The sequence below is a fragment of the Amblyraja radiata genome, chromosome 18 (assembly GCF_010909765.2).
Source record: "Amblyraja radiata isolate CabotCenter1 chromosome 18, sAmbRad1.1.pri, whole genome shotgun sequence".
NCBI lineage: Eukaryota > Metazoa > Chordata > Chondrichthyes > Rajiformes > Rajidae > Amblyraja > Amblyraja radiata.
The window spans coordinates 41,293,330-41,414,437 of NC_045973.1; the positions used below are offsets into that span (position 1 = coordinate 41,293,330).

Consider the following 121,108-nt stretch of genomic DNA (forward strand, 5'->3'; position numbering starts at 1 on the left):
GATGTGTACAAAAGATAACATGCAACATGAGGATATATTGATGTGTATATTGAATTATGTTGGGTGGGCACTCGCAAATAGTGTAAATGCTGTAATGGGTCTGTCGGCCTCAATGTCTATTTCTGTGAGTAAAGCACCACCTTGTGTAATAATATTATTCTTCAATAAAATTAGTCTGGTTACATTTTTTTTCATTGGATAATTAGTTTGATTCAGAATTTTTTATTATCATTAAATGCATAAAAAAGACAAAGATATTTATTGTCACCATATTTATTCTGAACATCCATGTTATATAAAAGCTTCCATTCTGCATGGTATGCTATTACAAAATGTGTAGTTTGTAGGCTATGAACATGATCCCTGTGAGGGGCAGCTTAAGCCCAAGTGCCACAAAAATGTGAAATGAAGTAAAGCCGATTGCATTAACATTTGCTTTTCTAAATGGAATTAATTGATTTGTCTGTGTCATTCCTTCTTAATGATTTCTATTGAGTGAATGTCCAGCAATCCTGATCACAGTGATTTGCTTGTACTAGTCAAGTAAAATAAAGGCATCAACACAGACTTGTATTAAGTGAAAATGAACTTTCCTCTTTAAATGCTGTCTCACCCGCTGAGTTTCTCCGGCATTTTTATCCACCTTTTATCTGCAGTTCCTTCTTAAACACTTCGGCCCGTATTTTACTAATTTTTTTAAACCCAACAGCAGGCTTAACTCTGCAATTTAGACTCGATGACGGGTTTAAATCCCTGATATTTAGACTAAAGTCCAAGTTGTCGTTCTACTAATCACCAAAGCTTAGACTGACCTTAGACTGGAGTCTAACTTACGGCAAAATTTAGACTCAGCAGGGGGCAGGTTTAAGGAAGGTTTAAGCTCGCTACGGAGAGAAAAAATGGCCGTTCATGTTGTATTTTTTTTTCTTTTTTACTTTTATAGTGATATATGATAATCAATATTTTCTCAGAAAAAATTACTTTTAATGTCAGTTAAACAGAAGAAGGGATAGAACATTTTTAAAAGAGAAATTCTTTCATTGTCTATGTAGGAATTTTCCAACTAATGCATGGTGATGATGCAGGTTTATCACAGCCATCTAGTCCAGGAGGTGTCATCCCACATAGCACAATGGAGAGGAGCCTATATCTACTTCCCATCAACTCCCCAGCAAGTTCATGACACACAAAATGCTTTCTACCAGTATTGCCGCTTTCCTGGCGTGATAGGGGCAATTGATTGCACACATGTCCCGATCAGAAGTCCAGGTGAGGACCTCGCTCAGATGTTTGTCAATCGGAAGGGCAGATATTCTGTGAATGTACAGGTAAATGTAAATGTTAAAATCATTTTATATCTGAGAAATATTGAATGAAATCCTTTCAAAGATTTCTGAATTCATGGTTTTACATGAGAAAATGTAGTTGTCCAAAACAAAATAAATGTGTCATAGCACCTTTTTTTCCTCGATAATTGTAATTTTATCGGCTAGTAACATCAGGAGAAACTCTTTCTCGCTGGCGTCCCAGTTTCCGTTCCGCTGTTTCTTTTTGTCAGCCATGTTGAAGTTGGCGTCTGCTCGTGCTTCTGCTATTGCATTGCACATGTGCAGTACAAGCAGACAGTTAGCCTTGCCTTAGACTTTAGTCTAAGTAAACCTCGCTACCAGATACCAAATGTTTCTTAAACCGAGCGTCGGGTTTAGTTAGACCGAGCAGCAGGTAAGTGTATAAATTGTCCCTAGTGGGTATAGGATAGTGTTAATGTGCTGGGATCGCTGGTCGGCGCGGACCCGGTCGGCGCGAAGGGCCTGTTTCCACACTGTATCTCTAAACTAAACTCCAAAGACGTACAGGTTTGAAGGTTAATTGACTTGATGTAAATGTAAATTGTCCCTAGTGTGTTTAGGATAGTGTTAGTGTGCAGGGATCGCTGGTCAGTGCAGTCTCAGTGGGCTGAAGAGCCTGTTTCCACGCTGTTTATCTATACTAAACTACAAAGAGTTTACCATCAGGCAGACGCCGCCACCTCACCCATCCCCAATGCTGCCGCCCAATCCAAATGAAGAATTTAATAAACTTTGGGCTGGAGCGCCGTGTCTGGAGAGCTGGGACTTAATCATGTCTCTACAAAACATTTTTATCTTTGGAACAACCGTCCTTTAAGAGCCTAACTGGCTGAGCAGGTCCCATGACCCTGTATGTTGCTTCATGCCAAACCTGGCCTCTGCCCATCACAAGTTTTTCCCTTTGTCCTATTCATCCCTGCCCCAATTACATTCAACTTAAAACGAATGTATTTTTGCTTACTTAATTCCAATGAAAGGTTTTTAACTTAAAATGCTAATTCCAGTTCTCTTTCCACAGATGCTGCCTGAACTGCTAGCTATTTCCATTTTTTTATTTTCCAAATTTCCAGAATCTGGAGTTGTTTTACTTTTGTAGTTCAGCTATAGACACATAAATTTATGTTCGGTCAAGATGACCTAATATGAATTAAGCTCAAATTTGTTCAAGTACTGTTTGCCCAGTGCAAATATTGGCTGGCACTTATGCTTATCAGCTTTTGATCAGACTGATTTATTCCCAATCTAATTTAATAGAGATCTTCTCTAAGATATGGAGGAGAGGTTTTTAAGTAGACTGTTGCAACAGAACAAATAAATTACATTATTTACCTTGTTCCACATTAATGATCTACTAAATCTAAGAGCCAAGGTCTTCTTTCCTGGTTCTGATATTATACAAGATGCAAAGTCACAAAGCAAATTTCATGTTGAGAAAATAGAAACACTGTCAAAGACAAGTTCAATACAAGAAAATGCTACAAAACATTCTAATCCATCTTCCCCTGATTAAAGGATAGTGACATGTTATAAGCAGGTTTTCACAGCAGTAAAGTGGATTGGTCTTTTACTCACTCACTATTCATGGGGTTTTCAGTGGAATCAAGCATTAAACCCTGAACACCCCCACTACTGGGCAGTATTTTACTTGTCTCGTGATCCTCCTCACTATAAGAAAACAGCTGTATAAACAGAAGTAAACAGTTCCTGAGTAAAAATGTCTTCCAATTGTATAATAAATTAGTAAACAGAAGTTGTGACATGTGGTAGTCTTTAGGCAGCTTGTTCCATCTCAAAGATAAAAAAAAGTGTTTTCTACCTTAAACTGCAATGTAAATTGGACGAGATAAAATACCTGATGCCCCGTCTTCACTGACAAGCCACAGAAAACTAATAATGCTAAGAAATACTGATGCAAGTGAAACTTAAAGGTGTCGGGAAAATTTTCAGCGAGTTTTGGACTTTAGGGAACAAAATGTCTGGAAACCTTTGATAAAGATCAAATTAATTCCAATGCTTTAATAATTTATTACAATTGAATACAAAATGGAGAATAAGTTAAGTCAAGTCAAGAGTGTTTTATTGGCATACTGTACATCCCAAAGAGATCAATGAAATTCTTACTTGCAGCAGCACAACAGAATTTGAAACCTAGTAGTCTGTAAAGAATATAATAAATGAGAAAAAAGTTCAGTGTGTACAGACACACACACACATACATACACACAAACATAAAAACAAACAATAATAGTGCAAAAAGACAAGACAACTACTCCCAAGTCTATGTAGTTCAGGGCTTATTTGGAGATTGTAGTGTTTGATAGCCTGATGGCTGTATGGAACAAGCTGTTCCTGAAGCTGATGCAAGCTAAACAAAAAGAAACACCAGATTCAGAAATAAAATGTTAAAACACTAGAAAAATTATGAAAATGTAAAAATTAAACATGAACTCTGTTTTCTGTCCACAGATGCAGCCTGACCTGCTTAGTATTTCCAGCAGCTTTTGTTTTGATTTTCCAATTCCAGGTATCTGCCAGACAAGACAGTCCTTTCTCATTTGTGTACAGTGTATGGAAATTCCTGATAAGCCTAGCATTAAATCACTCATTGCCCATCCCTTATTACACTTGCAAAGGTGAAAGTGAACAACCTTCCACAAGAGCAATCCAGTAAGTCCTTTCCACCGTACACAAAAATGCTGGAGAAACTCAGCGGGTGCAGCAGCATCTATGGAGCGAAGGAAATAGGTAGCGTTTCGGGCCGAAACCCTTCTTCAGACTGATAGGGGGTGGCGGGGAGAAGGAAGGAAAAAGGAGGAGCCCGAGGGCTGGGGGATGGGAGGAGACAGCCCTAGGGCTGAGGAAGGGGAGGAGACAGCAAGGGCTAACAACATTGGGAGAATTCAATGTTCATGCCCGCAGGATGCAGACTCCCCAAGCGGAATATGAGGTGCTGTTCCTCCAATTTCCAGTGTTGCTCACTCTGGCAATGGAGGAGACCCAGGACAGAGAGGTCGGATTGGGAATGGGAGGGGGAGTTGAAGTGCTGAGCTACCGGGAGGTCAGGTAGGTTCTTGCAGACCGAGCGGAGGTGTTCGGCAAAACGATCGCCCAACCTCCGCTTAGTCGCACCGATGTAGATCAGCTGACATCTAGAGCAGTGGATGCAGTAGATTTCCACCATCTTGTACTTCTTGGTTTCTTGGTCCTCCAAAATATTCCAAATTAAATTTAAACTGGAGGGGGAGGGAGGGAAGGAGGGAGAGAGAGGGAGGGAGAGAGAGAGAGGGAGGGAGAGAGAGAGGGAGGGAGAGAGGGGGGGGGGAGGGGGAGGGGGGGAGGGTGAAAGGGCACCTCCCTGTTGCCTGTTATCCTAACATTTCTACTGCAACCCCATTCCAATTGCCACAAATGGTATTTTGAATCCATTGTCATTTTGAACATGATGAACAAGTCCACTACTAACACCAATTTAAGAAAACATAAGTGTTATCTAAAGTGAAAGCCTTAAATTGTACGCCCACGATTGATTTATAACAAATACACCGGACTCAGATTTCCTTGGATAATCTGAAGAAGAGTCTCGACCCGAAGTGTGACCTATTCCTTCTCTCCAGAGATGCTGCCTGTCCCGCTGAGTTACTCCAGAATTTTGTATCTATCTTCGTTGGACAGAACTTTGGTGATCCAAGCAAACAGGAGGCATAGAGAATGGTGCTCCAGTAACCACATGTGCCTTTAAGTCATGTTTACATTCTCCTGTGGCGAGGATGAGCAAAATCTCACTTACTTCAGTCCTCTGGAAACCAAAAAGAGAAGTAGTGGTAGCAGGATGCTTTCATTCACATCTTCTACTGCTCCTTCCTCCTTTGTGCTGATCATACATGGTGCCACAAAAATAAATTGAGGACCAGCAGAGATCGAAAGTCTGAATTTTGCAACTTTTTAAAATTATTATTCTGCTGTTCAAAAGCAGTTCCAAGGGTAAGAATAATCTAGATTCGGATTGCCACAACCTGCCAATAGTGCAGCAGGATAGAATTTAAATCTAAGCATCCGCACAATTGTTTAATGTTAGGCAGTTAGGTCAGGGGTTCCACCAGCAATAGACCCGACACTCCTTTGTGAGGTTTGGAAATCCATGGGGGAGCAGAGGAACATGGATACCTCATTCCGAGTTATCATGTTCATGAAGATGTTCATCACGATAGCTAAAATAAAACAATTCCTCCACTTTGATGACCTCGAAAAGATCATCCACACATTTATCTCCTCCCGCCTAGATTACTGCAACTCTCTCTACACTGTCATCAGCCAATCTTCCCTGTCCCGCCTGTAGCTGGTCCAAAACGCCGCAGCGAGACACCTGACGGGCACCCGAGAAAGGGACCACATCACCCCGATCCTGGCCTCTCTCCACTGGCTCCCTGTGCGGTTCTGTATACATTTCAAGACCCTCCTCTATGTCTACAAAGCCCTTAATGGGCTTGCCCCCTCCTACATTAAAAGTCTTCTCACCCACCACTCCACCTCCAGGTCCCTCAGATCGGCCGACTTGGGGTTGCTGAATATACCAGGCATAAGCTTAGGGGTGACCGCGTCTTTGCGGTTGCAGCTCCTAGTCTGTGGAACAGCATCCCTCTTCCCATCAAAACTGCCCCCTCCATCAACTCCTTTAAGTCAAGACTAAAAACTTATCTATACTCCCAAGCCTTTCCTGACGTCCACTGAGCGAGAGCTATATGTATATATGTATGTAGTTTGTTTGTTTATACTATTCTTATGACAAATGTAAAGCACTTTGGCCAACGAGAGTTGTTTTTTAAATGTGCTATATAAATGAATGTGACTTTACTTGACTTGACTTGACATGTTAATCATCCTGTACATCGAATATCTAATCTTGCATAATGTGCAATATGGTTCGAGTATTCACTGAATGTTCACTGAAATGCTACACTTTAGCATTACGAAAGTATAGTTTAATCACAGGATGCAGAAAAAATCGTAAACAAAATCAGATATATATTTTTTAAATTGAACTTTGAACTCGTTTTAAGTAAACAAACCAAATTCCATCATAATGGGTCTATTTTAAAATTCACAAAACATGTCTCATTAAAGAGTGTTTCATTTTCTATTGTTCATATGACGAAAAAGCACAAGCATGATTCTGTTGGCACAAAAAGCTGGAGTAACACAGCTTTTAATTAGTTATTGGCTGGAGAAGGATCTCGACCCGAAACGTCACTGGAATTATTTTCCCCAGAATGACTGTGGAGGCAAAGTCAGTGGATATTTTTAAGGCAGAGATAGATAGATTCTTGATTACCACGGGTGTCAGAGGTTATGGTGCGAAGGCAGGAGAATGGGGTTAGGAGGGAGAGATACATCAGCCATGATTGAATGGCAGAGTAGACTTGATGGGCCAAATAGCCTGATTCTACTATTCTTTATAGACAATAGACAATAGGTGCAGGAGTAGGCCATTTGGCCCTTCGAGCCAGCACCACCATTCAATGTGATCATGGCTGATCATCCCTAATCAGTACCCTGTTCCTGCCTTCTCCCCATATCCTCTGACTCCACTATTTTCAAGAGCCCTATCTAGCTCTCTTGAAAGCATCCAGAGAACCTGCCTCCACTGCCCTCTGAAGCAGAGAATTTCACAGACTAACCACTCTCTGTGAGAAAAAGTGTTTCCTCGTCTCCGTTCTAAATGGCTTACTCCTTATTCTTAAACCGTGGCCCCTGGTTCTGGACTCCCTCAACATCGGGAACATGTTTCCTGCCTCTAGTGTGTCCAAACTCCATAGATGCTGCTGCACCCGTTGAGTTTCTCCAGCATTTTTGTGTACCATTAACAATCTTATATGTTTCAATGAGATACCCTCTCATCCGTCTAAACTCCAGTATACAAGCCCAGCTGCTCCATTCTCTAGCATATGACAGTCCCGCCATCCCGGGAATTAACCTTGTAAACCTACGCTGCACTCCCTCAATAGCAAGAATGTCCTTCCTCAAATTAGGGGACCAAAACTACACACAATACTCCAGGTGTGGTCTCACTAGGGTCCCCTAATTTGTGGAAGGACATTCTTACTATTATGATCTATTCCTTTTCTCCAGAGATGCTGGCTGCCTGACCCGTTGAGTTCCTCCAGCCTTTTGAGTCTATCTTCGGTTTAAATCAGCATCTGCAGCTCCTTCCTCCACGATTCATTCGGCAGTTGTGTGTGTCTCCAGGGGCGCGGAGCGGACGCCGGGTCTTGAAGGCAGTGCGGGGGCAGCCGGCGGAAAGTGCCCTATCGCTTGCATGTTAACGCGTGCAGGCGCAGCGGCGGGCGTCCCGGTCCTGGTCCTCGCTGCCTCCCTTCCGGGTTGTCAGCTCCGGGGTTTCTGGGCACGTCAGGCGCGCGGCTCCGCTTTAAGATCTTTGGTTGTGGGCGCTCGCGCTGCGGCCGTTAGTCCACTTCCTCACGCGCCGCAGCCCGCCCGCCCGCGCAGTGTAGCTCCAGCTCCAGCTCCCCACGGGCCGCAGCCCGCCCGCCCGTGCAGTGTAGCTCCCCACGGGCCGCAGCCCGCCCGCCCACCAGTGTAGCTCCAGCTCCCCACGGGCCGCAGCCCGCCCGTGCAGTGTAGCTCCAGCTCCAGTGCAGCACCAGCTCCCCACGGGCCGCGCCGGACCTTGGACTCAGGCCGCTTTGCAGCCCTCCAGTCGCTGGAGCTCCTCACGGACATCGCCAGGGACTCGGACCGCGGCCCGCAGTTAGTCGAGCTCCTCACGGACCAGGCCGGGGTCACTCGCGGGCCTTAGCTTCGGGTCGCATCGAGCTCCTGCTGGGCCAGGGCCTTGGACTCGGGCCGCTCACATCACTGCCCGCCTCAGCCGACATGTCGGGGCCGGTGGATCCGGACGAATCGTTCGACTTTCTCTTCAAGGTGGTTCTGATCGGAGACGCCGGCGTCGGCAAGACGTGCGTGGTGCAGCGCTTCAAGTCGGGCATCTTCGTGGAAAGACAGGGCAACACGATCGGGGTGGACTTCACCATGAAGACGCTGGAGATCCAAGGCAAGCGGGTGAAGGTGAGCGGCAGTCAGAGTGTCTATAACACCAGGGCAACACAGTGCAGGCTGGAGCTGCGGATGCTGGTTTACACCGAAGATAGACTCAGCGGGACAGGCAGCATCTCTGGAGAGAAGGAATGGGCGACGTTTCGGGTCGAGATCCTTAAGTAGCAGAGCAGCAGCTATTCGGCTGGTCGGGCATCAACGTCTGTGCAAAGGGATTTGATACCTCAGTTGTGTCCAATGGTCTCCCACCTGAAACATTGGCTGGTTCGCAGTGAACGGGTGATGCCTGACCTGCTGAGTGCAGGCTTTGTTCCATTTCAAGCGTGAACTCTACACGACCGGGTTTCAGCCGATCAGCACAGTGTTGGAGGAACTCAGCTGGAGAGACACAAACGTCGTCTGTCATTCTTTCCACAGATGCTGCCTGACCCAGCAGTTCCTCGAGTTCCTCAGCAGTTTGTGTTTGGATTACGATTCCAGCATATTCCAGCATATACAGTTTCTTGTGCCTTAATTGCAGACGATAACAGAAGCGTTAACAAGAAGCAACTTCTCAACCAATTCTTTGTACCACTTTCTTCTGGGACCAGTCTTTCATATGGTCCATACCAATGGGCCCAATGGCCGGTCCCTATTGTAACCATGCTTTGATCTTGTAGAGAGGGGAATTATATTTTTTAAAGATGTACTATTAAGTTGACAAGATGAAAGATCTTGTGGTTATATGCAGAGAAGAGGAAGTTGGCAGAAATTGGTTTGCATAAGGTTTAATTCGTGCCTGCAGTAACTTGGTGACACTGAACTGGGCAGAAACTACAGAAGTGAAATTCAATCAGTGTCACGCTTAATATACAGAGTTTGTTGAGTAAATAAACAATATAAAATTGTGTTTAGAAATGTGTTTTTCATACATTTTAATAATGCTTTGCATTTGGCTTTTAAAGTATTTGTATACCCTTTTATGAGTTTTTGATGTACTCAGCAACACTACCTTGGGAAATGTGATCTGTTTTCAGAATTCTTCTTCTTTAATATACAGTTATTTCAATTGTTCAAATATTACGTAATTTTTAATCTATCCAGTTCTGCTTTCTTAAGGGCCTGTCCCACTTGGGCGTCATTTGCACGTCACGCAGGTGGCATGCGAAGATTTTGTGAATCCCAAAATCCTGGGGTGCTACGTGCGTCACTGCCTATGCCACCACACCTCACCTCGTGCATCGTGACACGTAAATGATGTCGTGTAAATGACACGCAAATGACGCCCAAGTGGGACAGACCCTTTAGTTTGAATCATAATGCTCATCACTTGTTTTATTTTGAAGAATTTAATACCTTTATGCTTAAATCATTTTAATTTATATGACATTTAATTTATATTGACAACCAGGCCTCATTTTTAATATTTAAGACAGTCCTTGGTTGGCTGTATCATTTCAGTTATTGACTTCTTTAAATTCCCATCTATGACTGGCATTTGTGTTGTGCAATATAATGCCCCTGAAGATAGCTGCATTAGTCCAGTTTTTTTTTAAATTTTAAGTTAAAATAGTTCCATAAACTGTAAATCTTAAACAGAAATTGCCAGAGATACTGAGCAGATCTGACAACATCTGTAGAGACAGAATTACAGTTAATATTTGGCTTGGTGATCATTTCTGAAATATTTCCAATACAAAAAAAATCACCCTCTCAATTTAGAGGATTATTTATTTTTTTGTTTTACCTGCACTTTCCAATCGTGAAGTCCCTTTACTTCTAACAATGCAATTATATATCTATAATTTTGTATATATGTCATAATATTTTCTTGTATTATCTCAGCTTCAGATGATAGGGGCCCTAGTTATTTGGAATCAGTCTTGAAAGTGAAATAACATTAACAAAAGCAGCTGCAACCCAATCAGTTCAGACTCTCAGATTCAAAATATTGTATCTGTGTTTCATTATCCTTTGTCAAGATGTGAAGAATCTTAAGGGGACAATTTATTCTTAAGAGGACCCTCTGTTTAGCAGTGGTGTTTCTTGTTTTTCATTTATTGTTCACATGTTTTTCTCTATCTTCCAGTTGCAGATATGGGATACAGCTGGACAAGAACGATTTAGAACGATTACACAGAGTTATTATCGAAGTGCTAATGGTGCAATTATCGCTTACGACATTAGCAAAAGAGGAACGTTTGAATCTGTGCCACGGTGGATAGAAGATGTGAAGAAGTATGCAGGTTCAAACATTGTACAGTTATTAATTGGTAGGTTTTTTTCTGCAGGTTGGAATAATGCACAATGATTAATCGGTAACTTTCTCACATAATTTAAGGAGAATGTGGACATCCTTGGCCAAGAAAGTAAGCATGAGGATTAGTAGCTACAGCTTTCACTTGCATGTTGTATTTCTCCACAACTGTTTCGCTACTCTTCATCTTAAATTAAGTGTCAGTGCATTGGTAGTGTGGATTATTATTGATCTTAGTTTGTAATTTGTTTAAACCCTGATGTTACCCCTTTTGAAACTACATGTAAGGCACTTCTATCTCCGAGTGGACAGTGAGAGGAGCACATGAGAAGGATACTGATTAGATATAATGGATGACGATAGACCGGTTCCTCTTCGTGCTGGGTCATGGGTTTTGCTGACTTTCCCGACTGGGTGCGGTTGCTGTTTTGTCCACCCAAATGTGTTGGCTTAGACAACGTATTTTCAGTGTTGGAATGAAAATAATAAGGAGATAATTGATGAGAATGGCCAATGTTTGCCTTGACCTTCATTACGCTGGCAAGCTTACTTCCCATAATTCTATTTTTCTTATACAAGTCCCCATAAGTCAACCGTGGCAACTCCAATGGACCTGCACTTTCCTGAAGCATTTGAAGTCATGGATGCACCTTGTTACAAGTGGAAAAGGCTGCCATTATGTACATTAAATTGTGACATTCTGGTGCAAACAGCAATCAATAGTTTTGTCTGTCCTTTGGTATTCCAAAAGATACAAACTCCTTGCCTTCTCAGCATGCTGAGTAATGTAAAAAATAATACTAATCCCCAAGGATTTAGTGAAGTGAATAAGCAGTTGACTGAATACTGTTAAATGCCCCATTGAGTCACCAAAATAAGTTCACAGTGATGTATTTTAACAGGATGTGATAAGCAGAATGTTAATAGGTCTCAACAAACTACCTGATTCCAGAGAATGTCTGTTAAACTGCATGAGGTTCTATAACTTGGGGCTTCCATTTATAATCACTCGCATGATTGATTTCAACTCTGCACGTGGCGACTCTTTGCATACCTCGTATATGGTTTGCAAAACAAAAAAATTGTCACATGTGATAATAAAGTATCAATCAATCAAACCATACACTCATGATGCTCAAAGACTCTCAGGTCCTCAAGGACCCATCTGTTTGCAGGATCTTGTGAGGCAGATACTTCATTAAATAACCTGTAGTTTTCGACATCAGAATTTGTTGACTTGGTTAAATGACGGTCATGTATTCATTCTTGACTATCCTTTCATTTCCATTCCATGATCGGATTTGAGAAATCTCCTCTTATGTAGAGTGTATGACTAAAGTGTAAAAGCCTCCCTAGTACAACTGGAGAATTTTGTGGCTGTGCGACTAACACTGAAATGCGTACATGTCGTGGAGAGTTATGAGTGACATAAGCTCTCTGACAAAGACAGGAACATGGACAGGAATCCCCCATCTTTGTTGGACAGGACTTTGGTGATCCAAGCAAACAGGAGGCATAGAGAATGGTGCTCCAGTAACCACATGTGCCTTTAAGTCATGTTGATATTCTCCTGTGGCAAAAATGAGCAAAATCTCACTACGTCCTCTGGAAACTAAAAAAAAGAGGTAGTGGTAGCAGGATGCTTTCATTCACCACATCTTCCTCAGTTAGATTTGTGCTTTATTTTTGGTTAGGGTTGGATTTTATAAACAAACAGCCAAGAATATCACAGCATAAGACCTCTCCATGCATGTACGGACAAGCAATAGCCCCGCGGGGGGGGGGGGGCAGAATGATTACATGACCATCTCGGAGAATGGGATTTATTTCAATATTTATTTAAAGTCGGGTATTTATATCAAAGAGCAGTGGATAGAAAATAACAGAGCTATGACTACAAACCATTGCACCCGCTCCCAGTGAGAGTCTGAATTTCTTTGACAATATGTCATTTGGCTGGACTATCATGGTCGCCGGGCTCTGTAATGCTGAAAGCTTGATCCAATCATTGGTCTGCATGGAGGATGGAGTTTCTACAACTATTGAGGATATTTCTTCCATTATACTTTTAATGTGCCTCAGCAGAATTTGTATCAGTCGAGTCATTTTGAAGGTGATTTAGTGTAGTTTATTGTCGGGTGTACTGAGGTACAGTGAAAAGCTTCTATTACATGCTAACCTGTCAGCAGAAAGTTAATACGATTGCAATCAAACCATCCACAGTTTACAGATGCACGATAAAGGGAATAATGTTTAGTGCAAGTTAAAGTTAGAACAGAAACTGAAAAATATTCCTGCTGATGTGGGGTGCAATAAAAAAAGTTTGGGAAGTTTGGCTGATGTAGTTCCTTGAATTTCGGATTTGTGTGGCAGGGATCAAGGTTCTATGGCAGAATAAATTGAAGTGGTTTTAAGGGCCAAATGCCTTCATTTTAATTCTTTAAAGGTTGAATGGTGCTCTTTGCTGCTGCCTTGACTTACCCAAGCACACTTAGTACATTTTGGGTATTAAATCCTGATGCAATCCCTGGTGCAGGTGACTATCTAACAGGATTTTATATCCTTAACACTTCTTTTCCAAGAGGTAGTCTACCAAACAAAATATTGAGATATTAATGTCTGTTTTTCATCCAGACATGCTTCTCACATTTTGAAATGCTGTCCATGAAATATATTTTGTTCTTTGGTTACTGAATCATTATTACAAATAATTAAGTTGTAATGCAGCACTTGAAGTTAATGAATTGCTTTGTAAAATTGTGTTAACATCAAAACGTAAGTTATATGAATCTTATCTCTACCCAATACTGCCACCCTTCTCCACTGAAATGAACACAGTTGCATCATCAACAACTATAACCTGGTGACAGGAAGTCGATGCTCCTTATCTGCAGGAAGTTAACTCTTTGCCATCAGAATGACAGTGGCAACAAGAACCAACAGGAAGTTAGTTCAGGTCTTTCATGTTTGTCTGAGGGACCTTCCAGAGTGATTGTCAGTTTTAACCATACCTCTAGGGTTTATAGCACTGATAAAAAAAAGTCTGAGATGGATGTGCTTTTTGTTTTCATTGAATGGGATCCAATAATAACACAAATAAATCCAGAGCTGCCAATTCTGAAATTTTAGCTCGATATATTCCTATTTTTCTGAGTTCCATATGTGTGTGATGTTGTTTTTCTGCAAATGCAATATAGAACATAAGCACGGCTGAAAGGTTTGAATTATTAGAAAATAGTCTTGCTTGCCAATACTTTGCTGTACTTTCAGTTGAATGTGGTGTCCATACGATGCATTCTGTCCTTTTATTCATGTGACGGACTATTTCTATTGGGCTGTTATTACAAAGGGTTAAGTTGCTCTTCCATGAGAGTGTTACCGCAGAGAATGAGGCTGTTCAGCACATTGTCTGAGCCAGCTCTCCTCCAGACCAACTCTCCCGTTCAACCCTCCAGCCTTTTGTCTGCAGCTTTGAAAACTTTTCTCCACAAAACATTTAATTACTGCATGGGGCCATAGTGAAACCTGCCTCCACTGCATTTGCAGGCAATGTATTTCAGGTTCCAACCACAGACTGCTTTTTTTACTTAAACAAAAGGTTTTAACCCACGTCACTTCTAATTATCTTCCCCATTACTTTATACCCGTGACCTTTACCCCTTAACCTCTTCAGCACTTGGTTTCTTCAACAAAGGAAACAGCTACCACCATCCATTCTGTCCATGCCTCTTATCCTTTTATATATTCATCAAATCTCCTTTCAGCTTGCTCTTTAAATACCAGTCCTAGTCTCTCTCGCCTTGATACTCTTTTCCTCATCTGAGGATTCATATATTTATAATATTTTTTGTAATTGTTGTCAAATCCCCTTGCAATCATCTTGTAACGTGGCAGCAAACGCGAACGGATGATGCCAGATCATTGTTCAGCATGAAGTTCTCTGATTCTGTTGATAAAGACCGGAATTGCTCCATTAACTGCTTTTTCAACTTGTTCTGCCCTTTCAATTATTTGTGCACACATCCTTCCCCCTTCTGCATCTTTTTTTTTAGGTTCATGTACTTAGAATTTGATTTTTTTTCTGAAGTTTAATTGCAACAGGTCAGCTTTTAAACATGGTGGTTGTATCAGTAACACAGCTTTGATCCAGTTACTTTGGTCCCTCAGTATGTTATATTTGAATCAGTTGCTTGTTAATGTGTAATGCAAAATCATGGCACAACTTCTGAAAGAAAGGAACTTCAAGGTGAAGAAATGCTGAAGAATTGTTCTTGAAGTCTCTTACCCAGGATCCGGGCGGATGTACCAAAGAAGGCATTTCAGGTAAATTAAATGCTGGAGTAACTCAGGCAGCATCTCTGGTGAAAATGGGTAGATGATATTTCAGGTCAGTCAGAAGAGGTGTCCCGACTTGAAACGTCACCAATCTATTTTCTTCAGAGATGCTGCCTGACCTGCTGAGGTACTCCAGCAGTTTGTCTATCTCTGGTATAAACCAGCATCTGCAGCTCCATTTAATTACAATGAGGACTTTCAGATATCGTGTCTGCTGAAGCTATATGATTAGTTCCTATCGTTGGTTCTGTTTCCTGACAACTTCTTCCATTAAGCATTTAGTCTTCAGTATCCTCATGAAAGTTAGCACTCAATTAATTTTATTATCCTTTCAGGCAGTGCATTTTGCATCAAAAGAACTTGCCTTTTTTTTTTAAATCCCCTATTCTCACTCTAATAATTTTGCTACTTGTAAATCCACGTTACTGCCAATGTAAATATTTTCATTTTGTTTTTTCTTATCGATGCCTTTTGTCATTTTGAACACCCATCATATTTTCCTTTTAACTTCCTTTGCCTAAATGAAAACAACCTTAGTTTCTGCAAAATGTCTTAATAACTTTAGGTTTTTAAATTCTTGATATCATCCTAGCCAGCCTCCTTCCTTGCCATCCTTCTCAAACTGGGAGCTAACCAATGTTATTCATCATAACTGGCTTGCTTTTGTACTCTGCCTCAGTTTATGAAGCCAAAGATCTTCCTGGCATTTTAAGTTATTCACAGCTCATCTCTCTAGTACACTCCTTCTCCCATCAATAGACCAACCATGCAGACAAGGATTTTGTTTCTTTCATAAAATGGAAGCCTGTTTTTAAAACAACCCTGTTTATTAGAAACAGTTTTCTATGTATTATAAAAAGACAGTACTTAATTTATATATCTTAGCTCAATTCCAACAATCACGCAGTCTACATTAAACTAAATGAAAAAGACATTTAGAATATGGGGTTAATGTTTCAATAGTACAATTTGGAATCATAAAGAAATTATTGTTCACTGTCACACTTATGTATGCTTTATATTAGTAGAATGTAAATTGGCATCTTTTTTTACGTCATTTCTTTTAATACAGCTTACTATATCTTAAGATGCTGTTATAGTTCTTTGATCATTTTCCCATTGAGATGTAACAGAGTAACAATTTTGAGGATAATTTTAAAGGGGAATGTGGACCCTTATGGTAATATCTTATGAGCTAAATGCAAAACACTAATGTACTGTATTGTAATGTTGTTAATGGTGACAAAAGAAAACTTAGAACTACCTTTCTCTGGTTTTGGTATCAAAGATGGGTAAACAAAAATGCGTATCACTTGCATTATGTCATGGTAATAAGTTTTAAATAAGTTTAAGTACGTTTTGTCACTTTGTTGGAAAAAACTTGGGAAATGTGAAAAAAATGTTTTCACAGAGGGAAGTGGGTATATGGAACAAAATGACGGAGTAAGCTGTAAAAGTGGGTACAAATACAATGTTTAAAAGACATTTGGACAGGCACGGAGATAGAAAAGGTTTGGAGGAATATAAGCCAGTTGCTCAATGGGACCAGCTTGATTGGTGTGGACAAGTTGAAGGTCTTGTTTAGTTACTGTATGACTCATGTGACCTAACTGATTCTGATTGGAGAAGTTCTCTTCCCACACTGAGCTACTAGTCACCTCGACAGCAATCCATGTGTGACCAAATCTATAGCTTTGAGAACATGCCAGTGGCGACCTTGTCTTCAGATGTGCGGTTGCATTTCAGGTTTAATTGCATTTATCTGAAGCCCTCTGCTGCCTGTGTGGTTTCAGATTTTATGTCCAAATTTTATGTGCTGCAGTTTGTTGCAGCAAAACATTGGGAAGATCAAAGTCTGGATCTTTGGCTCCTGCTCTGGCTGGTTTTGGGGTGAGCTAGCTGTATTCAAGTTGTTTCCTGTTAAACAATGATGTACGCTTTAATTTCCCATCCACTGCATCACCCAATCCATCTCCATTGTATTACCAGTCTCTTCCTGTCCAGATCTGCTCCAGATCCTTATTTTTGCTCACTCTACTTTCTGGTCTAGTTACTTCCCAGCTGGCTTTCCATTCTCCATATTTTGTAAACTTCAGCTACTGTAAAACTCTTCCCTTCATCCTAAATCGTAATATGCCCTGCTTATCTATCACTTTCATTCCATCTATCCACAATGATGCAAGGTTTCTGGCAAAAATTCCTATGTGGCATTAGCTAAGCCTAACTGTAGTTTGGTGAATACTCTCTTAGAGTCAGAGAGTCTTACAGCATGGAAACGGGCCCTTTGGCCCAACTTGCCCATACTGGCCAACATGTCCCATCTACACTAGTCCTACCTGACTGCATTTGGCCCATATCCCTCCAAACCTGTCCTATCCATTTACCTGTCTAAATATTTCTTGAACTCTGCAATAGTACCTGCCTCAGCTACCTGCTTCAACAACTTGTCCCGTACACATACCACCCTTTCTGTGAAAAACCTATACCCCTCATGTTCCTGTTAAATCTTTTCCCCCTCTCCTTAAACCTATGTCTTCTGGTTCTCGATTCCCTTACTCTGGGCAAGGGACTCGGTGCGTCTATCCGATCTATTCCTCTCATGATTTTGTACACCTCTATAAGATCACCCCTATCCTCCTGCACTCCAAGGAATAGGGTCCTAACTGCTCAACCTCTCCCTATAGCTCAGGCCCTTGAGTCCTGGCAACATCCTCATAAATCGTAAATCTCAGCACTATTTCCAGCTTGACAACATATTTCCTATAACATGGTGCCCAAAACTGAACACAATACTCTAAATGCAGCCTTGCCAACATATTTTGCAACTGCAACATGACCTCCCAACATCTATACTCATTCCTCTGAGTGATGAAGTCCAATGTGCCAAAAGCCTTTTCAAAGGTATCAAAGGTATTTTATTGGTCACATTCACATACACCTAGGTGTAGTGAAGTGAAATGCTTCTTGCCATTTTGCAGCACATAAAGAAGGAATACGGACATAACATTAATAAGAGTTTTAAACATAAAGAACATCCCCCCACAATGGTTCCCATTATGAGGAAAGGCACAAAGTCCAGTCCCCAACCCCAGTTCACCCATAGTCGGGCCCATTGAGGCCTCCACAGTTGCCTCTACGGAGGCCCGATGTTCCAGGCCGTTCTCGCCGGGTGATGTTGCTCCGGCGTCGGGAGAGTCCTCTCAGCGGCTTGGGAACCCTGGAATGGCTGCTTCCGTACTGGAGGCCACGGCTTCCAAAGCCAACAAGGCCGCGCCGGTTGGAGCTCCACAACTGGCGATCTCATCTAGAGATCCCAGGCTCCCGGTGTAAAGTCAGCGCCGCAGCTGGTCGCTCCACGGTCCCGCAGTTCCGTGATGTTTTCCTCAGCGATCTTCAGCTCACCGGAGCTCCAGTGCGGCGACCCGGGCAAGGCATCGCCCGCTCCGCGATAGCGCTCCAGCGCTGTGCCGCTGCCGAAGCCGAGGTTCTGGGCGGTCCCTGACAGGAAACGCCGCTCCAGGCCCGCTGGTAGGCCACGAGGACGGGTCTAAGCTGCAGCCCGGAGAAAAGCTGCCTCTCCGACCAGGTAGGGACCCTGAAAGGTAGTTTCCCCCTTTCCCCCAACCCCCACATAAAAAAGTCTAGACCTCCAAACAAAACACTTAACTAACTAAAATAAAAAGATGAAAAGACAGACAGCTGCTGGCTGGGCAGCCGTGCACAGGACAGCGCCCCTTTTTGACCTACCTGTAATTCTGCTCAACAGAATTCTGCTCAAACGTGCTCCACAGAGCACTACCATTTACTGTGTAGGTTTTGCCCATGTTAGTGGTCTTAAAATGTCACACGTCACATTTCTCTTCCAAGGATTTACCTGATCACTGTTCTAACTTCCAACATTCAAGGGTAACTTATCTCTTTAAAATGTCCATGGAAGCACATGTTTTCTGCTGTAATTCTGTGGAGCTGATACTGTGGTCAGGGTGATTGTGGGGATCCATGAGGAGGACTTTTTCATTAAAACCATATTGATTATGTAAGGATTGTCAGAATACAAAAAATAGGAGCGATCTAACACCAGTTGTTGAATCTGGATTTTGCTGCTTGTGCAGAACATTATGGGATCTTTTTAAGATTCTTGAAGAGGGGCATCTAGTGAAGTAAAGTGGGAATGCTGCACAGTTAAAGACACCACCTTTCCAATGGGATATCCATCCAGGGCTCTTCTCCCTGTCAGATAATCATTTTGAAGTTGAGAGGAATGATCCTTATTGTTCAAGGCCTATGTTTATCCCTCCTGTGATTCTGGGAGCTTGATGAACAGTCTGGCTGCTGCTGTGTTTCTGGCTCTGCAGAAGTTACTGCACCTCAAATTGGCTATGAAATAAATTGAACGATCCAGAGATTGTGAGAGTTGTACAAATGGAATTAATGTCTTTCTTTGGGACAAAAACTCATAATGTAAGAAAATTGGAACAGAGGTAGAGAAATTTCTTAAGAGTTTTGGGGTGGCTCAGTGGCGCAGCGCTAGAGTTGGCTTACGGCACCAGAGACCTGAGTTCCATCCGGACCTTTGATGCTGTCTGATTGGTGTTTGTACGTTTTCTCTGCGAAACTTATCTTGATCTTCCCTTGATTAATACGGGTGTCAGAGGTTATGTGGAGAAGGGAGGAAAATGGGGCTAGGAGGAAGATATAGATCAGCCGTGATTGAATGGCAGAGTATACTTGATGGACTGAGTGGCCTAATTCTGCTCCTATCACTTATGACCATATGTGACTGCGTGGGTTTTCTCCGGGTGCAGGTTAATTGGCTTGTGTAGGATAGAACTAGTGGTCGGCGCAGACTCGATGGGGCCCATTTCCACACTGTATCTCTAAACTAAACTATGCAACAGTGTTGTTAGGTTTAATCAGTGGTTGAAGAAAAAGGGATATGGAACTTTGCAAGTAATTGCGATTGTGATGTTTTGCTCATTGTTGGCTGATCGGCCCGTTTGAGTGATTTTAGTTTTTGAGAAACTGTTAGCTGATTGTGCTACAATGGGGGTAAAATAAAGTTAACATTTTTCTAAAGGTTTCTATTTATCATTGCAGGTAACAAGTTTGATCAGAGTGATATCCGAGAGGTTGAATACCAAGATGCCCAAACTCTTGCAGATCACTATGACATAGTGTCTGTATTAGAAACATCTGCCAAAGATTCTAGCAACGTGGAAGAGGCTTTTATCAAAATGGCCACGGAGCTAATGTTGAGGCACGGTGGGCCGATGTTCACTGAAAAAGCAACAGAGAACATCAAATTGAATAGCAAGGACGTGAATGAAGGATGGGGGTGTAGCTGCTGATGTCGCCCTTTTACTTTAGGTTCTGCATCTCATTTTCAGTCAGAAGGATAAACCACAAATGTGGTGTCGATCAATTGGAGCCTGTAACATTTTAGTCATGTGTTCTTGAAGACTTATGAACGTGCCCATTCCTCCCATTTGAAGCTGACAATCCAGTTATCACTGATCATGAGGTTTCGACATTCCATGTTCTTTGAAATTCCAATGAGAATCGTGGTCCAACTGCCTTAACTACTGATACTGAACAATCATTTCCTCTACCAGCCCTCTTTTGTAATTAATTTTATAGTTCTGAACAGAATATTTTGCGGTAAATACCTGAACATTTCAAATGTGAACATATAATCAAAATTTAATTAGGACTAATGTGGGACTGCTTTAGATTAAATAAAACTGCTTGGAAGCAGTGGAGGGGGGTAGCTATTTTTCTTTTGCATATCTATTGTTGCCTTACGATTAAAAATGCATTCCAGCTATTTCATGTGCCAGTTCTGTATTGGGAAATCCTAGTAGAACTATGAATATTGTTCTTTTAAAATCAGCTCATGCTTTATCGTGTGGTATTGTGTACTTGTCTGACCTACTTTTATAGGTGGTGATTTAATCCAAAACTTGAATCAAATGTATCGCTATAGTAATTACGTTTTTGAAAACTATTGCGCACCCTTTATTCAGTGTTTTGTGGCCCATAACAGACTTGGCTGTTTTGTTGCTCCCAAGACAATGTGGTTCTCACTTTTGATTGGACATTATTGGAAGTGAAGGCATGAGCTAACCTAGCATCTGAAATTACAACTCTGGGTATTGTGCTTTGTGATGTGTGGTTTTACATGGAATGTGGATCGATGCCAACCTTATTATTGATTCCGAGTACACGGTTTGTATTGATAAGAACAAAGCATTCGACAGCAGACAGTATTGATGAGGTATTTGACTTCCATTTGCAAAATGCCAGCAGGGAAAATCTCTCCCAGAAAAAGCATTGTGCACTTTATATATTTTGTTTTAAAAAAAACAAGTTCCATGTTAACAACAAAAATTGGTTCTGAATCTGTTGTTAAACATTTATTTTTGTGGGGGTAATACAGTGATGGTGGGGGAACTGAATTTTTTGAATTGACTGCATTGCCCAACAATGTCCTAAAACTAATCTTGATTTTATTGAAAATGACAGCACTATTTTCTGATGACACGTATTTTAGACCAACAGTAATATTTCATTATTCAAACCAAAGAATGCAATTAGTCAGAGGACCCATTGGATGCAGTTAGATATGTTATTTTCCAGAAGGCAATTAAATACAACTTTTTTATGCTTGCAATGAAATAATGGAATTCTGATATTTTAATAACTGGGTGAAGTGTAGTGCCTGCAATATTTAACTATATATGGAATTTTTTTGCACAGATTGTTGTACTAACATCTAGTTTATTAATAATATTTTTAATGTAGATATACCGATTCAAAACTTTACTAGTATTACTTCTCTTTAATTTAAATATAAATATCCTATGGCAATATAATTGTTCTGTAGTGCAATCCTTTAATCAACCCTAACCAGTAATAGTTTATTGAGGATAAAATAGGTTTTTGGTGATCTGTGCTAAATGCACTTAGAACTGTCCACCAGTTTTACCTTCCATTCACATCAACCATATTGAACACATCTCTTCCCCTCCCCCCACATTTTTGTTAATGCTATATTGTTTTTCTTTGCCCCATCAATTCTGGTATCTATTTCTGCTAGCTGCCAGCCAACTTCTGTACAAAGTAATGCTTGGGATTTTCAGTTAATCTCCTTGTGAGGGATAAGCTTGCAGTAAACTGGTTGTCATGGGAAATGGAGACATTAATTCAAGAAGGATTGCTTTTTTAAGTTTGGGAGTAGTTCTACTGGGGTGGAATTTTTGTGTGTCTAGCATGACGTGTCACAAATGCCAATAAAGATCTGATTTTAGCTCCCAGTGAGAGAAGACAATCTTCCTACCACGTTTTGTGTAAATGCTGCCTGTTTCAGAATGAGAGGCAGCTGGCAACATGCAAGTCAGTGCAAGATGGCTGGTGGTATAACGGTCTGGTTCATAAAGAAGAGGCTGTACAACAAAAGGACCAAGCATTCCTTACAGAAATCAGAGGTGTAACGATTTACTCCTAGAGTCACCACGGAAATTTAGATATGATTTATCTTCCTTGGTTACCCCAGTAGCTTCCAGACTGAGAGCTCATGTTAGATGCCTTGGTCAGAAAGTTAAATTCTTAGGCTCCCATATTTGCTGGGAAGTCGGTGGGAGCTAGACTCACTATCAAAATAGTAGTGTTAAACTGGGGCATTGGTAGGTATTGAGTTGCTCCGTTTTACTATACTAACATAAAACGTGCCCAAGTTGCCTGATTGAGCTGAATGTCAATCTAGACAGTACAATAAGGTAGCAAATCAAACTAGTGTACTAGATGTTTAGTTATCTACAGCCATTCATTTCTGTCATCCATACTATTGTCCTTGGTTATAACGGTGACAGATGATCAATGAGGTTTTCTCCGAGTATTATCATTAGCACAAAATGGAGGCTGTTGGATTGATTTTGTGACCAGTTTATTGTAAAAATGTGCCAATCTTCAATGCATAAAACCTATCTAATTTATCCATAAATTGAAAGAAATCTCTCACGTTTGAATTCTTTTCAGCTGAGTGTTTACAGTTCATTCTTTTAAAAAAATCGGGTTTCTGCATTCTTGAGAATGCATATTCATAGTTCTTAATTATGTGTCACAGAGCAGGTAAAGATAACCTTTAATAATATTTACAATATTTTCTAGAATCCTATTATAATATTTCCTTTGTGTTAATGTTTTTTAAAGCAAGTTTTTTTTAATTCATAAATTCTAGTGGAACTTGCACATTGTGATATTAAGCAAATATCTTAACAGTTTTCTAGAGCGGAAAGTAATAAACACAAAATCTAGTTACATTTTAGCCCTTGCTACATTCAAAATTGTCAGACCAAATATTCCAGAACTAATACAGCACTTTATTACCAATGTTAACAAAAAGATGTAGATAAGGGCTCCATAATAGGCATCTGGTGGTCATTAGTCTTTTGTATTCATTTTTACCTTTTATAAAGGTTCCTGTTTAGTTGTGTAGGATAAATGTGTCAAAATATCACAAGAAGAGGGGAGGAGGGTGAGAACATGAAGAGAAACGTGAGAAGATTTTTAAAGACTTGTTCTATGTACACATGGTACCACAAGGGAGCTAATGGTCTTTATTTTGAACTTCAAAACTTATAACGTTTTCTCATAAATTAAAAGCAAAACGCACAATTAATAAAGGCCAGTTCTAAACTGGATCTTAAGTTTTTTGGAGTAAACTGCTATCCTGGGATAATTTGAAATGTTTGGTGCTGTGAGTAGATCAATGGTAAGCCCAGTTTTTTTGTTGAAATAAATCTCATCACTTGTCCCTCTATCGTTTCACACGGTGGCTAACTTGCATCGAGTACGCTCATGATTCTTGAAAAGCAAAATGTCAGCAATTGACTGGTTCTGTACTGGCAGTAATTTAATAAAGGGCTTAAAGAAACAATGTGCAACCAGATATTTTAACAATGAGCTCATCGTATGCAGTCTGCACTGCCTCATAGTTAACCATAGGGATATGCTCTCATGGTTGAACCCATTTTGATAGAATATGTTATGTCAGGGGGGATCAAGCAATGCAATTATGTTACCTGCTGCCCCAACTTGATCACTTGAAATATTTTACACATTTGTTTCTCCCTCTTCTTGGGATCTAGTACCTGTATATCTTTTACATTTTATGTATTGTCTATACTTGTAAAACATGTAGGCTGAATAATACAAATTAATTTGGTCAACAGATTTCCTAAGAAAAATGAGTGAAGTTGCCTATTGAGGTTTATTATTGTAAATTTTTCTTGGATCAAAATAAATTTTGGGCATTTAGTATTCTATGTGTTATTCTTGATTGTGTAGTAAGCTCTGCAAATATTTGAGCTTCTCCATCAAAAATACTTCTTCATAAACAGGAAGAATATTTCTGGATTTTCTGCTTGTCTGGTCTCGGTGAAATTGTATTTCATCCACTGGTGCTTTACACGTTGGATCCTCAAAGCTGACTGAGCATACCCCTTTAATGTTTTCCAAGTATCCTGTCACTACCTTTTACAATAAATTCTAGCATTTCCTCCATTATTGGTGTTAGAATCATTTGGTCTGTAATTCTGCATTTTTCTCATTTTTTAAGTGACTTCAGATTTGCCTCTAATCAGCAGCAGGTAGGGCAAGATGCTATTTTTGGAGATTGCCATTAAAATATACACTGCTTTGAGGACACCTACTATGATATGTAGGTTATCAGGCCTTTTAGCCCCTCATTTTGTCCAGCACTATACATTAATACTAATTTTGTTCAGTTCCTCTATCTGTAGACCCTTGGTTCCCAGGCATATTTGGTAGATTATGTCCTTGTGAGGTAAGACTTCGAGTATGTGTTTAACTGTTCTATCATTTTTTTTGTTCTGAATTATGCTGTATAATTCTGTTCCTGATGTTGGGGCAATCTCCATTGGTCTAGGTTAACCGTTTTCTGTATGCATTGATCACTTCTACAGTAAGTGTTACATGTTCCCTGCAAGTTTACTCTCACCATAATAGTTTTGTCCTTTTAATATTTTAGTCTTTTGAATTCTGAACCGTGTCCAATTCTAAGGTCCATTGCTTTTTCTGACAATGGTTTCTGTCGTTTCTTTGGAAAAAATATTGTCCATCTAATTTCCTTCGTAACCACAGTTGAGCCTTTTCTCTTGACTTATTTTTATGCCAGAAACGAATGAATAATTGTAATTGATGCATATGGTTTTTGTAATACTATTCATTACTTACCCAATGCCAACCTGTTTAATAAAAATTAACTGATCTAAATATTGTCCATCTAATTTCCTTCGTAACCACAGTTGAGCCTTTTCTCTTGACTTATTTTTATGCCAGAAACGAATGAATAATTGTAATTGATGCATATGGTTTTTGTAATACTATTCATTACTTACCCAATGCCAACCTGTTTAATAAAAATTAACTGATCTAACATGGCCAATTCACACCTCATTATGCCAGAGTTTCCTTTACACAGATTCAGCACCCTTGTTTCTGATTCTTCTACTAGTTCATTAGAAGTGCTGTCTTCAATTATTCTTTCAAATGTGGCTGCAGTTCAGTACGTTGCTAGAAAATATGGTTGTAACTGTGTTCCCAGAGATGGAAACTTGAAGATTCACATAGAAAATAAAAGAAAGGTGTGTGCATTGACAGTGGTGACTTGAGAGACTGCCGATGCTGGAATCTTGAGCACAAGAAATGCTGGGAGAACTCGGTGGTTCCGGTGGCATCTGTAGAGAGAATTGGATAAAATACATTTTGTGTTGTCCTATTTTCATTGGGGGGGGGAGGGGGGGGAGAGAAAGTTGCTAAAGAGAGATAGGATTGGGGGGGAAAGCCCAGCAATAGGTAGATGCAGGTGAGATGGGGTGAATGGGAGATGTGTATAAATTAACAAAGGCTAGAGATTAAATTAGGACAAATGTGTGTCACATAGGAAGAGGAGTGAAATGTAAAACCAGAGGGAGAGAGAGAGAGATATAGGTGGAAGGTGACGGGGCTAATAGGGGAGATAAAAGGGAAATTGACTCGACTGAGGAGGAAAGGATGGGATATGAGAAAAAGGAGGGCAAAGGAACAGAGGATGCGCACCCATTTCCTCAATAATCCTGCCCCCTTCCCCACCTGAAACCTACAGCCCATCCTCTGGCCTCATAATTCATGCCTCTTCTCATCTTATCTCACTCCTTTCCACCTCTGGCATGTGTTCACACATGTGCCTAAAATCTCACCCCCTCACCTTTATCGCCCTATCACTAACCTGGCTGACCCCCCCCCCCACTTCTCTTCCTGCTTTCCCCTACTACTGCAATCAGTCTGAAGAAAGACTCTGACCCAAAATGTCACCTAGTCATGTCCTCCAGAAACGCTGCCTGACCCATTGAGTAACTCCAGCACTTTTTTTGCAGTATATTTTTTGCAGTTTTCTTCACAATGGTTTCGGTGCTTTTTTATTTTTTTGATGCAAGTACATTTAGAATATATTAAATCAGTAATAATTATTACAACAGCATTTTACAACTTTGCATGTCCAAAGCAAGTAATTCCCAGGGAATGAAGTATGTCCTGTTTCAGGCACCTGGTCCCTTAACAATTGTTGTAACTTCAGGTAGCACCTTCACTGTAACAGTGAATTTTCCATTTGCTATTTCTAGAGGACCTTACTGTTATTGAATTAATTGTCTGTGGGATGTGAGCAAAAGGAGGAGGGCAAAGGAACAGTGACGGATGGTGGGGGAATATTATGCACAACGGGAGGGAAAGGGAAGGGTTGGGGGCATTCATGTGAAATTGGAGTATTCAAAGTTGATGCCGTTAATGTAGGCTACCCATATGAGGTGCTGTTCTTCCAGTTTGCATGTTGTCTCAATCTGGGAGAGAAGGAGGCAGAGGACACAGAAGTCAGGAGAGGAAGGAGGTTCTCCAACATGCTCCTTTCCACCTCTGGCATATGTCCACACATGTGCCTAAACTCACACCCTCACCTGTATCGCCCTATCACTAACCTGGCTTTGTCTGACCCCCACCTCTCTTCCTGCTTTCCTCTACTACTACAATCAGTCTGAAGAAAGACCCTGACCCAAAACGGTTCAGAGAGTTGGGATGTAGACTGAAATGCCAGACTTCTCGGGTGGTTATGTCTGGATTGCTTCCGGTACCTCATGCTAGTGAGGACAGGAACAGGGAGATGGGGGATCTGAATGTGTGGCTGAGGGGCTGGTGCAGGGAGCAAGGATTTAGATTTATAGACCACTGGGATCTCTTCTGGGGTAGGGGTGACCTGTACAAAAGGGACGGGTTACACCTAAACTGGAGGGGGACTGACATTCTGGCAGGCAGGTTTGCTAGGGCTACACGTGCGGGTTTAAACTAAATAGTGGGGGGGAGGGATTGACAAATTGGGAGTATAAAGATGGAGTTGAAGAGGAAGTGACTACATGACAAATTACAAACGATTCTCTAATTAATGGGAAGGAAAGCTCGAGAATGGACAACAGAGTAAGGTCAGAGCCAATTGCGAGCGGTGCAAGAGGGAAAGTGAATACGGAGGTCAAAGTGCTGTATATGAATGCGCAAAGTATAAGGAATAAAGTGGACGAGCTTGAGGCTCAGTTAGAAACTGGCAAGTATGATGTTGTGGGAATTACTGAGACATGGCTGCAAGAGGGCCAGGGCTGGGAACTGAATATTCAAGGGTATACCTCATATCGAAAAGACAGACAGGTGAGCAGAGGGGGTGGGGTTGCCCTGTTGGTGAGGAATGAAATTCAGTCCCTTGCAAGGGGTGACTTTGAAACAGAAGATGTGGAGTCAGTATGGATAGAACTAAGGAATTGTAAGGGTAAAACGACCCTAATGGGACTAATCTACAGGCCCCCAAACAGTAGCCTGGACATAGGGCGCAAGTTGAATCGGGAGTTAAAATTGGCATGTAGTAAAGGTAATGCTGTGGTTGTTATGGGAGATTTCAACATGCAGGTAGACTGGGAAAATCAGGTTGGTACTGGACCCCAAGAAAGGGACTTTGTAGTGTGCCTTCATGATGGATTCTTAGAACAGCTTGTATTGGAGCCTACCAGGGAGAAGGCAATTCTGGATTTAGTGTTATGTAATGAACCGGATTTGATAAAGGACCTCGAGGTTAATGAGCCATTAGGAGGCAGTGACCATAGCATGGTCAGGTTTAATCTACAATTGGAGAGGGAGAAGGGTAGATCGGGGGTCTCAGTGTTGCAGTTGAATAAAGGGGACTATGGTGCCATGAGGGAGGAGCTGGCCAAAGTTGACTGGAAAGATACACTAGCAGTGATGACAGTGGAACTAAATGGCAGGTGTTTCTAGGAATAATACAGAAGGTGCAGGATCAGTTCATTCCTAGGATGAAGAAAGATTCCAAGGGGAGAAAGGGACGACTGTGGCTGACAAGGGACATCAGGGACAGTATAAAAATTAAAGCGAAGAAGTACAACGTAGCAAAGATGAGCGGGAAGCAAGAGGATTGGGTAATGTTTAAAGAACAACAGAAGATAACTGTAAAGGAGTGATAGCTGACACACTGTAACCTTTACTAGGAGTTTATTATAGCACATGGCACACACGTCCCAGCACTGACTGCATCCAGCCTTCAGGCGTACCGGGACCTAGTGGGAGGAACAAAGGGAGGATACCACAGTTATACTAATATGATGGTGTGTGGTTAGTGGTGATGAGGTAGCTACATTATAGGTTGCATGCATAAACCATCTACATCCTTCCCCTTACAAATTAAACAAGTTACGGCAATGGCAGGTTTGTTATACAGTACCTGCAAAGCTAAGCAAACTCTCCGTATCGAGCCGGAGGTTTGACAATCCGACCCGAGCGAGTGCGCACAGCACCCTCACCCTCCCCACCCGAAAGAATAGGAGGAGGGACAGGAACAGAAACAGGAGGGAGAGAGAAGGTGGGTGGAGACCCAAGCTTGGAAGGGGAACCGAGAGGCACAGGTGAGCCAGGTGAAACAGAAGGGGTAGAATGAGCAGAAGTCGGAAAGAGAGAAGACCTGACGGGACGGCAGGGCCGGAGGAGCGAACCCTGGAAGAGCAGGGGGAGGAGACCGAGGCAAACGGTCCGACCGGGGCATGCAGGGAGCAGAGAGTAAGTTAGTGGAGGAAGGCTCGACACGCGATGGAGGGGTATACGGAATCGCAGGAGGTGGTTTGGGCTCGTTGACCGCCAACAGGTGCTGGCGGCTGCGCCGGTATATAGTCCCCTCAAAATCCACCAGGTAGGACCGTGGCGCGCTGTCGAACCCGACCACGGTGGCGAGTCGGGAAAAACCGGTAGACGTCTGCAAACGGACGACCTGGCCAGGCAGCAGTGGGGACAGGGGGCGGCAGGATTTGTCGTGCGAGCGGCGCTGGATTTCGTGCTTCTGAGCAATTCGTTGCTGGACATCAGCAGGCTGCAGGACTTTGGGCATCAGGGACTGCTGGGCGATCGGCATCGGAGGGCGAATAACTCGGGACATGAGGCGTTGGGCAGGGGATCGCATTGTACTGTCTCTGGAAATATTCCGAAGGTTCAGGAGACCCTGATAGAAATCACCGTTGGAGAGACGGGATTGTTCAAGCAAGTGCTTTGCGCTGCGGACCGCCCGTTCAGCCAGTCCATTGCTCTGCGGGTACTCCGGGCTGCTGGTGAAATGATTGAAGTTCCACTTCGCAGCGAAAGCTTGAAATTCGGCACTAGTGAACTGGCGGCCGTTGTCTGTCTGCAACCGAACAGGGGAACCAAACGTGGCAAAGTGACGGCGTAGCTTACTGATCACCATCTCGGAGGTGATGGCAGGGAGAAGGTCCACCTCGAACCAATTTGAGTAAGAGTCTACCAACACAAGGTACTGCTTCCCACGCCAGTCGAAAATATCGGCAGCCAGTGAAGACCAGGGCATGTCAGGGGAAGGCTAGAAGCGGCTGTCGCTGCTGATGCGGGGCAAGAGAGTTGCAGTCCGGACAGGAGACCACCCTGGCCTTGATGTACTTTGCCATGCCCGGCCAGTAATATTGTTCCTGGGCATGCGAGATGGTGGCATCTGCCCCGGGATGCCCCATGTGGGCAGCGTTAAAGTACAAACCATGCAGCGAGGCAGGGACGACCACTTTGTGTCCCTTGATAATAATACCGTCCCGGAGGACCAACTCATCGCGAACCAGAAAATAGGGGTGGACGCCAGCAGGCAATAAAGTCCGTTTGGTAGGCCACCCGCGCTTAATGACAGCAGCAAGCTGTTGCAGGTCGGGGTCGTTAGCGGTATGCTCAACCAGGCACTGGAGTTGCTTGGAAGGGACGAAGTTTACGTTCAGTACCTGTAGGTCTGACTGCTCGAAGGGGTGCTGGTCGCAGGAGGTCCGGGGGGCCCGGGACAGCGCGTCAGCCACATGCATCTCGGTGCCCCTCTTATATACGATTTTAAAGTCAAACCGCTGTAGCTGCAGCATCATCCGCTGTAGCCTGGCTGGAGCGCAGTGTATAGGCTTGTTAAGTATCGTCACCAGGGGTTGGTGATCCGTCTCAACGGTGAACCTGGTGCCAAAGAGGAAGTCCTTAAACTTTGAACACGCGAACACCACCGCCAGCAGCTCCTTCTCTATCTGCGCATAGCGCTGCTCTGTGTCCGTCATGGTCCTGGAGGCATAAGAGATAGGCTGCAGCGAACCACCATCATGGGGCTGCAGGCAAGCAGCACCCAGTCCAAAACGAGAAGCGTCGCACGTAACCACGACCGGACGCAATAGATCAAAGAACTTCAGAGTAGGTGTGCTGATCAGCTTCGTCTTTAGCAGGTCGAACGCCTGCTGGTGGTGTGGAAACCATGACCAAGCAATGTCCTTTTTAGTAAGTTGTCTCAGGGGTGCGCTCAACTCGCTGAGGTCAGGGATAAACTTGCCCAGATAGTTGACCATACCCAGGAAGCGCTGTAGACTGGTAACATCTGTCGGGGCAGGCAGCTCTGAGATGGCGCTGGTCTTTTGCGGGTCGGGCTTTAACCCGTGGGCCGTGAAAATGTGGCCAACATATGGGACCTCAGGCACCCGGAACCTGCATTTTGACTGGTTCAGCTTTAGATTGATCTGCCGTGCGCGGTCCAGAATCTGTCGGAGGTGGCGGTCATGTTCAGCCACATCCCTTCCATAGACCAGAATGTCGTCCACAATAATCGCGCAGGGCAGACCTGCAAACAATTGTTCCATAGAACGCTGGAATACCTCGCTGGCGGAGTTGATGCCGAACGGCATCCGCAAGAACTTAAACCTGCCAAAGGGCGTGCCGAATGTGGTCAGGTCCGAGGAACGTTTGTCCAGGGGTATTTGCCAAAATAAACTCCTGGCATCGAGGACGGAAAACACCGTGGCTTGTCCGACCTGGGCGGCAACATCTTCAACAGTCCTCATAGGGTAGTGGGGCCGTTTAATCGCCAGATTCAAGTCCTTAGGGTTGATGCATACCCGTGTTTCATTCTTCCCTTTCTTCATTGTGGCGACCATGGTGGAGACCCATTCGGTGGGATCGCTGACAGCCTCCAGCACTCCCATGTTAACCATATCCTTCAGCATGGCCTCCACCTTGCCCTTCATGGCGAACGACACTCTATGAGGTGGGCGGATCACAGGCACCACGGATGGGTCTGTTGCGATTTTATACACCAGCGGCAGCTTCCCCAACTTGTCGTCAAACAGGTCCGGGTACTCGGATAGTAGATCCATCACTGCTTGCACCTCGTGGACCGTACGGTCGAAGGACACCAGACCAAGATCCTGGCAGGCCTGGTTGCTCAGTAGAGTTACACAGTCGCAATCCAGAATAAAGAACGACAGGTCACGGGAAGATTTCTGTAGCACGCAATGGAAGGTCACCCTCCCCACAGGTGTTAGCTCCTCTCCCCCATAGGCACGCAAAACAGAGCGATCTGCAGTCAACAGCTCATTATTTCTTATCTTGTGAAACAGTGATGTTGACATTACGTTCACTTTTGCCCCCGTATCCAGCTTCGCAGAGAAGGACTTATTGTTCACAGTAATGAGCACAGATGGATCGGGGAGGCGAGATCGGCTGTGGAGGAGAGTGTAAACACTTGCATCTCCCATGGAATAGCTGAGCTCAGAGCTGGGGGCAGTGTCGACAGAGGACTGAGAATCCATCTCACTATCAACTTGCTGAAGGTTGTTTAGGAATTGTCTAGGAGCTGAGGGCACATTCCCACGGGACCGGCAGGCAGCTGCAAAATGGTTCATTTTCCTGCAGAAATTGCAAGATTTTCCAAGCACTGTGACTCCGTGGGATGCACATAATTACAGTTTGGACACTTCTGAGAGCGCGGGACCCGGAATGTACGAACGGGCCGCGGTGGAGGGCGAAAGTTGCCCTGCATACGTCATTGTCCAGCAACACCAGTCAGATTTATGGCTCGGCTGTCAGATCCCCTCTGCCCATGCGGAGGGGTAACGACTTTGGCGATGCGGCACGCATGCATTGCTTGAATCAGGGTTAGGTCAGGCCGTTGCAGCAAGTCGGCACGTAGTTTCTGGTCGAGCATGCCAGTGACGAGCATGTCCCTGGTGAGGTGGTCGCGCATGGTCTCAAAACGGCACCGCTGAGCAAGGTAGCGCAGGTCAGCGATGAAACACTCGACAGGTTCGTCCGGCTGCTGCTTCCGTGAGAAAAACCTGGCCCGCTCCAATATGCGGTTGGAGGGCAGGTCGCAAATCTCCGCAAACTTGCGCAAAAGACATACCGGGTCATCGGCAGATTCAGCTGGCTCGACAGGCTGGCCATTGTCATCCAGGACTGCTGGATCGTAGACGAAAGCCTGAGCTCTCTTCATTGCGTCGGGACCGGCCAGGTTGAGCAGGAGTGAGGCTTTGACCGCGGCTGGGTCATTCCGGTGCGCAATATTGACGAAGTGAGTGTAGTCCATCACAAAAGTCGACCATCGCTCCGCAATGTCAGCGTCAAAGACAAGGGGAGATGGCTTTCGGCATGAGGATGCCATATCAAAGGAAGCCCAACACTGGGCACTCAGGGGACAAATAAAAGAAAACGGGTAAACGGGAGGCGCGAGTTTAACTTTCTGACACCATGTAATAGCTGACACACTGTAACCTTTACTAGGAGTTTATTATAGCACATGGCACACACGTCCCAGCACTGACTGCATCCAGCCTTCAGGCGTACCGGGACCTAGTGGGAGGAACAAAGGGAGGATACCACAGTTATACTAATATGATGGGGGGTGGTTAGTGGTGATGACGTAGCTACATTATAGGTTGCATGCATAAACCATCTACAATAACCAAAAAGACAATATGGGGAGAAAAGATGAGGTACGAAGGTAAGCTAGCCAAGAATATAAAGCAGGATAGTAAAAGCTTCTTTAGGTATGTGAAGAGGAAAAAATGAGTTAAGACCAAAGTTGGACCCTTGAAGACCGAAAAATGTGAATTTATTATGGGGAACAAGGAAATGGCAGATGCGTTGAACAGGTACTTTGGATCTGTCTTCACTAAGGAGGACACAAACAATCTTCCTGATATAGTAGTGGCCAGAGGATCTGGGGTGACAGAGGAACTGAAGGAAATCCACATTAGGAAGGAAATGGTGTTGGATAGACTGATGGGACTGAAGGTTGATAAATCCCCAGGGCCTGATGGTCTGTATTCCAGGGTACTTAAGGAAGTAGCTCTGGAAATCGTGGATGCATTGGTGATAATTTTCCAATGTTCTATTGACTCAGGATCAGTTCCTGTGGAACTGGAGGGTAGCTAATGTTAACCCACTTTTTAAGAAAGGCGGGAGAGAAAACGGGGAATTATAGACCAGTTAGCCTGACATCGGTGGTGGGGAAGATGCTAGAGTCAATTATAAAAGATGAGATAGCCGCACATTTGGTTAGCAGTAACAGGATCGGTCCGAGTCAGCATGGATTTACGAAGGGGAAATCATGCTTGACTAATCTTCTGGAATTTTTTGAAGATGTAACTAGGAAAATGGACAAAAGCCAATGGACGTATTGTACCTGGACTTTCAGAAAGCATTTGATAAGGTCCCACATAGATTAGTGGGCAAAATTAGGGCACATGGTATTGGGGCTAGAGTGCTGACATGGATAGAGAAGTGGTTGGCAAACAGAAAACAAAGTGGGGATTAAAGGGTCCCTTTCAGAAAGGCAGGCAGTGACTAGTGGGGTACCGCAAGGCTTGGTGCTGGGACCGCAGCTATTTACAATATACATCAATGATTTGGATGAAGGGATTCAAAGTAACATTAGCAAATTTGCAGATGACACAATGCTGTGTGGCAGTGTGAACTGTGAGGAGGATGCTATGAGAGTGCAGGGTGACTTGGACAGGTTGGGGGAGTGGGCAGATGCATGGCAGATGAAGTTTAATGTGGATAAATGTGAGGTTATCCACTTTGATAGCAAAAACAGGAAGGCAGATTACTATCTAAATCAAGTTGGGAAAAGGGGAAGGACAATGGGATCTGGGGGTCCTTGTACATCAGTCTATGAAAGTAAGCATGCAGGTACAGCAGGCAGTGAAGAAAGCGAATGGCATGTTGGCCTTTATAACAAGAGGAATCGAATATAGGAGCAAAGAGGTCCTTCTGCAATTGTACAGAGCCCTAGTGAGACCACACCTGGAGTATTGTGTACAGTTTTGGTCCCCTAATTTGAGGAAGGACATTCTTGCTATTGAGGGAGTGCAGCGTAGGTTTACAAGGTTAATTCCCGGGATGGCCGGACTGTCATATGGCTGCTGGCCCTGACGGCATCCCCGGGCGCGTCCTCAGGGCCTGTGCTGCGCAGCTGACAGACTTCTGGACTGACATCTTCAACCTGTCACTTTCCCAAGCAGTTGTCCCCACGTGTCTTAAAACCACCTCCATCGTGCCAAAACACTCCACTGCGGCGAGCCTCAACGACTTCCGCCCATTGCACATACTCCCATCATCACCAAGTGCTTCGAGAGGCTGGTCGTGGCACACCTCAAAGGCTGCCTACCTCCCATACTGGACCCCTATCAGTTCACCTATCGCAAGAACAGGAGTACGGAGGATGCCATCTCAACGGCACTTCACTCCGCCCTCTCCCACCTCGACAACAGACACCTACGTAAGAATGCTGTTCATCGATTACAGCTCAGCATTCACCACCATTACACCCTCAAAACTGATCACCAAACTCAGCGACCTGGGCATCGACCCCTCCCTCTGCAACTGGATACTGGACTTTCTAACTAACAGACCCCAGTCTGTTAGGTCAGACAACCACACCTCTTCAACCCTCACCCTGAACACCGGCGTTCCACAGGGCTGTGTGCTGAGCCCCCTCCTCTACTCCCTCTTCACCTACGACTGCACACCTGTACATGGTACTAACACCATCATCAAGTATGCAGATGATACAACGGTGATTGGCCTCATCAGCAACAACGATGAGTCGGCCTAAAGGGAGGAGGTCCAGCTCCTAGCAGCATGGTGCGCTGACAACAACCTGGCCCTTAACTCCAAGAAGACCAAGGAGCTCATTGTAGACTTCAGAAGGTCTAGGGGCGGCACACACACACCCATCCATATTAATGGGACAGAGGTGGAACGTGTCTCCAGCTTCAGATTTCTGGGGGTCAACATCTCCGATGACCTCTCTTGGACCCACAATACCTCAACTCTGGTCAAGAAGGCTCACCAGCATCTCTTCTTCCTGAGGAAACTAAAGAAGGTCCATCTGTCTCCTCAGATTCTGGTGAACTTCTACCGCTGCACCATCGAGAGCATCCTTACCAACTTATCACAGTATGGTATGGCAACTGCTCTGTCTCCGACCGGAAAGCACTGCAGAGGGTGGTGAAAATTGCCCAACGCATCACCGGTTCCTCACTCCCCTCCATTGAGTCTGTCCAAAGCAAGCGATGTCTGCGAAGGGCGCTCAGCATCACCAAGGACTGCTCTCACCCCAACCATGGACTGTTTACCCTCCTACCATCCGGGAGGCGCTACAGGTCTCTCCGTTGCCGAACCAGCAGGTCCAGGAACAGCTTCTTCCCTGTGGCTGTTACATTACTTAACTCTGCACCTCAGTGATGGCCCGTCCCCCCCCCCCTCCCCCCCCCCACTTCTTCCCCCAGATAAATTGCACTACTACTACAACTGTATGTACGTATATATATTTATTGCTCATATTCTATGTTCGCTCTTCTGGGTGAGATGCGAACTGCATTTCGTTGTCTGTACTGTACATTGCACAATGACAATAAAGTTTGAATCTGAATCTGAATCTGATATGCTGAGAGAATGGAGCAGCTGGGCATGCACACTCTGGAGTTTAGAAGGATGAGAAGGGATCTCATTGAAACATATAAGATTGTTAAGGGTTTGGACACGCTAGAAGCAGGAAACATGTTCCCGATGTTGGGGGAGTCCAGAACCAGGGGCCACAGTTCAAGAATAAGGAGTAAACCATTTAGAGCGGAGACGAGGAAACACTTTTTCTCACAGATAGTGGCGAGTCTGTGGAATTCTCTGCCTCAGAGGGCGGTGGAGGCAGGTTCTCTGGATGCTGTCAAGAGAGAGCTAGATAGGGCTCCTAAAAATAGCGGAGTCAGGGGATATGGGGAGAAGGCAGGAACGGGGTACTGATTGGGGATGATCAGCTCGAAGGGCGGAATGACCTACTCCTGCACCTATTGTCTATTGAATGAGAGTTAAAATGATTTGCAACCAGGGGCTCCAGCAGGCCTTGGCAGTCGGAGTGCAAATGTTTGGCGAAACTGTCGCCTGGTCTAGGCTTGGTTTTGCCGATGTAGAGGATACTACAGCAGGAGCACCAAATGATGAAAGAATGGGTCCACTGGGCTTGTATTCACTGGAATTTAGGATGAGGGGATCTTATAGAAACATGCAAAATTCTTAAAGGATTGGACAGGCTAGATGTAGGAAAAATGATCCCGATGTTGGGGGAGTCCAGAACCAGGGGTCACAGTTTAAGAATAAGGGGTACCATTTAGGACTGAGATGAGGGGGGAAAAAATCACCCAGAGTTGTGAATCTGTGGAATTCTCTGCCACAGAAGGCAGTGGAGGCCAATTCACTGGATGTTTTCAAGAGAGAGTTAGATTTAGCTCTTGGGCGAAAGGAATCAAGGGATGTGGGGGGAAAAGCTGGAATGGCGTACAGATTTTAGATGATCAGCCATGATCATATTGAATGTTGGTGCTGGCTCGAAGGGCCGAATGGCCTACTGAACCTGTTTTTCTATGTTTCTATACCATGGACAAGGTTGGAAGGGATGCATGTGAAACTCTACTCACCTGAAAGGGCTGTTGGGGTCGCTGAATGGAAGTGAGAGAGAAGGTCTTGGGACAGGTGTATCCCCTGGAGATGCAGGGGAAAGAGCCTTGAGGGAGGGAGAGTTGAGCGAACCAAGGAGTTGCGCAGAGTGTAGCCTTTGTGGAAAGGGGTGGGGATAGTAACATGTGATTGGTGTTGGAATTGCATTAAAGGAGGTGTAAAAGTTGGCGAATGATGTGTTGGATGTGGTGGCTGGTAGGGTGAAAGGAGAGGATCAGGGGAACTCTAACCTTGTTCCAGCTGAGGGGGAGGTGAAGTGAGAGCAGAACTGCAGGAAACAGTAGAGGCAGGTGAATCTCCATCCACAACAGCAGGTGGGAAACCACAATTACTGAGGAAATCTCCATTGTTCCATCCACAGGGAAGTATTTATAAACAAATATTTTTGACATTAAGATATTCCGGATGTTTTACAGTACATTGTCATTACACTAAAAGTACTTAAAGGCAGGAAATAATAGGAATCCCAAACTTTTGAAATTCCAGTGCTTGTGTAGGTCTCCCACTAGTGGGAGACCTTGCTTATATTTCAATGTGAGGTCAACGAAAATGGCAGAAGAAACATGTAATAGTCAAACTTTAGTTTAGAGATACAGGTTGGAAATGGGTCCTTAGTCCCACCAAGTCCTTGCTAACCATCTATCAACCTTTTTATTGGCCCTTGTGGCTAAAGGGATCAAGGGGTATGGAGAGAAGGCAGGTACAGGACACTGTTGGATGATCAGCCATGATCATATTGAATGGCGGTCCAGGCTTGAAGGTCCGAATAGTCTACTCCTGCACCTATTTTCTATGTTTTAACCTTTCATGCTTGTTCTACATTATTCCCACTTTCAAATCTACTCCATGCACACTGGGGGCAATATTACAGAGGCCAATTAATTTACAAACCTGGCCGTCTTTAGTTGTTTGAGGAAACCCGCGCGGTCACAGCGAGAACATGCAATCTTCACATTGACAGCACCTAAGGTCAGGCTTGAACCTGGGTCTCTGGTGCTGTGAGACGGCAGTTCTAGTAGCTGTGCCATTGTGGTGCCCTATTTGCTTAATGTCTTAATAACTTCACAACTTAATAACTTTAAATGTTTGTCAAATCTGATACTATTCCATCGTCAATGTTTTAAATACTATGATTTGTAATGTCTTCAACACAGATCTTTGGTTACAGTATGCAAGTATGAATTATTGCTCATTTTAGCATTTCCTACCTGGCAGCACAATCCAGGCACTCGCCACCCTCTGTGTAAAAAAATACTTGCCCCGCACATCACTTTTAAACTTTGTCCCCTCACTTTAATGCTATGCCTTAAGCTATGTCTTTGATATTTCCACCTCAGAAGAAAGGTTCTGACAATCTATGCCTCATAATGTAATATACTTATCAGGTCTCCCCTCAACCTCAGCCGTTCCAGAAAAAACAATCCAAATCTTTGTATGGACAGCCCCTGTCGCTTAACAATAATTCAATGCTAAAAATTCAAATTTTATTATAAAATTTGAGATATCTTTATATATTTTACATGAATCATAAACAATAACAATACCACACAGATTTTCTCACATAATTTATAGTGAAATTATGTTACAACGTGAGAGACAGTAGATCAAGAATTAAAAAAATTATGTAAGGTTGGAATGTAGTATATTAGGATATTTTAAACACATATCCAAGCATTTCTGGTTCATCTTATACAGACTTAAAAACATTTTGTCTTTTAGGGAAAAATTTAAATGTCATTCACAATGCGTAATCAGGCCTTCAAAAACATAACAGAAAAAAGATTTGTTCAATAAATTTTGCGAAGTACTTAAAACATTTCTATTGCGATTCAGTTCTTGTGGCTTGGAGTTAGTACTAAGAGCAAATACATTCTCAATGTTCAAATATTAGAGTAGAATTAGTATTGTTATTTAAAATAATGGAGTTATGATGAACAACAAATGTCACTTCATTGCAAACAATGAGACAAAAGTGTTTCAACATGAACACTGCATTAAAAAGGAGAAAACAGAAAACAGAAAACAGAAAACAGGATTTTTACAACTCAAAATAATTTAAACTGCCCCTTTGCTGTTCAAATGATGGAGAGACATTAATTAGTGGCTTTAATTCTTAACTGAAATTTCTGTATTAGAGTTGTTTGATGAGATAAAATCCTTCATATATTTAGCAGTTAAATGTATAGGTTGTGTGAAAGGGCATGCATCCAACCCTGATCTTCTGACAGGATTACTACTAATTGCTGCATGTGTCATTGAAAAAAAATCTCATCTTTGATAGCAAGATTTGTTGAACATGGTAAATCTTTACATTTAAAATTCAACATTGAAGTGGCAAGTGCCCACAAAGTTGACATGCTGCTGAGATTTATAGTTACATCGTAGCAAGTACAGTAAATTGGCACTTAGCAATATTAAAAGAGGACTATCTTCTCATCTACTTTCTGGGTAACAAAATACATTATAAAATACTGACAATATAAAAATGGTATTAACACAAAAAATGACCACAATCTTAACAGAAGAATAATTAAGAGTGGTTTTGTACTGTTGCTATGGCATATCTAATGTAAACAGGAAATAGAAAACTACAGATACCACACTGGTATACAACAACCTACGTTAATACACTTCTGTCTGGTTGTGGGCAATAGATTGAAGTGGGGAGAGGAAAGAAAGAAGAAATGTGACTTATGATTTGAACGCTTACATGTTAAACTTAACAGTACTCCAGTAAAGAATGCCAGATCAATAACATTTTCAAATGTTAGTTTGCAAACTGTTTCATATCTCAGCTGTTGCAATAAAATAATTTCCTTTGGTTTGCAAGCAGTAAGTCACTGCTTTATTGATGTTACCCCACTTAAATGCATTATTGTGGAATAAATCACTCTTGGGAACTGCTAATTCAATAAATTATTCCACAGAGGGCAATACTTTTTGTTCATACACACTAGTCCCAACTTAGCTGAAAAATAAATACTTTAAATAACATATCACCACACAATAATACCCAATCCTAAGTATTATTTGCAATGCAATTTATTACCTAGTGAAAAAGGTAGGGAAAATGACTGATGTTCCATATAGAAGATTAAACGGCTATCAGAACACGGCCATTGATGCCACATAGAATTAAAGAGATCCAGAGGAAAACAATTGCAGCAAACTACTGCCTTTGGTTCATTCCTAATGTTTACCATTTGACATTGTTTGCAATTTTTTAATTTGTGCCTCCCCACATCAATTATAGTGCAAAGAGAATCTCCATTTAATTTCTAATTGTATTTTCTTCCCTTGACTTTAATCATGGATGAGGTCCAGACATTATCATTAAATGGCTTGGCATGCAGAATGTGTATTCAATTTTCTGTGGGAGTTATTATGGTAAGAAAGCAGATTAATTAATTTTCCCTACCCATAAAGAGTCACTTGTTCACTGATCTTATTGTGCTAGAAACATCAGCGTTAATTTTAAAAAAATGCATCACACATCACGTACTCTGAATGTGTAGGAAGGAACTGCAGATGTTGGTTTAAACCAAAGATAGACACAAAATGCTGGAGTAACTCAGCGGGTCAGGCAGCATCTCTGGATGGGTGATGTTTCGGGTCGGGACCAATCTTCAGACTGAATACTCCAGCATTTTGTGTCTATCTCAAGTACTCTGAAGTCAGGTTTTTCTACAGCAGCATATTCAGCGTAAACGAAGTGGCCGTTCCGCCAAACACTTGCACTCAGTCTGCCAAGATCGACTGGTCCTACCAGTTGCCAACTATTTTAACTCTCCTTGCCATTCCCATTGGGAATTTCCTGTCCTGGGTCTCCTCCATTGCCAGAGTGAGGGCATATGCAAATTGGAGGAACACCATCTCATATTCAACTTGGGTAGCTTACAACCCAATGATATGAACATTTAATTCTCAAATTTTAACGTAACCATCAAACCCACTCTACCCTCTTTTCGCCCCCTCTCTTTGCCCACCTGGATACGCTCCCATTTCTCCTATAATCCTGCCCCCTACCCCATCTTATACCTACATCACTTCCTCTAGCCTCATAATTCATGCCTGCTAGTCTTCTCACACTCATTTTCATCTCTAGCCTGTGTCCACATGTGCCTAACCACCCCCTCACCTGTACCTCCCTATCACTAACCTGGCTTTGTCTGACCCCCACCTCTCTTCCAGCTTTCCCCTGCCACTACAATCAGTCTGAAGAAGGACCCTGACCCAAAATGTCACCTATCCATGTCCTCCAGAAATGCTACCTGACCCATTGAGTAACTCCAGCAGTGTCTTTTGCAGTATATTCTTTGCAGTTTTCTTCGCAATGGTTTTTGTGCTTTTTTGATTTTTTTTTAATGCAAGTACATTTAGAATGTATTAAATCAGTAATAATTAATGATACAACAGCATTTTACAACACTGATGTCCAAAGCAAGTAATTCCCAGCGAATGGCGTACATTCTGTTTCAGGCACCTGGTGACAACATGACAGAGCCTGCACTCACAACGAACAATTCTGCACTCATAACTCTCTCCCTTAACAATTTCATAACTTCAGGCAGCACCTTCCCTGTAACAGTGAATTTTCCATTTGCTGCACCAGCCTTGCTCTGATATTTCTAGAGGACCTTACTGTTGTTGAATTAAAGATAGTTAACTGTCTCACAGATTAAATTAAACCTGCCTGAACTCATTCTAGGCGCACTTTTCCTAAGAATTTCATCCCAACATTCAGAGGCGAGTTTGAACCCTAGTCCCTGAGCTTGTTTAAAGAGAGAGTATGTAACCTGCTTCAACAAAATATATGTTTGACACACACTAACATTGTAAAACGTCATTACATTTTGACTCTAATAATGTTAACACAATCAGAAGTTGAAATATTTGCCTATAGGAGCAAATATACATTGGCAGGATGCTTGATCAAGCAACCATTTAACAAAAGGAAGTGAAATACAAATCAAATGGCTTGATGGTGTGCCTGATTTATACGTCAGCATCAGCTTTCTCCCTGGGTCGTTTAGAATGGCACGCAATCACTGGTCTGCAGAATTGGTTGCCCAGAGCACTCCATCAAGCCAGGAGTCTGATGAAGTATTCTCCTCTTGCCTATTTGACTGCAAGTGTCAAAAGCAATCAAAGCTCAACACCACTCAGGGCAAATAATTCACCCCCTCATTTATACACTCTGGCTGCATGGTATTTGAACATCTTCAGTGGAAGAGCTGCAGAGATGCAGGACGACAGCTTGTCTCCATCTCTCCAAAAGGGATTATGGTTAGACCTAAAAAGATGGCCTAGACTAGAGTTGAACATGTCCTGTACATGAGTAAAAACAAAATAGTTCTATACATGAACAAAGATCATGTCATGCAAAGGTTATATAGTTATCTGCTTTTTAGAAGAACAAGCATGTTTTAGTGCAAAATAAGCTTCTTCATTATAGTAAAACCTTGTTTAAAGAACCCCTTTATAACAGATTTTGGTTATAGTGGAATGGTCCCCGTAATTCTCTTGCAAGGTGCACCAGTGAGCCCCCTTTCACACACCGCATGGTCCATTTGAAGCTGGTGAGAGGGGAGGGAGCCCCATGGTGCTGTCGACTGCCACCAGCTCCTCCTTCCCCCGTTGTTACGCCTACTTGGCCTCCCCCCCCCCCCCTCCACCGCCACCTCCACCTCCTTCTCCCCCAGAGTCGCCGACATACTCCACCTTGGAAGCGACAGCAGGTGAGAGGGGAGGAAGCCCCATGGTGACCAAGCTCACCTCGTCGGTAGTGGACGCCTGAAGAAAGGTCCGTCCACAGGGGCTATACAACAACAGCCACGTCAACCGGTGATGAAGGGCTCACTGGTGCAGACCAGCGGCATTGCCGCCTAGTTTTATCAGTTGCCATCAGGACTGTAAACTCGTATCTCACCAGGGACTCATTTACTGCAGTAATTTACTGTTGTGTTGTGTTGTGTCTTTTTTTAAATTATTTTCTAACATGTAAATACTGATTCTGTACTATTCTGTTCTGTAGTTTTTGCACAATCCGCAGGCATTGCCACTTTCATTTCACTGCACATCTTGTATGTGTATGTGACAAATAAAGTTGACTTGACTTGACTTTTAAGGTGAAACGACACAATGTGCAGGAGTAGCTCAGCAGTGAATCAGTCTGAAGAAGGGTCCCGACCATTACCTATCCATGTTCTCCAGAGATGCGGCCTGACCTGCTGAGTTACTCCAGCACTTTGTGTCCTTTTGTGTATTAACCATCATCTGCAGTTCTTTGGTTTCAGCTACATACAAAGATGTACTCGGTTATAACAGAAAATGAGGGTTTATTGTATTCCACCGGGTGGCGTCATAGGATGGCAGCCTCGCCAACAGTCTGTCTCATCCCATTCTTCTTTTGTTGTTTTTAGTCTGTTGTTAAATGTATGTTTTAGTGTATCTTTAGTTTTGTATTATGTGGAGGGTGGGGGAAACTTTTTTTATCTCTTCCTCGACGGAGATGCAACTTTTTCCATATTGTATAGCTGTCTGCACTGTGGCTTATCGTCGTGGAGCTGGCGGCCTCTTGCTGGGGATCGATCTCGAGAACTACAACCGCAGGAGCCTGCAGACTTAACATCATGGAGCACGTGGTCCCTTGGTTAGGGATCGACTTCTGGAGCTTTAACCGCCCCAATCGCGGGAGCTTCTATCCTCACGACTGCGGGAAGTTCGACTGCCCCGACCACGGGAAAAAAGGAGGGAAGAAGATAATACGATATTGCCTTCCATCACAGTGCGTTGTGGTGGATGTTTATGTTAATGTAGTTGTGTGTCTTATTGCTTTTTTGGAATGACCGTATGGCAAATCAAATTCCTTGTATGTTTTTACATACTTGGCTAATAAATTAATTACAATACAATACAAATTACAGAATTGCTGGAGCTGGACACAAGATATTTGTGGGCAGTTCCAATATCAGTGTAATGTCACTTCTTCATTGCAAACAATGAAACAAAAGTGTTTGAAGGTGAACACTGCATTAAAAAGACTATCTAAAAGAGAAAACAGAGAATTTTTACAACTCAAAATAATTTAAACTGCACCTTTGCTGTTCAAATGACAAAAAATAAAGAGACAATAATCAGTGGCTTTAATTCTTAACTGAAATTTCTACATTAGAGTTGTTTGATGAGATAAAATCCTTCATATATTTAGCAGTTAAAATGTATAGGTTGTGTGAAAGGGCATGCATCCAACCCTGATCTTCTGACAGGATTACTACTAATTGCTGCATGTGTCATTTTAAAACAAATCTCATCTTTGATAGCAAGATTTGTTGAACATGGTAAATCTTTACACTTAAAATTCAACATTGAAGTGGCAAGTGCCCACAAAGTTGACATGCTGCTGAAATGTATAGTCACGTCGTAGCAAGTACAGTAAATTAGCACTTAGCAATATTAAAAGAGGACTATCTTCTCATCTACTTTCTGGGTAACAAAATACATTATAAAATACTGACAATATAAAAATGGTATTAACTCGAAAAAATGGCCACAATCTTATCAGAAGAATAATTAAGAGTGGTTTTGTACTGTTGCTATGGCATATCTAATATAAACAGGAAATAGAAAACTACAGATACCACACTGGTAACCATGAGTATATATCAACCTACATTAATACACTTCTGTCTGGTTGTGGGCAATAGGTTGAAGTGGGGAGAGGAAAGAAAGAAGAAACGTGACCTATGATTTGAACGCTTACATGTTAAACTTAACAGTACTCCAGTAAAAAAAAGCCAGATCAATAGCATTTTCAAATGTTAGTTTGCAAACACTGTTTCATACCTCAGGTGTTGTCTTAATCAACATTGGCAGTGGTAGTTGTATCTTTTGTCAGAAATTTAAAGTCAAGTAAGAGCACCAATATATTACACAACGAGTTTCACCAATATATTTCACAATAGCAACTTGATTAAAAAAATCCACATTGATATTCATTCTGAATGTTGCTGGAAAACTGTTTGTTTTTTTCAAAATATAACATATTTTATGGAAGTTATCCATAAAGAGGGTAAGTTGTTCTTTTGCTGTGCTATCAAAAGTTAGTGGGATCACCAAATCTTTGGATGACACAAAGATCATTGACCATGATCATGTTAACATTTTAACTACAATGCTTTAAAACTAACATTTATAACTGAGGGCAACTCTGCCAATGCAGAGAGAAACCATATGGAAGACAATTAGATATTTGAACCAAACCAGGCGACTTTGTTTTTAAAAATCTGCATTTTCTTCCTTCAGATGCAAGTTGAGCTCACAGGTAAAAGCTTTATAAAGAAGCATTAGTTTGGCACATATTTTTCCAACTTATAGATCAGATCCACAGCAGCATCAATATTAGGTACTATATAGTCTGGATCACTTAATTCAGCATCAAACCTAAAGTCCCTGTGGCCATGAAATACAGGTCCTGTAATCAATTCCTTGTGACCTTGCATGTCATCCTTACAGGGATTGTACACTCCTGTGCAAACCAGCACAGACTTACAGGACGTAGCAGAACCCTGCATCAGTTCACTCGTCAATACATTAAGATCTTCATCCTGCGAAAGTGTGGCTGTTTGTTTTCCTGCAACAACTTTAGCTTGTACCAGGGAGCCTTTAGCAGAAGATTCTTCCTCAAGGTAGCGGTTGTATAGGTTAGCACCATAAATGTCAGTCATTAAATTATCCCTAAAATGAAATAAAATTGACTTTAAGCGCACAGCCTCTGTGCCGTCTGCATGTATGAGGTGCATTAGACGTTACCGGGGTAAGCTAGAATTTTTTCCGTTCAGTTTCACCTCCAGAATCTTCCTCAAAATCCTATATCTTTTAAACTTTAGCTCCTGTGCTAACCCCAATTCCACTTTAATACAAGAAAACATGCATTTATATTTTTCACCAAAGTCAAGTCTATCTATTTGTGAAACCTGTGATCATACATAATCATCTTTCTGATTATCTTTCTTATTATCTTCCCTGACATTTTTCACCCTCCTATTTTACTCTTCTCCCTATCTCCTAACGAGGGCTTGCCACAGTGTCATTTGGACACTCCTGCTGAAATGTCCATTCATAACCTTGCATGGTAACAACAACAGACTGAGAAATGACTAGCCACCTTGCCTTACAAAAGGCACATCTTACACATCCAACATGCTGAAGACAGGTAAAGCTTATCCCACCCATCAAGATGGGAACTTTGTAAAACCAAACCACTTGCTGTAATGATGATTTAGCCTAAACAAATTCAAGATCTGACATTAGGGGCTTGGCATTGATAACATGTTTTGCTAATACACGAGTCTTCAAACATTGAGGCAAAAGGCAAGTGGTTCCTGGCCTTTTTTAATTGTTTCCACTAGTTCACACAAAGGGTGTTGGGTGTATGGAACGAGCTGCAGGAAGAGGTAGTTGGGGCAGGTATCATTGCAATGTTTAACAGACATTTAGACAGGTACATGGATAGGACAAGTTTGAAGGGATATGGACCAAACGCAGGTAGGTGGCCCTAGTGTAGCTGGGACATGTTGGCCGGTGTGGGCAAGTTAGGCCGAAGGGCCTGTTTCCATACTGTATCACTCTATGCCTAGTTCAGACATAGTAAAATACACCTTCATACAAATGACTGGTTATACAAGAGGTCTGTGCTTTTACTGGGATTTGGTTGTCCCTAGCGATCCTGAGAATTGGGAGGGGCAGATGGCCGCAAGTATATTTTAATTTACTTATATATATTTTTGCGAACGTTCTAACTAAACAACCAACACACTCTTAAAGACTCGTCAACTTCCTGTAATCCTTCACCCAAATCCCAAACCAAAATTAAGGTTGTGTGCTCCCAAGTTTGAAATCACTGAACTAGACTGTTGCTCCCACAAGTAATCAAAAGTGTACTTTAAATTAAAATCACTCAGTAAATGGTGTTTTTGGTCTCTGGAAACGGCATGTTTTTTTAATCTAATTGCAGCCACTTACCCAATCGCGTAAAGTGTGTGAATAGGCTTCTGCCATCCTCTTCCAGCAGCTTGAGCCCTTATTAGACACTCTGCATAATGGTAGGTTAATTCACTTGGTTTGCCTAATACCAGCTCATATTTCAGTTCTTTGCCTGTGATCTTCTTGTAAATCTCTTCAAGACACAACACAAATATTCCATGGCCAAACCTGTTGAGTCAAAAGGGAAAGTTTAAAAAAACAAATGTCACACTGCTGAAAATCACTTTTTTAAAAGTTTAATTTAGAGATACAGCGTGGAAATAGGCTCACCGAGTCCACGCCGACCAGCGATCCACGCATTCTAGCACTATCCTACACGCCAGGGACAATTTACAATTTTTACCGGCTGCCAATTAGTCTACAAACCGGTATGTCTTTTGAGTGTGGGAAGAAACCGGAGCTCCCGGAGAAAACCAACACAGGTCACGGGGAGAAGGTACAAACTCCGTACAGACAGCACCCGTAGTCAGGATCGAACCCGGGTCTCTGCGACTGTAAGGCAGCAACTCTACCGCTGCCAAATATTGATAGGATTTGTAAATTTACTTTCTATCTCAATTGGCATTTGCCAGACGTGATTGCATTGTTTAAACTCTGGAAACAGGAAAGAACAGCTCAATCGTACCTTGGTGATTTCCCCTCTGCCACCCACATCAAGTCTGTGTTACAAGCCACCACAGGAATATGAGAGGAAAGCAATTGTTGAGGATTCCTTTCCGGGTTTCCACCAGTCAAGAGGACATCAATGATCAGCTGAAGATGTGTTTCCCATTGGACAGGCTCACAAAGCAGGATAATAGCTAAAGATAAAATTGAAGAAAGGAAGAAGAGATAAATTAAAGCATTTGCTGCCTTGAGCCAAATTTTGATAATATGTACTGTTCAATTCAACACAAATAGGTGCTTTCCACCAATGTAAACTTAGGTTCATAATCTCTCTCACACATGTAAAAGACTGCAGCATATTAAAACATATGAAAATGCTGTTGATAATATAAAGATATTTACATTATGACATTATGAAGAAGGGTTTCGGCCCGAAACGTCGCCTATTTCCTTCGCTCCATAGATGCTGCTGCACCCGCTGAGTTCCTCCAGCAATTTTGTGTACCTACATTATGACATTGTCCATTTCACTGAGGCACTCTTATGACAGTGATGTTTCTACTCCATCTTGTGGGATTCAATACAAATACTGACATATACACAGAGTCCATATACAAGGAACTGTGTGAAACCAGGGGTGTTACAAAAGAAAGCAATTTTAAGTAGAAATATTAAGTAGAAACTACTGAAGAAATTAATTGGTGTAAAAAGATGAAAAATCCCTGGTGATTGCAGAGATTGTGGTAATCTGGGCGATTTTGGAAGATTCTCAGTGGGCTATAGTGTAGATACATAATACCACAATTCCAAGTGAGAAAGTAGGGAACAACTTTGCAATTATGTAAATCAGGTGCCAAAACCCCAACTAACTAAACGGTGCAGGAAACACGACATTCACAAGAGCCGAACACACTCTGGTGCCAGAATGAACTCTGATCCCAGATTTAGACTGTAACTTCATAGCAGTATCATATGCAGTAAAACATATTGTACCATTGCTGCAGTCAGAACTTCCAACCAACACATCAGCGCAAACTCTTTACAAAAATAAACATTTTCAGTTACCTTCAATGTTCGGAAGTTTTATGGGTACGGATGGCTGAAAATAAAGAATTCTCACGTCAATAGATTATTTTATTGCCACTTGAATATATAATATACCATTTGTACTATTTATGCTGTAAAGACTTCCTAAGTTCATAAGTGATAGGAGCAGAATTAGGCCAATTGGCCCATCAAGTCTACTCTGCTGTTCAATCATGGCTAATCTGTCTTTCCCTCTCAACCCCATTCTCCTGCCTTCTCCCCATAACCCCTGACATAAGCAAGATTTAATGAAAGAGAAACAGTTAACAATCCAGGGGGAAAAGACACTTCAGTGAGTTCTGACGATAGGTCCATAACCTCAAACATTAACTCAGTTCCTCCTCCTTCCACCTGATGTTGCTTGACCTTCACAATGTTTCCAGCATTTTCTGTTTTTATTTTAGATTTCTAGTATCTGCAGATATTTTTTTGAACTTCATAGTCTTGTTTTGAAATTCTTTAATTCAAAATTCCATTTATTCAAATTTAAACAGTACCATTCTACAAACATAATTTCATTAAAATTATTCAATTGTTATCTCTGGTATACTCATAAGCCATAAGTCAGAAGGAATAGAAGTAGAATTAGGCCATTCGGTCTATCAAGTCTACTCCGCAATTCAATCATGGCTGATCTATCTCTCCCTCCTAACGCAATTCTCCTGCCTTCTCCCCATAACCTCTGACACCTGTACCAACGTTTGGCATTTTCAAGGTTTAGTGTGGAAGTTGTTTGATATTGATTTTCTAGGATGCAGAGAAATACTGGAGGTACTGGAGGTACTGAAGGTCCACTGCAAAATAATGTCCTGGAAGGTTGACAAGGTGAATTTAGTTTAGTTTAGTTCAGAGATACAGCGCGGAAACAGGCCCTTTCGGCCCAACGGGACTGGGCCGACCAGCGATCCCCGCACATTAACACTATCCTACACCCACTAGGGACACTTTTTTTTTACATTTACCAGGCCAATTAACCTACAAACCTGTATGTCTTTGGAGTGTGGGAGGAAACCGAAGATCTCGGAGAAAACACACGGGGAGAACGTACAAACTCCGTACAGACAGCACCCGTAGTCCGGATCGAACCCGGTTCTCCGGTGCTGCATTCGCTGGAAGGCAGCAACTCTACCACTGCGCCACCGTGCCGACCAAAATGTGCCGTGAATGTTTTGAAGGCATGACTTAATTGCAGTCACATAACTATGACTATGTGGTGTTACAAACTGAGTAGAGCTATTTGACATTTCGGAAGAACAGAAGGAATGGAAAAGGAGGTGGAGTAGTGCTATTAATACGTCATGACATCAGCGGAGTAGTTAGAAGGATCTTGACTCAGCAGATCATGGTATGGAATTACCACCGTGTTGAGCAGACTGAATCAACATTCGTGGGTAGAGAAGGGAGGGGAGAAAATATTGGTGAGAGTCACTTATGAACTTCTAAAATAGAGGTTCGAATGCAGGGCACATAAAAAGGAGGACATTGGGGTTAAATGTAACAGGGTTAACACAGTAATCGTGAGGGACTTTAATCAACATGTATACTCAGCAAGACAAATTAGTAGTAATGATTCTTGACTGTATCCAAGGTTATTTTCTTGATGAGTATGTTGCGGCACCACCTAGGCTGCAGGATATTTTAATAATAATAATAATAATAAATTTTATTTATGGGCGCCTTTCAAGAGTCTCAAGGACACCTTACAAAAATTTAGCAGGTAGAGGAAAAACATGTAAGGGGAATGAAATAAATAGTAGAGACATGACTAGTACACAAAGTAAAGACAGAATTCAATTCAAAACACAATATGAGGCAATTAATGCACAAATGAAAAGGGAGGGGGACGTGGGGCTAAGGATAGGCAGAGGTGAAGAGATGGGTCTTGAGGCGGGACTGGAAGATGGTGAGGGACACGGAATTGCGGATCAGTTGGGGGAGGGAGTTCCAGAGCCTGGGAGCTGCCCTGGAGAAGGCTCTGTCCCCAAAACTGCGGAGGTTGGACATGGATGGAGAGGAGACCGGCTGATGTGGATCTGAGGGACCGTGAGGGTTGGTAGGGTAGGTTAGATCTAGTACCGTGCGATGGGAATAGTTCATTGATAAGCTGGTTAAAAATGGGGCCTAGGAAAGAGTGACCCATGGTTTTGCATTAAGTTTAAGTTTGCATTTGAGGTTTAAAGTGATGAATCAAAATATAAGCAAATTAAGAAGATATGAGGTGCAGGTTGGCTGGGGTGGATGGGAAACTGCATTAAACGTATATGACAATGGACAGGAAATTTAACATTTTAAGATAAATTTTACAAGATTTGAACAAACATACTTTGCTTTCGAAACAAGTGCACCCACATGAAAAAAAAATGCAAGGATTACAGGAGAAATTCCTGCACAAAACGACTGGCATGGGCGTGGTGAGCTAAGAACCGGTTTCAGCTCCAGAAAGATTGCCAGAAAAAGGAGCAATGTGTAGGAAGGAACTGCAGATGCTGGTTGAAACTGAAGATAGACACAAAATGCTGGAGTAACATAGAAACATAGAAACATAGAAAATAGGTGCAGGAGTAGGCCATTCGGCCCTTCGAGCCTGCATCGCCATTCAATATGATCATGGCTGATCATCCAACTCAGTATCCTGTACCTGCCTTCTCTCCATACCCCCTGATCCCTTTAGCCACAAGGGCCACATCTAACTCCCTCTTAAATATAGCCAATGAACTGGCCTCAACTACCTTCTGCGGGAGAGAATTCCACAGATTCACCACTCTCTGTGTGAAAAAAGTTTTCCTCATCTCGGTCCTAAAAGATTTCCCCTTTATCCTTAAACTGTGACCCCTTGTTCTGGACTTCCCCAACATCGGGAACAATCTTCCTGCATCTAGCCTGTCCAACCCCTTAAGAATTTTGTACGTTTCTATAAGATCCCCCCTCAATCTTCTAAATTCTAGCGAGTACAAACCGAGTCTATCCAGTCTTTCTTCATATGAAAGTCCTGACATCCCAGGAATCAGTCTGGTGAACCTTCTCTGTACTCCCTCTATGGCAAGAATGTCTTTCCTCAGATTAGGAGACCAAAACTGTACGCAATACTCCAGGTGTGGTCTCACCAAGACCCTGTACAACTGCAGTAGAACCTCCCTGCTCCTATACTCAAATCCTTTTGCTATGAATGCTAACATACCATTCGCCTTCTTCACTGCCTGCTGCACCTGCATGCCTACTTTTAATGACTGGTGTACCATGACACCCAGGTCTCGTTGCATCTCCCCCTTTCCTAATCGGCCACCATTCAGATAATAATCTACTTTCCTGTTTTTGCCACCAAAGTGGATAACCTCAAATTTTTATTTTGTTTTTTTTCGTTTTGTCTAGTTAGTTTTTGTTTTTTAGGTTGTGTTTATGTGGGGGGGGGGGGGGAAGGGGGGGGGGGGTTGAAACGGGGCTTGCTGTCTCTCTCTTCGGGGGTATACGACTTTTTTTATCGTATCCCCCTTCTTTGCCTCCGTCTGCGCTGAGGCCTGATGGCGGAGCTGGCGACCTCGAGACTCCGGAGGCAGAGCCAGTCAGGACTTGCACTGGGCTCGCTCCCGTGAGGGCGGCCTAGCTCGGGGCTGGAACGGCGCTCCCGTCGGAGTGGCCCAGCCGGAGGGAGGAACGGCGCTCCCGTCGGAGTGGCCCAGCCCGAGGGTGGAACGGCGCTCCCGTCGGAGTGGCCCAGCCCGAGGTGGAACGGCGCTCCCGTCGGAGTGGCCCAGCCCGAGGTGGAACGGCGCTCCCGTCGGAGTGGCCCAGCCCGAGGGAGGAACGGCACTCACGTGAGGGCGATCCGGCTCGGGGCTGGAACGATGGCTGGGACGGCGTTCTGGCGGCTATGACCCGAGTCCGGGGTTGAGCCGCGGGCTAGCGGCTGCGTCCGTTGGACTGGAGGGCGGCAGCTTCGACCACCCCGAACCGCGGAGTTTGAGCCGGCCCGTTGCGGGGTTCGGTGAGCCGCGGGACTGTTTGTACCATCGCCCGGTGGGGTATCGCCTCAGCGCAGAGGGAGAAGAGGAGGGAAGAGACTGCAGCTCTAAGATTTTTGCCTCCACCACAGTGAGGAGGTGTTTGGAGGACTCACTGTGGTGGATGTTAATTTGTGTTTATTGTTGTTATTATTGTATGATGTATGTATGACTGCAGGCACGAAATTTCGTTCAGACCGTAAGGTCTGAATGACAATAAAGGCATTCAATTCAATTCAATTCAATTTATCCACATTATACTGCATCTGCCATGCATTTGCCCACTCACCCAGCCTATCCAAGTCACCTTGCAGCCTCCTCAGGGTAACTCAGCGGGACAGGCAGCGTCACCCATTCCTTCTCTCCAGAGATGCTGCCTGACCCGCTGAGTTACTCCAGCACTTTGTGTCTATCTTCAGAAAAGGGAGTAACATTGAAAACTGAGCATGTTTTAAAATTTCACAAAGGGATGCCAAGAAAACAATGAGGGGAAAGTAGAAAAAGTGAATAGACTATTGTATCATAAGAGAAGAGTCTGATTAGCCTAGACATCACTTTAGATTTTAGAAGAATGAGAGGTGACATGACTGAAATGTGTAAAATTCTTAGCTGTCCTAATGCAGTGGATGTAGGAGGATGCTTCAAGATTCAAGATTCAATTTAATTGTCACATGTACCAGCTATGGTGCAGTGAAAATTGAGTGACCATACAGCCATACTAAGTAAAAAGCAAAAAATGCACGCAGCACATGAAATAAAGTTTAATATAAACATCCACCACAGTGGAATCCACCTTCCTCACTGTGATGGAAGGCAATAAAGTTCAGTCATCTTCCTCCTTTGTTCACCCGTGGTCGGGACCTTTGAACGGGGCCGTTGCCGATGGTCTGCTGTTCAAGCCCTCTCGTTGGGATGATCGAAACTCCGGCGTCGAGACGGATCGAAACACGTGGAGCTCCCGAGTCGACCGCTTCTTACTGGAGACCATGGGCTTCACGGTGTTAAAGTCCACAGGCCCCGCGGTCGGAGCTCCAACACTGGCGAACCTCGGCAAAAGATGCCAAGCTCCACGATGGCAAGTCAGCACCGTACCCGCGGCTTGAAGCTCCGGGCCGGTCTCCAGGATAGGCCTCACAACTCCACATTGTAGGCCGCAAAGGGGGAGGGCGGAGATGCGACACGGAGAAAAATCGCCTCTCCGTCGAGGTAAGTGACTGAAAAAGGTTTCCCCCGATTCCGCACCCCCCCCCCACAGAAAACATACCAAGAGACATTAAAACAAACATTCAAGACATACTTAAAATAATAAAAACAGAGAAGGGACATGACAGACTGCTGGCGAGGCGGCCATTACGGGCAGCCATCCGGTGGTGAAGCAGTCTGGAACAATGAATAGCAGTATCCAAACAAGGAGTAGGTCATTCAGGACAGTAAATCAGGAGAAATACCTTCACCTGCTGAAATTTTAAAATGTTCCACTCCAGAAGGCCTCTGCTGGAGGTATTAGAGAGCATCTGAAACAACATCCGACCCCGAGACTTACACTTCTCAATCGAGGAAAATAACACATGTAGCAGGACACGGGACGTTAATAAATGTTCGCGCAATCAGTAATGATACGTGAGCAGGACAAGTTGTTGTTTAAAAAAAAGTTAAAGTTCCCTAGGCTGGTCCTGTAGACAAAATTATGAGCGCATAGATAGGGTAGACAGTCAGAATCTTTATCCCAGGGTGGAAATATCCAACACTCGAGGCCACAGCGTATACGGCGGGAGGGGTAAAGTTTAATGGAGATGTACGGGGTAGGATTTATACACATTGCCAGGGGTGGTGCGGAGGCAGATACAATAGTGGTGTTTAAGAGGCTTTTACATCGGCAAGTGGAAATGCAGGGAACAGAGGGAGCGGATATGGATCATGTACAGGCAGATGAGTTCAGTTCAGCTAGGCATCATGTTCAGCACAACCATTGTGGGCCAAAGGGCCCATTGCCTGAGCTGTATTGTCTTATGTAAACTAGGCTACTACAAATTACAATACCTTTACACCTTTTAACTCTGTGTCTTATGCAAGACAGAAATAAATTATTGAAACAATGTTATTAAGGTAGGTCAGAGCTCCATTTACAAGGCACAGTCATGTGCTGGACACAGTTACTAAAGATGAACAATTTTAGAGTCATACAGCACGGAAACAGGCCCTTCAGCCCAGCTTGCCCTTTCTGACCAAGGTTAACCATAGTCCCACCTGCCCATATCCCTCTTAACCATGTACCTGTCCAATGTCTTTTAAATGTTGTTATACTTTCTGCCTCAACTACCTCCTCTGGCAGCTCGTTCCATACACCCACCACCCGTTGTGTGAAAAGGTTGTTCCTCAGATTCCTGTTAAATCTTTCCCCTCTCACCGTAAACCTGTATCCTCAGGTTCTTGATTCCCCTATTCTGGGTAAAAGACTCCGCGCGTCTACCCTCTTTATTCCCCTCCTGATCTCATACACCTTTATATGATCACCTCTCATCCTCCTACACTCCAAGGAATACAACCCTAGCCTGTCCAACCTCTTCCTGCAGCTCGGACCCTCACGTCCTGGCAGCGCCCTCATAAATCGTCTCTGCACGCTTTCCAGTCTGAGGAAAGGTCTCAACCCGAAACGTCACCCATTCCTTCTCTCTGGAGATGCTGCCTGTCCCGCTGAGTTACTCCAGCATTTTGTGTCTATTTCCAGTTTTGCAACAGATTTTTCCTTGAGCAGGATGACCAAAACTGAACACAAACTCCAGTCTTGTACAAATTCCAGTCTTGTACATCTATAAAATAACATCTCAATTTCCACACTCAAAACCCTGACTGATGAAGGCCAATGTGCTGAAAGCCTTTTTGACCACTGTCACCTGTGACGCCACTGTACATGCACTCCTAAATCCATCTGCTCGACAACACTCCCCAGAGCCCTGCCAGTTACAGCGAAAGTCCTGCCTTGGTAAAACTTTCCAAAATGTAGCTCCTCACATTTTATCTGCATTAAACTTACTTATGCATTCTTCGGCCCACTTGCCCAAGTGATCAAGATCTTGCTGTAGCCTTTGATAAACCATCTTCGCTATCTACAATACCACCCACTTTAGTCTCACCTGCATTCATTTTCTTCAACTAAAACATCATTAAACAGTGCACCCAAGTTTCTTGCCTTGGGCTATATTTCCTTCTAATTTTAATCTCTTAAACTTCTCCATTGATTGCTTATGAAAAGTCTCTAAGCCTTTCTATATTCAATGACTCTTCTCAGGTGCCAGGAAATTATTTATTTCCTTTTACAAACTTCTTTTGTAAAGTTATTGCAGGAATTGTTACTGTATAAACTTTTACATGCCCGAGTCACCTGTTCAATTAAGTGTGTCCCAGTTATCAAAGCCCTTTGCCATATTCAAAACTTATCAAATTTCCAGTAATCTTCATAAATCAAAATTCTCCAACATTTAGATACTGATGCACTCATTCAATGGATATCTCAGTGTGACAGCACTGGCCTCCCTCTGACAGTGACCTTTCTATATGAGTTATGGCAGGGTCCTAGAGCAATGCCGGGGTGGGAGATTGCAACCTTCACATGGTCCACCCTGTTTCGACTAATGCAATCAACCCGACGTGCACAAACACTATCAAACAGAACAAGTTGACTACAACTTTAGGCTGTGCACGCCATACGCAAGAAGAAGAAGAGCAATGCTAGCAACTGCCACACCAGTGTCACTTTTCCCTGCGCAAGGAAAAATATCATTTGCATTTAATAAGGTTGCACTTGAACAATGCTATGTTCAGAATTGAAGATAAAAACAAAGGAAAATGAAAAACAAAAATCCCAACATCTATTGGCATAGGGTGTACATTGATACTGGTATCTTTCCTCATTTGCAGGTTTTACCATCCCAGCATTGCATCACAGTGTTGCTGCAGTCAGTCCACTGCATCCGTTCCCTTCACGATTGCACCGTGGTCCTGGCGACCCATGAGAAACCTTTGCCAGAAAGGGGCAGCCTCAGACTGCTATGCAGCAGAGGCGAGTGAAGGGCTGCAAGGTACTGCTTGAGAAACCATGCTGGGACTATGAGCTGTTGCCCCCGCAAACGCACTTGCAGGGAATCCTAATTATTATAATTTAGTTTAGTTTAGAGATACAGCGCGGAAACAGGCCCTTCGGCCCATCAAGTCCGCACCGACCAGCGATCCCCGCACATTAAAGATCTTGGAGAAAATCCAAGCAGTCACGGGGAGAACATACAAACTCCATACTGAGAGCACCCGTAATGGGGATCGAACCCGGGTCTCTGACGCTGAAAGCGCTGTAAAGCAGCAACTCTACCGTTGTGCCACTGTGTCACCCTAATATGTTGGATTCTTAGATCATTCCATTATTCCATTATCCTTTGAAGGCATTGCAACACTCGACTGTAATTACGAAATCCCAACATTGCTCTGACATGCACCAATCTGCTCTGTGATTAAAAAAAACCTTTCAAACTGAAATGTTGTTTAGCACATTATGATTTTACAAGTGCCTAATTATAAGCCATCTGGTTCACTATATAAATACTCCAGAAAGAAGTGTGGTTATTATAAATGCACAATGTGGAATTAACAAGACTTCTTATTAATGTTATACATTTTTATGATACGCAGGTTAAAGTGCAAATAATAAAAAGTTACAAAATGGAAGAACTAAACTTCAATGCAACAGAGGGCTGCTGAACTTTCACACAGAGCCATCAGTCAACAAGTAGTTTAACAGCCACAAAAACATGAAATTGTTAACTACTGACACATGTACGAATTATATAATTCTGTTTTATGTACCAATACATAATTAGCCCTGCTAGAATTATTTTCTTTTGTTCCAAGTTTGGCAAATTGGAGTAATTCCATGCAGTAAGAGGAATAGGTTTTGACTGAATAGGGAATCCTGAGGAACTAGGCAAAACATTTAATTTTACACCTTTGAAGTTAACGGCATCCATTCGTAGTTGAAACTGAAGCATTTATGTAAAGCCAACACTCACCATCAGTTCTGGCCTCCGATCATGATCCATCATATCCAGCAGGGGAAATGCCTCACGCAGCATTTCTATGGTAACAATACGAGTGAACCCAATACTGGTCTAGAGGTTAAGAATCATTCATTTGGTCAAAACAAAACGCAAATGGCTAAGAACGACGTTTCCCAGAAAATGCCTGCATTGAATTGTAGGAAGAAGCAGGAGATTTAACCTAAATGGCATTTGAACACAAAGTTTACCAAATGACACATATTATGTTTTTATTATGTTTATGCAGTGTGATGAGACACAACAGTAGAGGGGTAGGTAGAGGGGCAAGGTGAATATAGTCTAGTGAGGGAGCACAAAGGATGAACAATAATAGGGATTACAAACTGAAGAGTTCCATTATGCCTCAGTAACTGCTCAGGAACTCTTGCGTTCCTCCTATTCTGGCCTCTCCCACACTTCCATTTTAATGGCCCCAATCTTGCTGGCTGAGCTTCAAGCTTGCTAGGCCCTAGACACTGTAATCCTAACTTTCTCTACTTTGCTCTCTAATTTTTTTTAATCCTTCCCTTCAGTTTAAGTAAAGCATTTTGGCTCAGTGTCATAAATGGTTTAATAAAAAAACCTCCAAACCATCTTAGAATCTAAGAGCAGACTCACTTTTTACATCTTCAAGGCAAAATGGTGTTCATACTTATTGATAGCTAAAGTCAAAGGGATTAACAAATGGCAACATTTATAGTTGTTATATAAAAATAATTTCCTCAGTCAGAAAATGAACAGATTATGTGGGATGGAAGGAAGTGATCAGGGAGGAGGGATGAATGAATAGGGTCAGTTTCCTCCCCTCTCACCAGCTGCCGCTTCTTTCTGTCACCCATTGCTTAGTCCACTCGGCCTCTCCCCCTCCCTCCCCCCAACGCTGCCTCCTCCTTTCTTCCCCGGAGTTGCCAACATACTCCACCTTGGGAGATGTTGGCGACTGTGGGGGAGAAGGAGGAGGTGGTGGCGGGGAAGCGGACAAAGTGACGGGTGAGAGAGGAGGGAGCCCCACCGTGACCTGTTGGAAGCGGCGGCCTGAAGAAACTACCGCGGCAATGGCTACAACGTGAGCCGCAACAGTAGTCGCGTCAACCCGTGAGGAAGGGCTCACAAGTCCATAAGTGATAGGGGTAGAATTAGGCCATTCGGCCCATCAAGTCTACGCCACCATTCAATGATGGCTGATCTATCTCTCCCTCCTGACCCCATTCTCCTGCCTTCTCCCCACAGCCTCTGACACCTGTGTAGACCAGCAACATTGGTGCCTAGTTTTAAGGTAAAATGGCACAATGTGCTGGAGTAACTCAGCCGACTGAATCAGTCTGAAGAAGGGTTCCCACACATCACCTATCCATGTACTTCCGAAATGTTGCCTGACCTGCTGAGTTACTCCAGTACTTTGTGTATAAATGATTACCCGCATTTATTTGCTTCCACTACATACAATGAGAATTCCTTACTCAGTTATAGCGAATAATGGACCCATTGCCACCCCATGGTCCATTATAACAAGTTTCCTGTATTTAACTATCAAGCTGCTGCGTATTATTTGCTCTTTAAATTACATACTTATATGCTAGTTTCCCTCTATCTCCAACAACATTATACTCTTTCCTCACCATTTACACACATTTATGCATAAATTCATCCCTGGTTGATGTAACATTTGTTATACAGTACTAGCTGTGCATTCTCTGTTGGAAGGAACTGCAGATGTTGGTTTAAACCGAAGATAGTCACAAAAAGTTGGAGTAAATTAACGGTTCTTTAGCTGTGCATTCTATTCCTCTTCCAAAATTCAGTTCCATTGACTTCAGCCACTATAATAGTACTGCCAAATGGGACAGAATTTTTCAATAATTATTTTTCCATTCTTCCATCCAAAATTAATAACCTTATCTTTCCATACATTATATAATCTATCGACTGTCTTTCCGCACAATCACTTAAACGGTGCAGATTCATTTGTAGATTCTGTACCTGCCTCACTCCTCTGAGCTTTGCAAAAATATACTTAAATGAGAGAACAGTGTAATAGAAACATAGAAACATAGAAAATAGGTGCAGGAGGAGGCCATTCGGACCTTCGAACCAGCACCGCCATTCATTGTGATCATGACTGATCGCCCCCAATCAATAACCCGTGCCTGCCTTCTCCACATATCCCTTGATTCCACTAGCCCATAGTGCATCATTGAACTAGACTGTAAATAGCTGAAGGCCAGTTCTCATCCTTGTGGTAACTACTCAGCAAATTGAGAATGACCAGTTTATTCCTACTCTGTTTCCGATACGTTAACCTATACGTTTCCTGTTGTTAACCTGTACAAAACAGGCCCTTCGGCCCATCGAGGCTGCACTGCAGGAAAAATGCTCCTGATGTTGGGGGACTCCAGGACCGGGGTCACAGTATAAAAATAAGGGGTAGGCCATTTAGGACTGAGATGAGGTTAAACCTTTTCACCCAGAGAGTTGTGAATCTGTGCAATTCTCTGCCACAGAAGGCAGTGGAGGCCAATTCACTGGATGTTTTTAAGAGAGAGTTAGAAATAGCTCTTAGGGCTAATGGAATCGGGATATGGGGAGAAAGCAGGAACGGGTTACTGATTTTGGATGATCAGCCATGATCAGATTGAATGGCAGCGCTGGCTCGAAGGGCTGAATGGCCTACTTCTGCACCTATTTTCTATGTTTCTAATTGTTTCTTCATGTATTATGGATTACTCTAACCCTCGAGCCCTTGTTTTGTGGAACAACCTTTCGTATGGCACCTTATTAAATGCCTTTTGACAAAACACATTCATGGTTCCTTCTTGTACACTGTAGGAGATACATCCTCAAAAATATCAAAATGTCCAGATTGAATCTAATCAGTAAAGCATAATTAACCCCCTCCCCATACACCCTCATACAAAACCTAGTTGATTGCCCTTTCTAGATGTTCACTAAGTTCAGATACTAAAATGCACAGAAATACTTTTTTGCACTTTCTGCAGTGATCCTGGTAAATTCCCCAAAAGGATACCTTTTAGCGATTTCCACCACTGGTCCTTGCCCAGAGACCAGAACACATTTGTCATGGTACCGTTTAAACATCCGGAGTGGACTGTGAGACATCATAACCTGATCCTGAGAAATCTGCAAGAAATACATAAAATAAAAGCAATCAATATCAGGAGTGTATTTCGAGCAACTTCTTACATTTTGCAAAGCGGCCCAACTATTGTGGACAATCTTCTGCCTTTCACTCTCAATGTAATGAACAAAAACATTTTCCTGTACACAAATCTACGTGACAACACCAATCTTCCAAAGGAGCCGCAGGGATTTCACATTCCTGTTATTTGCTCCATTTCCTATTCTAGTGTAGAGATACAGAGCAGAAACAGGCCCTTTGGCCAACCGAGTCCGCACCGACCATCGATCTCTCTGCACATTAACACTATCCTACACACACGAGGGACAATTTACATTTATATCAAATCAATTAACCTGCAAATCTGTACGTCTTTCGCGTGTGGGAGGAAACCTAAGATCTCGGAGAAAACCCACGCAGGTCACGGGGAGAACGTACAAACTCTGTACAGACAGCACCTGTAGTCAGGATCGAACCCGGGTCTCTGGCGCTGTAAGGCAGCAACTCTACCACTACACCACTTAACCACCCCAATCTGTCTTAGAAAACAGTTTCTATCATGCCAAAGGTTCTATCATGCCAATATGGTTTTATACTCTCAAACTTGGACTTGCTTTTAACCTAGTAATTTCTAAATCGATTGGGATTTTACGTTGGTCTGGGGGAGAGAGGGGGAGAGAGGGGGAGAGAAGGGGAAAGAAGGGGAAAGAAGGGGAGAGAGGGGGAGAGAAGGGGAGAGAAGGGGAGAGAAGGGGGGAGAAGAAGTGGAGACACTTTTAAGAAGTATAATAAAGTTTAGTGGACATTTTACCTACCAGTCGGTTTTCCTTGGTCCTGAAAACTCCAATGAGCCAATCAAAAAGCCCGGTCAGTGAAGGAGATTGCCTACGGCTGCCCTCGACTGCCTGTAACTACATAGCGTCCCCACTCCACTGCGCTACGAGTTCAAAAGAACCATGCCGATCAAATTTTACTCGCGGAAAATGTTTCAACATGCTGACATTTTTTCTGCGACCTAGCTGAGGCCGTGAGTATTCGGGAACTTCCCTCAAACATGAAGGAGAGTTCCAGTGACCGCATAGGACCTCCTGGGACCACGTGTCGACCATGCTGCGAGTTTGAGTCGAGGGTAAACTCGTCTAAACTCGCAGATTAGGTCGCCGCAGTGGGACAGCCCCTTTACTCCAGCACTTTGGGTGCTCAACCTAATTAAAGTACTTGCACCGGCAGATTCTCTTAAAGCTGGCAAGGAGATTGCTTGCAGCTTATCCAGCTGAGCTACACTAAAGGAGTTCTATAAATGGCCTTTGTTGAAGTAAGAATTCTGTACTGAACACATCACATACTTGGGATTGGCCTGATTAGACACAATGACGTATTGGTGGCTATAGGTGCCAGTCATAAGTGCAGAGATTGAAGTAAAAAGAAATCAAGCAGCTAGTTTACAAACTTGTTTTGAAACAAAAGTAACAAAAATTTTAATTCTAAAAACATTGGTTCACATTTAAAGCATGAATATCTCCATGTTTCTATTGAATATGTAAAATGAAAAACCTTCCCCGTCCATTCAAATAAAATATATTTGATGATAAATCACAAGCACGAGTGCTTTTACATTTCAGCGGAAGTAACAATATTACATGTGTGTTCTCATACTATGAGCTCTCTAGCACCAGGCACACAAAGGGGTGAAAGTAAATCACCTACATAATGTGTATTGAATACATAAAATAGTGTCGGAAGGAACTGCAGACGTGGGTGTAAACTAAAGATAGACACAAATTGCTGGAGTAACTCAGTGGGACAGGCAGCATCTCTGGAGAAAAGGAATGGGTGACGTTTTGGGTCGAGAGCGTTCTACAGACTGAAAGTCACGGGAAAGGGAAACGAGAGATCTAGACGATGATGTAGAGAGATATGGAACAAATGAATGAAAGATATGCAAAAAAGAAACAATGGTAAAGGAAACTGCTGTTTGCTAAGTGAGAACGAAAAGCTGGTGAGGGAGGGATGGAAAGAGAGGGAATGCAGGGGTTACTTAAAGTTAGAGAAATCAATCTTCATACCCCTGGGTAGTAAGCTGCCAAAGTGAAATATGAGGTGCTGTTCTTCCAATTTACGTTTAGCCTCACTCTGACGATGGAGGAGACCGAGGACAGAAAGGTCTGTGTGGGAATCGGATGGGGAATTAAAGTGTTTAGCAACCAGGAGATCGGGTAGGTTCAGCCGGGCTGGGCAAAGGTGTTCAACGAAACGATCGCCAAGTCTTTGTTTGGTCTCGCCGATGTATAAGAGTCCACATCTTGAACAACTGATATAGTAGTTGAGGTTGGAGGAGGTGCAAGTGAACCGACTGAAGTGCAGTGAATGCTGTTTACAAAATTTAGTCCAGTAAAGTCAATGAAATGGAATTTTAAAAATCAATGTTCAACGTGCACACGTTACTCTGCTGAGCATTTAGCTTATGCAACATTGGGCAATTTTCTACCTCAACGCTTATGACCCAGAGTGTCCCCTTACAATGAACGTGTTCTGAATTACAATACTTGTATGTGCAAAACTGTGTTCTTTGTTGATGTAAGAAGTGACAATATCCCAATTGTCCATTTTCAAATTAAATTATATTACTTTCTAAAATTACTAACAACCAATGCAACCAATGTTTTTGCTAAATCCGTGGGATACAAGTTGTTCCTTGAAAATTTCAATGTAACTAAAGAGAAAATATAAGCACTTCACACCAGACATATATCCAGACACTATCAATATTTTTCCCTTTTTCTATGAAATTTGTTGGATTATGACTCAGATATATTAGCATTAATCAGATTTAGAGAAAATATTTGTATTTGAAATCCTAAAATGAGGCGACAACAGATTTGCCTACATATTTATCATATTACCACCATAAAAGATGCCAATGATCATGGCATTAACTTCTCTGCCCACTACAATGCTCGCCCCAGATAACTCATATAAAGTCACTTTTGGATGTATAAAATGCAAATTGAACCACAACTACTAGATCATTGTGTGAAATGATGTTTTGTCACTGGAATTAGAGTTGTATTTCAAAGAAAATGCCCAGATTGCTGCTTGGGATCTAAGGTCTTCACAATAAGTGCTTTGTTTGTTTTTTGGGCATGGGATAGTCGCAATATACCGGCACAGATTGTCATAAAATCCCCACAGAGTTAGGTTATATTTCCAATGGCAAGTAGTCATGGAGCTATATAGTGTGGAAACAGGCCCTTCAGCCCAACTTGTCCATTCATAGTATGTTGCCCAACCAAGCACGTTTATCGTTTCGCCGAACACCTCCGCTCAGTCCGCAATAACCTACCTGAACTCCCGGTGGCTCAGCACTTCAACTCCCCCTCCCATTCCTAATCCAACCTCTCTGTCCTGGGTCTCCTCCATTGCCAGAGTGAGCAACAGCGGAAATTGGAGGAACAGCACCTCATATTCCGTCTGGGGACCTTGCGTCCGGATGGCATTAACATTGAATTCTCCCAATTTTGCTAGCCCTTGCTGTCTCCTCCCCTTCCTTAACCCTCTAGCTGTCTCCTCCCACCCTCCCATCCGCCCGCCCTCGGGCTCCTCCTCCTCCTCCCCTTTTCCTTCCTTCTCCCCCCCCCACCCCCCATCAGTCTGAAGAAGGGTTTCGGCCCGAAACGTCGCCTATTTCCTTCGCTCCATAGATGCTGCTGCACCCGCTGAGTTTCCCCAACAATTTTGTGTACCTTCGATATTCCAGCATCAGCAGTTCCTTTTTGAACACGTTACACATGCCTGCATCCCTCCAAACCTTTCCTATCTATTTAGTTTCCACATGTTTGTTAAAGGGCATAATTGTACTCACCTCTACCACTTCCTCTGGCAGCTACTTCAATGTACGCACCGCCCCCCGTGTGAAAAAGTCCTTTTTAAATCTTTCCTCTCTCACCTTTAAGTTGTGCCTCTAGTTATAGATTCCACTACTCTAGGGGGAGATCGTGGCTATTCACCGTGCCTTTGCGCTGATTTTACATGCCTCGACAAGGTCACCCCTTAGCCGTCTACTCTCCAGAGAATAAACAGACATGGCCTATCTGCTTCTTGTAACTCAAGTCCTTCAGATCAGGTAACATCCTGGTAATCTTTGCGGCATCCTTTCCAGACTAATGACCTCCCCCTCTAGCAGAGCGTGCATAAATGTACACTGTACTTCAAAAGTGCCCTCACCAACGTCTTGTACAGCTGTAACATGACTTCCCAGGTTCTGTACCCAATACACTGACCGATGAAGGCAAGTGCCTGCGTGCCAAATGTCTTCTTCACCACCATGCTCACCTGTGTCACCACTTTCATGTAACAATATACCCACACCTCTCTGAAGAAGGGTTTCGGCCCGAAACGTCGCCTATTTCCTTCGCTCCATAGATGCTGCTGCACCCGCTGAGTTTCTCCAGCAATTTTGTGTACCTACCCACACCTCTCGGTCTCTCTGTTCTTCAACATTCCCCACAGCGCTACCATTTAAGTCTTTCCAGCGTTTGTCCAACCACATTGCAATAACCACTCGTTTATCCGACTTAAAAGTCCATTTGCCGTTCCCCCAGCCCATCGGCCCAGTTGATCAAGATCCCGTTGTACTCATCAATAGCCTTCACTGTCCACTCTACCACCAATTTTTTTGTGTAATCTGCAAACTTACGAACCATACCCTCTGCATTCACATTTAATTTATCAATTATCAATATAAATAACAACAGTGGACTCAGCACCAATTCCTGTGTCACACCACTTGTTGCAGGCCTCCAATCTTGAAGACAACTCTTTACTAACACCACCCTCAGAATCCAACCTTCAATCCAATGTTATATTAAATTGGCTCGCACGCCATGGATCCCATGTATTCTAACTTTCCAGACCAACCTACCATGTGGTACCTACTGCACTGCCCTCATCTATCTTCTTGGTCACCTCTTCCAAAAAAACGTAATCAAATCGGAGAGACATGGTTTTGCATGCAGTCAAGCTGACTATCCCTCATCAGGCAAAATATATATGAAGGAACTACAGATGCTGGTTTATATCGAAGGTAGACACAAAATGCTGGAGTAACTCAGCGTGACAGGCAGCATCTCTCTGGAGAGAAGGAATAGGTGACATTTTGGGTCGAGACCCTTCTTTAGGGCCTGAAGAAGGGTCTCAATCCGAAACATCACCCATTCCTCTCCAGAGATGCTGCCTGTCCCGCTGAGTTACTCCAGCATTTTGTGTCTATCCCTAATCAGTCCTTGTCTTTCCAAATATATGTGGATCTCAGAATCCCTTCCAATAATATACCCACCAATATTAGGCTCACTATTCTAGTCCCTGGGCTTTTCCTTGCAGTCTACTTTAAAGGCACAACATTAGCCCCCCCTCCAGTCATCTGGCACCTCACCCCTGGTTATCATTGATCAAAGTGTCTCTGCCATATTTCTTCACTAGCTTCCCACAATGTCTGATGGGTGCACTGTAGTTTTTGTTTTTTTTGTTTAAAAGATAGTGTGGAAACGTGCCCTTCCAGGTCATCCAGCGATCACCCACACACTAGTTCCATCCTACACACTGGGTACAATTTACAGAGGCCAATTAACTAACAAATCTATACGACTTTAGATGCGGGAGGAAACCTGAGCACCTGGGAAAACCCCACACGGTCACGGGGAGAACGTAAAACTCCATACAGACAGCGTCTGTGGTCAGGATTGTACCTGGGTCTCTGGTGCTGTGAGGCAGCAACTCTAACGTTGTGCCAACCTACACTGTATGACACTTGATCATATCTGGGGGATTTTATTACCTTTGTGTCTTACAATCTCCACCATGCCCTCTTCTGTAATGTGAACTCTCTTCAAAACAACACTGTTTACTTCCCCCAGTTCCTTAGCATCCACAGCAAATACCAATGAGAAATATTCCTTTAGGACCTTGCCCATTTTCTTGTTGATCTTCAGCCCTGATGTAGGATTCGAACCCATCATCAACAATTGCGTTATCCTGCTCAATTCCCTGCCTGCCCTTCAGAGTTCATCCAGCAGATCCAGTACCAGAGCAATCCAGTTGGTGCCCCTCCCCCTCCAACAGCCTTCTCTGGCACTTTGTTTTGTGCCAGAGAAGGTCTGGCAGTTCACAAGATCATAAGACATGGGAGCAGAATTAGGCCATTCATCACATCGGGTCTGCTACGCCATTCAATCATGACCGATCTGTTGTTCCCTCTCAACCCCATCTCCTCTCTTCTCCCCGTAACCTTTGGTGCCCTAACTAATCAAGAACCTATCAATCTCCGCTTTAAAAATACCCAATGATGGCCTCCACAGCTGTTTTTCCCACAAATAATGTTTGATATAACATTGGATGGAAGGTAGGATTCTGAGGGTGGTGTTAGTAGAGTTGTCTCCCACATTGGAGGCCTGCAACAAGTGGTGTGACACTGTTGTTATTTATATTGATAATTGATAAATTAAATGTGAATGCTGAGGGTATGGTTAGTAAGTTTGTTAAATTGGTGGTAGAGTGGACAGTGAAGTGATTACAACGGGATCTTGATAAACTTGATCAATGAATTCCACAGATTCCCCGCACTCTGACTAAAGAAATCACTCCATTCGAAAGGTTTGTTCTTTTATTCTGAGACTGTGCACTCTGGTCCTAGACTCTGCCACTATTGGAAACATTCTCTCTCTACACCCACTCTATCTAGGCCTTTCATTATTCTGTAAGTTTCAATGAGACCCCCCCCCCCCCACTCCCCCCCCCCCCCCCCCCCCCCATCCCCCCATCCTTTGAAACTCCAGAGAGTACAGGCCCAGAGCCGCCAAACGCTCAGCATATGTTAACCCAATCATTCCTGGGATCATTTCTGTAAACCTCCTCTGAACCCTCTCCAACACCAGCTCATTTTTCCCTAGATATGTGGCCCAAAGCTGCTCACAATATTCCAAATGTGGTATGCAAAGCAGCGGTGTGGAATCACAGAAACAACACAATAATATAAATAAACATAGTAAAGATAAGGAGAACTAAGTTACCAGTTGATCTCTATAATTGAGGGTGGGAGCGGAGGGCACGTAATCCCTCATCGTAACTCCTCATAAAATAAAGATCAAACTTCAAACTGGTAAGTTCTCGTTTAATCTTACTATTTTACTTCGGAGTCACGTGAGTGACTACGCGTGAAGATTTTAAAGCTCTGTGATTTCAAATCGTGTAACAGTTCATACTTCACTCGCTGCCGAAGTCATCCAAGGGAGGAAGTATGTTATCGTAATCATTATTTATAAAACAATAATGGTATTTATTTGAAAACAATAACAAAGTAAATAATGCTCCCCCGGGCTTAAATTATATATTTGCAGAGTCTATAGTAAGAGTAAAATTCTCTCTGCAAATAAAACAGGTTCTGCTAATGGCTTGTTGTAGAACGTTTGAAAAGTTCTTTCCATGGACCACCCCGCTGTTACCAGGATGTGGTCTAATGGCACGTCCATTCTTTTAGCCGCCGACGTGGATGCTGCCCTGGTGGAGTGAGATGTGTAAATATCAGTATCCACTCCAGCAGCTCCCAGTACCTGTTTGGGCCATCTAGAGATGGTTTGACTCGACACCCGACCATGTGGTTTTTTTGTGGCTGACGCATAGTGCTTTTTCTCTCCCTCGGGAATCTTTGGTTGTGTTGATGTATAGTAGAAGGTGAGTCATGACACATAAACGGGGGTCAGGTGGGTACGCCTGGAATTCCATAATAAGACCTGAAGTTCCTGGTCTGCTCTGTTTTACCAGCTCCTGAATGGTGAATGTTATTTGGTCTGGGGTTATGACCATATTGTCCAGTCTGAGTAAGTAAATGGACTGGACCCTTTGTGCTGAGACTAACGCCATCAGCATGACCGTTTTCAGGGTTAGCTGTTCCAGAGTGAGGGATCTAGCTGGTGACCATCCCCTTAGGTATGTCAGGACAACACTGACATCCCAGATCTTGGTGTACCTAGGTCTAGGGGGGTTTGAATTGAAGATCCCTCTCATTAATTTTGCCACCAGCGGATGAGACCCTATGGCCTGTTGTCCTGGTGCCTGTCTTAGGTAGGCTGACAGCGCACTTCTAGCACAATTGATAGCGCTATAGCTCAGACCTTCATCATGGTGAAGGCTGGCCAGGAACTCCAGTATATTTGTTATGGTGGTTGATGTGTAGGTTGTCCCTGTTCTCGAGCAGTATGTTTCCCATTTTCTTATGCTCGAGAGGTATTGTTTCCTGGTGGATATACGGTGGGACGCTGTCATTGTGTCCATGGTCCTGTTTGACAATCCCAGATCCAGCAAAGATCTTTTTAGAATCTGCAACCCAGTAGGTTTATTCTGTCATGGCATAGGTGACTTTCGCCTGACACCGGGTGGATCAATAGGTCTGGTCCGCTGGGAATGGTCATTGGTGTTTCAACGACCCTGTCAAGGACCACTGGGAACCATGGCTGTGTAGGCCAGTCGGGTACTACCAAAATGCCTGAAGCAGAGTCCATCTGTATTTTGCGTAGTACCTGACTGATGAGGCAGAAGGGGGGAAAGGCATAGAAAAAATAGTTCCCCCAGTTCAGCGCGAATGCATTCATCGCCGCTGCCTCAGGGTCTGGTTCCCAAGTGACATACATCGGTACCTGGTGATTCAGTCGGGATGCAAAGAGATCGATATCTGGTGTGCCATATTGCTTTGTAATTTCAGCAAATACTTTGGGGTTTAACATCCATTCGGTGTTATAATTGAACTTGCGTGACCTGGTGTCTGCCACTGTATTTAGCTTACCTGGTAGGTAAGTTGCTGATAGCCAAATATGTTTGTCGACACACCATTGCCAGATTGTGTTGACCAAATTATCACATGATATTGATTTTATCCCGCCCATATGGTTAATATAGGCCACCACTGTGGTATTATCAATCTGCAAACGAACATGCAAATGGTGCATATTTGTACAATATGCTTTTAAACCATAGAACGCACCCAACATTTCCAAATAGTTTATGCCAAGTGTCTGTAGTAGTGATGATTCTAGATTAGTCCATCTACCACCTGTACTGGATATGGTATTAGTTGCTCCCCAGCCTTGAGCACTGGCATCTGTTTGTATTGTTAACTTTGGGTTATTGATAATGATGGGACTGGAACTATGCCAAATGTCCTCTATCCACCATTGTAACTCTGATATTGCTTCAATGAGCAATTTCATGGTTCGGTCAAAGTGACTGCATGTTGTTTTAACGCTTGCACCTTTGCTCTTTGTAAGTTTTGATAATGCAAAGGTCCAAACTAGGTAGCTGGAAATGCCGCTACCAATTTCCCAATTACTCTTGCCACTTGTCGAATGGTTGGTCGATTGTTAACCATTAATTTGTTGCACGTTTGTGCCAATTCTGCAGATTTTTCTTTTGGCAACGTTACAGACATGTGGACTGAGTTAATTATGAATCCCAGATAGTCCATAGTTGTGGATGGCGTTAACTTAGATTTATCTGGATGTATGACAAATCCCAAGGTTTCAAATAAATGTCTTAATATTGCCAAGGCTGGTTTTAATATCTTAGTAAACAGTCTTGGGGCTGATGTTAGACCATTAGGCAACGATTTGTACTGCCATAGTTGCCCCATCCAGGTAAATTTTAGGTATCTACGATGATCCTTATGAATAGGTACTGAATAGTATCCATCTTTTAATCGATGCTTGCCATAAAGTATCCTTCGGAAATCAATTGTTTGGCAGTCACAAATGTTTCCATTTTAAAATGTATATTCTTAACGAAAGTATTCAATGTAGTTAAGTCAATGATGATGCGACATCCACCATCTTTTTTGGTTTTAGTAAATATATTTGATACAAATTCCAAAGGTTCATGTTCAGATTTCTCTATGATACCCTTTGTAAGTAACCTCACCAGTTCTGCTTGTCCCTCCCGTTTTTCTTTTAGTGAGAGGATAAAACCCCTTTGGGGTGCATGCTGAACTGGTGGCATGCTTTCTTGAATGAATTCAATTTTATATCCTCGAATACTGTTAAGTATATAACTATCAAATGTGATAGTCCTCCATGCTTCCATAAACAGGTGTAGTCTCCCCCGTTAGCACAATCCCCCCACCTTGTATGTACTGGTAGGAACCAGACCCACCTACCTCCATTGTTATTGGTGGTGTATTCATTTCTTCGGTTTCTGGTTCCTTGTCTGTCGGGGTGGTGCTGTTGGCACATTTTCCACGGGGCCCGCTCTGGGCCCTGTCCTAAAAAAGACTTCCGGGGATGGTGTGCGGGCCCGGACCTTTCACCAGTCCCATGAAGTTGACGCCTACTGGTGGATGCGATGGGGTACTGCCGTCTGGGTTGCGTGGTTCTGCTCGTTCCGGGTCCTACCCTTATGAGGCCAAATGCTTTGGATTCTTCATCCAGGTCTTTGACTTGTTTGGGCAAGTCCTTGCCAAATAGCAGGATCTGTGGTTCTGAGGTCGGTGTTCTGCGCAGTCCTGCAAATTTTGGATTGAGGGCAGGTCTTATTGCTTCCTTACGGAGGTTGTTAATCTTGTACTGTGTGTTGCACAGTAGAGCCAGGGTATCTTGTTGATTAGTTGTCATGTCTACCCCGTCCACGGAACCAGCATACGAGGTGATAGCCAACGTCAGGAGCTTCAAGATTTTCTGCAGTTTTAATTCTTGGGTTCTGATACCCTGCCCAATGTATCCCCAGATTTGACTATTGACGGCAGGCACATTGAGCGAAATGCAGTTTTCAGGAGGCGTGTAGAAGTCCAACGCCTCATTGACTACCTATTCTTGCAGTGGTTTAAAGGACAGGTAGTCAATGCTGGCTGTCAGTTTAGGCTGTAACGGCCGTCCCGCTCGCGGTGTTGCCGCATAGCGGTTCACAACCCCCAGCAGCTCTTCCTGTTCCTGTACCCCACGCATACTCCCGGTATCTTCAGCCAGTGACCCCTGTTCTTGACCAGCCCAGTCCTGGTCGCCAACGCTCCCCTCTGCTGAGGGAGATGCGATGGCCAGTGCTTGTGGGTGGACGGCGCGACTCACGTCGCAGCGGCCTCTGCAGTCCGTCTGTCGTTTTTTTATTTTTTGTCTCGTTTGTATGTCGTTTTTATTTATTTTTTTAAACTGGGTATGTGTGTGGGGGGTGGGGAAACTTTTTAAAATCTTTCCCCTGCACGGAGAACCCGACCTTTTCTCCGTCGGGTCTCAGTTGTCGTTGGGGCCTAGCACCGTGGTGCGGCCTCCTACCGGAACGACCTGGGGCTCCAGTCGCGGAGCTGCGGACTTACCCACCATCGTGGAGCTGGCCGAGTTTGGAGCGGGAGGAGCGGTGGTGGCGCGCTGCTGCGGCCCGACTCCGGAGATTCGGAGGCTCCAGCCCCCGGCCCGGTGGACGGTGACACTGGGAGCCCGCGGGTCCCTGCTGGGAGACCGCTTTTCGGGGCTTCCGCAATGGCGACTTCTCCCGCCCCGGTTGCGGGGTTGAGGATGACCTGGAGCGGGACCTTACATCGCCCGGCGCGGCTTTAAATGGCCGCGGGACTTTTTAGCGCACGCCGGGGGCTCCAACACCAAGACCCGGAGCGCGGTCTTGCATAGCCCAGCGCGGCTTTATAATTGCAGCAGAACTTATTTATCATCACCCGCCGGGGGCTTTGACTCTGACATCGGGAGGAGAATGAGTAGTGCAGGGGAGAGATAAGACTTTGCCTTCCATCACAGTGAGGAGGAGATTCACTGTGATGGATGTTTGTGGAAATTGTGTTGGTGTGTGTCTTGGTTCTTTTCTTGTTTGTATGACTGCAGAAACCAAATTTTGTTTGAACCTCTGGGTTCAAATGACAACAAATAAATTGTATTGTATTGATAGTGCACTGGAGCGGGAGTGCCTGTGCGCCCTTGGCGAGCTTGCCCCATCTCCTGGAGCAAGTCTCGCAGGAGCATTTGCTCCATGAGCCTTTCCATTCGGCTCAAACGGCCACCTTTGCCGCTCTCGGGCGGTGAGTCTTCCGCACCGGACTCGTCTGAGTATACCGGCTGGTCCGACTTCCGTTTTGCCTTACCTCCAGCCCGCTGCTGTTGTTCAGGCTGTGCTAGCGGCGCTGGGCTCGGCTCGGAAATGCCGTCGGTGACTGTGGACCGCAGCGTGTGCGGTCCAGGTGCCGCCGGTCGCCCCCCAGATGAAACCCTCCTGTTCCGTTGCAGTCGAACGGGGTACAACCTTCCTTGCTTGTTTTCCCTTGTTCATGTTCCTGTGTGAATAAACCAGAACAAGGGTTTCGAAAAAACACGACCTCAGAGTAGGTATGTTGCAAAACCTACCTTCAGCGTCGCTGCAGATCTGTCCAAGCCCGTGTACGCGATTTTGGCGCCGTTGAGAGGGGGGCGGGTTTAAAAGGCGATTTTCCCTAGGCTATTCAAATCAAGGTTGTTAAGCCTACTTAGTTGCTGACGAAAAATCGCTGGGAGATTCTTTCGCTGGAGCTATTTTTGAATTTAATTGGTTAATTTAATTGTTATAGTAAGTTAAAAATTATCCTCTAAACCCGTGACTGCCGACAACGGGACGGATCTCATACAGGGGACAACGGAAGGTAGGTTGTTTATTTTTACATTAAAAAGGGCTTCTTAAGATCCCTTTATACAAAGTTTTGTGTTGCGAGTAGCTAATTTGGGGCCCCATTAAATCCCGCAGTATTTTTCTGGGCATATGGGGTACAAATCTACCGCAATGGGAACGTTCCAAACCAGCACGTTCCACAGAGTTCCACAGGATCCCACTCGAAAGCTGATTTAAATGGCCATTAATTTACAGCAATTGAATACTAAATTCCTTCCATTTGGCCTATAAATTAATGTAAATGAGATTTTAAAATCATGTTTTATAGTGAATTCTTTGTGAATGTTATTTGGACACTTAGGCTATTTAAAAATGTTAATCTTTTCTTAAGAAATGGATAGATGTTTAGATCTAGTAATTGAAGTTTGGAATTAGCTACAATTGGGTAACTAGCTAATTATATGCTTTAATTTCAGGTCAGCCACGTAAGATTGTTTCATATTTGTTTCAGAATGCTTCAATCTATAATAACGGAAAATGTATTTCAGTTCTCTTAATTTTTAAGAAAGTTATGGCCATTTCACTGTCCTCGATCACAGCTTTTGTGTTAAGTCAATGGAAAATCAATAGGGAACAAGATGCTAATTTCCGAGTATGAAAATAGCCATAACTTTCTTAATACTGAAGATATGAAACTGAATTAGGTGTCAAATTAAACTTATTTTTGTGCTTTATCTGATGGGATAAATTGCAGACTTGATTTTTTAAATCTCAAAATTTTGTAACATTGCTACTCAGAATAAGTTTACTTACCTGGAGGTCCCGTTTTTAAACTTGTACTCCCGTTCGTTGCTGTTGCACTGCGTGAGACACTATGTCGCGCATGCGTGCTGGACAGGGTCTTCACGTAGTCACTCACGTGACTCCGAAGTAAAATGGTATATGGACACACTGATATGTTCTGTATTCATGCCTACTATATTCTGTTGTGCTGAAGCAAAGCAAGAATTTCATTGTCCTATCTGGGACACATGACAATAAACTATCTTGACTTGGACTTCCCGCTATTCTTTGCCATGTTATATGCCTTACCTTTTGCTTTTATGCTGTCTTTGATTTCGTTGTCAGGCATGGCCACCCTTAATATTATCATTTCTTCTTCTTTGGAGTGAAAAGATCCTGCATTTTCTGAATGACTCCCAGAAATTCCTGCCATTGCTTCTCCACCGTCATTCCTGCTCGGTTCCCCTTCCAGTCAGCTCCTCCCTCATGTCTCTGTAGTCACCTTTACCTATGGCAAGGGCATTTCTGAGCAAATACAATTTGAATTTGTGTTCCATTCTCCAGGTGAAATTTGAGTGATCCTTTTAGCTGGATAAAATTATTGTTTTTGGGCGGGAGCAATAATTGCCAATCACTCCACCCACTATGTTGATCATCACCACATTACCAGTATCTCTCCATTTTTCAGAAAATGCTAATCCTTATTCTTTGCGACAATCCCACTACCGCCCCTATTTTAAAGTAATGATTCCATTCCTAGCATGTCAAACCCTCCAGCTGCACTGCTACACAGCTAAAGATACACAAAGTGCTGGAATAACTCTGCGGGCCAGGCAGCATCTGTGGGGGGAATGGATAGCTGACGATTCCAGTCGGGACCTTTCTTCAGACTGATTCAGGACAAAACCTGGCAAGCGATGGATGGTGGGGATGAGAGGGGTTAGATGGGCAGATGGGTGGAGTAAGTGACAAAGGTACAAATGACCCAGCGTGGGTGGCGCGGTGGCGCAGCGGTAGAGTTGATGCCTTACAGCGCTGGAGACCCGGTTTCGATCCCGACTATGGGATGCGGTGTGTATGGAGTTTATACGTTCTCCCCGTGACCTGCGAGGGTTTTCTCTGAGATCTTTGGTTTCCTCCCACACTCCAAAGACGTACAGATATGTCAGTTAATTGACTTGGTGTATGTGTAAATTGTCCCTACTATGTGTAGGGTAGTGTTAATGTGTGGGGATCGCTGGTCGGTGCAGACTTGGTGGGCCGAAGGGCCTGTTTCCACGTTGTATCTCTAAACTAAAACTAAAACGAGTCACTATGGTGTTGGATAAGGAGAGAAGAGTGGTGAAATGTAAATATAGAGGGAGGTATATATTGGGGGGGGGGGGAGATAGGAGGGATAAAAAGAGGGGCAGGATAGAGGCGCAAAATTGGAGGCTTCAATGTTGTTACCATTGGATTGTACGCCATCCAAGCGGAATATGAGGTTTGCATTTGGCCTCACTCTGGCAACAGAGGAGCCACAGAACAGAAAGGTTGGCATGAGAATGGGAAGAGGAGCTTAAATGGTTAGCGACCGGGCGATCCAGCAGGCCTTGGCGGACCAAGGAATGGTGGCCCAGTCTACGCTTGGTCTTGCCCATGTAGAGAAGGCCGCGCGGGAGGTTAGAGCAGGTGCACGTGAACCTCTGCCTCACACGGAACGGCTGCTCTGGTCCCTGGATGGAGGAGAGGGATGAAGTGTCGGGACAGGTGTTACATCTCCTGCGGTTGCAGGGGAAAATACCTAGGGAAGGGTGGTTTGAGGGAACCATGGAGTTGCAGAGGGGTTAGTCTCTGTGGAAAGTGGAATGGGGTAGGGACAAGAAGATGTGACGAGTCCACTGAGGTTGCTAACCATGTCGCCTCCCCTCCTTATTCCCACACTGACCACTCTGTTCAGGGCCTTCTCCATGACCAGAGTGATGAAGACTGAAGGAAGAGCACCTTGTATTCCGCTTGGGTAGCTCATAACCGAATCGTACGCAATCTCCAATTTTAAGTAACAACCCTCCTTCCTATCTCTCCTGTGCCCCTCCACCCTCACTCCAGTGTGTAGCTATATATCCCACTATCCCTCACTGCTCCCCCATCCTCCTATATCCCTTCATCTAGCTTTCCATCCCTTCGCCCCGTATATGTCACCCTTTTCATTGCTAGCCTTTGTCCTCTACTCTACCCTTTTGACTATCACCCCCCCCCCCCCCCCACCTCATTTGTATCCACCCATCACTTGCCAGGCTTTGTCCTGCCCCCACTTTTTTTCCAGCTTTCTCAACCCCCCTCGCCCACCCCATGAGAACCAGTGTGGAGAAGGGGCCCGACACAAAACACCATCGGTCCACTCCCTCCACAGATGCTGTCTGACTCGCTGAATGACTCTGACTCTTTGTGCTGGGCTCAAGATTCCAGCATCCACAGTTCCTTGTATCTACAGAGAAAACTATGTTTTTTAAGTCCACATAAAATACATATGTGAGTCCCGAAGCTTTCCATAGAGCAAGAGAATAACACTGGAGAAGAGGCCAGTAACCACTGTGTTGCTGGTGGCCACCTACTGAAATAAAATGACCTGCAACAGCGCATGCAAACGAATTAAGCCGCTGTCCCACTTTCGCGAGTTAGTTACGAATTCTCCCGAGTTTTCCCCTTGATATATCGTAGTGGCTCGGAGATGCCAGCCATAGGTACTCGGGGCTATTTTTTTTACTCGTGGACATCTTTCATCATGCCGAAAAAACGTCCTGACTTAGCTGATGCCCCGAGTACCTACAGCTGGCATAACGAGCCGCTACGATATATCCACGGACTCCTACGGACTCGCTACGGACATTCTCCGAGTTTGAATCAAGAGGAAAACTCGGGAGAATTCGTGAGTAACTCGGGAAAGTGGGACAGGAGCTTAACTCTGCTTTAAATTATTTTAAAATTAGGCCATACATGTCAGCCAGATTATTTAATACTTCTTTTGGAAGTCTGTCTAAATACCACTCTAGAATTAAACCTAGTCCTCTGGGCCTCGATTCACCTACTCTGGGCAAAAGACTCTGTGCATCTGTGTAGGAAGGAACTGCAGATGCTGGTTTAAACCGAAGATAGACACAAAAAGCTGGAGTAACAGGCAGCATCTCTGGAGAGCAGGAATGAGTGACGTTTCAGGTCAAGACCCTAAACTGTAAATTAATTGCATTTCTATTAATAATACTTTTCCACTCAAGACAGAGCCACTATTTACCCAATGGGTACTCTCCTTATAATATGAAATTGGATGTTCTGCATTCATTATGCTGGTTAAGCAATTATTTTATGCTCTATTTACCACACTGCCATAAATAGAATCTCGATTTTAGACAAAATACTACTCCGCTTTTCTCTCCTGTGCTCTGAAGACTGTTAACACCTTAGTCACTGAACTCCTCCCATTCAAAGTGTAGGAAGGAACTGCAGATGCTGGTTTAAACCGAAGACAGACACAAAATGCTGGAGTAACTCAACGGGTCAGGCAGTCTGAAGAAGGGTCTCGACCCAAAACGTCACCCATTCCTTCTCTCCTGAGATGCTGCCTGTCCCGCTGAGTTACTCCAGCATTTTGTATCTGTCCTCCCATTCAATCCACTACTCCGACTCCTTTCCCCCACACCTATCACTAATATTTGCAGTCACAGACTCAGATGCATGACAAAATGTCTTCAAGCTAAGGAGAAAGAATCTTTTGTTGAGCAACGAGAATGTTAACAGCCCAAAACAAGAATGTTCTCAAATAGGATAGCATTGGCAGCAGGATTATACATATTACAACAACAGGGAACATTAAAACCTACTCCTTCTGCCAAAGCTGATGACGATAGCAAGAACAGATTTATGGGTGCCGTCTCCAGATCTTGTAGGCTTAGCACAACTGCTCGAATCACCAAATCCAAATCAAATTAAAGCACCCAGACCTTAACAGCTGGTTTGTTTTCCCATCTGTTTATTTTCCTGATGAATTTCAGCCGTGACATGCAACCCTCCCAGGCATCAGACTCGGGTCTCCTACCTATAGCTCTGAGACTGTGAAGATCCCAAACACAGTTATTGTTCTTTTCAAATCAAAAACATTAAAGGTCTCGATCCGAAACATCCCCCGTTCCTTTTCCCCAGAGATGCTGCCTGTCCCGCTGAGTTACTCCAGCATTTTGCGTCTATCTTTGGTGTATAGCCAGCACCTGCAGTTCCTTCCTACACACTCCTGGCGTGCAAGTCCTTCCCAGGTTACGTGGCCAACCTATGCCTGCCGCACATCTTACGATCGAGCCTTTGGGTAACAGGTGGATGGCTGCTGTGAGGCTGCAGGAAACCTCCACCAATTGTGGCAGGATCTCAATGGTTGGGTTAAAAACCCGGCTTTAACAACATATTCTCCTCGTTTGGCCATGATTTTACCACCAGGCAGCTGCATTTCCTTTTTTTTTAATTTGGGGGGTGGTGGTTAGTGTGGGTGTGTGTGTGGGGGGGGGGGGGGTTCATGTGTGAGGCAGCTGCATTTCCGACTTGCGAACTGTCCAAGTTGCAAACAGTTGTGAGGAACAAAACTCTGTTGTCACGTAATGAGGACCAGTAGATCATGTCTCCCTAAGACATGGGCGGCACAGTTGCGCAGCTGGTGGAGCTGCTGCCTTACAGTACGAGAGACCCAGGTTCAATCCTGGCCTCGGGTGCTCTCTGTGTGAGCACGCACGCTCTCCCCGTGACCTCATGGGTTTCCTCCGCGTGCTCCGGTTTCCTCCTACATCCCCATGATGTGCAGGTTTTAAGGTTAATTGGCCTCTGTAAATTGTAAAAAGCGAAGGTGGGATAGAACTAATGTGATCCATGGTTTACAAGTTGTAGGAGTATAATTAGGCCATTCGGCCCATTGAGTCCACTCCGCCATTCAACCATGACTGATCTTGGCCTCCTGATCCCATTTTCCTGCCTTCTCCCCCTGACCTTTGACACCGTTCTAATCAAGAATTTGTCTATCTCTGCCTTAAAAATATCCACTGATTTGGCCTCCACAGCCCTCTGTGGCAATGAGTTCCACAGATTAACAATCTTCTGACTAGTTCCTCCTCACCTCCTGGACGGGCTCTCATCTTTCCTAGCAGCCTGATGTACAGCACCTTATTGAAGGCCTTCTGAAAACGGTTGGGATGGGCTCGGTGGATCCAAGCTAAGAGTACCCATGGTTAAAACTTGCACGGTGTGTTTCCTTATCCATTTAAATAGTGGTAACAGCCAGAACTTAATAGCAGATACAAACATTTGCAATATTTTTTGGAGTGCAAGCAGTGATCATCACTCTCAACTAAACACAACCCACTGCTGTGCGGCCAAATTCTGTTCAAAACTCTGTTTACAAATTTGCAGATGACCCACCATAGTGGGTCAAACTTCAAACAATGACATGACAGGTTACAGGAAGGAGATAGAGAACTTAGTAACATGGTGTCAAGCCAAGGACCTTTTCCTCAATATCAAGGAGTTCAGGAAGCACATGGTCCAGTCCATATCAATGGCGCTGAAGTGGAGATGGTCGGGTGCTTTAAGTTCCAAAATGTAAACATCACCAACAATTTGTTTTTGTCCAAACATATTAACACTGCAACCAAGAAGGCACACCAGGGCCTCTACTTCCTCTGAAAACGAAGGCAATTTGGCATTTCTGCAATGACACCTATCAATTTCTACAAAGGCATTCCATCCAGATGCACCGCAACTGGGCATGGTAACTGTTCTGCCAAGACCACAAGAAATTGCAGAGAATTGTGAACATAGTCCGGTTTATCATGTATACCAGCCCCCACCCCCATCAACTCCATCTACACTTTACGTTGCCTCAGTAAAATAGCCAACATAATCAAGGACCACTCCCTCTTCCCCCCTCATTCCCACCAGGCAGGGGATATAAAAGTTTGAAATAGTACACCATCCTAGTCAAGAACAGCTACTTTCCTGCTGTTATCAGATTCTCGAGGTGACCTCTCATGTCCCAAGGATGAATTTTCAATCTTCCAATCGATCGTCTTGTGGTCCTTGCACTATTTTTGTCTGTACTTTCCCTCTTGCTGTCGTACCATGTTCTACACTCTGTTATAGAGTCATACAACGTGGAAACATGCCCAAACCAATCAACATGTTGCATCTACACCAGCCCCACCTGCCTGTCTTTGGCCCATATCCCTCTGAACCTGTCATACCCATGTACCTGTCTAATTGTTTCTTAAACATTGCAATAAACCCAGCCTCAACTACCTCCTCTCGCAGCTCGTTCCATACACCCACCACCCTTTGTGTGAAGAAGTTACCCCTCGGATTTCTATTAAATCTTTTCCCCTTCACCTTAAACCTACATTCTCTGGTCCTCGATTCACCTACTCTGTGCAAGAGACTCTGTGCATCTACCCGATCTATTCCTCTCATGATTTTAAACACCTCTAGAAGATCACCCCCTCATCCTCCTGCGCTCCAGGGAATAGAGACCCAGCTTACTCTACCCCTCCCTACAGCTCAGACCCTCTAGCCCCAGGCATCATCCACGTAAATCTTCTCTGCAGCCTTTCCAGCTTGACAACATCTTTCCTATAACATAGTGCCCAGACTGAACATAATAGTCTAAATGCAGCCTCACCTACATCTTATATGACTGCAATATAACTTCCCAACTTCTCTACTCAGTGAATAATGAAGGCCAATGTGCCAAAAGCCTTTTTGACCACCTTATCTACCTGTGATGCCACCTTCATCAAACTATGTATCTGCACTCCTAGATCCCTCTGCTCTACAACACTCCCAGAGCCCTAGCATTCACTGTGTAGGTCCTGCCATGTTAGACTTTCCATTTCCATTGTTTTCTTTTTCTTTTACACTACGTATGCTTCCCCAGCATGCAAAAAATGTCTCTGTCTCTCAGTACAAGTGATGATAATAAACAAAGAACAATAAATCAAATGTTCAATTAATAACTCTCAAGACAGTCCTAATAAACTATTTGCCAAACTTGATATCTCTATCCCACGAAGAAAGGTCTCACCTTACCTTCACCCACACTTTGTTTATCAGTTCAGAATATTGAGGTCCCATTTCTGCTTCCACATAGCTCCTTAATCTGCTGTGCACTCAATGACATGTAACGCTAAGTTGTTATTGATCTACTGGGGTCAAGGAAAGAGCATTCACGTCGCAGCCCTGTTTCCACCAATCTTTCCACCACCACGCACAAGAAGCACAAGAAGCGACAAGACAGACACCATTGTGCAGATGCCGAGAAGGGTGCTCAGCTCTGGCTGAACAACTTCTAATCTTGTGTGTGGACTCGATAAGAAGAAGATAGATCTAGTGCACTGTGGCCTTGTGTGGTCACCAGTGCCTCCGTAAGTGTATTCATTCGATGTGGACACAAAAATTGGTGAGAGAAGCTTGTGATGAAATCAGTTCACTTCAAGATTTTGTGCAAATGTGCAAGACAAAAACTCAATTGACCAAATGAAGGAGTTATCCATTTTATCCACAACTCCCTCACAAAAACAAATATGCACAATTTGTAAAGAAAAAACATATCACATTTGTGCAGTCAAATAAATTAGAGGCAGCACAGTGGGGCAGTGATAGAATTACTGCCTTACAGCGCCAGAGACCCGGGTTCGATCCTGACTACAGGTGCTGTCAGTACAGAGTTTGCACGTTCTTCCTGTGGCCTGCGTGGGTTTTCTCCGAAAACTTTGGTTTCCATCCACACTCCAAAGACGTACAGGTTTGTATGTTAATTGGCTTGGTATAAATGTAAAAATTGTGCCTAGTGTAGGATAGTGTTAATGTGCGGGGATCACTGGTCAGTGCAGGACTCAGCGGGTCGAAGGGCCGGTTTCCACGCTGTATCTCTAAACTAAACTAAAAAAGAAATGGGAATTATACATAACTAATAATGAGCAGTCAATGCGTTACGTGCTTGAAAAACAAATATCAAAGCCATCCCATCGCACCGGCTTCCACCCCTGGACACAAAACATCTGAGTTCTGGTCATAATTGGTAGAAATAGCATAAAAATGAAGCCCAGCGTCATGCAGCTGAATTATGAGGACTGACTGTAACAATCAGGACAAACACAAGCTATGAAGCTGAGTTAAGTAATTGGGAAGGGGGTCATTACTAACGTCAATAATGCTCTGATATGTTTGAATTATCTACAAGCAATGTAATCATCATGCAAAGGCCTACAGGTCCGACATTGATTGGTTCAATCTGCAAGTTCCTCCTATTTGAACATCTTTAATGTTTGGTACTTACTTTTACTCCCAATACCCCAGTTAGCTGGTCGGCTTTTGCTTGTCGAACACAATTTCCTGAATTTGTGACGAACACCACAGGCACTAAAAACTCCCCCTTGGGATTCACTATCTTCTTGAAAGCCTCCCTGGCAGCCGGTATAGGTGTTTTTCCTCGCACCAACACTCCATCAATGTCAACAAGGAGGCCAAAGGTGGGCTGAAAACGGAGCAGACAAACATATAATCAAGTCTTCAACAATGTCTAGAGACGTACAACAGCAAAACTCAGAACAAATCAACACGGATTCTAAGTGTGGCGGAAGGAACTGCAGATGCTGGTTTAAACCAAAGATACACAAAATGCTGGAGTAATTCAGCGGACCAGGCAACGTCTCTGGAGAAAAGGAATAGGTGACGTTTTGGGTCGAGACCCTTCTTCAGACACAGATTCTATAATCTGCATAGTTTTTTAACAATTGAGCCACTTATATTAGTCACTCCAAGACTATTAAAGGGGAGCCAGCTCAGCTTTTAAGGTCTTGCAAATATTTATATGGAAGTTTAAAATGGACATGCATAAAGATTTAATAATACATTTTGAAAGACCATTTAAAATGCTTCACTAATGCAAAACAGCTTCACATGGAATTGATTATCTGTAAAATTAAAAGTCTTGTACTTAGTATCTACCCGTAACATCGTGCCTCTGTGGGACATCAAATTCATAAAGCAAAAATGAGTGATCAGCAGACATTAGATTTTAAATTCTGAAATATTCGATTGACCAAATAAATCAATAGAGTTATACTTGTTAAGGATGATGTAGAAATGAAAGTAAGCAGAAATGGAATGATATGGCACACTGGCAAGAAAGGAGCAGAATGAGGCCATTCGCCCATCATGTCTACTCCATTATTCAATCACGGCTGATCTATCTCTCCCTCCTAACCCCATTCTCCTGCCTTCTCCTCATAATGTCTGACACCTGTACTAATCAAGAACCTATCCATCTCTGCCTTAAAAATAGCAGACTTGGCCTCGACCGCCTTCTGTGGAAAAGAATTCCACAGATTCACCACCCTCTGACTAAAGAAATTCCTCCTCACCTCGTTCCTAAACGAGCGTCCTTTAATTCTGAGGCTACGACCTCTGGTCCTCGACACTCCCGCTAGTGGAAACATTCTCTCCACACCTTGGTCCGTCTTTCATTATTCGGTAAGTTTAAATGAGGACCCCCTCATCCTTCTAAACCCCAGCGAATAGAAGCCCAGTACCGTCAAACTCTCATCATATGTTAACTCACTCATTCCTGGGATCATATTCTTGAAAACCCCCTCTGGACCCTCTCCAGAGCCAGCACATCCTTCCTCAGATATGGGGCCCAAAATTGCTCACAATACTCCAAATGCGACCTGACCAGTGCCTTATAAAAGACACTGGTCGAAGGCGTTTGCCTTCCTTACTACTGATTTGACTTGCAAATTAACTTTCTGGGAATCGTGCACCAGCACTCCCAATTCCCTTTGCACCTACGATTTCTGGATTCTCTCCCTCATTTAGAAAATAGTCTATGCCTTTATTTCTACTACTAAAATGAATGACTTCACACCGTATTGCATCTGCCTTTTCACTGCCCACTTTGCCAACCTGTCCAAGTCCTTCTGCAGAGTCCTTGCTTTCTCTACACTATCTGCCCCTCCACCTATTTCCGTATCATTTGCAAACTTGGCTAGAAAGCCGTCAATCAGTTCATCCAAATTATTAATATTCAACGTGAAGAGTAGCGGCCCCAGCACTGACCCCGAGGAACCAACCAGAAAAAGCCTCCTTTATTGCCACTCTGTCTTCTGCCATCCAGCCAACCTGCTATCCATGCTAGTATCTGCCCTTTGATATCATGGGCTCTCAGCTTCCTTAGCAGCCACATGTGTGGCACCTTATCAAAGGCTCTCTGAAAATCTAGGTAAACAACATGCACTGACTCTCCTTTATCTGGCCTGCTAGTTCTTCAAAGAATTTCAGCGGATTTGTCAAGCAAGATCTCCCCCTCACAAAACTATTCTGATTTCAGCCTATTTCATCTTGAAATTCTAAGTACTCCATAACCTCATCCGTTATAATGGAGTTTAAAATCTCACTAACCACTGGAGTCAGACTAACTGGCTTAGTTTCCATTATTCTGCCTTGCTGCCTTTCTTGTACAGCGGGATAATATTGACAATTTTCCAACCGCCTGGAACCACTCCTGACTCGAGTGATTCTTGAAATATCACAATTAATACTTCCATAATCTCTAAAGCCACCTCTTTCAGATCCATGCCAATGAGTTATAGTGGCCATATTAGCGATACGAATGGTCACAAATTTCACTTTCATTCAATGAACGATGTGCAATGAACAAGTCTGCAACAGAAAATTCGGCAGTTTGATTTTCTTCTAAACCATCCATACATTTATGTAGCATCTTCAACATTGAAAAGCATCAAGCCAATGCATTAAAAAGAATTAAAAAATCAAATTATTACCCCACACTCACACTTAGAAGGAGACAAATTTTACTAATAATATTCACAATTCCACAAGTGCACAGTAATTTAGACATGGAATTATTATTTTATTCTCAATAACATAAGGACAAGTTTGGAGGGATATGGACCAAGCGCAGGCAGGTGGGACTATTGTACGGGGGTCATATTGGCCGGTGTGGGGCAAAGGGACTGCTTCCACACTGTATCACTCTATGAGTCTACATGTCCCTCTTGTCCTTTCTTGGAGAAATCTTCGCTTTTGTCAGGAGTCTGGATTCCACTTGGAGCCATAGACTAGAGTGTCACTGACAGGGTTAGCTAGGTAATCCATTTCTATAAACCCTTGTAGACTGTAGAAAAGATTCAGGGATGTGCTTAAAGTGTCCTCCGTAATGAAATGCCACCTTCCCGCCCGCACCTGGGAATGACCGGCCCATGATTGCTCAAGGTGGAGCAGGAGTGTTGCAGATGATATTGTGATCAATGGGGCAGCGAATCAGGGGTCGCACAGGAGTCCTGCCCCATCGGTCACCACATTCCCCATCATTGGAAGAGTCTCCCGGTCCCACAATGGCCTTGAAAACCACCTCAAAACTCAAAAGACCAGTGTAAGCAAGTCCAATATAACAACATTTAGTCTATAGATACAACATGAAAACAGGCCCTTCAGCCCACCCAGTCATCACCGACCCCGTACACTTGCACTATCCTACGCACTAGGGACAATTTACTATTTTTACCAATGCCAATTAACCTACAAGTGTGGGAGAAACCTTGGAGTGTGGGAGGAAACCGGCGCACCCAGAGAAAACCCACGTTGTCACGGGGAGAACATACAAACTGCGTATAGGCAGCACCCGTAGTCAGGATCGAACCTGGGTCTCTGGTGCTGTAAGGCAGCAACTCTACCCCTGTGCCACCGTCCCACCCGAAAATGACCTCGTAAAATGTACTACTTCACATTTTTCTACTTAACCTTGCAAGCTTTAAAACAGATTGTTTTAAATTTCATTATATTTTGCAATATCTATTTAATGAATTGTAATCCATCAATTTGGACAGGTACATGGATAAGAAAAGTTTCTAGGGAGATGGATCAAATGCAGGCAGATGGGACTAGTGTAGATGGGGCATCTTGGTCGATATGGGCCTGTTCCCGTGCTGTATGACTCTAAGTCATCTTCTATCCTGAGAGACTCCCTCTGAAGAAGACACCAACCATAACAAACCTCTCATCATCTCCATTCTGCTCTTGGCACATGCCGGCACTCTCTTTTCAGAACGAGTTATTCTTATTTCTTTTTTCAAGGCCCAGTGATGTCCCTTTAATTTCTTGCAGCCCCCGACATTTGTTGCCGTCCTAAGGCAACAACTCACCCATTCCCTCTCTCACATTGTTGATTAGTACGGGTGCCAGATGTTATGTGAAGAAGGCAGGAGAATGGGGTTAGGAGGGAGAGATAGATCAGCCACGATTGAATGGCGGAATAGACTTGATGGGCCGAATGGCCTAATTGTACTCTTATTCCTTGTCATTCTGCCTTCAGTGGTGTCAGCTCCCACCTACCTAATCATGTATGAACGCTGCAAGAAGCAACACACTCCAAAATATTCCATAAATATGAAAGTGCCTTGAACTAAAATATATTTAACACTACCTCCAGCAAACTTCTTTGGGACACAAAACCAAATATATTTTATTTATTTATTTATTTATTTTTAATTAGAAGTACGGTAAATTACAATACTACACAACACATATGTCTTAATACATTTTTTGTACCGCTTCATTTTTTGAGCTTTGAGAAAAAGATAGAAGTAAAGAAAGTGCGCAAGAGTCGTGAAGGTGCAAGATAGTGTTGAGAAAAGAAAGCCCCTTAGAAAAGAAGTTAGAGAAGGAAGTAAAGAAAGAAAGAAGACCCTAGAAAAGAAGGAAAAAGAAAAGAGAAACAATCGCTCTATTATAACATTAAACTCCGCAGAAAGGGGACTACCAACCAAGTCTGTTTTTGTTATTTTGTTGTTTTGTTTTTTTTTGTTTTTTTACACCCCGTTACCAGATCCTGGCACCTTTTATTTATTTATTTATTTTTAATTACTATTGCACCTTATGCTTATAATAGTTCCTAAAACGTAGACCACGTCTTTTGGAAATGGTCTGCTTTGCCTGCTGAGAGGAATCTCATCTCTTCCAGATGTAGTGTTTCAAACATATTTGATATCCACATTTTTATTGTTGGTGTAGGCGCATTTTTCCAGAATTTAAGTATGAGCTTTTTTCCCATTATTAGCCCGTAATTGAGTAAATTCTTCTGAAACACGTTTAGTTCAGGGTTACCTTCCGATATTCCAAAAATGATCCATTCTGGTTTCGGTACCAGTTTTATTTTAATTAATTTTGTAAAGATGTCAAATATTTCATTCCAGAATTTTTGTATTTTTGTACAAAAAACTAAAGAATGCGCTATGGTAGCTTCTTGACACAGACATTTATCACAGATGGGTGAGACATTAGGGAAGAGTTTATTTATTTTAGTTTTTGAATAATATAGTCTATGTAATGTTTTGAATTGGATGAGAGTATGTCGTACGTTGATCGAACATTTATGCACCTGTAGTAAATGATTATCCCAGCTCTCTTTTGAAATTTTTATAGCTAATTCTTGTTCCCAGTCTCTTCTAATTCCATCAGTTGTGGGTATTTCTATGTTTAAGATGATGTTATATAAGTACGATATTAGATTCGCTGATTCCGCCTTTGTCTTCATTGCTTCATCCAGTAAGTGTGTAGGCATATTATGATAGTCTTTTGTGTATTTTTTCAGATAATCACGAATTTGAAGATATTTAAAATATTGATTATTTTTCAAATTATATTTCAGTTGTAGTTGTTGAAATGATAGTAATTTTCCCAATTCATACAGATCTCCGAGCGTTTTGATTCCCATTCTTTCCCATTGTATAAATGATTTGCCTATAATTGATGGTTTAAACGATGGATTATTAACTATTGGTATTAAAAGAGATAGGTTTCTTAATTTTAGGTTCTGTTTTATTTGTTTCCATGTTCTAATTGTGCTATGTATAATTGGATTTTTATTATAATTTTTGTTACTCAGATGTACTGGTGAGAGGAGAGTCGCTCCTATATTACACGGAGAGCAGTCCTCTCTTTCCATTACAATCCAGTCCACCTGCTGGGCAGAATTGTCCAGCAGGTGAATCATATTTTTAATATTTACTGCCCAATTATAATACATAAAGTTGGGGAGCGCTAGACCACCCAGCTCTTTTCGTTTATTAAGGTGTACTCTTTGTATTCTATGGGATTTATAATCCCATATAAAATTTGTAATGTCTGAATCCAATTTTTTGAAAAACTTTTTTGGGAGATATATAGGTATTGATTGAAATAGGTATAGGATTTGTGGTAGAAAGATCATTTTTATAGCGTTTATTCTGCCTATTAGGGACATTGGAAGTGTTTTCCAGAATTTAATCAAATTATTTAGTTTCTTAAGTAAGGGATTATAATTGGCTTTAAACATATCATGGTAGTTTCTAGTAATTTCAATTCCCAAATATTTGAATTTTTCTGTGGCTATTTTAAAGGGGAATTTCCGGAGGTGTGTTGAGTCTTTTGGTTTTATCGACATAATTTCACTTTTGTTCCAGTTTATTCTATATCCTGAGAAGGATCCAAAGTCCTCAATTAAATTTAATATGTTTGGTATACTAATTTGTGGTTTTGTGATGTACAATAGTACATCATCGGCGTATAAAGATATTATGTTATTTGAGTGTTTTGTATTATAACCATAAATATCCGGGTGTGTTCTTATTTTTTCAGCAAGGGGTTCAATTACCAAAGCAAATAACAGCAGTGATAATGAACATCCTTGTCTATTACCCCTTGATAATTCAAATTTCGTGGATAGTATATTATTAGTTAGTATTCTAGCCGTGGGTTTGTTATATAATAATTTTATCCATGCGATGAAGTTCTCTCCCATTTGGAATCTTTGCAATACTTTAATCATATAATCCCATTCTACTTGATCAAACGCTTTTTCTGCGTCCAGTGAAATGATAGATAACTCTTGGTCATTAGATTTATGTGAATGCATTATGTTAAGCAAGCGTCTCAAATTATTGAATGAGTGTCTCTTAGGTATAAATCCTGTTTGATCCTCATTTATTAATCTACTAACATACCTGCTTAGTCTTCTGGCTAGTGTTTTCGCTATTATTTTTTGATCCGTATTTAACAGAGCAATAGCTCTATATGATCCTGGTTCTTCTATATTTTTATCTTTTTTAAGTATTAATGTGATCGTTGATTCTGCTAATGTTTCAGGTAATCTTTGCTCTTTAAAAGCATATGTATACATTTTCTGTAGGCGTGGAGTAACTGTGTCATAAAAGGATTTATAGAATTCGTTACTGAATCCGTCTGGTCCTGGTGTTTTTCCATTCTTAAGTGTGTTTATTGTGTCTTCTATCTCCTTAGACGTAATTTGTGCTCCCAGTTCCTCTTGTTCCCTCAGTTCTAATTGAGGGAGATTACAATTATCCAGAAATTCTGAGACTTTATTATTGTCTATTGACGTTTTAGATGTATATAGATTCTGGTAAAATTGAGCAAATCTTTTATTGATATCCTTGTTAATAATTCCCCTCTATCTGATTTAATCTTTAGTATTGCATTCTCTTTTTCCCGTTTTTTCAATAGGCGTGCTAGAGGTTTGTGGGGTTTGTCCTCGAATTCAAAATGTTCTTGTTTAGTAATTTGAAATAGTGTTATAACTTTCTCTGACAACAATTTGTTTAGCTTGAATTTCAATAGTAGAATTTTATTATGTTTATCCATAGTTTGATCTTTAGCATTATCTGTATCTAATTGTTTTATTTGTTCTTCTAAATGTCTTTGTTCATTCTTATTCTTTTTATTTTGAAAAGCTTGAAATGAAATAATGACTCCTCTAATAAATGTTTTGAAGGATTCCCATAATAGCGTGGGGGATATATCTGGTGTATCATTTATCTCAAAAAATAGGTCCATCTGCTTTTTTAGATATATACTCCCTTGTGGGTCTTTTAAAATTTGCGAGTTAAACCTCCAGAACGATTTATTCATAAACATTCCTTCTAATTTTAAAACAAAAGTTAACGGAGAGTGGTCTGAGATCGCATTGATGTGGTATTTAGGGTTCATAGTATGCGGAATTAATTTTGTATCCACTAGGAAATAGTCTATACGTGAGTATGTTTTGTGTACCGTTGAGTAAAACGAATAATCCCTTCCCGTCGGGTTTGCAATCCTCCAAACGTCTGCTATATTTGTGTTTTTTATATATGTATGTAAGAGTTCACTGGTTTTAGATTTCATGTTACCTCTTTGTTTTTGCATCGATTTATCTAGATAAGGGTCTAAAACACAATTGAAGTCTCCTCCAATTATAACATTATAATTAAATTCTGCAATTATATTCAAAATTTTATTTAAAAATTGAGGATTATCAAAATTGGGCGCATAAATGTTTACCAGCGTAATTGGCGTAGTATTGATGTCTCCTGTTACTATAAGGTATCTCCCTTCCTTATCTGATATAATATTCTTTGATTTAAATGGTATTCCTTTACAAATAATGATTGCAGTGCCTCTAGATTTGGAAGTGAATGAAGAGTGAAATGTTTGGCCTATCCAGTTCGCCCTCAGTCTCGTCTGATCTTGGTGTTTAAGATGCGTTTCTTGTAGAAACGAAATGTCCGTGTTGTATGATTTCAACTGAGCTAGTATCTTACCCCTTTTAATACGTTCATTAATACCCCTTATATTCCAACTACATAGTGTGATTCCTCCCATTTTCTTTTGATTGTCGTCATGCATTTTTACCAATTTTAATGACCTTATTTATTGCGGTGCGTCCATACCTCAGGACTCTGGTTATTTGTGGGGCGTTTATATTATAGACTTCTTTGGTAGCTCCCTTCCGCGATTTTCCTTGAAAAAAAAACACATAGATGTGACCTATTGTGATAAAAAAAAAAATAGAACAAGTAAATTTACAGTGTCTGAGTATTCGACACTGTAGTGAGTGTCCCACTCGTCTGTGGGATTCGACATACCGCTTCCGGTGTAGATGTTATGAAGTTAGCCCCGCTGCTTTTATTACCCTAAACCTAGGGGGTCGATACCATTTCCAAATTAGTTCTATTTCACCCAGTTACACTATATATATATGTTTCATTCCGACTTATCAAATCTAATCATATATTCAATTACCTATATTCCTCACTCTTTATCTATTAACTATTTATAATCGGTTTTAGCTTTGTTAATAGTGAGCTGTTCGCTGAAAGGGTTAACCAGAGTCAGGCTCCTGGAATTATGCCAGGTGTCTGAGTCTCCTCCCCTCCCCACTCAAGCTGCGAAACACATAAGATTAGTGTTGTCTGCGTTATATAGCAGGCAACGCATTTTTACAATTTTTACCATTATATACCTCGTTAGTTTCCATTACTATTTCTATATTAGTATTGTTAGTTATTAATTATTATTAATTCTCTATATTTTGTGAAACTATGTAAGATCGTAAAGCAACACTTGTCCTTGTAATGTTTTCCCCATTCAGCTCAGCCGATCGTCACTCCCATGTTTATCAGTCTTTCCCCGTTTGAACACAAAGTGTCCTTGAGTTGAATTCCACAATGTCCAAGGGGAGATAATAATGTCTAGACTGTTGCATTTAATAATTTTTAAAGATTGGTGTTATTTCTCTTTTCTTCTAATATTCTCTTTGAGGGAATAAGCAAGTTAGTTTGTTCATAACTAACGGTCTCCTCTCCATCCACAAGTCCAACCTCCGCAGTTTTGGGGACAGAGCCTTCTCCAGGGCAGCTCCCAGGCTCTGGAACTCCCTCCCCAAACTGATCCGCAATTCCGTGTCCCTCACCATCTTCCAGTCCCGCCTCAAGACCCATCTCTTCACTTCTGCCTATCCTTAGCCCCACGTCCCCCTCCCTTTTCATCTCCGATTCGATTCCGATTCCGATTCAATTTTTAATTGTCATTGTCAGTGTACAGTACAGAGACAACGAAATGCATTTAGCATCTCCCTGGAAGAGCGACATAGCAAATGATCTGTGCATTAATTGCCTCATACTGTGTTTTGTATTGAATTCTGTCTTTACTTTGTGTACTAGTCATGTCTCTACTATTTATTTCATTCCCCTTACATGTTTTTCCTCTACATGCTCAATTTTTGTAAGGTGTCCTTGAGACTCTTGAAAGGCGCCCATAAATAAAATTTATTATTATTATTATTATTATTATAACGTCCTGGTGCCGTGAGTTCTGCCACGATTTCTTGAGCATATTTAAGAGATGCTACCGAATTAGTAAATGTTTTTGAAACTCCCTTGTAAGTAATACGCATCCTGGCCGGATAATACACTCCGCATATGACTTCCTTGACACCGTAAAGAGCTTCTCTTGTCTGTGAGAACATTCTTCTCTTTTGCACAATCTCGTAAGGGTAGTCCCGTAGGAGTTTGATAGAATCATTTCTGTACATCATCTTCTCTCCGTGTTTAATTTTTTTCATCAGCTCTTCCACTGTTGAGATATCCCGAAGTTTGATTATGATCTGTCGTGGATAGGCTTGGTCTCCTTGTGATCTTGGTTTAAATCTGGGTAATCGATGTGCTACTTCAATTACAGGTGCCTCAGGTAGCTTGAGTACGTGTTTGATTAGATTGGCAGTGAACTCACAGGCATTGTCCCCCTCAGCTCCCTCTGTTACTCCACGTATTCGTATATTTTGGCGTCTTGAGCGAGCTTCGAGGTCGACACATTTATCAGAGACTTTTGTTAGTTGACTCTTGAGGCTGTCTAATTCTAACTTCATCGCCTGCATATCTCCGGTCATCTCTTCCACAACAGCTTCCATATCTTTCACCGCAGTTACATTTGCAGAAACAGTTTCATGCACAGCCTCAAACATCTTTGTGGTCTCTTCTGCCACCTTATTAATTTTCCCCGTTAATTCTTCTTGCACATCCTCAACTCTTTTTTGCAGAGCCCCAATGCCCTCAAGGATTTTTTGATTACCGGCTTCCATGTTTTCCATCATTTTTAAATTTCCAGTTTCAAGTCCTTTCTCAAGTCTCTTACCGAGTTCTTTATCTCCTCCATTTCGGGTTTCTCTTTTGTGGCCATCTCAGTCTTAGATCGTGTAGCCATTCCAGAGTCCACTTCAGAGGTCAGCTGTGCAGTTTCTTGAGGTTTCTGAGTCTTCAGCAGGTGTTTTGTAGCTTTCCTCTGTCGGCTCTGACCTGGAGATGTGTTTTTCATTTAAAATGACTTTCCCTCCGTTAAATTCACGGCGTTTACTGATGATGTCATCAGCACAGCGACCCGGGGCTCCGGTAGGTTTTTTAAAACGGTCCTGACCTCCAGACCCGATTTTTACGCGAAAAATCGCGATTTTTTTCAGCGGAGCTAAAAGATTTGCGACTGCTAGCAGAGCATCGCACCACCGGAATCTACTTACATTTTTATTGGAAGCTGTTTGTCTCAAAATATTTTTAATGACTTCAGCAACAAGAAACCTGTGATGATGAACCAATGACAATGCCATTATGCTGAATATACTAACATTTAAAATATATAAATGCCTTGCAGTTGCTGCGTTCAAGCATGTGAATCGATCTGACTTGAGATGCATTATTATTATTTAGTTATTTGGTTTGCTGTCATTTAACACGCACACCAGTCAGAACAGATTTATCCTCTCATCTTATATGCCGATGATTGCAGAGACCGATTTTCGTGCACAGCTATAACTGTTATTAATCAGATGTGTAGGAAGGAACTGCAGAGGATCGACACAAAATGCTGGAAAGGCAGCATCTCTGGAGAGAAGGAATGGGTGACGTTTTGGGTCGAGACCCTTCTTCAGAATAGAGTCGGGGGAAAGGGAGAAGAGATATAGACGGTGATGTAGAGATATAGAACAAATGAATGAAAGATACGCAAAAAAGTAACGATGATAAAGGAAACAGGCCATTGTTAGCTGTTTGCGCCCAGCTTCTCGTTCTCACAGAGCAAACAGCTTACAATGGCCTAGTTTAACAATGGCTTGACTAGTCTGAAGAAGGGTCGCGACCTTAAACGTCACCCATTCCTGCTCTCCAGAGATGCTGCTTGTCCTGCTGAGTTACTCCAGCATTTTATTAATCAGATTACTGATAATTGGATACTTCTCCAAAAACACAACCACCCAAATTCAAGTTTTCCATTTATCAATTGTCTCAGCCAGCAATGTCCTGTTCATTTATACTCCCATTCATTCACTTTAATGGGAGAAACTCGTGAATTATCAAGAACAAAAGCTGAAAGCCTCAGCCAACTAGTTCTATTAGTGAAAGCAAACACTCTCATGTAAACCAGGGAATCTCCTCCATTGTCAGAGTGAGGCCCAGCGCAAATTGGAGGAACAGCACCTCATATTTCGCTTTCATAGAAACATAGAAAATAGGTGCAGGAGTAGGCCATTCGGCCCTTAGAGCCTGCACCACCATTCAATATGATCATGGCTGATCATCCAACTCAGTATCCTGTACCTGCCTTCTCTCCATACCCCCTGATCCCTTTAGCCACAAGGGCCACATCTAACTCCCTCTTAAATATAGCCAATGAACTGGCCTCAACTACCTTCTGTGACAGAGAATTCCACAGATTCACCACTCTCTGTGTGAAAAATGTTTTTCTCATCTCGGTCCTAAAAGATTTCCCCCTTATCTTAAAATGTGACCCCTTGTTCTTGACTTACCCAACATCGGGAACAATCTTCCTGCATCTAGCCTGTCCAACCCCTTAAGAATTTTGTAAGTTTCTATAAGATCCACCCTCAATCTTCTAAATTCGAGCGAGTACAAGCCGAATCTATCCAGTCTTTCTTCATATGAAATTCCTGACATCCGGGGAATCAGTCTGGTGAACCTTCTCTGTACTCCCTCCATGGCAAGAATCTCATTCCTCTTTCGATTCACATCCCTCTTTCGCTTTGATGTCTCGTTTTTATACCTTTCCATTCCTTATCTCTGTATCTCCCTCTCCCCCATGACTCTCAGTCTGAAGTCAGGTCTCGACCCGAAACGTCACCCATTCTTTCCATCCACAAATGCTGCCAAGTTACTCCAACATCTTGTGTCAATCTTCAGTGTTAACCAGCATCTGCAGTTCCTTCCTACACAATTTCACAATAATGGGTTTACAATTTGAGAAGCTCCCTGCTGGGAAAAACAAATGCAAAACTTAGTGCTTGTTAGCATAGAAAAGTTTTTTTTTTTTACAGGTTTGAGCAAAATCGTGTTCTTCCAGTGACACCACGTCCAGGAGAGAAATTATTAATTGAACTCGTTTAACCTGAGATGTGTAGGAATGAACTGCAGATGCTCAGCGGGACTGCAGATGTTCAGCCTCTGATCAGGGGCTATGTCGCTCTTCCAGGGAGATGCTAAATGCATTTCGTTGTCTCTGTACTGTACACTGACAATGACAATTAAAATTGAATCTGAATCTGAATCTGTAACTCAGCGGGACAGGCAGCATCTCTGGAGAGAAGGCATGCATGACGTTTTCGGGTCGAGACCCTTCTTCAGACTAGTCAGGTGAAAGGGAAACGAGAGATATAGACAGTGATATAGAGAGACACAGAACAAATGAATGAAAGATATGCAAAAAAAGTTAGCTGTTTGAATCGGGGATTCTGGGATTCGATACAAAGGTTTTATATGGGTTCATAACTTCCTGAGCCGTCTACAAACTCCAAATGCATTTGCTTTCTAGAACCATCAGTTTTCCAAAGCCCAGCAATCTGACGTGGGTGCATTCATTAGTACACACTAGGGATAATCTACAATTTTACTAAAGTGAATAAACCTACAAACCTGTACATTTTTGGAGCGTGGGAGGAAACCGGAGCATCCGGAGAAAACCCACATGGTCATAGGGAGAACGTACAAACTCCGTACAGACAGCACCCGTAGTCAGGATCGAACCCGGGTCCCTGGCTTTGCAAGGCAGCAACTCTACCGCTGTGCCACCGTGCCCTCCAGAGTTGCACTCTGTCTACAAAAAGAAATTAATGAGATTCAAGAAATTCATGACTTTTCTCTAGAACATCAGTTTGAAGAAAGACTTGATCGAAGAGTACAAAATTATGGAAGTCAGGTGGTCAAAGCCTTATTTCCAGGGTGGAAATGTCAATGACTGGAGGCCATAGCTTTAAGTGTGAGAGGCATAGTTTGATGGAGTTGTGCAGGGCAAGTATTCTCTTCATATAGAGTTGTGGTTCCAGGGACGGTTGTGGAGGTAGATACGATGCAGCATTTAATAGGCTTTTAGATGAGCACATGGATATGCTGGGAATGGGAACCTTTGTGGTGATGATGTGCTTAGAGAGGTTGATCATGGCACATATCAACTCCTACCTCAACAAGAACCTAGTCCCACTAAAGTATGCCTACTGTCGCAACAGGTCAACGGAGGATGCGATCTCACTAGCTCTCTCCACTGCACTGGACCACTTGAACAATGAAAACACATACTGCTGGAGTAACTCAGCGTGGCAGGCAGCACCTCTGGAGAGAAGGAATGGGTGACTTTTCGAGTCGAGACCCTTCTTCAGTTTGAAGAAGGGTCTCGACCCAAAACATCACCCATTCCTTCTCTCCAGAGATGCTGCCTGCCCTGCTCAGTTACTCCAGCGTTTTGCGTCTATCTACAGTTTAAATCAATATCTGCAGTTCCTTCATATACATAAAAACATATACATCAGTCGGTTGTTTATAGACTACAGCTCAACGCTCAACACCATCATCCATTCCAAACTGGTTATCAAGAATATCTTTGTAAACCTGTCCTGGATCCAGCACATTGATACAATCATAAAGAAACCCCTTCAACGCCTCTACTTCCTTGGAAGACTGAGGAGGTTTGCTAAGGTGATGAATACTCTCTTGGACTTCTACAGGTATACAGTAGAGAGTATATTGGCGGGTTGCGTCACAGACTAGTTCGGCAACTCGAACACCTAGGAAGATCGCAAAAAGTGGTGAACACTGCCCAGTCCATCACAGGTACTGCCCTCCCCACCATCGAAGGGATTGACACTCGACACTTGACATGGATCACATGCGGGCAGAGGTGATCACTTTAACTTAGCATCAAGTTCAGCACAGACTTTGCGGGCCAAAGCACCTGTGCTGTTCTATATGTGCTTATTTGTCGTAAACATACACCAGGTATAATCAGAACAACTAAATTCCTGCTTTCTGCAGCTACCCAGGCACATTAAATGCAACAACAACAATAACTGATCAATTATTCTAAGTAAACTGGATCATAATAGTGCAAAAACTAAAGTGCTAAGAGCAATCATAGCAGTGAAAAGTTCATAGTTGTTCAGTAACGTTGAGAAGTTTGAGGGAGGATTGTGGTTAACATTGTGCAGGGTGGCACAAGAATCTGATGTGTTGATGGGAAGATGCTATTCTTGAATCTGGAAGGAAGAGTTTTCAGACTCCTGTAGCATCTTCTCAATGACACCACGAGAAGAGAGGGTGGCCAAGGTAACGTGGATCTTTGATGATATTCACCGCGTTCTTGAGGCAGCACCTTCTGTAGATCCTCTCGATGGCGGGGAAATCAAACCCTGATGGGCTGGGCAACGTCCACCACTTCATTAGTTTAGTTTAGAGATACAGAGCAGAAACAGGCCCCATCCGCCTACCGAGTCCGCACCAACCAGCGATCCTTGCACACCACGCATGCTATCCTACATACAGTAGGGACAATTTACAATTTTATGCCAAGCCAATCAACCTACAGACCTGTACGTGTGGGAGGATACCGGAAATCCCGGAGAAATCCCACGCCGGTAACGGGGAGAACGTACAAACTCCGCACAGACAGCACCCATAGTCAGGATCGAAGCCGGGTCTCTGGCGCTGTGAGGCAACATCTCTACCGCCTTGTCTCCACTCTTGCGTTTTTAAATTGCCGAACTAGGCTGTGGTGCGACCAGTCAGTGTGTTCTATACTGTACATTTGTAAAGGTTCAGTAGACTATAGGGTGACATACTGAATCTCCTCATACTCCTGAGGAAGTAGAGACATTGATGTCCTTTCTTTATGACTGCACCAGCATGCTGGGCCGAGAACAGATCAACAAAGATGTACACACCCAGGACCTGGAAGCTTTTGACTCTCTCCACTGCTGTCCTGCCAATGAAGACAGGTGCATGGTGCATTCCTGAAATCAACAATCAGTTCCTTTGTGTAGATAATATTGAGAGCAAGACTGTTGGTCTGACAAATTTGTTGATCTCCCTCCTGCACCACGACTCATTGTTACTTGTTATTCACCTAATGACAGTGGTATCGTCAGTGAATATAAAGATGGCGTTGCAGCTGTGTACGGCCACACCATAATGGGTATAAAGAGAGTAGACTAGGGGACTGAGTGTACGCAGCCCTGAGGTGCCCCTGCTGTGTTGAAGGTGTGGTTGCCAATCTTAACTGGTTGACGTCTGCTGGTGAGATGGTAAAGGATCAAGTTGCACACAAAATTGCTGGGGAAACTCAGCGGGTGCAGCAGCATCTATGGAGCGAAGGAAAGGATCAAAGGATCAAGTTGATTGGGAGGAGCAGAGACCCAGTTCCCCGAGATTGATGATGAGGTTGGAAGGGATGATGGTATTGATGAAGTGGCCTAGCGCAGAGTCAGCAAGATCTGTCGTGGCAGTCTGTGAATTGAAGCAGGTCCAGTGTATTACCGAGGGAGGAGTTGATTAGCATCATAACCAACATCTCAAAGCACTTCATCACAATGGATGTGAGTACCACCAGTCGGTAGTCATTGAGGCACCTCATTTTGCTCTTCTCGGGCACTGGTATTATGGATGTCCTTTTAAAGCAGGTGGGAACCTCGAATCATAGTCGTGGAAGGTTGAAGATATCCGTGAAAACTCCAGCCAGTTAGTCATGCAGGTTTTGTGAACGTGGCCGGTATATCATTATGGCCGCACACGTTCCGAAGGTTCATCCTCGAGAAGGATCTGCTGATATTGGCCTCGGTGACTGAGATCACAGTGTTGCCAGATGTTGTGGGGGCTTGTGAAGGTACATTATTGTTTTCCATTTCAAAGCAAGCAGAGAAAGTATTAGCTTTCATGCAAATCATTAGCGCTGGCTTAGAAAGCTCATCCGGGAGTGATGCACATTGTCACTTAAGCTACCGAGTTGCATCTTCTGGTTAGTGAGCACTCGGATGGTCCTTGTAGGAATACATCTCTCCACACATAACCTTATGAAGTCTTTCCAAGTCCTTGAAGTTCGCCCGGTCTACTGACTCCAAGCAGTAGCAAGGTTATTCCTCTACCTTTCCTGACCAGCTCTGTATCCCTTCACTGGAGCTGCACTCTTCAGTCGCTGCCTACACACAAGAAGCACAACCAGATGTTTGATCCTCTGGTGCTGCAGGAGACATGCCGATGTTAACTTGAAAATGTCATCTTCAAGCTTGACTTGTTGAAATTCCCGCCAATGATGGTAAAGGCATCAGGGTATGCCTCAAGGTATTTGACAACGACCCCGTATCATTCCTCAAATGATAACTGAACAACTGCCTGGGGCAGGGTGTGGATTGCAGTTATGATAATAAAGGTGAATTCCCTTGGGAGGTGGAAGGGATGGCACTTCACCGCCAGATGTTCCAGATGGGAGGAGCAGAAGTTGGATTAGACAGACAGGCGCCATGCCGAGCACCACAAAGGGTTTTCCACAAGGCAGACAATGCTGACTCTCCCTTTTCCCAATGACGCCATGTAGTCCATACAATGGATCTAGACACCTTCAGGCTGGAGGGCAGAGACTGGAGAGATGGGATTAAACCATATCTCTGTGAAATAGAGCCCACAGCATCCCTTTGGTAAAGCAATCGTGCCCTTAAGTGTGCAAGCTTATTGTCTAGGGAGTGTATGTTGGCCATGAGGATAGTGGAATGTGGGAGAGGTGGGGTGATGCTTCACTCTTAATGGGAGGTCATCCCAGAGACCACATTTCAGGTACATTGGAGGTGTCCCTGGCACCTCCAGGTACTGTACATGGACATTCTCAGTGTCCATCGGGCAATCATGAGATCGCTAATTCATTTAAACAGTCCAGAGACCTATTAGTCACAGCACTGATTTGAGATATTTTTCTGAGCAGTCGGAGTCTAGAATGGGTATATTTAAGATGATGCCGTCCAGCTGTTGGCAAGTTGTTGCCACATTCGGGGTATAATGTAACGTGGAAATTATTTTCAAGTGTATCATGCAAGAAGCCCAAATATAACATAGTTTTAAATCCACCCAGCAGATCCTTGATAAGACAAATGTAGGCCCACACAATAGCCACACAACTATTTCAAACGCACAACTCCAATTTAATCCTCAACTTGGGTACCCACTGTGTGGAGTTCGCATGCTCTCCCTCTCACTGTGCGGATTTTCCACAAGAACCAGTTCCCCCTGAAAAATAAACCTGCGCTGTTACATGAATTAGCCTTTGTAGATTGCAAACAGCCCTATAGATCAGGTAGGGTGCAGGAGGGGACGTGACAGTGAATGTTACAGGGGAACAGGTCTGGGATGAAACTGATTTCAAAGTTCTGAGAATTGTCGTAGACTCGTGGGCAAATCTTCAATGCCATCAGATAAATATGAAAATCAAAGTTTGGTGTGGCAGAGATTCAGAGTACAGTATTAAGTATAACGGCATCTATGTATCACTTGCATCGAGGAGGATTGGCGACATGCTGCTTGATTTCCTGTCAGAATACGGAATCATCATTCATTTCCTCTGTCAGTGTCGCCGATCGACAGAAAGAAAATGTAATTACTACCGAACACAGCATCACAGATGTAAACTGGTCCCAACGTAGGGACTTGAACGTGTACCGTGGTGAGAGTCCGAGCCTTCTAGGAGTGTAACTAGTTTAAAATTAAATATCAAGCCAAAAGACATACGGCCAGATATTTGATAGAAGGACGCGTCGCGTAAACAGGAACGAAGCCCATGAATGGAATTGATTTACAGTAATGCGGAAATGCTGCTATCCTCAAAAAATCCACGACCGGCCATCTGAAAAACAAAATCCCCCCGCACAGCCTGTGCCTCAACGAACGAGTTAACAATGGGAGCACCCGGCCACTAGGTTTTTAAAATCAATCACATGTTAACTTCAGCTTCTGCTTCCAAGGCAGCTTTTTCACAATCAATCTCAAGTTTAGGGTTCACTCGATCACACGTGTGCCTGGAATAATGGAATCTAACCGCCTGGAACTGTAACTTTCTTCTTAAAATAAAACGCATCTAGTTGTGGTATTGCAAAGTTATATCAATTTACTGTCCGCGAGCGTAAAGCAGATTTCCATAAGACATTTCCAATAAATGGTAGCATTTCATCTGTGTCTTGAACCGAGGGACAATGAGTGTCCCCAGACTATCTAAGGGAATGACAGATAGCTTGTTTACAGGGACATTCACACCCGGGCGACTATTCCTTCTCTCCAGAGATGCTGCCTGTCCCGCTGAGTTCCTCCAGCTTTTTGTGTCGATCTTTATTCTCTATTCTTTCCCTCGCCCTCATTACCTGAGATCCTGCCATGCCGCCCATGTCTCTGTGACATGTTGATGGTACTTTCTTCAACGCCCGCAGCGTTGCCCAGGCCACCCGGCTCAGCGACAGCAGCGCACTCATTGTCCTGAGCTCCAGCCGCGGCCCCGGCACAACCAGCGCCCGCAACTCATCCGTGCAAACAGCCAGGCGCCGCCGCTGCCGCCGCTGCCGCTTATCAACCCCTCGCCCCCACCGCACCGCAACGCCCCGCTCCGCCTCCCGGCCGATTGCCAGCTCGGCCCCCGGCGGCCTCGCTGACAGCGCCCCGTGCGGCTCAAGCAAAGCTCCGGCATCCCAGGCAAGACACCAGCTACCTCCCCCCCCAAACACCCCCCACACCCCCCACCCACACACACACACACACACATACACACATACACAACCCCCCAATCCCCACCAATGCAGGCCAGTGAGGACACAAAGCCTGGTCGCATCACAACTGCCAGAAAACATATCCTGTTACAGGAGGGATATAGCATACCTGCATCACGCCAGCCAAACCCAACCCAAACTCAAGTCCAACCCAACGCAGTTTGTGAGCAGACAGATCACATCAGCAATTTTGCAAGCGGGTTGATCCATCTAAAAAAAGGTTCATGGACAGTGATGCCACGGTGGAGAACGGAGATGGAATCTATCCGAAGACGAATGCACTGTTAACTCAGCCTCTGTAGAAGAAAACATCTAAAATAATCCACAACTCTGTGTGTAGTCGCACAACTCTCTCTCTCTCTCTCTCTGTGTGTGTAGCCGCTTATCAGATTGACCTTGTTATCACGTTTCATTTTCAGATCATTGTTCCCGTGTTCGTCTGTATCACAAATGGAACAATGGGGCAGCGATGACCTTTAAAGGTAACGTACTTGGAAAAACAAAACACAACACAAGCACTGCCAATCTGAGGGTGTTCAGCAGATCGGGCAACATCTGACAGGAGAGAAACGGCTAAACTCGCTCACTTGATATTCTTGATAAGAGTTGTTTGATCTTCATATTTTCTTCCTTTTAAATATATTTTGTTGCTATGACCATATATATATATATAAATGTGTGAGTTTGTCCGTCCGAAGGAACTGTAGATGCTGGTTTAAACCGAAAATAGACACAAAAAGCTGGAGTAACTCAGCGGGTCAGGCTGCATCTCTGGAGAAATGGAATAATAGGTGATATATACATCCAAAGGTTGCAGGGATGAAACAGTGCATTTTATACGTTCATAGGAACAGAATTAGGCCATTCAGCCCATCACGTCCACTCCGCCATTAAATCATGACTGATCTATCTGTCCGTCTCAACCCCATTTCCTGCTTTCTCCCATAACCCCTGACACCCTTACTAATCAAGAATCTGTTCATCTCTGCCTTAAAAATATCCATTGACTTGGCCTCCACAGCCTTCTGTGGCAATAAATTCCACAGATTCACCACCCTCTAACTAAAGACATTCCTCCTCATCTTCCTAAAGGAACGTCCTTTAATTTACAGTACAAGACACTTACATCTCACAAATAACTGATATCAGCACAACAAAGTTTTTAATCACATCAACATCTGAGAGGTTTTTCTACACAGTTCCAACTCGGTATATAACAGTGGGAAGGCCCTTGCTTGCAGAGCCTTTGTGGCAGCTTTACCATGTTTCAATGCGTACCCAAGTGATAGGAGCAGAATTAGGCCATTCGACCTGTCTACTCTAAGCCAAGTCTACTCTGCCATTCAATCATGGCTGATCTATCTCTCTCTCCTAACCCCATTCTCCTGCCTTCTCCCTAGAACCTCTGACATCCGTACTAATCAATAATCTATCTCTGCCAACAACATTTTGTGGAGGACAAGAAAGTGTTAGGTTGCTAGAGTCCATCGTTCACCAAATGAAAGATCCTCCAACAGCAGTTGGTGTTACCCTGGGAATAGTTTGAAGAATACAACGACCTATGTTGCACTTCAGTATTAGCTAGGCTTCAACAAAGACTACTGCATCCCTTTTCAGGCCTTCTGCTAAACACAAAGATCAGAAGAATATGGATGACAGTCTCACTCCCACTGCAGCTCAAGGTCTGGGTGCGTTGGTGCCGAGACTCTGCCTTTCAATGAAGAATCTGACAAGGGATGACTCTTCTCAACACCCGACAAGTTTGTTTGAAAGTTTTGGTGAAGCAACATTCTGTCAACTGACTTTCTGACCAGGGAACCATGAAACAGAATCCATTGTTTATTTTTCCTGCAGGGTGAGGATTTTCCCTGTACGCCATTGTTTCTTGATCAAAGGTGGTCAGTACAAATATTCCTACAAGGGGGAGGCGGTGTGGCATACTCCAGCTGAATGGTACTTTTCTCAACAACTTGGTCAGACCCATCTTCTGCAAGAGTTGGGAGCTCAGGGCATAATGAAACTTGCTATTTATGTATCAAGGCCAATGCACACCTTGATGTTGCCCCTGAAGGAATGAGGACCCATTGGGTGGACTTCCTCTCTCTGGCGCTACATTCAGCTAGCTGTCACTGTATGTCATGTTGTCATTTGCGGGCGGAGCACCAAGGCAAATTCCTTGTATGTGAATACTTGGCCAATAAACTTATTCAAACATCATGGGGATACAGGCTTGAAGGACTATGTAACCTACTCTTGCTCTATATGCATATGTTTTTTGTTTTTCTAGTCTCCAACCATTTTCAATCTCCAGATAAAATGGTTTGTGTGACTGCTTCAACACAGGTGGGGTTTAGAAACATAGAAACATAGAAAATAGGTGCAGGAGTAGACCATTCGGCCCTTCGAGCCTGCACCGCCATTCAATATGATCATGGCTGATCATCTAACTCAGTATCCTGTACCTACCTTCTCTCCATACCCCCTGATCCCTTTAGGCACAAGGGCCACATCTAACTACCTCTTAAATATAGCCAATGAACTGGCCTCAACTACCTTCTGTGGCAGAGAGTTCCAGAGATTCACCACTCTCTGTGTGAAAAATGTTTTTCTCATCTCGGTCCTAAAGGATTTCCCCTTTATCCTGAAACTGTGACCCCTTGTCCTGGACTTCCCCAACATCGGGAACAATCTTCCTGCATCTAACCTGTCCAACCCCTTAAGAATTTTGTACGTTTCTATAAGATCCCCCCTCAATCTTCTAAATTCTAGCGAGTACAAGCCGAGTCTATCCAGTCTTTCTTCATATGAAAGTCCTGACATCCCAGGAATCAGTCTGGTGAACCTTCTCTGTACTCCCTCTATGGCAAGAATGTCTTTCCTCAGATTTGGAGACCAAAACTGTACGCAGTTTGAGTCTTATCTTCACATCACAAAGAGCAGGTTGTACCTGTTGATCAGGTTCTTTCCCACAAATTAATAATGCATTAAGATTAATAATGCTTCCAACATGGTGCCCAACCTAGGCGACTATTTGCATGCTAACCACAGAAGCAGATCTACAATCACATATTACAATCGCTCAACACTTTTAAATCTCTATTCCTTATAAGCAAGATTTCTTACTTTAACTCTGGCTTTACCTTGCATCAAACATTATTCCCTTATCAGGTATCTAAAAAACTCATGGCTCGATGGTAATAACGTATTGCCTTTCCGCTGACCGGATAGCAGGCAACAAAAGCAACACTGTACCTCGGTACACGTGACAATAAACTAAACTATATCAAAGCTCCCATTATTCCTATTTCTGCTTCACATTGGTCCTGTTCCCCATCAGTCCTCTGTATTTACTCAGTCTCCTCTGAATCATATTCCCAACAGGTCCAGATAATTGGATCTGATAGTGACATAAACTATGGATCGTCCGGCCAATTGCCAGAGAACATAACCATTCACTCTGACCACCCTGTGCACCCACTCCTCCCTGTCCCAGGCTAGATCAAATTGGTTCCAGACACTTATCAGTTTCTGACCGCCACACACTAGAAATGAGCAGAAGATGGTGACAGTTTTAATCCATGTGCTCTTAATGCCTGTATCCTTCTTGATAGATTCAGTCAAGTCAAGTGAGCTTATTGTCATGTGTCCCTGTATAGGACAATGAAATTCTTGCTTTGCTTCAGCACACAGAACATGGTAGGCATTTACTACAAAACAGATCAATGTGTCCATATACCATAATATAAATATATACACACATGAATAAATAAACTGATAAAGTGCAAATAACACATAATGGGTTATTAATAATCAGAGTTTTGTCTGAGCCAGGTTTAATAGCCTGATGGCTGTGGGGAAGCAGCTATTCCTGAACCTGGTTGTTGCAGTCTTCAGGCTCCTGTACCTTCTACCTGAAGGTAGCAGGGAGATGAGTGTGTGGCCAGGATGGTGTGGGTCTTTGATGATACTGCCAGCCTTTTTGAGGCAGCGACTGCGATAAATCCCCTCGATGGAAGGAAGGTCAGAGCCGATGATGGACTGGGCAGTGTTTACTACTTTTTGTAGTCTTTTCCTCTCCAGGGCGCTCAAGTCAAAGTCTCAACACAACATGAATAAGGTAAAGGAAATAGAGCAGACTCATCCAACTTTGGTTGTAAAGCTTTATTTCTGACACTCACAACTAAGTAAGTAAGTAAGTAAGTTTATTGGCCAAGTATTCACATACAAGGAATTTGCCTTGGTGCTCCGCCCACAAGTAACAACATGACATACAGTGACAGTTACGAATGACTCAGAAAACACTAAACATTAATAATAATAAAACATTAATGATAAGACACCATTGATCAAGCATGTGAACCAACAAAATACCAGATCAAAGGGAGGCTACAGATTTTTGGCTGTTGAGTAGAGCAACTACTCGTGGATAAAAACTAGTATTTGCAACAGCGATGAAGATAGATCAAGAGTGCTTGAGCAGATGAAGGATTTGATATTGGATTTGGAGCATTAACCAGAATGAGATTGGTTGGATTATGAGAAGATATCGCACAATCTAGGCTTCCATTAAACGTTCAACGGAAAATCAAGACCGAGAGGGTGAATTGGTAGGGTTGATAGAAATTGTTTCCATAGTTGATGAATTGAGGTAGGGAAGGGTTGAGGCCAGGCTTTCAGAAACAGTTAGAAAATACTTCTATACCCCGCAATTGATAGACCATTTAAACTCCTTCTCCTCTGCAAAAAGAGAGCCTATTTCATAGGCCCTGTTTTTCTTCTCCATAGCCTAGACTTAGCAAAACAGCTATTAAAACACAACGAAGCACAGCTAAAGCTTAGATATGTATATAATCCTAACACCAGCTACACCGCCTGGAGAACTTTGGAAAGTCTTACATTTCCAAGTATCAAAAGCAACATTACTCCACAACTGTCTCTCCTTCCAATGTATGATGAACAACATTTGCAAGTAAAGAACTGCTTTCTTTAGTATAGTTTGGGGGTAGTTTTTCTACAAGTAAATGTATTCAGTCCAGAAAAAAAAACAACGCAATATTAGTTGGATCATGCAGGTCGTGGAATTAAACAGCACAGAAACAGGCACCTTGGCCCAACTTTCCCCTGCTGACCAAGATGCCGCATCTAATATGCCCCATAGTCAATGAAAGTAAGCATGCAGGTACAGCAGGCAGTGAAGAAAGCTAATGGCATGTTGGTCTTTATAACAAGAGGAGTTGAGTATAGGAGCAAAGAGGTCCTTCAGTTGCACAGGGTCCTAGTGAGACCATACCTGGAGTATTGTGTGCAGTTTTGGTCTCCAAATTTGAGGAAGGACATTCTTGCTATTGAGGGAGTGCAGCGTAGGTTTACAAGGTTAATTCCCGGGATGGCGGGACTGTGATATGCTGAGAGAATGGAGCGGCTGGGCTTGTATACTCTGGAATTTAGAAGGATGAGAGGTGATCTTATTGAAACATATAAGATTATTAAGGATTTGGACATGCTAGAGGCAGGAAACATGGTCCCGATGTTGGGGGAGTCCAGAACCAGGGGCCACAGTTTAAGAATAAGGGATAAGCCCTTTAGAACGGAGATGAGGAAACACATTTTCACACAGAGAGTTGTGAGTCAGTGGAATTCTCTGCCTCAGAGGGCGGTGGAGGCCGGTTCTTTGGATACTTTCAAGAGAGAGCTAGGATAGGGCTCTTAAAGATAGAGGAAACGGGATATGGGAAGAAGGCAGGAACAGGGTACTGATTGTGGATGATCAGCCATGATCACATTGAATGGCGATGCTGTCTCAAAGTGTCGAATGGCCTACACCTGCACCTATTGTCTATTGTCTATTGTCTATTGTTTACACCAGTCCCATCTGTCTGCGTTTGGCCCATATACCTCTAAACCTTTCCTATCCATGTACCTGTCCAAATGTCCTATAAATGTTGTTAAAGTACCTGCCTCACTACTTTCTCTGGCAGCTCATTCCATATACCCACCACCCTCTACATGAAAACATTGCCCCTCAGGTTCCTATTTAATTTTTCCCCTCTCACCTTAAACTATATCCTCAGGTTCTTGATTCCCCTACTCTCAGTAAAAGACTCAGAGCATTCACCGGATCTATTCCCATCATGATATAATACACTTCTATAAGGTCACCCCTCATCCTCCTGCACAACGAGGAATTTAGTCAAAGCCTGCCCAACTTCTCACTATAGCTCTGCCCCTCAAGTCCTGGCCGTATCCTCGTAAATCATCTCTGCACTCTTTCCAGCTTAACAACATTCTTCATATAGCAGAATGAGCAAAACTGAACACAATATTCCAAATGTGGCCTCGCCAACGACTTGTAGAACTGTAACGTAACATAAGGTAGACAAAAGTGCTGGAGAAACTCAGCGGGTGCAGCAGCATCTATGGAGCAAAGGAAATAGGCAATGTTTCGGGCCGAAACCCTTCTTCAGACTGACTTCAATACCGACTTCAATACTCAATACCCTGAATGATGAAGGCCAATGTACCAACAGACTTCATGACCACCCTATCTACCTGTGACACCATATTCCCTGAGGAACTATATACCTGCACTCCTAGATTCTGCTGCTCTACATCATACACTGGGTGCCACCATAACACAGTGGTAGTGTTGTTGCTTACAACGTCAGAGGCCCAGGTTCGATCCTGACCTCGGATAATGTCTGTACAGAATTTATCCCTTCTCCCTGTGACCGCATTGGCTTTTCTCTTGGTTTTCAAGTTTACAAATTCCAAACACATGCAGGATTGCAGGCCAATTGGTTTCTGTAAATTGTCCCTAGTGTGTAGGATGGAACTATTGTACAGTTGATTGCTAAGCTAAACTTCCCAGGGGTCTGTCATTCAATGTGTACTGTAAGTCCTGCCCTGGTATGACTTCTCAAAATGCAACACTGCATTTATCTGCATTAAACTGCATTTATCTGCATTAAACTGAATTAACCATTCCCGAGTCCACTTGCCTAACTGATCAAGATCCTGCTGCAATTTTTGATAACCAACTTCACTATCTACGATACCACCCACTTTAGAATCATCTGCAACTTACCACATGCCTTCTAGATTCTCATCCAAAACGCTGATATAAACCATAAGCAGCCATGGGCCCAGCACCGAACCCTGAGGCACACCACTGGCCACAGTCTTCCAGTTCAAAGAACAACCTTTCATCCACACCCTTCCATGCAGCCAATACTCTATCGACTCGGCTAGCTCTGCCTGGATCCCATGCGATCTAACCTTCCAGACCACACTACCAGAACCTTATCAAAGCCTTGCTGGTCCATATAGACAACATCTAGGGTTCAACAAACTCGTAAGATACAATCTCCCACGAACAAAACCAAGCCGACTATCCATAATCAGCCCCTGTCTATCCAAAAGCATATATATTTTATGTCTCAGAATCCTCTCCAACAACAGATGTGAGACTCACTGGTTTATAGTTCCCAGGCTTTTCCGTGCAGCACTTGTTAAATAGAGGCACAACATTAGCGACCCGCCATTCTTCCGGCACCTCACCCATATCTGATGATGATTCATATATCTCAGCCAGGTCACCCACTATTTATTATCCAGCTTCCCACAGTGATCTTGGATCAGGCCCAAGAGATGTATCTACCTTCATACAGCATAGGACATTCAGCACCAACTCGACCATAATACGGAGTGTCCTCAAGACATCTCCATTAACTGTCCCGAGTTCCCCAGTCTTCATGTCTTTCTCCATGTTAAAAACAGAGGTGAAATACTCATTGAGGACCTTGCCTATCTCCTGCGGCTCAACGCAGATGACCAGTTAGGTTTCTGAGGTACCCTATTCTCTCTCCTGTTTCCCTCGTGACCTTAATGTACGAAAAATGACTTTGAATTTTCCCTTAATCTTTGGATCTGCCAGAGCTATCTCCGGTCCCCTTCCTATGCTCAGTTCCCAACACGCTTCCGGGATACATTTGATCCCAGCTGCCCAGACCTTGTTCCATGCCATCTTTTTCTTGACCAGAGCCTCAATCTCTCTCATCAACTAAGCTTCCTTGCTTCCACCCACTGTGCTCTACAGTATCATGAACATGCATGCCTTGAACTCCTATCATCACACTTTAAAAACATCCCACTTTCCATTCGACCTACCCTAAACTTTCCAGAAATAAGCATTAAAAAAGATAACAGATTTTTTGAATATTTATTGATTGCAGGGCAATATTTTAGTGTCAGTATTTTAAAAAAGTCATTAAGTCATGCATTGTATAGGGAGGTTTCACGGCAGTCGGGTCACGACCCATGACCCGCACTGTTGCTACGCTACGCCAAATGGAGTACACGCGATGAACTGCAGGTAGGCATTTACCATTGTTTCCAGCGTAGCGGGCCCGTTAAAACCCGCCGAAATTGTCAATTTTTGCGCTGTAAATAATTAAGGAAATCAGGATAAGCGTGAGAGACATTTAGCCTACTTCAGAATTCCAGAAGTGAGGAGAAATGACGGTAGATAGAAGCGAGAGCTGAAGGGACAACAACAGCCAAAGTGCTTGGCGATCATTGGCCGTTTGCTCACAGCATTTCATAATTTCAGGCATTATTTGTGTTTTTTCTTGATTCCTTTGGCATCTAAAAAGTTTCAGAAGTGATAAATCTGTCTGTAAAATTTTAAAATCGCCCATGGTTCTCAAGTGGGTTTTTACATACAAAATGAAAACGCCTCTGAAGCAAAATTTACTGCCAGATTTATCACTTCTGAGACTTTTTAGATACCAAAGGAATCAAGAAGAACACAAATAATGCCTAACTGGTGATGAAATGCAGTGATCAAACGCGATAATTCCCAATGTTTTCAATTTCGATATCTGCACGGCCAATGTTCGCCTAGCACTTTAGCTGTTGTTGTCCCTTCAGCTCTCGCTTCATTTTGCTTCACTTTTGGAATTCTGAAGTTGGGTACATGTCTCTCAGGCTTACCCCGACTTCCACAAATTTTTACAGCGCAAAAATTCAACATTTTGGCGGTTTTTAACAGGTAGGAAAGTACGCGTTTCGTGTATTAACAACATATACCAGAAGCTGCGATGTCCTCCAGATGGATTGAGCGGCTCCGTCAAGCCCTATGACCCTGTGACCTTACGTGCAACCCCCCTATTGTCCCCAATATGTCAGACAAATTTCACTGAACCCCACAGATTATTAACTTCAGATAGACACAAAATGCTGGAGTAACTCAGCAGGACAGGCAGCATCTTTGGAGAGAAGGAATGGATGACATTTCGGATCGAGACCCTTCTTCAGACCTGAAACGTCACCCATTCCTTCTCTCCAGAGATGCTGCCTGTCCCACTGAGTTACTCCAGCATTTTGTGTCCATCTTTGATTTAAACCAACATCTGCAGTTCCTGCCTATAAAATTATTAACTTTGCCTGAACTATAGCAAGCACAGAAATGAATGTTGTGCTTCCATCTTTACAGTTATCTTTTTAAGGATTATTCCAGTTAATTTTGCAATTATAAAAAATATACTGAAAGATGAATGAAGCTTTAGGAATTTATTGAATGAAACAAAATACTTAATCAGCTTCCAATCATTATATAAATAAGAGCACATGAAATTCAACAGAAGGTGTATTGTCTATAAAATGCACACTCTTGTCACATGCACAATTTATAAAATTATTGCTAAAATTAACTAACAATGGTGTTTTATATGTAGACTGCAAGTTTAATATAGTAAAATGATTCAATGCAGTTCACAGGAACTTCATCAAACAGATTTTGGCAGCAAGCCACATTAGACCAAATCATCAAAAGCTTGGCCAAAGCGATGGTCTTTCAGCAGCTTAATTCGGGAAAGAACGGCATTCCAGAACTTAGAGGTTTCGCAGCTGAAGGCGCCATTGACAATGGTAGAAAGATCAGGAAAATAATTCCTCAAGGGGCCAGAATTGGAGGAGCACAGATTCTTTGGAGAGCTGTGGACAGGAGAAGAGTGATATCATGGAGAGCTTGGAAAACATGATTTGAATTTAAAAATTGAGACCTTAAGTAACCAGAAGCTTACGAGCTGAGCAATCGAGGGGATGACAAGTGAATGGACCTTTGGCACAAATAAGACATGAGCAAGAGTTTTAGAAGGCCTGAAACTTGGAACGTCAGAGTAGAGAGGCAGGGAGTACAATCAAACTGAAAAATGTTAATCTCTCTCCTCAGGTACTGTCTGAGCTGCTCAGTATTTCCAACATTGTTTTTATTTCAGATTTCTAGTATGTCCAGTTTTTGCCTTTGGATACGAATAGTTAAGTAACTAAGCTGTGGATGAGACTTTCAGCAGCAGATAAGTTAAGGCAGAGGCAGATTCATAAAGTAGCCTTAGTGATGGTGGAGATTTGTAGCCAAATCCTAAGCTAGCATCAACAATGAACCGGTCTGGTTCATCTGCAAATAATTGCCAGAGTAAGGACCGAGTCAGCAGTTAGGGAATATCTCGACCCGAAACGTCACCCATTCCTTCTCTCCAGAGATGCTGCCTGTCTCGCTTTGTGCCTAGTTAGGAAATGGAGTTTGCAGGAAGATCAGAGTCAAACTCAAACACTTAAAAATCACACTGACAATAAATAGCATTAGATCAAGGTTTGCCACAAAGCTTCAACCATATGTATAATACTCAGCCAGGCCACTTGCACTTCGAGAAATACCACCCGTACATTTTGACAGTAACATAACTTATTGCAATATCAAGGGATGATATTAAAAATATTACTAACAAAGCTCTAACTCAACTATTCAGTTTAGTTTACTGTCACATGTGCCGAGGTACAGAGATAAACTTTTGTTGCGTGTTATCCAGCCAGTAGAAAGACAATACACAATTATAATCAAGCCATTTACAGTGTATAGATACATGGTAAAGGAATAACGTTTAATGCAAAGTAAAGCCAGCAAATTCATCAAGGATAGTCTGAGGGTCACCAAAGAGGGTAGATAGTAGTTCAGCACTGCTCTCTGGTTTGGTAGGATGATTCAGTTGCCTGAAACAGCTGGGAAGAAACTGTCCCTGAATCTGGAGGTGTGCATTTTCACACTTCTATACTTTTTGCCTGATGGGAGAAGGGAGAAGGGGTAGTGGCCGGGAGATTGCAACCTTCACGTGGTCCGCCCTGTTTCGACCAATGCAATCAACCCGACGTGCACAATCAAATAAGATCAAATAGAGTGTCTGAAATAAGATCAAAGTTATGAATGAATGAATGATACATTATTGTCACATGTGACAAGTCACAGTGATATTTTACAGTGATACCCAAGGCATGCAAAGAGTCGCCACATAAAGGGTGCCGACAACGTTACAAGTAATCCATTTGTGGTCCCCCTTAGATCACGACGGTCTCCCCACGCAGCTCCTCCCTTGTTCTCGGCAGCCCGTCCGACCTCCTGCACCAGGTGGCTTCGACCGCCTTTGCCCACCCTCGACTTCACCTCCACCGCCGCGGCATACTCGTCCTCAACCGCCAACCCGACCGTATACTGATGAAGGATACTTTATAAAGTTCTCCACCTAGCTGCCTACATTTGGTCTGGCCAACCTGTACAGAAAGAACCAGAATGGCAGGTTATGTATATGTTAAAAGTCAGTGAATGTAAAAGTGGTAGATTTTCTCCTTCACACTTATCATTCACAGAAACGTTTCATATATATTATTTCCAAATATTTATATCCAAAACATATTTCTATCCAAACCAAAGAGTATCTTCTTGAATCAATGAATTAGCAATATAATTTGAAAATGACACAAGTATCAATGCTGAAAATAGAATGAACAAATCCATTTCACGTTTTGAACTTGTATGCAAGTTCAGCCACTTCTTTACTCACATAGTACTCATTTTGTAGTGGCTTTGGAGAGGGTGGAGATGTGATTTACCAGGATGCTGCCTGGATTAGAGAATTTAATCTTAAGGAGAGGTTGGACAAACGTGGATTGCTTTCTCTGGAATGTCAGAGGATAGGGGGAGACCTGATGAAAGCAACAGGTGCCCTAAACTTTCTGAGGCGCAACTTTCATAATTGTTCAACTTCTGTCAAGGAGAAGCTATACTTCACCCTCGTTAGACCTCATTTGGACTACGCAGTTGCAGCATGGGACCCATACACAAATAAAAACATTTCTTCCATCGAACGTGTCCAAAGACAGGCAGCTCGATTTGTTACTAACACCTATGAGAGAGCAGCGAGTGTCACCAAACTTCTGAATTCTCTGGGGTGGAACCCTCTCCAAGACAGACGTGAAGCTCACCGTTTGAACTGTTTTTACAAAATGTTAAATGGTCAGCTCGACATAGACTACAAGACCTACACCAAACCCAAACCAATTAGGAGCAGACGAGGGCATTCGATCCAATTTGTGATCCCAGCTACAAAGACAGATGTATCCAGCAATTCGTTCTTCCCCCGCACAATTAAAGCATGGAATAATCTCCACCCAACTATAGTTACCCAACCAGATGCAACTAAATTTAAAGTAGCTCTTTCTTCCCAATAACCCTTTCTGGCTTAAGCCCTCCCTTCACCACCTCCAGTTTAAATTCCATTTGGAATATTTTGGAGGACCAAGAAACCAAGAACCAAGATAAAACTATATTAAATTATGAGAAGCATAGATAGGATAGACAGTCAAAACTGTTTCCTAGTAATAATGTTAAAGACTTGGGGGCAATGCTTTAAGGTGAGGGGGGGCAAAATTTCAATGTGATGTGCGGGGCAAATTAAAAATATATATTTTTACACACAGAATGTGCTGGGTTCCTGAAACGCGTTGCCAGCAGTGGTGGTGGAGGCCGATACAATAGTGGCATTTAAGAGGCTTTTAGAGAGGCACATGTATATACAGGGAATGGAGAGATATGGACCACATGCACACAGAGGAGATTAGTTTAACTTGGCATCATATTTGGCATGAACATTGTGGCTCAAAGGACTTTGTTCTATGTTCATTTTTGTATATATAAAAAAGCAGAAGATAATATCTCTAAAAAATAAAATCACATAACTATTCCTCTTCAGGTTTTAAATGAATTGGTGGTGCCTGACCTGCTGAGTGATTTCTGCATTTTGTTTTACAGATTTCCAGCATCTGCCTTTTTAATTTTCATGTGCTTTAAACCTTTAACTTACTTTATATGACTTAACTGGTATTATTTTCCAAACATTCTATTGTCTTAACTTTTGAATAAACACTTATTTTGTTTCACTTTTGTTTCAGTTCTTACATTTGAGTTTCATATTGAATACAATATTTACTTTCATTTCTTATGACAGTCATATATTTAAATATTCACAGAGAAGAGGCTAAGGCCTGTACAGTAGGAATCCTTGATTATAGATGCCCCCTTCTTGAGGAAGCACCTCAAGTAGATGTTTTTGATGGAGGGGAGGGCTGAGATAGACCATCATTCTCTGGAGCCTCTTGCTTTCCTAAACATTGTAATGACCATTACATCATGACCATGCCATGATGTAACCAGTCAGGATACTTTCTTTCGAACATCTGTAGAAGTTTGAGTATTTGGAGACATAACAGATCTCTTTAAACTTTGAAGAGAGCAGGGGCACTCATATGCCTTCTTAATAATTGCAACTATGTGCTAAACACAGAACAGGTCATCCGAGATGTTAACATCCAGGAATTTGTAGCTCCTAATTCTCTCCACCATCGACCACCAAATCAAGGACCATTTACACCCCGGTCATTCAATCTTCTCTCATCGGGTAAAAGATACAAAAGCTTGAAAGCACGTACCACCAGACTCAGAAACAGTTTCTTCCCCACTGTTATCAGTCTACTAAATGACCCTGTTATAAACTACCGTCCAATCTTCCAACCTACTTCATTGTAACACATCACTTTTCCATGGCCATTTTTTTTGCTGTGACACTTTAGTATTATCTTCTGCACTCTGGCTATTTTTCTCTTTACCCTACCTGTTGTACTTGTGTATGTACTCATATTTAGTTTTTTTAGTTTTTAAAGATACAGTGCGGAAACAGGCCCTTCGGCCCATCGGGTCCATGCCGACCAGTGATCCCTGCACATTAACACGATCCTATGCCCACTAGGGACAATTTTTACATTTACCAAGTCAATTAACCTACAAACCTGTACGTCTTTGGAGTGTGCGAGGAAACCGAAGATCTCATAGAAAACCCACGCAGGTGACGGGGAGAACCTACAAACTCCGTACAACAGCACCCGTAGTCAGAATCAAACCCGGGTCTCCAGCGCTGCATTCGCTGTAAGGCAGCAACTCTACCGCTATGGCACTGTGACTTGGTATGATTTGACTGGATAGCAGACAAAAAAATAGTTTTCCCACTCTATGTCTTACATGTGACAATAATAAACAAATGCCAAATTGATAAAATTAGTCAAGTATTATTCATAACGATTCCTTTCAACAAAATACAATATTTTGTTCTGGGCAGCCGCTTGTGCAGCTCTCTATTCAAGGTGTACCACACTAACACCAGCAATATAGACCAGAAACATTATTACTTCTTAGAGAAGAGAATCCTAACATCTCACCCATTTAGAGTCTTAAATTGTTTAATCTCATTTCCTCTGGTCCTCCCAATTGCTAAAGTGGAATTATTCATCAATGGTTGAATGATTTGATTTGATTTTAAAGAAGCCTCTGTCAGATTGCTAATTACTTTACACTATTATAAATAGACTATGATCCAGCTCAGCTAAATAACCGGGAATTATTCTAGACCATCTCCAAAGACATAACATGCAGGGGACAAGGCTTGAGCACAATCTTCCAGGTACATTTTTACTGATTTGTGTAATTTAATATATTACAATCCAACTTTCCATTAGCTTTTGGAACTTATGCTCTACATTGGCCATGAACCTTGAATGAGCTGCACATAATTACACATTTATTTGCTTGTGCTGAATAAATGCAAGAGTGCCAATGGCTGCCTTCACCGCTCTCAGCAGTCAAGAGCTGAACAGTTGCCATACCAGGCGGAGGCGCATCCTGACAGAATACTTTCTACAGTTCATCTACAGTACAAGATTGAGAGTCCTCATGGTCAAGCAATATCATCTTTGACACATAATACGCAGATGTGCTTTCTTGATCTCTGCATCATCAGTGTTAGATTGCTGGTGACAAGTAGATGATTGAACTGGAAACAGTCGATCATCTCTACACCAGCTCCGTTGATGAGGGATAGGGTTACCTTCAACCCTTCACTTCCTTTGGTCAACAACCAATTCTACCATCTTGATGATGTTAGGGGGCTAGATTGTTGACCTGACACCAATGACACATGGTTGAAGATGAAGGTGGCGTTGTACTTAGCCACGCGGTCATAGGTATACAGGGAGTGGAGCAAGCGACTGAGCATACAACCCTGAAATCAGTTTAGTCTAGTTTATTTTATTTTAGAAATACAGCATGGAAACAGGCCCGTCAACCTACTGTGTCCACACCGACCAGTGATCCCCGCACATTAACACACACTGGGGACAATTTTAAATTTAGTATGGGTGTCGGGTTATGGAGAGAAGGCAGGAGAATGGGGTTAGGAGGGAGAGATAGATCAGCAATGATTGAATGGTGGAGTAGAATGGGCCAAATGGCCTAATTTTGCTCCTATCACTTATGAACATTTATACCAAGCCAATTAACCTACCAACCTGTACGTCTTTGGAGTGTGGGGGGAAACCGAAGATCTCGGAGAAAACCCACACGGTCACGGGGAGAATATAAACTCTGTACTGATAGTCAGGATCGAGCCTGGGTCTCCAGCGCTGTAAGGCAGCAATTCTACCGCTATACGCCCACCAGTGCTGAGGGTCATGCTGGGTCAAATGTTGTAACCGATTCTCTGATGTGGGCCATGAACAATCCTTCAAAATACTTCACTACGATTGGTGTTAGAGCTACGAAGGGATAGGCATTGCCACTATTTTTCTTGGATACGGGTAGAGGTTTGCTTGAAACAGATGGGAACAGTAGACTCGTGAAATGTAATGTTGACGATGTCGGTGAAGACAGTGGCCAGTAGATTGGCGCATGGTTTCAAAACCCGTCTAGGGATTCCATCTAGGCTAGCCTTCCATCCACATTCGGAGAGTTTATACTCATGAGAGCAGATCGGATTTCTGCAAATGAGATTTATGGGGCACAGTGGAGGAATGGTGGTATATGTGGAGGCATAGTGGGGGGGTGGGGGTTTGGGAAAATGCAACAATGTGGAGCTATGTTTGCCTGCAGATGCTGCCTCACCCGCTGAGTTTCTCCAGCATTTTTGTCTACCTTCAATTTTTCCAGTATCTGCAGTTCTTTCTTAAACATTTCTTATAGTTAAGACGTAAATCAGAAGGACGAAAAGGGGAATAAAGGTAGTTCTGGCAGATAAGATTAAGAAGAATCCAAAGGCATTTTATGCGGAAGTGGGTAACGAGAGAGAAAATAGAGCCCTTCAGAAACTAAAGCAGTCATCTATGTGGGGAGCTGCAGGAGATGAGCAAGGGCTTTAATGAGTGTTTCTCCTCTACTCTTACTGTGGAGAAAAATAGGAAGACTGGGGAACTCTCCTGCTTTTTTTTTTTTAATTGCTGTTTTTTTCCTTTTTTCCTTCCGCCCACAATTTTTAGTATGTAAAAGAATATGTGATTCTGTTCCATTGTGTTTGTAGTTTGTTTGGTTGTTTGGTTGTTTGTCTTTTTGCACAAAGTCCACGAGCATTGCCACTTTTCATTTCACTGCACATCTCCTATGTGTATGTGACGAATAAACTTGACTTGACTTGTTAATGGAAATGTCTTGAGGACAGTTCATTTTATGGCCGAGGAGTTGCTGGACACGTTGATAAATCGCCCAGGTCTGATCAGAAATATCCAAAGACACTGGAAAAGAAATTGCAAGAGCCCTGAAGGAGATAATGAAACATTAGACACAGGTGATGTTGTGGATGACTGGATGGTAGTTAATACTTTTGCCTCTTATTCTTACATAAAGAAGGGTTGCAAGGAAAAGCTTGGAAACTATAGACCAGTGTGATAAGTAAGTTACTGGAGAGGACTCTGGTGGATAAGATATATATGCCTTTGGATAGACAGAGTCTGAATAGGAATAGTCAAAATGGTTTTGTATGTCTCATGAATTCGATAGTTTTTTGAAGAAGTAACCAAAAAGATTGACCGTGGCAAGGTCATAGACAATATCTATATGAACTTCAGCAAGGCCTTTGATAAGCTGCTCTTGAAGGTTAGGTCATATGGCATCCAGGGAGAGCTAGCTGCCTGGATACTAAATTGGCTTCTCATGGAAGGAAGCTGTGTGTGGTTTTGGAAGCCTGTTTTTTGGGCTGGACTAGTGGTGTGCCTCAGGAATCAATGCTGAGCCCATTGCTGTTTGTGATCTATATTAATGATTTAGATGAGAATGTGCAAGGCATATTTGGTAAGTTTGCTAATTATACTAAAGTAGATGGTATCATAGACAGTGAAGAGGGTTAACAAAAATGTTAGCAGGATCTTGATCAGCTGGGCAAGAATGCAGAAGAATGGCTAATTGAGAATGCAGACAAGCGTGAGGTGTTACATTTTGGTAAGACAAATCAGCGCAGGATCTTCACAGTGATCGGAAGGACCATGGGGGGGGTGTTATTTAACAGAGGGATCTAAAAGCACAGTTCCCTGAAAGTGGTATTGCAGGTAGACAGAGCGGTACATTGGCCTTCAACAATCATGGTTTCGAGTATAGAAGTTGGGATGTTCTGATACAGTTATACAAGTCATTGGCGAGGTTGCATTTAGAGTCTTGTGTTCGGTTTTGGTCACCCTGCTATAGGATATTATTATACAGGAACAAGTGTAGAGATGATTTACGAGGATGTTGCCAGTATGCAAGGGGCCAAACTATAGGGAGAGATTGGGTAAGCTAGGACTTTATTCCTTGGAGTGCAGGAGACTAAAGGGTGATCTTATAAAGGTGTAGATTCAAGAGATTTGTACAAAATCATGAAGGGAATTGCTACAGTGACGGTAGAGATAGGGGAATCAAGAATAAGAGCACAGTTGACATGGCGATAGCATTTGGGGAGTATGTCCCAAAGATGATCTTGAATGAAGCCAGGGACAAAGATGATGATGTGAATGAAAGAGCTACAGATGCTGGTTTAAACCAAAGACAGACACAAAATGCTGGAGTAACTCAGCGGGACAGGCAGCATCTCTGGAGAGAAAGAATGGGTAACGTTTCAGGTTTCTTCAGACTGATGAAGATGACTGTGGCTTGCTGTCTCGAGAGTTGATAGCCTGGTATAATACGTCCAGTGCCATCTTGGCATTGGCTTGGGGT

General features: G+C 43.0%; 2 protein-coding genes across 3 annotated transcripts; one reads left to right on the forward strand and one right to left on the reverse strand.

Annotated features, from left to right (window-relative positions):
• The first annotated feature begins 7,684 nt into the window (after window positions 1–7,684).
• On the forward strand, window positions 7,685–24,552 carry rab43 (RAB43, member RAS oncogene family). Of its 2 annotated transcripts, none has more exons than XM_033037222.1 (3): window positions 7,685–8,432; window positions 10,489–10,672; window positions 20,089–24,552. In XM_033037222.1, the coding sequence occupies exons 1-3, from the start codon at window positions 8,241–8,243 to the stop codon at window positions 20,337–20,339; spliced, it is 627 nt and encodes a 208-aa protein (XP_032893113.1). In that variant the 5' UTR covers window positions 7,685–8,240; the 3' UTR covers window positions 20,340–24,552. The 2 variants fall into 2 exon arrangements, with proteins under 2 accessions (XP_032893113.1, XP_032893114.1); XM_033037223.1 differs by having other exon boundaries at window positions 7,935–8,432; window positions 10,489–10,637; window positions 20,089–20,216.
• A 19,974-nt stretch (window positions 24,553–44,526) lies between these two features.
• Window positions 44,527–102,575, reverse strand: hdhd5 (haloacid dehalogenase like hydrolase domain containing 5). The gene is made up of 8 exons (XM_033037224.1): window positions 102,313–102,575; window positions 83,098–83,295; window positions 61,248–61,360; window positions 58,196–58,289; window positions 49,120–49,153; window positions 48,074–48,248; window positions 47,428–47,616; window positions 44,527–46,140 (listed from the first exon to the last, which is right to left on the reverse strand). Exons 1-8 carry the CDS (start codon window positions 102,418–102,420, stop codon window positions 45,750–45,752), a joined length of 1,302 nt encoding a protein of 433 aa, XP_032893115.1. The 5' UTR covers window positions 102,421–102,575; the 3' UTR covers window positions 44,527–45,749.
• Window positions 102,576–121,108: the final 18,533 nt, after the last annotated feature.

Coding starts and splice junctions, on each gene's coding strand:
- rab43 (XM_033037222.1), top strand. CDS start 8,241: ATGTCGGGGCCGGTGGATCCGGACGAATCGTTCGACTTTCTCTTCAAG. Junction 8,433..10,488: donor TCCAAGGCAAGCGGGTGAAG/GTGAGCGGCAGT, acceptor TCTATCTTCCAG/TTGCAGATATGGGATACAGC. Junction 10,673..20,088: donor CATTGTACAGTTATTAATTG/GTAGGTTTTTTT, acceptor TTATCATTGCAG/GTAACAAGTTTGATCAGAGT.
- hdhd5 (XM_033037224.1), bottom strand. CDS start 102,420: ATGAGTGCGCTGCTGTCGCTGAGCCGGGTGGCCTGGGCAACGCTGCGG. Junction 83,296..102,312: donor GCGGCATGGCAGGATCTCAG/GTAATGAGGGCG, acceptor CTCCGTTTTCAG/CCCACCTTTGGCCTCCTTGT. Junction 47,617..48,073: donor GCAGAGGGGAAATCACCAAG/GTACGATTGAGC, acceptor TTGACTCAACAG/GTTTGGCCATGGAATATTTG.